Below are 144,179 nucleotides of genomic sequence, written 5' to 3' on the forward strand. Positions count from 1 at the left end.
TACGATCCAATGTTTACATTTATCGATATAAAGCATTTAATGAATAAGTTAAAAAATGCCAAAATCTGTGAAAAGGCCCCTTTAATCTCCAAATCTGTAGACATCCTGTCCTCCGAAGTAACCAGGATGCTTAATAACATGTTTGTAGATCAAATCGTTCTCTAGATAGGTTGCATAAATTCATATAGTGCAAAAAGCCGTATTGACCCACGCCGGGTATGCGAATACTTCGTTTACGGATGGCACTTCACTAACAGAAAACAACAAACGCCACGCGCTAGAGGTAAGTTCCTCTGTTTTATTTAAAGTTATATCCTAAAGATTAGTTTTTAAGACAAGACACATGGTCGAGTTGATAAATGGTGTATCCTTTTGTATTGGGAATACACAATTTCACGGAAGAATGGAACGGTTTTGCCCCAAAAATAGAAAATTTGATCGGAAAACAGCATAAACTGGATGAACAGTAAACATTTTAACAAAATAAAACTACTTTGAATTATTGCAAGAAATTTTTTGCTATTCCAGCATGTAGAGTAATCACTGTGCTTCAAATACTGAAATTTTGATAGCATTCAATGAAATATAAACAAAGATAGTACATTTTGTAATAGGTGGCATACATAAAGTTGCAGCCACTTTGTTTACCGATAAAGGGCACTTCAGATTACGGAGACTTTCAACAAAGCGGGCACTCTAATAACTGAGTTTTATCTTCTACCTCAAATGCATGTATTTATATTATGGCTATTCAAACGAAACATTTTTTAAATATATTTTTCAAAAATCACATGACTATTAATTTATACTATGTTTATTATAATTGCAATTTTCAAATAAGATAATATTTATTATTAAATAAATGTGTACGGATAATGCGAATCAACACAATCGTGTTTAATTTTACTTATAGCAGGGCTCTAGATAACGGTAGTGAAGGGGTCTTTATGACGCAAATACACATTTGTTCTTCATAAAATCCTATGTCGGTTGTGCTTATTTGAATCGCATCATCAAGACGATACTTACGCGTAGCAACAAAATTAAAAAGAGAATGGTAAAACTCCCTGTATATAAGCCCTGCTTATAGGGAGCACTTCCCTTTACGCAACGCTAACGTTTGCTCGAAGTGCGATTCACCTGACCCTAAATCACTGTATTGGTTGAGTTTGAAGAATCACGGTTAAAATTAAATCGTAAAATCAACTGATTCTGGAAAAAAAGGAATGCGTACATAAAATGTTTAAATGTCATATTATGGAGTCAGTACTTAGTATACCCACACAAACGAAGTTTAGGGTGCTATATTGGATAGAACTTCATATGCAGCATGTGTTGTGTTTATATTAAAAAAAAGACGAATATGCATAATTTTTACACCACTATCGTGTGATTAAATCAACCCCGCCCGTTCTTTTATTGCTATTTTCGTTTATTGGCATTGAGCCAAAAAGTTCCAATAGAATTTCGAACCTGCATCGCTGCTGATATTAATCTCTGAGAGGCAGTTTAAGCAGAGTGATTATTCATGACATGCTATCTAATATAAAAGAAAATAGCCTTAGTACCTTCATTTGGACATAAAGATAAATGCTTTAGATCAACCGCTTAGAACGTAATTTAAAATATATGGTCATATAGATTTTACTCATTAGACATATCCAATTTGTTTAACATTTATCTTTCACATTTATACCAAATCATAATCATATTTCAAAGGGATAAGAACATGCTTCGGTTATTCGTTTTTTATTTGCGTACTAAGTACATACATTTTTATTTATTGCCTGCTTACTTTAACAGTATTCCACAGCGAATTCTGCATTTTTGATTCAAAAAATACGAGTGTGTTATATCTGGAAAAAAGTGTCTAGATGTCAGGAAACGAAGTGCCATTGTTTTTTAGATGATCGGTAAACGAAGTGCAGATGAAAAATGTGCATGCGACTCTTAAAACATTTGAATTTTCTCAAATACATTAGTAAACTAAAATGTAACATGTTGAAACATTACTGGATATATTGATCTTTTATTTCGAATAGTAAGCACGTTCTTGATTTATTTCCAAGTATGTTTATTTTGTTTAAATATGTACTGATCATTCAATTCATGCTGATTATCGATGAAATTGTATCGTTTTTTTTAAATAATTCACCGTTTTTCCGCGAATTTCTTTCTTCGCAATACGAAGTGCTATACCATTAATCACCCAAACAATGTTCTGTGTCTAAAAACCAAATAAACAGAACATAAATACAAAAAAGCTGAAGAACTCACCTCTCGCGCGTGGCGTTTGTTGTTCTCTGTAAGTGAAGTGCCATCCGTAAACGAAGTATTCGCATACCCGGCGTGTTGACCATCATGTTGACATTGATACGCAGTTTGTTTCAGCCAAAGTAACTACATGTACTAGTATTTACTAGTAACCAAATTAGCACATTTACTTAAGGTCAAAGCTTGCCTCCATACGCTTTTATGGGTGCGTATACGGACCAGTTCAGCATTTCTGTGACCATTATACCTATCTTTCTTACATGATCGAGTTTTCTAAATATTACCAAGCCACATTGACCTTGAATTAAACTAGGTTCGATTCCGCCGAAGTAATCATTATACCAAGTTGGAGGAATTTATTTTGTAAAAGCTTTCTCTAGATACGTTACGTTACGGGAAACGAATCCAGCGAATTCGATTATGAAGTCCTTGGGGAGGAAAATTCTGTCAACCGATTTTGGACGCGAATTGCATTATGCAGTGATAGACCTCTTATCATCGTCGGATACCCACGACTAATTCATTCCGTTACTCTCCAGCATTAGCCGTGGGACCCGTTTTGACCTTAACTGTACCCTTCAGACCAACGAAATCGCAGTTTACAAAAAGAATTTCGCTTTGGAGGTGTCAATGCTTCGCCTGGATAATTGCGATTAGATACACCAAGCTTTTCCATCCATCTGTCCGAGTGCTTATAAAGACATCGCGCCCATGCAAGAGACTAGATATACTTTTACGCTGAAAGTCGTTTAAATTCTCCATTTTAAAGTATATGCATGCACGACGAAATTCCATTTCTACGGACGACGCAATTTTGACAACAAATCCGAAGTCTCTATAGTACGAGTTGTATCATTGGTCAAAAATATCCTCATGAAACAGTGAGGGATCCAATGAAATTACAAGAGATTTGACAAACCCTAAAACGGTGAAGAGTTCGTAATGTCAAACAGTCGATACATGGAAAGTAACGGGAGGAATGGGTCGAACGTGGGTATCCGACGATGAACTCTTACGTAATCCGACATACAACACCCTAAAAAATATCATTTACCGCACTCATAGTAGGATGCAAATGTGTACAGTATTCGTAGTTAAATTATGGAACGTTCGTAATCTAGTTTCGCGATGCATGTTTGCAATGGATTACTTTTATAATAAGAGTTGTGTTCCGAGAAAACTGGGCATGATGCATGTGCGTAAAGTGTCGTCCCATATAAGCCTGTGCTGCCGCACAGGCTGATCAGGGACGACACTTTCTGCTTTTACGACATTTTTCGTTTAAAGTTTCTTAGCAAAAATCCAATTTAAGCGGAAAGTGTCGTCACTGATTGGCCTGTGCGGACTGTACAAGCTAATCTGGGACACTATGCACATGCATTCAGCCCAGTTTTCTCAGAACGCGACTCGTATGGCCAGCACATGCAAGTTAAATTAACGACACATCACGGGATCATCAGGTCACCACTATTTCATAGACATTGGCTTTCAATACCCCTTCTGAAGAAACTGCTTTTTGATTTATGTTGTCCCGTTTCTTACAGTCGTTTCCATTTAAATTGGTTATTCACTCATTTGTCAGAGATTAGTCGTTAGTGCAATCCAATGACCAGTCATACAATACGACTTGCTGAATTTGCAGTCAAACGTGCACATTATAAAAGTGAAGTCCCATGACCCTTTACCTAACAAATCTTTGTAAACTCGGGAGTATCCATTTGCATGTGAAAGCGTTCTCTACTGTTGAAACAACTTAGATAAATCTAAGTTATCTTAAATCGAGGCCAGCATACAAAATTGCTAATTATACACTTTTCAAAATTTGCAAAGGATCACTTCATTTTCACTTCAAATTACACATACTATAACAAGTGATCCTTAGCAAATTTTGAGTTGTGTGGTTCAAAGCGTTCTCGAAGAGATTGTGCAGAAACTTAGTTTACTGACCGATCAAGCAATATATTCCACTTCTTTGAAGTGGGTCATAGTTCAAAAAAAAAAACTTTCAATGCCAAGACATCACATTTATTCCATTTAAAAACAGAACAATCAAAAGATACAATCAAGAATTAAATGATTCAATATCATTGTTCTTCAAGATGCAGTCCATATTTTTGAACCTCCCAACAACACAATGTTTTATGTAACGCAATAATGCCTGGTGGATGAAGATTTATAGTCAACTGCCAACCATTCAAAGGTGCTGCCTAGCAACCCGCTGCACAACAGTTGCTACGCACACACCCAATTGTCTTCCTCCTCTCATTTTCCCCCTCAGGCTGCTATTGCGATGGTTGCCAGGTAGACTAACTGTTGTTGCTGCTGCTACTGCTAAGCGGTTGCTGCTGTTGTGTTTCTGCTACTGCTGTTGATTATGATGTATATACTGCATTACTGCTATGGACACTTCCCCATTCAGACAGAGTTCGGTACAGCGCCTGTGCAATAGAACACTGCACACGCAGACTGCATTTGTCATCATCATCATCATCTTCTTCATCAATTCAATGCCTAAACACTGGCTGAACAGGGGATGTGTTGTTGGATGGAATGTGAAATCTTGGTTGTAAAGAGGGCTGGTTTACTTGGACCTGCAAACAAACATTTTTTTTACTAAAAAATAAATATAGGTTTGTTTATATTTAGTTGTAAATTCTTTTTCAGACATTTTTCAGATAAATGATTTTTGTGAAACACTATGACCCCATACATTTGACCTCACCTTGAAGGATGACCTTGACCTTTCACAACTCAAAATGTGTAGCTCCATGAGATACACATGCATGCTAAATATCAAGTTGTCATCTTCAATATTGCAAAAGTGTACATTAAATGAGTGATTCAGACTAGGACTGCAAGGATACATTCGAATATGGCTGTGGACGAATCGTATTTGTTATTCCCCACCTCCCGAACCAAATATTTGACGAATACAAACAACGTGGTTTCGAGTTTGAAAGTTTAATCATCTTCTCTTACCTTACAAATGAAGGTTCATTCAATAAACCCCTATATTTAAATGTTCTCCTTATTCCGGCGTTTTTCATCATGTTTACCCCACCCACTATGTTACACAGTGAGATTATCAACAAAAATGGTGGGCACCGGTTGAATATTTACGACATTGAATTGAACAAGATGTGTTTGTGAAACACAATGTCCCCCAATATGACGTTTGACCTTGTAGGCTGACCTTGACCTTGCACCACTCAAAATGTGCAGCTCCATGAGATACACATGCATTTCTAATATAAAATTGCTAGCTTCAATATTGCAGAAGTGACATTACATGAGCAATTTTGACCCATATATTTGACCTTGAAGGATGACCTTGACCTTTCTCCACTAAAAATGTGCAGCTCCATGAGATACACATGCATGCCAAGTATCAAGTTGCTATCTTCAATATTGCAAAAGTATTCATAAAATTAGCGATTTGGGCCACATATATTTGACCTCTGACCTTGACCTTTCACCACTCAAATTGTGCAGCTCCATGAGATACACATGCATGCCAAATATCAAGTTGCTCTCTTGAATATTGAAATACTTCAAAAGTGTACATTAAATGAGCGATTTTGACCCATATATTTGACCTTTGACCTTGAAGGATGACCTTAACCTTTCACCACTCAAAATGTGCAGCTCCATGAGATACATATGCATGCCAAATATCAAGTTCCTATCTTCAATATTGCAAATGTTAAAGTTGGCGCAAACCAACAGACCAACCAACAGGGCAAAAACAATATGTCCCCCACTACTATAGTGGGGGACATAAAAATCTTTCGATGGTTGTTTAATGTTTATTTAGGTAAATACGAGTGATTTGATGCTCAAACATACACACAAAGGATTAGCAGATGGAATTACGTTTTTGCTTATCTTTACGACAATTATTGTGCAACTTATCAACAAACATGGAGCCTAGCAAAGGGAATGCTATTGATATCGTTCTACTCAAGGATTTTATTGGTACTAGTCATGTTTTCTCAAAAGTTTCAAAACTGTGTTCTAAGTTTAAGCTGTTCTAGTTAGTGTTTTGTTATTTCAATGAGTTAAATTTCATATTTTCAGTATGCAATTATACTCAATTAATCAAATTGACAAATACTCATAGTTTCATACTACATGTATATAATGTCATGTCAAGTTGTCAGTATTACTTGTGTTCATTGACAATCATATTCGCGAATAAATATTCGTATTCACCACCCTGTATTCGCGATACGTATCATATTCGTCACCTAGTGTATTCGTTACAGCCCTAATTCAGACCCATATTTTTGACCTTGAAGGATGACCTTGACCTTTCACCACTCAAAATGTGCAGTTCCATGAGATACACATGCATGCGGCATATGTGCCAAATATCAAGTTGCTATCTTCAATATTGCAAAAGTTATGGCAAATGTTAAAGTTTGCACAAACAAACCAACCAACCAACAGAAAGGGAAAAAACAATATGTCCACCACTCTAGTTCTGACATGTATTTGCAGTGATTTTTTTTGCTAAAAATTACCACCGATTTTCAGCTGCTTCCCAATTGCAAAAAGCAACTTTTTTTCCGAAAAAGCTAACCAAAATTTTCCAAAGAAGGCCAATTTCCAACAAATAAAAATGTATTTATTTTATTTTTTTAAGAAAGAAGTCTCTTATGACTTTTGATTTTTTAACTCTAGATCTCAACTTTTTATTTAAACATCCTACAAAATATATAACTTTAATTAAGTCCTGTTTGTCGATAAATAATTCCCAAATTTGCCACTTTATCAATTAAAGCAATTCCAATTCGACCAGACTACTTTTCTCGAAATGGCTAGAAAAACCCTGAACATGCACATAAAAACAATTTTATTCTGTTACTTATAATCATTTATAATGCTTCATTTTTCCCAATTTCATGGTTTATCACACTATTTTTCCCAATATCATGGTTTATTGCGCTAATTTTCCCAATTCAAATGGCACAGACTGTAACAAATAAAAGCAAAACAAGGGCTGTTTGTAAAACATGCATGCCCCCCATATGGGCTGTCCGTTGTAGTGGCAGCCATTGTGTGAATACGTTTTTTGTCACTGTGACCTTGACCTTTGACCTAGTGACCTGAAAATCAATAGGGGTCATCTGCGTGTCACGACCAATGTACCTATGAAGTGTCATGATCCTAGGCAAAAGCGTTCTTGAGTTATCATCCGAAAATCATTTTACTATTTCGGGTCACCGTGACCTTGACCTTTGACCTAGTGACCTGAAAATCAATAGGGGTCATCTGCGAGTCATGATCAATCTACCTATGAAGTTTCATGATCCTAGGCATATTGGTTCTTGAGTTCTCATCCGAAAACAATTTTACTATTTCGGGTCACCGTGACCTTGACCTTTGACCTAGTGAACTCAAAATCAATAGGGGTCATCTGCGAGTCATGATCTATCTACCCATTAAGTTTAATGATCCTAGGTGTATGCATTCTTGAGTTATCATCCGGAAAACATTTTACTATTTCTGGTCACCGTGACCTTTGACATAGTGACCTCAAAATCAAAAGGGGTCATCTGCAAGTCATGATCAATCTACCCATGAAGTTTCATGATCCTAGGCGTATGCGTTCTTGAGTTACATGTACCATCCGGAAACCATTTTACTATTTCGGGTCACCGTGACCTTTGACCTAGTGACCTCAAAATCAATAGGGGTCATCTGCAAGTCACGATCAATGTACCTATGAAGTTTCATGATCCTAGGCCCAAGCGTTCTTGAGTTACCATCTGACAACCACCTGGTGGACGGACCGACAGACCGACCGACATGAGCAAAGCAATATACCCCCTCTTCTTCGAAAAGGGGGGCATAAAAAACAGTTAGTTTGGCTAGAATATATCACAATCTATTTCTTTAACATTTCATGTAGATCAAATGTGATAGGCAAAATCTTTAAGATAACACTAAACTTTCTGAACTATATACAAATATTTACAGTATAATATAGATCAATGAAGATGTTATAGCAATACATTTTCTGTCTTGTATTTTTAAGTAATTTGTTTTTATATCTTATCTAGTTATTTACTAATGATTTGATTTACACTTCCAGTAATTTTTCACATGCGTAACGTCCTCGGCCAGGTTTTTTTTTTACTAAGAAAGGGACGCAGATAGTCTGCGTCTTCCCCTACCAGAATTTTTCCCCCACAAAATACAATTTCCTCTCCAATAATATCATTGTCACCAAAACTTATCGTTCTTTAGCATTTATTTCAGTTTTAAACCGATTATTGATAGTTTTGATTGCTTAATTATCCATCGCAATACTAGCTCATTTGTTTGCGGTGGTCGCTAAAACACGTTAAAATAGAAAGAAGCGTCTACGGAGTTGGATTAGAATGTGTAGTTTGCAACTCCGGTTAATTTTTGCAAGGTCATCAGGAACATTTCACACTTTATCACTGTCAATGTTGGTAGAAGAATCCTCAAACTAAACGTTCTTACATCTGACTCGTTAAGGGTATGCTATATAACGTAATGGATAAAGGGAAGTCACTCTAAATGTCATTTGTGTTTGTTAACGTTTTTTTTAATGATTTTGACAGAAAACTTCTTTATTGTAATTTGGAAAAATTTCATCTAGATTTGATTGGGAATGGGGCAGTTGTTTTTTTTTGCTTTGGGAATGCCTCCATTTTCCGGAGACGCAGACAGTGGTGAAAAACCCCTGAAATCATAGTATATGAGTTACAGACATTGATTAATTTTTCCCCAAAATATGTCTCTTTCTCCCTCTATTTTCCCCTTTCACCCAGCTTCCAGCGTCTTCCCCTTTGTCTAAAAAAAACCCGTCGGCGTGAGACTTGAACGCCTTTTTCCCATTTGATTGGTACTTGATCTTTTTGAAACAGGTATCACAATATCATATGCGCTACCCGGAATGATTTTTTTGTTTGTTAAACCAATCTCCCCATTTCTCTCCACGAGTCTCTTTCATGGAGCCATTCCCATCGCCACTTGTTTTTCACATCACTTTCAAATTCTTTTGTGTCGAACCCCGGAGGCAAATACATGATTTGGTCGTGTTTTTTTGGTTTCGGAAGTTATTTTGACTTGTCCGCCATTCTTTTTTGAGAGATAAGACCGTTTCATAACGTTGATTTCCATTGGTTGACCGATTTACGTAAACCAATCAAAACGCTTTTTTGGAAACCAAGTCAGATTCCCAATTAACTTAAGTTATTCCGTGCGGTAAACCATTTCATAGACAAAGGAATCGTAAATTATCGGCAGATTTCGTCAGAATATTCTAATGAGGTGACGCCATGCTGCCTTCTGCATGCGCGGAGGGTCTTGCGGGAGACATGTTATTTCGGGCAAATAGTGCCCAGAGGGAGAACGATTCGCGAGGCTTTAGAAAATGAAAGAGCAATACGCCCATGGGGGATAGACTTACAGGCTTGGCGAAATTGCCGGTCCTGACCGGCAGATTTCCATTTGGTCCGGCAGGTTTAACAAGAATGTCGGTCCTGGTGACCGGCAAAATGTGAAATGATTGCAAACAAATCTTTTTTTTTCAAGTTGAAAATTTGAAGAGCAAATCGCTTACTACATCGTGAACATGAAATCGCTCGTTGTTTTGATGTTTGCTGTAGGTTTGTTACGTACAATTAGCAAATCCAACTTGTTACACAACACCTACTTTAAACTCGTTTGCAAAATCGCCAACTGCGTTCTAACAAAAAAGATCTTGATAGCTTTTACATATTTTTCGAGTAGGATAAGGACAATAAAATATGGTATCGTGATCAACACAACCATATGCATACGCCATTTTTCATAAGTGTAAAGAGTACAGTGCATTATGGGGCAGAGCTTTCATTGGACGAGCGAAATTAAATTTAGATTGAATGCAATACGATACATGTACAAAGAAATGTTTTTATTGCATCATATGCAGTGCCATGTAAAAAAACGTGCTTCCCGGGGACTTTCTGATACTGGTCAAAAATGAAAATGAATCTCTGTTAACAATTACACTGCGTTAGCATGTAAATAAATCGTCTTTTTTATTTAATTAATTACTAGTAAACGTTCTGAAAAATGAAATGCCTTAATCATTAAATGTCAGGTAACGTGTTTTGTACTGTGCGCAGTATATTTTAACAGCCGCTCCAAACTGCAATCATATTAAAGTAAGAATGTTTAAATCGTTTCGAATAACTTTAATTTGATAATTATTCGGCTTGCACATACGTTATTGAAATTATCGCACCGAACCGTTCTAATAGGGAATACATGTAATAAAAACTGACACGCGAATTTTTCACATGATTGACATTACACAACCGATTAACACCAATTAGCTGCGAGTGTAACCTCTAAGCGATTAAAATCAATTTAACGGCCGGTTGAATAAAGAGATCAAGATGTGATCGCTGCCATTTTTGAATTTTCTAGTTAAGTTGTTGTTGCTTAACGGTCCGGCTAAATTTTCTCCGGACCGGCACATTTTCTGAAATGCCTGTCCGGATGACCGGCAGATTTTTTCTAATTTCGCCATGCATGGACTTATAGAGAAGAAATGGCCGCGTCGAATCTATAATTAGATATGGGTTAACAGAACAGTGGGAAACCAATTTATCATTTATTATTTGTCTGGAATCGAGCGTATTTTGTTTATTTTGTTTTTCGGCATTGCTGGACACATGGCCTACCCCCCCCCCTCAACAAAATCTCATCGGATTTACATAATTTAAGAAAACTACCTCTGAGAAGCCAAAACATAGGGAATTCAGTAATAATACGGAACACTTTCACCCATGTTAATAAGGTTTGTCACACGGTCATTACCCCCTCTAGATCATAAGAACAAAATGTCATTACCAAGTTTCATCAAGATTAAACTCAAAATGTGACTTCTAGATTATTCAGGTTTCACAATAGCCGTACGATGAAAACTGACAGATTAATTTTGTCAAGAACAATTATCAAATTCACTAAAATGCAACTTATGTGTTCACAAGGCTGAAGCTTTTCTTAAATTCGACGAGGAATCCGGTTTCAAACTCTGAACAGTATGCAAACACCGCACATTGGCTTTCCCCCAGTACACACCAACATCATTAGTTTTGACCAGAAGGCTCATTTAAGACCAGATTAATCGAGATTGGCCAGTTAAAAGCCCCAAAACATGTAAATGAATTTCATAAAAGATTGCATGAAACCTGATGCGACTTCAATGGAGACAAGTTAAATGGTAATCTACAGACTAATCATATTGTCCATTTAAATTTAACATTAAAATGTTAATTCAGTGTTTATCAAATATCTCACCTTGCCCTCATCTTCCTTCGCTTGCGCTTCAACCGACGCATACGCTTCTTTCGCCACTGAAAATAAATGAACAAAAATGTATTTTTAACATCTAGATGAAGAAAAGCTGGTTCATTAAGTAAGAAACAATTTCAACAAACATTGAAATATTCCCATTTTAAAATTACCATTGCCTCTTGCTACTGATGTTGATAGTTATTTTGTAAGCCTTTTTTAAATTTTATTCTTGGTTTTTTACTGGAGCTTTTTGATCTAATGTAAACATTTATCAATATGAAGCATTTAATGACAACCTTAAATACATAACAAAATCTGTGAAAAGGCCCCTTAATTACAACAAGAAGCAAAGACTTAAATGCTAAATGGAGTTCCAGTACAGGGGAATGTGTAGTCACTGTCAACGATATTATTTAGCCTCATTTTTTTCCTATGTTTATCTCAAATGTATGCGTCCCGGTGACGCGTGTAATTAAAAACACTTTTTGACACAGAAATTTTAGTTGGAGAAATGCGAAAACACGTGCACAAATTATCAGGCTTATGCCCATTTAGCTAAAGAAACTTCAGCGTACAGTTTATATAGTATTGACAGACCTGTACGCTGAAGCTAACCCCGTATCGAAAGTCAACCAGAGTCGTAACATATTTATGTCACGCTATAAATCAAAGAAAGCTCATTTTCTTGGATACATTTCTACATATATTGGTGAATGAATATAAATTACTGCATCGAGGAATATTTTAAGGTTCAAATGTTTCAAATGCATCTTACAATAGATGAAATTAACTCTCATCAGTCTGAAATTCACAATTTTGACGCCATTGTCGCTTTGTCACGTGACGAGTTTTCATTTGGATACTTTCGGATAAACCTTGACATTTTATGCTGAAATTGTAAACATTACTTTCGTTTTTTGAAATCTATTATTTGTGATTAACAACTTACGTCTGGTGGATTATAAGACTGATTTCATTGTGAATCAGGTAGTTTTATATAATATTTACTTTGACTTTGTATTGACACTACAATTTGTTTACAAAATAAGCCAGAATAATTAAAATACCGGGAAATGTCATTCTGAATTTGAAAACACCTGAGCACATGGTTTGTTACTAAAAATAGAAATAACGTCATATGACCGTGAAATCTCGGGAGATTCGCATTTCAAGAAAGTCTGTCAGATCGCTGTTTTTCTCGATATGTAAGAGCAGAATAGATACATTTTAAATGTTTAAGATAATATTTTGTGAAAGAATATATCAGTTACATGTGAAAAATGTCAATCTTTCCAATTAAGTGGTTGATTTGGGCCAACAACTGCATTTAAAAGCTGTTTTGGACCGGTCTTTGTTAACAGTCAACTTTTCGGAAATTTCTGGTTGACTTTCCTAATGGGGTTGGTCCATAACTATAAAGTCGCGCTAGTAAAAAATCATAAAAAGCGACATTTAAAGTTATGGAAGCCAGAACTAATGCCCATTAAATGAATTGGACCCCACACACGACAGAATACTAAACAAGCACCAATTTTCTACAATATCTCATTAACCAAATTTTATTGGATGGCGACAGAAGTCAGTTTCGTCTATTATAATCGCTTATTGCAATTGCCACTCAAAATATTTCTACAAAAAAAGTGTGCATGTCACCTAAATGCAACCACATTTTCATAAGTACATTTAACGTAAAAATTAATGAAATTACATTTACCTTAGCTCTCATCTTGCTTCAAGTGGTCTGTAAGAGAAATTGAATCAATTAATTGCAGAAAAGAACTTCAGATGCAATCAAACGACAGAAGATTTAACACGATTTTTCACGAAATAAAAATTGCACACCTTACCAACAAGACGGAAGATGGATAAGAGAAAGTATCCCTGAACCGGAAATCAGATATCCCAAATTTAGTTTCAGAATAAAAACCCATAGTTCTTAGCTAAATATAAACCAAGTTATCAAAATTGTGTTCTTTAAAATTTATTATCGTTTAATTGATGAGTTTTGTATTGAAAAAAATCAGTTAAAATCAAACATATTATTTTGAGATTATTGGTGTACTTGGTTCCAGGCTGCACAATTCTGTGACGTTCGCCTTAAGCAGGGTTCAATACAATCAAAATGGCACTACCTCAAGTGTCGGAATTCATCGTAGTATCTGGGAACACGTTACCAAATGAAAGCAAAACAGATGTAACAGATAAACAGACACTATTGGCCGTACTTCAGTTTCTTAAGAAACATAATCTAAAGGTAATTGCGATCGTCGTTTACGTGTTTTATGTTTTTGCAACGTGTTTTCGCGTCAAAAAGTCAAATGTCTCTCCAATTACATCTAGTTGTAATTATTCAAATTACCCAAAGGGTTGCTGAGAGTTGCAATACGCCGTCTTTTGTCCAAAGGTGCAAAATGTGATCACCACTGAAAATGCTAAAGAACACTGATACTGCAAAAACTTATCAACGTTTCCCGGTGTGTATAAATACCGAAATCCCCGTAATTACCGAAATCCCCTGAAATCCCCAATAATATTCATTATTTATCAAAATACTGCGGATATCAATATAGAATATTGCAAAATACCATGAATTCACAGATGGAACATTGTTTTTATACCAGTTTGGTAGTGAAAAACTAAAATATATGCATAATTATTGGGATTCCGAGTATGAATCCATAGTGCATGTTTTCACAAGCACGATCAGGTACAGAAATCCGCGCTGTAAAGATCTTCAAGTGTCAAAAAATCATCTGGGTGGCTTTTTGATATTAGAAAGAAGAGGTACAGACAACAGTGCTCCAGCTAGGATTTGAAAAGGGCAGGGGGGCTTTTTTGTCAAAAGGGCACTTTCGACCTGCAGTATATTGTCAAAAGGGCACTTTCGACACGCAGTATTTTGTGAAAAGGGCACGTTCGAGCGCGCGGGTGTTTCTGGAATGCTTACTATTGCATGTTAATTTATATGTTATAAATAATTGTATTATTCCCATTATTATTAAACCATTCAAATATAATGTCTACAATGAGGATTAAAATAATTACAATGAAATAAGAGATTTATGAATTATCATATGTAAAAAAAAAAAAAATTATATATTTTTTTTTTGAGAGGGGGGGGGCAGGGCGGGGGTTCGGGGGGGCAGGGCGGAGGTTCGGGAGGGCAGGGCGCGGCGCCCTTCGATTTAGGCCTAGCTGGAGCACTGAGACAAAAACTTAACAACAATATCCCACTTCTTTTGAAAAATATTGACTTGTAGTGGGGATTTCGGTAATTCTACATTCGCCCACAGAGCCAACGTTTCCCTGTCCATGACTCTCAGAAACACTTAATCAAGCATTTTTGTACGCATAAATTTGACAAAAATTGGAAACCCATTGAGAGTCACCAGGACACACCTTTTTTTTACAAAAGCAGATCAGATTGCAGGGCCCTCAATCTATCAAATCTGCCGCCGAATTTAGGCGGCAGTCCCCCACCTGAAAAGTATATTTTTTCCCCCAAAAAATGATTTTTTCCCCTCAGAAAATGAAAAAAAACGTCAAAAATCACTGATTTATAGTTGAAAATTGACTACAATATATCACGGTCCGTTATATCGCGTTTTCCAATATATCATGAATTGGCTATGGCTCCCAAAAATCTGACAAGCACAATCCCCAAATAACATGTTTTAATCTGAGAATTCGCTGAGATAAAATCAGTTTCAAACTAGTATTTTACCCTATTTTTCACCCACTTTAATTTTCTGTTTAATCCGACATTCATCATCCAGTTTTGACCAGTTTGCTTTCATTGTACATCACTTTAACACCTGTGTGCTGCGATAAACAATAACCCCACTTGCCAAACATCACAGGTCATTTAGGGTGTTACCATTCTCCCTTGAATTTGCTTTGAACTGCCGAAACACACCACACATGAAGGTGTATACAATTATAACTGTAAATGTCAAGTCAATACTGACCTATCTCTACAATCTTTGCGCGTAAGATACAGTGTAAACAACTTGCTTTTAATTTAGAGGTAAAGATCCCTCAGTTTGTCCAGATGCACTACTATTAAAGCCCATGCTTTCCATGAGGAAAATGACGTCATTTTGTACATGGGTCTTATTTGTGCATGCTTTCTTGAACAATAAAACTGGGCAATTGTTTTTGGATTACAAATTTAATTAAAAACATTTGAAAATACTTACATGGAATAATGTTTTGTGTTAAAGCAATGAATAACATTATGAATGTCGGATTAAACAGTAATTAAGGTGGGTGAAAAAAAAAGGTAAAATACAACTTTGAAATGGATTTTATCTCAGCAAATTCTCAGATTTTAAAACATGTTATTGAGAGATTATGCTCGTCAGCTTTTTGGGAGCCATAGCCGATTCGCGATATATTGGACAACGCGATATAACGGACCGTGATATATTGTAGTTGCAGGGTAGCTTGTTTTAGGAACAAAAAGGACATAATGGTGGTCTTTTAAATAAGATTACTGTTATATAGATTGAGTAAAAGTCCACCTTTCTGTCCTATAGACAGTCACATGTACCGGTATAGAAATATATGTTTATAACAGTTAAACACAGTTGTTGTTTCTTGTTATGAATTTCCCCCATTCACAAAAATTTCCCCCTCCTAAGGGCTGTGGACCCCTTCCCCCAAAGTAGTGTGAGGGCGCTGGATTGATAGATTGTCTTTGGGGCTCAAGTGAGCGCACAAGAGCCCTTGACCTTCGTATTTTTCATTGTGGTTTCCTTGCAGGGCACAGAAGATTTTCTGAAGAAGGAGACCGGTCTACAGGACACAGATGTCTCCCAGGACACGTCGGCTCAGACAGCTTCAGAGGTGGCCCACGCGCTTGCTGCTTACAAAAGGTAACCTCTACAGTGATTTTTTTTGCTTTAATTTGTTACAGCCTGTGCCATTTGAATTGGGAAAATTAGCGCGATAAACCGTGAAATTGGGAAAAATAGCGCGATAAACCATGAAATTGGGAAAAATTAAGCATTATAAATAGGATTATAAGTAACAGAAGTGATATTGTTTTTAAGTGCATGTTCAGGGAGTTTTCTAGAAAAGGAGTCTGGTCAAATTGTTTTTTTTCTTTAATGAATAAAAGTGGCAAGTTTGGGAATGATATATGGATAAAAATGACTAAATAATTCAAGTTATATATTTTGTAAGATGTTTAAAAAATAAAGTTGAGACCTAGATTTAAGAAATCATAATTAAGTTATATGAGACTTGTTTCTAAAAAAAAAAAAAAAAAAAAAAATTTTTTTTTTTTTTTTTTTTTGGAAGTTGGGCTTTTTTTGGGAAATTTTGGTCAGAATTTTGGGAAAAAAACGTGTATTTTTGCGATTGGGAAGCAGCCGAAATTCGGCTGTATATTTGAGCAAAAAAAATCACTGCTCTATGCAATAATTAGGACTTAAAGTCAGGCGTATCTACAGGTCTGTTAAATCTTATAGCAATTTTTTTCCTTCTTAATGATGTACCCGTTAAAAGGTACCTTCTCAATTTAGGACAAACATTTGGTTTAAACATATTTATTTCTTATGGCAAGTGCAATGTATACATATCTTACATAATATTAGCAGAAAAGGATTGAAACGAAAGAAGCAAGTTCTTATATAGTTTCTCTCCTTAAACAATCATTTAAGTTCCCTATCTCTATCTTAAAAATTCCCCTATCCCTATCTTTAAAATATCCCAAAAGAAAATAAACTTTTGTCACTTTTGTTCCAAAAGTGCATAGTTTGCTAGTGAACAAAAAAAAATGAGCGCTGAAACTGAAAATGTGAAGCAAACAAATCATGTGTTTTTTTTTTAATGAATATTTAAATTTGTTTGTGCAATTTATACCAAGCAATTTAAAAGACCCATAATTCCCAATCTGAAGATTTCAGGATGAGAATTTTCCCAATTTCAGTTATTTTTTCGCACAGTTTTAGCTCGGCTGCTCTAAAATCAAAGTGCTTCCAACTACAACTTTGAAACTTCATATGTACTATAATGTAGCTGCACCTTGATGAGTTCTACAAGCCACACCCATTTTTGGGTCACTAGGTCAAAGGTCAAGGTCACTGTGACCTCTAATATAAAACTATAACATAGGCTCTAAAATCAAAGTGCTTCCACCAACAACTTTGAAACTTCATATGTAAATGCACCTTGATGAGTTCTACATGCCACACCCATTTTTGGGTAACTATGTCAAAGGTCAAGATCATATAAAACTCCCCCCCCCTCCCCCTGTCCCTGAACAAAAATGGATGGTATGATGGTATGTACATGTACATTTGTAAATATAGTAAGCACTTTTACGTACACTTTAATGCCTTAAGAGACTTGTTTATTTTGTTTTCTTTCTTTCTTTCTACTAGATTGTTTATAATGATACATCATTTATTCATTAACAATCAAGAGAATAGATTAGGGATTCCTAATGTACATTTATGCATTTTAAATATTTCCCTGGCTTATTATGTTGTATAGAAATTTATGTACTAGAAAAACGTATGTATCCGGTTATAAATACATTAGTGTTTATATGCAGATTTTTGCAAATGACACGATAACAACACATGGCAATAAGAGCATTGAACCTTCATAAACCATGGTTTGTTTATATCCAAAGGAAAAAACTGGTTATAATATTAGATTGGCGAATGTCGGCGGGCAGGCGGAACAAGCTTGTCCGGGTCATAACTATGTCGTTCATTGTGAGATTTTAAAATCATATGGCACATTTGTTCACTATCATTGGACGGTGTGTCGCGGGAAAGAATTACGTCGATTTTTTTCTGACTCTGTGAAGTTGCCCTGGCCCCTCACTTTGTGAAAAAATGAGTCGCGAACTTGTCAAAATTGTGAAAAATTGAGTCGCAAACTTTTCAAAATTATGAAAAATTGAGTCGCGAACTTCTTAAAATTGTGAAAAAACGAGTCGCAAACTTCTTAAAATTGTGAAATTTAAAGTTTAATGCATTAGTATAGTTAAAGCACTGTATTTGAAACAATAACAACACATATACATATATCTTATTTGCAAAACATTCATGTTCCAAATGCAACTAAAATACCTGGTCAAAACACTTCTTTTCCACAGGAATAACATTTATAAACATAGAACATTTCAAGAGCACATAACTCAGAAATGTTCTGGACTTTACAGCTCTAGAACTCTGTTCTTTTTACTCTTGAAAATTTCAATAATTCTCTCAATATATGAAAGGGAAAATTCCTTCTTCATGATAATTTTCATGTTCTGTGAGCCTGACCCTCGCAAGTGCATGATGATCTCCCGGTGAGGTTGTCATTTGATCTGAAACATTAGGTATACATTGAATAACAGTACTTTTGTAAGAAATGTAAACAAGTTATTTTATTTTTTACATTTTTTATCAAAGCATAAATAGACTACAATAGTAACATACAAAGTTTGAATCATGAATATGCGTCATGAATATGCATTTAAATAAAAAAAAATATTTATGAAGGGACCACATTATTACTTTAACCAAGATTTACAATCATAAACAGATACGAATTACAAGTCTCGGCCATCAATACTAGGGGACGTTTTGACTAGGGGCCGTTTTGACTAGCTTCCATCAATACATAAGCCGCGGCAGATGCTTTCACTTTTATCAAATGACTTTCCTTATAATGTTATCAATGTGCATGTTTCAAAACTTACCCTTCTGTAGATAGCTTTTGTTTCTTCACTGTTACCCCAAATTTCAATAAATCGGGATTATTTTGCGTTTTTTTAATTTTCTTCGTGTAGTAACGTTCCGCGCCGCCATTTTTTGATAGTGACTTTGCTAGACAGAGCTTTTACTATTTACGCCGGATTCACCGGTTACACAAAAGTTTAAAATCGATTAAAACAAGCAAACATCAGTTACACGAGTCGACAATTTTTCGCGAATTCAGAATTAAAAACGAGGTTATAAAACTGTTCCGAAATGGCCGTTTTTGACAGTTTTGAGCACGAAATGTCCGTTTTTCACAATTTAAGGCGGCCGTTTTCATAAATATTCACGGCCATGTCAGGTTTGTGAATTGGCCGTGTCAAAATTGTGAAATGTCCGTCCACGGCAAATCGCAAAGAAGGAAAAAAAGCCCTGCAAGGTCAAGGTCACACTTTGAGTTCAAAGGTAAAAAATGGCCATAAATGAGCTTGTCCAGACCATAATTATGTTTCATTGTGAGATTTTAAAATCATTTGGCACATTTGTTCACCATCATTGGACGGTGTGTCATGCGAAAGAATTATGTTGATATCTCCAAGGTCAAGGTCACACTTTGAGTTTAAAGCTAAAAAATGGCCATACATGTAAATGAACTTGTCTGGGCCATAACTATGTCGCTCATTGTGAGATTTTAAAATTTGTTCTTTATCATTGGACGGTGTGTCATGCGAAAAAATTACGTCGATATCTGCAATGTCAAGGTCACACTGTTAGTTCAAAGGTCAAAAATGGCCATAAATGATCTTGTCCAGGCCATAACTATGTCATTCATTGTGAGATTTTAAAATTACTCATTTCATTTGATCACAGTCATTTAGATTTTAAAATGACTCTGTACATTAATTTTGTTCACAGTAATTGGACGGCGTGTCATGCAAAAGAATTCAAGAGTTCAAAGGTCAAAATGGCCATAATTCTTAAAAATCGCCATAAATTAGCTTTTCTTGTTTTGTGAAGACAGCATGCAAAAAATGTCAATGCAGCATGTGGGGGTATACGTCACGTCTGTGACAAAGCTCTCTAGTTATTAATATCTTTTTTTGAAAACCTGGTTTTGTGACAATTTTGTCCCCTGTTTTTCCTTCTTTAACTAGTACCGGGGAACGGTACCTTTTGCAAAGCCTACCGGAGGCTTCCCAATTTTATCACCGGAACTTTCCCAATCTCCATATCTACCGTTCCCAACGATCCTAGGTGCCGTTCCCAATCGCCAGTGCCTTTTATTTTCACTGGAAATATCTTTTGAAATCGTTGAACCTTTCATTTTCGGTCCGTTATTTTCGCCGGAAATTGTTGCGTAGAAAGTAAACAAAACTTTTTTAAAGGGGCCCAACTCTAACCGTTGTTTAAAATGTTAATGGTTTACATAATTGAGATGAATTATTTGATTTTTCCTGTGAAAGAATTCCATCGTAAAGACCAGTCTTGCTTACATATTTGAACTTCCCCAACACTAATTTTTATCATCAACTTCATCAAAACAAATCTTTATTGGACATCATCATGAGTCATAATGCTGAATTCTACCGGAAACGATTTAAGAAAGAAGACAAATCGTTAATCGATATCACTGAAAATTTTCACACAAAAAATGACTGTCCAGGGCTTGTGAGACTTTTAAGGGCTTAAACAAATTTATTAATATTATTCAGCGATTTTTTTTGTCCAATAGGGAAAAGTACCCGTACTGGTCCAATTGGGAAAAATTGAGTCGTGAAAACCTGAAAATTGGGAAAAATCGAGTTGTGAAACCCTCAAATTGGGAAATTGGTGTATTTGATTTTATGCTCTCAAATACTTTAAAATTGATTCTTAGTGTTTTCAAGCTGTCAATATTATATTTACCTAGGTTCAAACAATAGAGCTGCACAGGGAAATTAACAAAATTTTGCATTTTCCAAAAAAAAAAAAACTTTTTTCTTTTTTTCTTTTTTTTACCTTAAATTGGGCATTTTGGCCAGCAATTGGGAAATTTGTAGTTTTTTTAAATTGGGAAAGTGCCGTTTACCGGTACTTTATATTAAATTCATCAATTTTGCGACTCCAATTTGTCCCAATTCATTGATTTCGCGACTCGTTTTTTTCCCAATTTGAAGATTTCACGATGCAAGAAATTCCCAATTGTAGGGGTACAGATACCTTTCCCAATTGGGGGAAAAAAACTCTGTCATGTCAAGCATTTTATTGGAGTTACAGTGTAAATTTATTCAATTGAATCATGACCACAGATTAAAACTTGACATTCTAGTACTTAATAATCTAATATGGGTTTTTAATAATGAAACCAACAATTAAATAAAGTTGTTTTTTTATATTATTTTTTACTAAAACCTATTTTTGCTGAAAATTTGAAGTCGTGTGCATTATTCAATGAGACTCCCTACTTTTCCCTTTTGCATTCCTACTTTTCCCTTTTGCATTTTTACTTTTCCCTTTTAGATTCCAACTTTTCCCTTTTGGATTCCTATTTTTCCCTTTTGGATTCCCTATTTTTCCTAGTAAGGTGTCTTAGGACTGCTGTTTTAAAATCCTAGTGAGACCCCTGATATAATGTGAATTATTATAAAGAGTTATATAAGTATTTCCTAAATCAGTGGACATTCCAATCCCAAAGTTACATTTTTTCCCCAAATGGCCAGGAAAAGGCCTGAGAGTTGGATTGCCCTTTAAACAGTATGGATGGGCATTGCATTTGTGCATGCACATTTCCTTCTGTACAGTCTAGCTAGCCTCAGATAACTTATATTTTAATATAAACATCTATACATTTTACTTTAATTGAGATTACAATTAGGCATGCTTAAAATCATGTTCCCAGACATCTTTGGCACACTTGGATACTAGTATATTGTAATATATACATTACTTGTTCTTGTTAAACAAACATTCCCAATTGAAGTTTTCCAAAATAAAGATCTCAACATTTAGTTCATTTCCAATCAAGATCAATAAGCTGGACCTTAGTAAATACAATATTGGAAACACTTTAATTCTTAAATTTGAAGCATTTATTAACAAAACAACAACAATAATTTCCCAATTTTAGACAAAACGTCGCGATTATTCCCAATCCGGCGGGAACTTACCTCATTCCCAAAATGGTGAAAAAAAGGCGAAAAACACTGGATAGTTCATGAACTTGGGGCTTTGCCTAGTATTTACAACTAATAAATGATGATTACAATGCTGATACTGACTGTTCATTTTACCTTCAGTGATGATGACCCCAGCATATACGGTGATCACTACAGGGACCTCAAGGCCTTCATTGAAACCTGCCTCGACGTTCACAAGGTACAACATCAACACTGGCTGAACAATACTCTTTACATGTAACAATTCTTGAGCGAAATATCAAGTTAAATAGAAGGATGCTGCCTCCCACACAAACTACTCTTTTTTATTCTCTCCTACTGCCCCTCTGTACTTCATTACTCCCTCCTGCTCATTTTGACTTAATTTTGCCCACCTTCCCCTGGTGGCTTTATTCCCCACTCTTGCCCCTTTAGACTTGAAACTTCACTCCTTCCCCATTAGACTAGATTCCCCCTCTTGCCCCTCTAGACTTGATTCCCCACCCCTACCCTTCTGGACTTGATTCCTCCACATATTCCTATGTTCTTGATTCACCCTTCCTGTCCTTCTTTCCCCACACCTGTCTCTCTTGACTTGATTCCCCTGTACTGCCCCTGTAGACTAGATTCCCCCTCCTGCCCCTGTCGCCTTGATTCCCCCACCTGCCGCTCTTGACTTGATTCTATCTCCTGTCCATCTAGACTTCATTCCCCCTCTTGCCCCTCTAGACTTGATTCCCCCTCCTTCCCCTCTGTACTTGATTCCTACTCCTGTCCATCTAGACTTGATACCTCTCCTGTTCCCATACACTTGATTTCCCACTCCTCCCCCTCTAGACTTGATTCCCTCTCCTCCCCTCTAGACTTGATTCCCCCATCCTGTTCCCATACACTTGATTACCCACTCCTCCCGCTCTAGACTTGATTCCCCCTCCTCCCCCTCTAGACTTGATTCCCCCTCCTTCCCCTCTGTACTTTATTCCTTCTCCTGTCCATCTAGACTTCATTCCCCCTCCTCCCCCTCTAGACTTGATTCCACCTCCTCCCCCTCTAGACTTGATTCCCCTCTCCTGCCCCTTTAAACTTGATTCCCCCCTCCTGTCCCTCTAGACTTCATTCCCCCCTCCTGTCCCTCTAGACTTGATAACCCACTCGTGTCCCTATAGACTTGATAACCCACTCCTGCCCCTCTAGACTTGATTCCCCCCTCCTGCCCATCTGGACTTTATTACCCTCTTGACTCCCCCCCCCCCCGCCCCTTCTCCACTGGACTTTATTCCTCCTTCCTGCCCCTTGACTTTTGTTCTTTCTGAAATTTTTCAAGTATTGAATGAAAAGACGACGCTTCAATTCATTCATGCAGCATCCTCTACCTTTGTGAAACAGATCTTATCCTAATTAGACCATAACACATATATTTTGTAAGAATGACAGTGAAAAGTAGTATTTCCCAAGTTAGTACAACAAGCAAATGCATAGAAGAAACGTTGCAGATATTCATATTAAATAGTATGAGACAATTTCCTGTTGGTTTGAAAAATTATGTGGTAGCATCTAGTGTGTTCACAAATTGCCATGTGGCCAGGAATTAATTGAAAAAGTTTCTTATGAACTAATCACCTTACTTCAAAATACAAACAGCACATTCATATAGGTCAAATATGAAATTAGAACAACTTAGTAAGTATCATCAATTAATCATTTGAAATATTGTGTAACTGATTCCTCAGAAGTAAATAAAGAAAAGAACCAAGTGAATAGTGATGTGTATAGAAAAACTACTACATGTATGTTAGTGTGATTGTGTACTTGAATTTAGCCGTTGAGTTGAAGTAAGATTTACATGGAAGAGACTTGCCAAGCTGTGTAAGCCTTTCTGAGACGAGTCGGATAAATTAAAGTTAACAATGACACTAACATAGTATTCTATTTATTCTGCAATATTTATGCCCTCGAAGGAGGGCATATAGTGATCAGACTGTCCGTCCGTCTGTCTGTCACACTTTGTGTTTAGGTTTCGAAAAATGCTCATAACTTCTATGTCGCTTCAGATAGCAATTTCATATTTGGCATGCATGTGTATATTAACAAGGCCTTTCCATACGCACACAAATTTCGACCCCTGTGACCTTGACCTTGAACTTAGGGTCCACGTTTAGGTTTCAAAATCTGTGTTTAGGTTCGAAAAATGCTCATAATTCTATGTCCCTTGAGATATAAGCTTCAGATTTGGTATGCATGTGTATATGGACAAGGCCTTCCCACACACACAAAAATGTTGACCCCTGTGACCTTGACCTTGAATTTAGGGTCCGCGTTAGGTTTCGAAATCTGCATTTAGGTTTCGAAAAAAGCTCATAACTTCTATCAAGCGTTTATAGGGGGCATAAGTCATCCTATGGTGACAGCTCTTGTTTTATATTTAATTTGTTCCTGATGCAATCAATATAATGTCTTTAATTGCTAAAAACAATAGCAAAAACAGATTGAATTAACTGAATCTTACCTTGGGTTGTAATATAAAAACTGTTATCTTTTCCGTTTACACCACTCCAAATAGTCCTTAGAAGCTCCAGCAAAAGCAGAGTAACAAGAAAAAATATCTCTATATGCCTTGATTAAAATGTAATCAGTATTCCAAATATAACACACTCAAGTAGAACACAGACAGTTTTGTTCAAACTAAATTCTTGTTTCACCACTGCAAAATACCAAAAACAAATATATTTATGATATTTTTAACTTTCAAAATGTGTACCCTACGTCAAGCATGATTCAGCATTTATCCCCGCCGATATTGTTAACTTAAGTCTAAAAGTAAAAACAACTCTTCTTTTTACACACTGTCCGTCAATCCATCTGACCGTCTTTCCGTCACACTTTGAGTTTAGGTTTCAAAAAAATACTCATTACTTCTATGTCGCTTCAGATAGCAACATGATATTTGGCAGGCATGTGTATCTCATGGAGCTGCACATTTTGAGTGGTGAAAGGTCAATGTCATCCTTCAAGGTCAAAGGTAAAAAAAACAAATCCAAGGGAAGAAATAAGCTAAAAAGGGAGATAATTATCTGAACCTGCCAAATGATAAAAAAAATAAATCAAAGTGGTGCAGTAGGGGGCATTGTGTTATTGACAAAACATATCTCTTGTTTACTTTTTAATAACTAGCATAAAAAAGTCAAACATCTACTGGTTCTTGTTCTACTCACAAAAGTTGTGTAATAACCATGTTTATTTTCGTCATCTTTTGTTTGCTTCCATGGCGAGTAAAAACTCTGTGCACAACATAAAATATGTTGAAATCACTTGGTGTAAGCAGGCAAATCTTTGTGGATAGACATTCTTAGATTGACTGACAAAGAAACAACTAATTTATCATTGAAATTACTGTTTTATTTAAAATTGATTTACTTTGAAAATTTAAATAACAATTCACTGACACTTTTCTTAATTTATCATTGTTCAACAAAACATCACATTATTCAGGTACATTGTACATGTACATTCGATATTTAAAACAAATCGAAAATGCAGTCTCACCAGTTTCATTCGAGTTATACATTCCGACACTGTTATTCACAATTTATTATAACAATCCATCGTAAACACACACAATCATTCCAAATGCAGACATTAGTGTTTTTGACATGAATTAGGCAATCAAGTGATTTCGTCAGCTGTGTAGTAAAATAATGTGTTTTCTAACAGTTTCACAATCGTGCAAGCTCTTAAGCATCATGGTAAGAGCGAGGGACCCTAACTCAATCCCCTGTTAGATCAGAATTATTTTTCCTTTTAGCTAAACAAATTTAAAGAAATGCTGCCTTGGATTTATAACAAACGGCTTTTATTTATAAACTGTATATTGCTTTGAAAAGTAAACATTCAATTCATGTATAAATCCAAATCTTAAAACAACTGAACGAGGAACGAAAGGCCAAAAAAGTAGTCCCTAGGAGGTGTTGAATAAAGACAACCTGTTGAATAAACCTTATCTTTATTAAATGGGTTGTTATTGGATATATAAAATCAATTAGCTGGAGGATAATTATGAAATTCACACTAGGCATATTTTCACACTTTTTATGACCCCACTGAAAGGGAGGCTTTATGGATTTTTAGCCGGATTTTTTTCGAAAAAATCTCGGCTTATAGATTGATGTTGTCGGGCGGGCGGGGGGGGCGGGCGGGCGGGCGGGCGGGCGGGGTGGCGGCGTGCTCGAAAATGTTAAAGTTCTTATTTCATGGTATAACTTTGGTATGCTTGGACCTAGAGTCTTCAAACTTGACATGAAGGTTGGCCAGGATTAACAGATGACCACTGGTCATTTCAAGGTCATTCATTTGAAGGTCAAGGTCACTGTGACCTTCAATATAAAAAATGTTAAAGTTCTTATAACTTTGGTATGCTTGGACCTAGAGTCTTGAAACTTGACATGAAGGTTGGCCATAACTAGTTAGTAACCACTGGTCATTTCAAGGTCATTCATTTGAAGGTCAAGGTCACTGTGACCTTGAATGTAAAAATGTTAAAGTTCTTATTTCATGGTATAACTTTGGTATGCTTGGACCTAGAGTCTTCAAACTTGACATGAAGGTTGGCCAGGATTAACAGATGACCACTGGTCATTTCAAGGTCATTCATTTGAAGGTGAAGGTCACTGTGACCTTCAATATAAAAATGTTAAAGTTGTTATAACTTTGGTATGCTTGGACCTAGAGTCTTGAAACTTGACATGAAGGTTGGCCAGAACTAGTAAGTAACCACTGGACATTTCAAGGTCATTCATTTGAAGGTCAAGGTCACTGTGACCTTGAATGTAAAAATGTTAAAGTTGTTATAACTTTGGTATGCTTGGACCTAGAGTCTTGAAACTTGACATGAAGGTTGGCCAGAACTAGTAAGTAACCACTGGACATTTCAAGGTCATTCATTTGAAGGTCAAGGTCACTGTGACCTTGAATGTAAAAATGTTAAAGTTCTTATTTCATGTTATAACTTTGGTATGCTTGTACCTAGAGTCTTCAAACTTGAAATAAAGATTGGCCAGTACTAGAAGATGACCACTGGTCATTTCAATGTCATTCATTTGAAGGTCAAGGTCACTGTGACCTTCAATGTTAAAATGTTAAAATTGTTATAACTTTGGTATGCTTGGACCTAGAATCTCAAACTTGACGTAAAGGTTTGCAAGCACACTTAGATGACCACTGGTCATTTCAAGGTCATTCATTTCAATGTCATTCATTTGAAGGTCAAGGTCACTGTGAACTTAAATGTTAAAATGTTAAAATTGTTGTAACTTTGGTATGCTTGGACCTAGAATCTCAAACTTTGCTCATGCCTTGAAAAGTACTTACATTTCATTTTGACCTTTGAACAATATTTCAGTAAGTTAAGTATTGCATTGACAAAAACACGAAAGGTACTTTCCTGTCATTTAAATCAAAAATCCGGCTTCAATGCGGTCATCTCCGACCGCGGAACTCTTGTACTTGTCTTTCTGTACATATTTCTGTATGTATGTATGTTTGAAATCAACACAATCAAATGACCTTTAATGTATAGATGGTTGTAAGGAATGAAATGTGGGCTGCAATGATTTTTTGCAGAAGTATGTCTCTTTGTGTGTTTTTCCACTTTATTATATGAAGTTGCCTCCACCTTGTGTATTAAATTCCTTTCTAACTAATATTTGAAACCCGCTCAAAACTTTTCTGTTGAAAAACGTTTATGTGAAGATTATTGTATACAAATGAATTTCTGTTGGACTATTTTTGGCAGAATTATAGCACTTATCTGTTTTTCCACTAAAGCATAAATAGTCCCCAAATCTTGTGTTTTCAACTTCTCTTAAATACTGTGTTGATATCCCTCAAACTTTTACAATTGAATGACCTAAATGTGCAGATGATCAATCTTAGCCACCATTATGTACCTGGTGTGTGTGCACATGTATATTTTGTTTATTACAGGTGGAGATAGCCACAATTTTGTACCCAGTGTTCGTGCACATGTATCTGGAACTTGTCTACAACAACCACGAACATCATGGTACGCAGTTTTTATAGATGACTATGAACTATTTTACTTCTTTCTTTACTTGAATCAATAAATGGAGGGCCAAAACAGGAAAACAGTTTTAAACATGTACAGTCCAACCTGTCCCAGCGACCACCTTTTAATAGAGACCACCTGTCCATAAAGACCACAACGATTTCCTCCCGAACGATTTCACTATATATTTTACCTGCTAATAAAGCCCACCTGCGAACAAAGACCAAGGACCGCCATTTTACATTCCCAAATGTCCATTTTGATACCTAACAAAGACCACTTCAGTCATAACAATCAACGATTTCGCAACTTTCAATAACAAAAATGGCCACCATGACGCTGTGATAGTCACGTGATAAACATCTAACCAGTAGACTCGTCGGTCGCTATGGAGATATTGGCAAGTGAAAGTACTTAATTTATAAGAATTATATGCTTGTTTAAGTCAGCAAAATAACATTCAAAATCTTCTCTTAAATGACAGAGACAATAAGTTTAATATTTGGTATGCAAGGTCGTGTATTAGTCTTCCTAATTTGTTCAGATCATGCCCCGGCTTCGAAATCGGCCATTTCCGTGGGCCAAATGTTTAATGTGGACTTAGAAAATATTTTTGGAAATCTGGTTTCAGCGAGGGAGTTCTACATGCGTTTCCATGGTGACCAGGAGTGGTACTACAGTGAGGACCTCAGCAAGCTGGCAACAGTAACCAAGCAGGAGCACATGGCTGGCAGCCAGATCATGGAGAACTTCAAGTATGGAAGCTCAGGAGGGACATCTCATAGCTCATACATTCTTAGCTTAACCCATTTATGCCTAGTGGACTCTCCCATCCCTCTAAATTGGATCAATTTATTTCCAAAATTAGGGATGTCCAGTATATTTATTGTTATATTTAGAATATTTCGTACAGAAATTTTTTAAGCAAACAGTGCAGACCCTGATGAGACGCCGCATTATGTGGCGTCTCATCTGGGTCTACGCTGTTTGCCAAGGCCTTTTTTCTAGACGCTAGGCGTAAATGGAATAACAACTGCATAACTAATGAGCCAAATAATATTATTGTATAGGGTTTATTGTATGAACACTTGTACAAACATTATTATCTATTTATTTTATTGATAATTATCAATCAACATAGGAAGATAAACAAGGAGTTTTTAAAGCTTGTCAATGTTAAATAAGCAAAAATGTGTATTATGGACGTAGCATTTAAACTAACGCTGAAATAGAAAAGCCTGCGTGGTTGAGTGATGTTTGTTAGTTTTTGCTTCTATAGGTCCCAGGTTTGAATACCAGGGCACGCACATTTCGATGTCCCAGCATTGACTGACAGGAAAGGCATATAGCCATTAGCGTGTCTGTTTGTTTATGAAGATTTCTATAGATAATTTAGTAACAATTTGAATTATCAACAAATCATTAATACTTTGAGTGAAATTCCAAAGCCTGCATAAATTCTAGCATGTTGGCTTTTGCTTGTAGAGGTTGTTTAGTGTTCATTGATGTGTTTAGTCTATCATCAATATAGTTTGCTACAAAGTTTTGATACTTGCATGGATGATGTTTTTAAAATCTATCAACACACTCACATCACCTGAGCTCATTTTGACCTTGCAATTTACCTACTTTTAGACTTTGACTTATTCAGACGGTCCTAATTCTTTGAAAATCTAATATGACTCGTTTCGTCTTATATTTATACCTCTTAGCTACAAAGCTTTGAAAACTTGCATAGATGTTATTTATGAAAAATGTCTGTAAATGATAATATCAGCTGACCTCATTTTGCCCTTTACATCGACGTACTTTTGGGCTTAGACAGTTCAGAAAGACCCAAACCGATGTATTTTGTCTAACATCAATATTTTTGTTTCAAAGCTTTGATACTTGACTGGATAGATGAATGATCAATGAACACTCTTTACACACCCATTTCAACTGCCCTCATTTAGCCTGTGACATTGACTTATCTTTGGACTAATTCAGAAGGTCAAAATTCTTGATTTACCCAAATTGACTGTTTGCATGACATCAATACTTCTTACGAAAAAGCACTTAGAATTCCATTCATAATTCGGCATATACTCATCACCTGACCACCTTGACATGGACCCACTTTTGGATTTATTCAAACAGGGGCTATTAATAAATACTTACAAGGGTTTTATATGGGACATATATACGTTTATTGAACTCAGAATCTTGTTTTGATTCTTTTTATGTCCCCCACCACTATAGTGTTTTTGCCCTGTCTGTTGGTCTGTTGGTTTGGTCAAACTTTAACATTTGCCATGTGTATCTCATGGAGCTGCACATTTTGAGTGATGGAAGGTCAAGGTCATCCTTCAAGGTCAAAGGTTAAAATAAAAAAAGTCATAGCGGCGCAGAAGGGGACATAGTGTTTCTGACAAACCACATTTCTTGTTTGTAATTATAATTATCTAAAGCTATTCCCAATATAACAGTTTTGTAAGTAAATTATTCAATGACATTGTTTAAAAAATACAAAAATCTGTTAAAGTCCGGTTAATATTATGCCCATTTCTATGTTCAGGTCCAGCAAGTTTGTGCTGAAGATGTCCCGTGACTCGTACACACATCTGAAGCGTTATCTGCAGGAGAAGCAGCTGAAAACCCTGCTCAACATCATACAGGAACACCTCTTTATAGACGGTAAGAAGGCCAGGCGCTGTAAACATGGGGTGTCCACCTTGGACAAGAGTCTTCTTGTACTCATTAAATTTAGCCGCGTTAATTGAGGTCCCAGATGAGCCTGGGCAGTCTGCACATTTCCATTTTCATTTAGAAGAGGCCTCCTTTAAATGAAAAACTCCATCAATGAAATTGTGTCATCCCTTATTAGACAACGCGGACTGCACAGGCTAATCTGGACTGCCACTTTTAGCACATGCATTAAGCCCAGTTTTCCCAGAACTAGGCTCAATTTATCTTGTTTAAACCTTGCATTCTGCCATACCAAGGACAATAGATGGGACCGAGTTCAACCACTGCTAGTGGGTGAAAATGCTGAATTAATTTTTTTGTAAAACTAATCTAAAATAAAGCTGTTTTAGAAGGAACTGTTTTATGTTGGCAGAATCTATTCTTCTTATTTAATTTGTTAAATTCATCAACAATTCAGGCCTCGACACTAACTTTTTTTTCAACTAGCCCATTTGGGCTAGTAAATGCAGAACCTACTAGCCCTGAAAACAAATGGTAAATGAATCTTAAATGTTGCAAAATAACGTGTTACAGTAGTTATATATATACATGTATATATAATTGTACAGGGTTAACTCCTTTTAAGTTTTATACTAAAAGCCGGGATCGATCTTTAATATTAGTTTTGTAAATAGAATTGCGTAAAAAAGATTGTAAAAACACTTCTAATCAAAAACAAATTAAAGTTATTTAAAATGGATAAATAACTAATAATTTTAATGTAACTTTGTGTAAATGTCAAGTTTGATACCTTCATCAATCCCTGACGATCCTAGGTGATCCCGACTTTTAGTTAAAAATGTATTTTTATTGAGAAAACACGTCACTTCGAGGAAACCAAAAAAAAACAAACGTATCTAGCGGAATTCCGTTTTAAAGTAGGTACTGACGTGTTTTCTCGATAAAAATACGTTTCGAGATATGATCACTTAAAAAGCGTTGGTTGTCTCCGACTTCACTCTGGGATTTAATTGTCATCTGATCGTAAGATTTTTTCATCTTTGAAAAGCTTATTGGGGTCCCCGACAGGTTTCACCGGAGGGGACTTATGGTTTGCGCTCTGTCTATCTGTCTGTCAGTCACACTTTTCTGGATCCTGCTATATCTTTTAAATTCTTAATATTTTTTCATGAAACTTAAAACATGGATAGATGACAATATGGACATTGTGCACGTCATTTCATTTTGTTCCTACGTCAAAAATTATGGTTGCTATGGAAACAAATAGACCAGAAATACTGCTGAAAATGGTTGTTTTCTGGATCCTGCGATAACTTTAAAAGTTCTTAATATTTTTTCATGAAACTTGAAACATGGATAGATGGCAATATGGACATTATGCACGTCATTTCATTTTGTTCCTATGTCAAAAATTATGGTTGCTATGGCAACAAATATTTTTTTTAATCTGACAATGGTGGATTTTCTGACAATGGTGGAGCCGGTAGGGGACAATATTGCTTGGCAATAGTCTTGTTTAAAATGCAATGTATTGATACAGAACACATAATCCCGCCCAGAATACACACGACAAGTCGGTCATGTTCCTGGGACATTGGCTAGCCCGGACCTAGGTACAGGCAGTGAATGTCATTCGGACATGCCTTAGTGTCAAGCCCTGCAATTATTTTCATTCATTATTTGCTGATATACTTTCAACTTGCAACAGAGATTTTAAATAAACTATAAACCATTTAAATGTTGATTACATCAATTATAAACAATCATATTTGTACCTTTTCTAATTGGTTCTGATAAAGTATGAGGATTGTCAGTATTGCCAAGATGTAATTGAATAAAACTTATTGGAAATTGGCTTTGCCGAACTCGGGTAAATGTCATTAAGTCCCACTAATCCATTTACTATCACTTCATAACATTGGACTTGTAACCGTAATTGGCATGCAATTAAAACGGCCAGTTAACATCACTTTACAACAATGGACTCCTTATTTGGCAAGGAATAAAAAGGCCCAACTCCTGCAAGTGACCTTATCTCCCCACCTCAATTTGTTGCAGACGTGTTTTACAAACAATACCTCGGGTTTTCTCTGAAAACAGCCGAGCTAATAAATCAGAAAATGATAGATTCAGTTTCATATGTTCCTATTTTTTTCACCCCAAAATCAGAACATCACATATGTATATATCAATGCAAATATCATTTGTTGAAAAAAGAACAAAATTTTATGCAGAGGAATACTTAAATTGTTATTAACCAGGTTTTTCGAAGGAAAAAACTGGTTATTAGATTGGCGAATGCTGGCTGGCTGGCGGGCGGGCGGAACAAGCTTGTCCGGGCCATAACTATGTTGTTCATTGTCAGATTTTAAAATCATTTGGCACATTTGTTCACCATCATTGGACGGTGTGTCGCGCGAAATAATTACGTCGATATCTCCAAGGTCAAGGTCACACGTTGAGTTCAAAGGTAAAAAATGGCCATAAATGAGCTTGTCCTGGCCATAACTATGTCATTCATTGTGAGATTTTAAAATCATTTGGCACATTTGTTCACCATCATGGGACGGTGTGTCGCACGAAAGAATCACGTCAATATCTCCAATATCAAGGTCGCCACGACTAAAAATAGATTTAAAAAAAAAAAAAAAACTTACAAAGGGGGTTAATTTTGTTTGTTCATTTCAAAAGTTCAGTTTGAGTTTTCTCCCTTTATCACATTTTTTTTCACAATGAAAACCTGGTTTTGTGACAATTTTGTCCCTTGTTTCATAATATTTTCCAATTGCTGAATAGTACCCTGTCTTTTTGCAAGTGGTTGATGTCTATTTGCACAATGTTTGACTGTCTTATTCACTCTATATCTCATGTCTGTTCCCAGTGTTTGATGGTGTCCCCCGCACCAAGCTGCAGATAGACCTGGCCAGTGGTGGAGTGCTGGGGGAGGCGGCCAGGGAGGCCAACAAGTCCAAGGTGCTGTACGGTCTGCTCAAGGAGCCAGATATCAACATACCCATGGAGGAGGAGGAGGAAGGCGGTGGAGAAGGAGAGGACAAACCTAAGGTCAGTGCTGCCTGCAGTGTGTTTTTTCCACCATTTCGGGAATGGGGTTGGGGCCGTTTGCTTTCATAAAATAAGGAAATTCATCTTGGTGTCTGATTTTTTACCAAAACTTAAAAATTGAGAGTTTTCCATTTTATATTTTCTTTGGTTCAATTCATAGAGCAAAGAAATGAACCAAAATGTATACATTTATGTATAAAAAACCTATATACCTTTTGAAATTAGGAATGGAACCAAATTTCAGCCCCAAATTTGACCCAAACAAACTCACGGGTCTGTATACAGACCAGGGAACATAAAGACAGGACATGTCCCTTTGGTTTCCTATTTATATAAACTTGGATGGCTATGACTAAACTATACTGACGGTTTACTTTAATATTTATGCCCCCCTTCGAAGAAGAGGGGGTATATTGCTTTGCTCATGTCGGTCGGTCCGTCCACCAGGTGGTTTCCGGATGATAACTCAAGAACGCTTGGGGCTAGGATCATGAAACTTCATAGGTACATTGATCATGACTCGCAGATGACCCCATTAATTTTGAGGTCACTAGGTCAAAGGTCACGGTCACGGTGACCCGAAATAGTAAAATGGTTTCCGGATGATAACTCAAGAACGCATACGCCTAGGATCATGAAACTTCATGGGTAGATTGATCATGACTCGCAGATGACCCCTATTGATTTTGAGGTCACTAGGTCAAAGGTCACGGTCACGGTGACCCGAAATAGTAAAATGGTTTCCGGATGATAACTCAAGAATGCATACGCCTAGGATCATGAAACTTCATGGGTAGATTGATCATTACTCGCAGATGACCCCTATTGATTTTGAGGTCACTAGGTCAAAGGTCACGGTCACGGTGACCCGAAATAGTAAAATGGTTTCCGGATGATAACTCAAGAATGCATACGCCTAGGATCATGAAACTTCATGGGTAGATTGATCAAGACTCGCAGATGACCCCTATTGATTTTGAGGTCACTAGGTCAAAGGTCAAGGTCACGGTGACCCAAAATAGTAAAATGGTTTTCGGATGATAACTCAAGAACGCATTTGCCTAGGATCATGAAACTTCATAGGTAGATTGATCATGACTCGCAGATGACCCCTATTGATTTTGAGGTCACAAGATCAAAGGTCAAGGTCACAGTGACCCGAAATAGTAAAATGATTTTTGGATGATAACTCAAGAACGCCTTTGCCTAGGATCATGACACTTCATAGGTACATTGATCGTGACTCGCAGATGACCCCTATTGATTTTCAGGTCACTAGGTCAAAGGTCAAGGTCACAGTGACAAAAAACGTATTCACACAATGGCTGCCACTACAACGGACAGCCCATATGGGGGGCATGCATGTTTTACAAACAGCCCTTGTTCAAGTGCTGAGTTTACACCAAATGTTTTTTTTAATGGGGACAGAGTCTTGTATGACAACGTGCACTTGCTGTAAGAAATTTACATTTACAACTTTCAGTTGATTTTAGTTCTAGTTTCAAAATAGATATTCTTTTAGAAAAGGTACTTAATTCAATGAAAAAGAGTCTAATTGGTCAGAAAATACATGTTTTAAGATCAGAGTTTATTGACTCATCCTTTTGGACGAGTGCAAGTGGGAAATTTACTTGTCCTTACAATATTACACTCATCAATGCGAGCTCAACAGTGGAGTTTATTTCGCCTGCAGAGGTATATTTTATACCTTTGTTAATTTTTAACCCTGTATATTTCATGTAACCCAGGTTAAGTTACCAACAAGGTTAATCGCTTGTGTAAAAATGCTTTACGGCAAAGTTACCAAACAAGACAAAGTGGAACTGAACCTCCGGTTAAAGTAATCTTAAACATGCCCGTAGTGCACTTTTAATTGAAGTACATTTGGTGCGTTATGTCAGACGATGCATTTGTAAACAAATATGGCCAACAGCGATTGTAGCGACAACCCTGTAAAAAAAAACAGAGTCAAAACAGTTTTCTTATTGGGAGTGTATGGCTATTCATTTCAAGTGGCTCATCACTAAACAGTTTTCTTATAGGGAGTGTATGGCTATTCATTTCAAGTGGCTCATTACTAAACAATTTTCTTATCGGGAGTGTATGGCTATTCATTTCAAGTGGCTCATCACTAAACAGTTTTCTTATAGGGAGTGTATGGCTATTCATTTCAAGTGGCTCATCACTAAACAGTTTTTTTATCGGGAGTGTATGGCTATTCATTCCAAGTGGTTCATCACTAAACAGTTTTCTTATCGGGAGTGTATGGCTATTCATTTCAAGTGGCTCATTACTAAACAGTTTTCTTATAGGGAGTGTATGGCTATTCATTTCAAGTGGCTCATCACTAAACAGTTTTCTTATAGGGAGTGTATGGCTATTCATTTCAAGTGGCTCATTACTAAACAGTTTTCTTATCGGGAGTGTATGGCTATTCATTTCAAGTGGCTCATCACTAAACAGTTTTCTTATCGGGAGTGTATGGCTATTCATTTCAAGTGGCTCATCACTTAACAGTTTTCTTATAGGGAGTGTATGGCTATTCATTTCAAGTGGCTCATCACTAAACAGTTTTCTTATAGGGAGTGTATGGCTATTCATTTCAAGTGGCTCATCACTAAACAGTTTTCTTATCGGGAGTGTATGGCTATTCATTTCAAGTGGCTCATCACTAAACAGTTTTCTTATAGGGAGTGTATGGCTATTCATTTCAAGTGGCTCATTACTAAACAGTTTTCTTATAGGGAGTGTATGGCTATTCATTTCAAGTGGCTCATCACTAAACAGTTTTCTTATCGGGAGTGTATGGCTATTCATTTCAAGTGGCTCATCACTAAACAGTTTTCTTTTAAACAAGCATGGTGTTATTATTTAATGAACTTGGCAGAGGTGTCAATTTTCAGGATTATTCCTGAATTCAGGATTTAAGCCCTCAAGGAAAACTTTTGATATTGATATAAATCAGAGTATTGTTTTTGTTATTTTAAGCATTCGTGTCACAAAATATCACTCTTTAACACAAATTATTGACCTTTGGCATATTGTTTACAAAGGAAACATAATTTAATGAATCATTTAAACTCTTTTGACTCTGGTCCCCAAATTCTAGGATGATTTTCAGGATTTTAGATTTCGGTAAATTGACACCCCTGCTTGGATAAAATCAAATTGAAACAAAACAACATATTAAAAGACACCTGATACATATGTATCTAACCCAATTCTTGATGTCAATAATTGACATCGCTTTAGTTGATAAAGTGAACTCATTTGTGCCCGGTATTTTCACGGGGCTGCTATTTCATAAAATATAAACATTAGACACTAATGATTCTTTTACCAATGTGTCGTATGTCTTAATAAAATAATTTATTGTTTTCCTTCTAAATTCCATGTTTTTTTTTAACCCACAAAACAGTATCTTTAAATGTACAGGTACCCGTATGTTATTAAATTTTATAAAATCAGATAATTTACTCAAATTTACCAGTTATGATAAATATGCCATATGTTTTCCAAAACATGGAACTGCTGAATCTATAGGAATGAATGACATTATAGGGAAGAAAAAAATCTGCTTTTTTTGCCTTTGTATTGATATGTTAGCTTACTACACATTGTCCTGGCTCGCTTATTCACTTTGATAGAATCAAGGGAGACCAATGCAACAGGAAGTGACATTAGAGTGATTTGCTCTTTGTTTACATTTTACAGGAAGTGCATGTTGTGTCAGATAAATGAGAACCAAAGTGTGTAAGATTTTGTCTTTTCATCAAAATGCATCATCAGTTGAAACAATGAAGTGTTGTTAAGTATTGTGAATGTTAACTGATGAAAAAAGCACATAAAAACTCATAACAAGATAAGTCTAAGAACTGGAGTGACAAATATACTTATATAATGATACTTATGTTATGAAGAGAATTTTTAACACAGTGTTAGGTGAATTGTTAGAAAGAAATGTTGTCAAGGAATATTTGTTTCCTGTCATTCCTGTATTTTCTGCAGGGTCTACCGTACGGACTTCAGTCCAGGTTCCTCCCACTTTACTTCAGAACTCATGGCATGTCATTGTCACATATTAGTTTCTTCAAATTGCTACTCATTCCTTGGATGTTGAAGGCGCTATGGGCTCCATTTGTGGACAGATACGGGACCAAAAAGCTCTGGCTTGCTTATAGCATGTTTGGATTGTTTCTAACATGCATTTTGGGGTCTTTTACGGATCCAAAGTACACGTTCCTACTTGGATTTGTTTTGTTTCTGTTTAACTTTCTTACAGCAACTCAGGATATTGCTGTTGATGGATTGGCAATTCAGGTTTTAGCTGCTTCAGAGCTAGCATCAGGAAATATTGCCCAAGTTGTTGGTTATAAATTTGGTGCTATTTTTAGTGGTGGTTTCATTACCTGGTTAGGAGAGTTGTATGGACTTCAATGGGGAACTATATTTGTTGGCTTGGCAATATTTTACTTAATGGCATACTTATTGGTTGTTAAAATTGTGCCCACTGAAAACCAAGATCACAAACCACCTAAGGAGGATTCCTACAAGAAATCAGACAATGAAAATGACTTGCCTCAAGAGAAGAGTGCTGGAAGTGTTAGTAAGGGTAGACATTGGATCATCAAGCATTTCCAGTTTGTTCTTCATACTCAAGAAACAAAATGGACTCTTCTTTATGTGCTTGTCTACAAGTTAGGTAAGTTTTTTACAATAAACTATTGCGGAATTCAGTTTCAACTAATTCATGTTAAACACAGAATCTTGGGACTTATGTTTTGGTTTTCCTTAAACAAGTTCTGTGTTCACTGGCAAAACATTTTATTCAATGTCCTTCCTTTATATGAAAAAGGAACATGAATGTACAGTTAAGGAAGATTTTTTTTTTAATCTATGGCATGGTAAACAAGCATTATTTCACGTTGTTTTTTTTTGTTAATAGTGCAGATGAAAGTCCAAATTGTCTGAAATACTGAAATTCTTATAAAACAATTAAGTGTAATAGTATGATGTCTTTTGGTACATTATGGTGAACAACCACAGGTGGTTAGCGTGTGGCTATGATATTAATTAGTGAAAACATCATTTTGAATGATAAATAATCATATTATAACGAAAAATTAACTTTTCTGAAAAACAATATTTCACTATCAAATATATATATAACAAGGTATGCAACTCAAAATCAGCCCAAAACGGGGTGCATCGCTTTGAACAGCCATATCTTCATCAATTCAGCAGCGATTTTCACGATCTCGGTCTTATTCAACGCAGAAATGAATTTCCTTTCTGGAAATGTATATGTCTTGCAATATTTTTACAAATGCTGGGTCAACTTTTAAGAAATAACACGATACACAACACGCATGACCCAGTTGACAGTGATCATGCTGTCTTTAAGACTGAAATCTTCACGGAGTAAAGGGCAACTTCCCTACAAAGTTCATGTAGTTCGATACCATAATTCAATAAAACGTATGAAAAAACATTATTACCGTTCTTGTCGTTACATTCTGCATCAAGACTAACTGTCCAGCGCCGTTTGAAACCTTTGTTTACATACATTTCAACTAACTGACATTTTAAACATACGAGTGATTTCATTGGTCCAATGCGGAGGTGTGTCTTTACAACTGGAGATTTCATTCATAAAGAATACATGATCACTGTCAACTGGGTCATGCGTGTTGTGTATCGTGTTATTTCTTAAAAGTTGACCCAGCATTTGTAAAAATATTGCAAGACATATACATTTCCAGAAAGGAAATTCATTTCTGCGTTGAATAAGACCGAGATCGTGAAAATCGCTGCACAATTGATGAAGATATGGCTGTTCAAAGCGATGCACCCCGTTTTGGGGTGATTTTGAGTTGCATACCTTGTTATATATATATTTGATAGTGAAATATTTTTTTTCAGAAAAGTTAATTTTTCGTTATAATATGATTATTTATCATTCAAAATGATGTTTTCACTAATTAATATCATAGCCACACGCTAACCACCTGTGGTGAACAACAGTTCAATAATTACTTTTGGGGGTATTTTTAATGTTGTATGCAACCTTAAAGATATAGATGAAATATAGTTGATAATGATAGAAAATTATATGATGGACCAAAAAAAGGGAGTGGAAGCAAGAGTATTCCTTGCACAAGGCCTGTAAATGTTGTGTTGTATTTCAGGTGAGCAGGGTGCCCTGACCCTGGTGCCCCTATTCCTGGTTGACCAGGCTGTGCCTGCGAGCTCTGTGGGGTTCTGGACAGGGCTCGTGGGTCAGACTGTCTCCATACTGGGCTCCCTTCTTGGGGGATGGCTTGTTGCTTGCTTCAGGTAATACATGGTGCAGTGCAGCCTATCACATGGTAACACATGATGTTTTGCAGCCTATCACATGGTAACACATGGTGTAGTGCAGCCTATCACATGGTAACACATATTTTAGTGCAGCCTTTTACTCGTGGAAATCAGGATGGCAATGGTACATGTACTATCTGTATGGTTGTAGAGAAATTTGTGTGGGGGTAAAATGAAGAAAATATTATTTTAAGTTAATTGGTTAAGTGGATATTGATTTTTTCATGGCACCAATATAAGCGTTCATTTTTTGTGCTTGCTTATACAGATTATCCAGTGCATTAGCATATTAATGGAAATGAAGAGAATAAAAGGTTACTGCCCTATTGTTTTGTACTCAGGTGAGTTTAAGCCTTATGTTGTTCTATTTCTTACAAAACAACAGGGTAGTAAGCTGGTTAGTTGATCATACCTCTACCCCCCCACCTGTTTTTAAAGTAATAATAAAATATAATTTCTTCTACTCTTGTGTGGCATTTGACCTGTTAATAATGCCATCATGATACTTGAACTTCATCTTTGTAACATACCTGTTCTTTTTGAGCATTTTTTTGTTTCTCTTTGGGTTTTAAATGTAGTACTCCTTGGTATCTTATTATTTGTTGTTTATCTGTAAAGGTACATTAAAGTGACACTTTTGTGTGTAAATGCACCTTTAAATTCCTTGCAGGAAAACGATTTGTTTTTAACACTTACAAGTCCCATTTTGAATGTTTAAGGTAACACAATGGATTCCCTTTGCCATGTTTTCAGGATCACACCATACATAGATATCCTGTTGTTCTCCCTGTTTCAGGATCACACCATACAGAGGTATCCTGTTGTTCTCCCTGTTCCGGATAGTGTTGCTTGCCATGGTCTTCATTAGTGTGCTCACATGGCCCTCAGTGGATGCAGCCAGCTACAGCTCTATCTCATATGGTAATACACATGAGCCTTTCTCTGTGACAAGGGAGTTTAATGCATGTGCGTAAAGTGTCATTCCATATTAGCCTGTGCAGTTGGCGCAGGCTTATCTGGGACGACACTTTTCAGCTGAAACTGGATTGTTTGGAAGAAAACAAAAAATATCATAAAAGCAGAAAGTGTTGTCCCTGATTAGCCTGTGAATACTGCGCATGCTCATCTGGGATGATACTTTACGCACCTACATTAAACTCACTTTTCATAGAGCAAGGCTCACATACATTATTGTATGGTTTTATTTAGCCACAGTTTGGATTTCTGTTAATGATAGTGTCAAAATTAGCTGATTGATGTTTGATAAGATACAAGCAAATAATGATTTTGAAAATTTTGACAATTAAATAAAATGTTTATGACAATTACTGTAAATTCAAAAGATATTTTGACATTCAACATATTTCTGTGTAAACTATCAAGTACTTTGTTTCCACAATCCTGCTTTTGTATGCAGGTGTCCTAGTTGGCCTGATGTGTACCATGTTGCTAGGCAGCGGGGTCATCACAACCACGACCTTCACCTTGATGATGTTCTGCTCCCAGAGGTCACCAAGTGCAATCCAGGCCAGCCATTACACAACCATGGCTACTGTGGAAGTCCTGGGCAAACTGACATTCTCTGTGCTGATTGGCTCATTGGCTGACATGTTTGGATACTCTTTGACATTTCTGTTATTTGTCATGTTAGCCATTGTTGTTCTACCTGTTATTTTGAAGTGTCCACAGTCTCTAATTGACATGTTTGAAAGATGATTTAGCATTATGCCTAGTAAAAAATTGAACACTATTAGTTGTCAGTTATTTTTTTGCTGTCTGTCTCATGATTTCTCAATATAATTTAAGAATTTAAAAGTATTTGTGTACATCTTATCCCTGCATGAATTGTCAGGACAAAGTATGCCTTATTTGCCCAATGTCTAACAGTGCAATAAATAAATGATGCATTATTCTTGTAAAATTAATATACCCATTAAATTATGAAAAATATGATTCAATTATTACAAATACAATCAGATTATGGATTTTATCAGTATTTGTTCAACTTTAAGTGTCACACATGATTTTTAGCTCCTGTCGTAAGAATCTTGTTTCATTTTCATTGAATGAATTCAATGAATTTCTCTACATCAAACCAAACACTTACGTCATTTTTCTAACCTCTATTAACAAATTAAGGGTCAATGTCGTGAAAACTTGCCCAAAACAATTACCTAATATTTCAACTTGTGAATGTAAAAATAGTAAGTTCATGTAGTCAGTGGGTAGATTATCTAATCAGCATTCAGCTTTGAAAATAAAAATGTTGTCAGTGTTCTGCCGTGGATGCGCCCTTGCGTTATTGGTGCAAAAAACTAAGATTTGTCCGCACCTGTTTTCTGTATATGGGACCGCGGGCGAACATGAATTAGGAATAAAAACTAATCGATTCAATTTGTAAGTCGGTAAAGTAATCAAGTGAATGTGTAACTAGAACAAACTATTTCATTGGACATGACGTCATTTCGCAGCCAATGGTTAATTTATTTAATATTAACACTCTATTTCATTGGTAAGTTAAGATTATAACAACCAATCAGATATCAAGGAAATTTCCGAACCTATCAAAATGGCGTAAAGTGACCGGCCGAAGAAAACAAAATCCAAAATATTTGTTTCCTCCGGCAAGTCAAATTAGAAAATATGACAATTAATATTAACAACCCAACAGAGTCTTCCCAACATCATTTAGCAATTACGAAAAAAAGTCTGCCCCTAAACGTACATTCCAAGAAAATTGGCTTCGAAAATGTCCTTGATCACTGTTTGACAACAACAAAATGACATGCAGATTGTGCATAAAGCAAAAAAAGAAAAGAAAACGCCTTTACTATCGGTAATTCTAATTATCGAACAAGTCCTTTGCCATGCTGAGTCCAATGACCATAACTCTGTTCAATGTTTTGTAAATATGTTGACAACTGTTTGACAGTGTTAAAAAGTTTTTTGAATGTTCCAGTTTTAATAACAATGTTACAACCTGTGGACTGGCTGTAAGAAGTTTAAGCAAGTTTAAGAGTTCAAGTTAAAGGTTATTAGTTTCCACAAATTTAATTCTGCTACAAATATATTTCTGTGCCCCCATATTTTTCCTTTTTGTCCCCACTTTTGTAATCCTAAAGGGTCCTTGTCCCCAACAGTAAAACTTCACGGCAGAACACTGGTTGTTATTTAAAGTACATGAAAGCCTTCACCTGCTAAAATCTCTTTAGTCTCAAATGAAATAATTACTTGTTACTATGAGGTGCTTTACTTGGGGTCTTGTTGTTTAACAAGAATAATGGTGTTCTTTCTATGTAAGGACAATGAGTTCTATGCTGCAGAAATACACAGGACAGGGAAACAGGGAAGTAACCAGCCAATATTGCATATCAATACTAGGAATAGTAACATGTTATGAGCAGGCAGTTATTGCTAGCAGACGGGCCAAATATGATCATATTGGCCCCGGGACAATTTTGCTTATCTGAAAAGGATCAGATTGCATGTCTTCCACTGAACAAAATGGCGTGTACATTTAGGCTTAGCCAAAGGTGATAGCAATTAAGCCAGAAATCATTGAAAATTATCAAAAACAATAAAACGTGAACCTACCAGCCAATAGGAATATTGTGAACATCCATAACAACTGAACATGTAGGTAAGAGTGATGACATTAACTGAGCCTTAGAATTTATAATGAAACTAAATTAAATAGAGAAATGCTTATCAAGAATCTAAATTCAATTCAAACCACTTTTTATTTTTAAATGTTTGTATCGAATGCTGACCATTCTGACCCAAAACATGATCAATAAAATTTGGAATGACTGGTTAGAGCGTTTAATTTCATTCTTATTGAAGTTTCCAAATATTCATGATACACTCACAAACTGAAATATGATTTGGATTCGTTTATACTTTTAAAAGAAACATTTTACTGTTAAAAACAACCACCATGTCCAAAGTACTTTCCAGAAAATCCAGATAGTCTTGCTTAAACTGATGTGTTTCGTCACAGAATTTACATCATACAAGATATGCCATATGCATAATCATTTGAATGAAAAAAGTACGAAAGCTGGTTCGGTAGTAAATTTTATAAAAGTAAACAAAATAGGATGATATGTAATATAAACAATAAAATACTGCAGAGCTGGGACGGACGTCTTTATTCAGCTATAGCCTAATAACAGCCCTTAGGCTATTTGTAAGAGTGCCGATTATAGATGTCCGACACAGCTCGTCTGTATGTTATTGTATAAGTGCTACAGAGAGCTCATTGTGATGTTGTTTCCTTCAGAAAAAGAAGCAGAAGAGGGACCCCCTTCTCTCCAAGAAGTCCAAGAATGACCCGAATGCACCGCCCACAACAAGGATACCTATGCCAGAGCTGTAAGAGTGATTGAGCGGCATTTGGGGACAAATGGGCTTAATGCATGTGCTTAAAGTGTCATCCCAGATTAGCCCGACAGTTCATCTTGGCTTATCAGGGACAACACTTTCTGCCTAGACTGGATTTTTATACCCCCATTACTGGTAATGGGGGCTATATAGAAGTCTGTCTGTCGGTCTGTCTGTCCCAAAAATTTTATCCGATCTTCACCAAACTTAGTCAGAAGTTGTATCTAGATGATGTCATGGTCAAGTTTAAATATGGGTCATGTCGGGTTAAAAACGAGGTCAGAGGGTCACTTAGTGCGTTTTAAACTGAAAGTTTGTCAGGACCATAACTATGTCATTTATCGTTAAATTTTAAAATCACTTGGTACATTTGTTCACCATCATGGGACGGTGTGTCGCGCAAAAGAAGTACGTCTATATCTCCAAGGTCAAGGTCACGCTGAAATTCAAAGGTCAAAATGCTTGTCTGGACCATAACTATGTCATTTATCGTTAAATTTTAAAATCATTGGCAAATTTGTTCACCATCATGGGACGGTGTGTCGCGCGAAACAATTACGTCAATATCTCGAAGGTCAAGCTCACACTTTGAGTTCAAAGATTAAAAATGGCCATAAATGAGCTTGTCTGGGCAATAACTATGTCGTTCATTGTGAGATTTTAAAATCATTTGGCACATTTGTTCACCATCATTGGACGGTGTGTCACGCGGAAAAATTACGTCGATATCTCCAAGATCAAGGTCACACTTTGAGTTCAAAGGTCAAAAATGGCCATAAATTAGCTTGTGTGGGCCATAACTATGTTGTTCATTATGAGATTTTAAAATCATTTAGCACATTTGTTCACCATTATTGGACAGTGTGTCGCGCGAAAGAATTACGTTTATATCTGCAACGTCAAGGTCACACTGTGAGTTCAAAGGTCAAAAATGGCCATAAATGATCTTGTCAGGGCCGAAACTATGTCATTTATTGTGAGATTTTAAAAATACCTGGTGCATTTGTTTACAATCATTGGACGATGTGTCATGCAAAATATTATGTCAATAACTCCAAGGTCTAGGTCACACTCGGAGTTCAAAAGTAAAAAAATGGCCATAAATTTGGACGGCATGTCATGTGAAAGAATTCAAGAGTTCAAAGGTCGAAATGGCCATAAATGATAATGGCATTATAATTCTTAAAAATCGCCATAAATTGAATTCTCTTGTTTTGTGAAAACAGCATGCAAAATAGTCTGTGTCAATGGGGCACGTGGGGGTATACATCACGTCTGTGACAAAGCTCTAGTCATTTAGGGATTTTTCTTTAGGACAGACTCCTTTTAAACCCAAAATTCCATAAAAGCGGAAAGTGTTGTCCTCGATCAGCTTGTGCGAAATGCACAGGCTAATCTGGGACAAAACTAAATGCACAAGCCTTGAGCTCAGTTATTAGCTCCACTGGCCAGAGGCCAGCGGGGCTTACGTCATGGTCCTGTGTCCGTCGTGCGTGGGTTAATTTTTTCTTTAAACATCTTCTTCTCCTAAAGTACTGGTCCAATTCTGATGAAATTTCTCAGGAATGTTCCTTGTGTGAACCTCTTTCAAATTTGTTCAAATTACGCCCCTGGGGTCAAATTTGACCCCGCCCCGGGGGTCACAAAATTAAAAATTTGCTGATATAAGGCCTATTTTGTGAAAACTTTCAAAATCTTCTCGTCCATAACCATTGGGCCTAGGGTTATCAAATTGGGTATGTAGAGACATCTAATAGTCCTGTACCAAATTTCTTAAAATTATGACCCTGGGGTCAAATTTGACCCTGCCCCGGGGGGCACAAAAATGAACAAATGCTTATATGGGCACATATTTTGAAGCTTCAATTTTAAGCTATTTATATTTTGCTGTTGGGGGTAATTGATAGTACATGGGAGAAACCCCACCTGTCTGGTATGGTGATCACAAACCAAACTCTCAGGCACTGGGATAGGATATTGAACCTGTGGTGCCGAGATTAACTTGGCTTAATGAATGTGGGTAAAGTGTCATCCAGGATTAGCCTGAGCAAACTGCACAGGCTTATGTGGGACGACACTTAAGGCACATGCATCAAGTTCAGTTTTTCTAGAACGAGGCTTGAATATGCCAGCAGTAACTCAATCAATACAACTAGAACGAGTCTCAAATAAGCCAGCAGTAACTCAATCAATACAACTAGAACGAGTCTCAAATAAGCCAGCAGTAACTATATTAATACAACTAGAATGAGTCTCAAATAAGCCAGCAGTAACTCAATCAATACAACTAGAACGAGTCTCAAATAAGCCAGCAGTAACTATATTAATACAACTAGAACGAGTCTCAAATAAGCCAGCAGTAACTATATTAATACAACTAGAACAAGTCTTAAATAAGCCAGCAGTAACTATATTAATACAACTAGAACGAGTCTCAAATAAGCCAGCAGTAACTATATTAATACAACTAGAACGAGTCTCAAATAAGCCAGCAGTAACTATATTAATATAACTAGAACGAGTCTCAAATAAGCCAGCAGTAACTATATTAATACAACTAGAACGAGTCTCAAATAAGCCCGCAGTAACTAAATTAATACAACTAGAACGAGTCTCAAATAAGCCAGTAGTAAATATAGAGAATACTAGGTCGGTGCCGAATTAAGCAAAGTTTCTTTTGGGAGGCTTAGAAAATCTGAACCACGAGCCTTGGCGTTCAGATTTTCGTGCCGAGCAAAATAAACTTTGCTTTATTCTGCACCGACCTAGTATTCGATTTATCCCATCTATTTTCTTAGTCGTAAATTATTTCTTTAAAAATAGAATAGGAAAATCGAACTACACGGAAAATCCCAAAGTTATTCTAAGCAAACATTGTTTAATTATTTTAATCGTGCAGACCCTAATACATTACAAAAAGATCAGTAACTAACCTGTTTTTCTGTTTATCATACCTCTACGTCCCCGATTTTTAAGAAATAATGAAAAAAACACACTAAACAACTGCAGCTTTAACGTGAAAGAACATGCATTGTGTCGTATGACGTGTTAATAATGACGTCACGAGTATGCGCACTTAATATTTGTAAATAATGTTTTTTTGCTTTTTGAGTTGCATTATGTGTTAAAAATATATTACATCTTGGTATCAAATTGTTTGTTTTGTTGAATCTGATTTGATTTTGCTGTAAATGATTACTTTATAGTTGATTCCGAGTAATATGACCATTCTCTGCCGCGCGTGACAGCTATATTTCAGCACTGCCGAAATAGAGGAAAATTTATTCCACAGTGGTTTATTTCGACAATGCATGTCTGATGATGGGATAAAATTAATTCAACTGTGTGTTTAGGAAGGACCATGACAAGCTGGAAAGGATCAATGCATACAGAGAGGCCCTGAAGAAGGTCAAAATGGGGCCCAACTCCCTGCCCTCGATCTGCTTCTACACATTCCACAATGCACTCCAGGGGTAAGACATGTAACAGTAACCACTTACTACTGAACAGGATTGTGGAATGAGCCTTCAACTCTCCCTTTTCTCAAATAAAATGAACCCCAATCTTAATGTACCATAATGACTACACATTCCACAATGCACTCCAGGGGTAAGACATATTTAACAGTAACCAATTACTACTGAACAGGATTGTGGAATGAGTCTTCAACTCTCCCTTTTCTCAAATTAAATGAACCCCAATCTTAATGTACCATAATTACTCTTATCTACTCTTCCATCTTGCTAATGGTCCTTCTAAGCTATTTGGTTTTGACCATGACATAATCTCGAAAACTACAAGAGATATCAAATTGAAACTTAAAAGGAAGAGAGATCTGCGTGGGGAAGTACAGTACAGGAGAGCCATAACTCTTTATCCCTTTTTTATAGTTACAGCCCTTATTGAATGGCCCTAGCCTAGCCTCCTGTATTGGTTGCAGTGTGACACCTATAGATGTATCACTCCTGTATTGGTTGCAGTGATACATCTATAGATGTATCACTCCTGTATTGGTTGCAGTGTGACATCTATAGATGTATCACTCCTGTATTGGTTGCAGTGTTACACCTATAGATGTAATACTCCTATATTGGTTGCAGTGTGACATCTATAGATGTATCACTCCTGTATTGGTTGCAGTGTGAAATCTATAGATGTATCACTCCTGTATTGGTTGCAGTGTGACACCTATAGATGTAATACTCCTGTATTGGTTGCAGTGTGACATCTATAGATGTATCACTCCTGTATTGGTTGCAGTGATACATCTATAGATGTATCATTCTTGTATTGGTTGCAGTGTGACATCTATAGATGTATCACTCCTGTATTGGTTGCAGTGTGACATCTATAGATGTATCACTCCTGTATTGGTTGCAGTGTGACATCTATAGATGTATCACTTCTGTATTGGTTGCAGTGTGACATCTTTATATGTATCACTCCTGTATTGATTGCAGTGTGACATCTATAGATGTATCAGAGGACTCCAGCCTGCTGTGTACCGGCCTGGGTGACTCCAACATACGGGTGTGGTCCCTGACACCTAACAAACTGAGAGCCATGAAGCCTGTAGACGAACTGGAGTTGATTGACAAGGAAGCAGGTAAAGAGGGGTTGAAGCTCATATATGGCAGGATATAGTACCATAGATGACATGCATATATCATATGTTACCCTCAAGTAAATTTATTTCAGAATCAATAGAATTAGTTAATCTGAAATTAAGCACATTTAATGATTGAAAGGATAGTTGTAAGCAAATGTAAAAGTAGTCCATACAAAAATGAGGTTATTAACATGTTGTGTGCCAAAAAGTGTTATTACAAGATTAAGTGTGAATTTGGACATTGTTAATTCATTGAAAGGATGTCAACTCTGAAAAACTCTTGCCTTTCCTTTACAGAAATGTGTAAATTAGTTAAAACAACATAAACTTAGCATTTGTATGTTCATATGCCTATATTCTGTATATACTGTGTATTTGGTATAATAAGGACGCAGAACATTTGGACAAATAATGTTATTAATACATGTGTATTTTTGGTCACATGAAGTAATTGCAGCTGCTGGGACAGGCTAATAAGAGACAACACTTTCCACTGTTAATGTATTGTTCGTTTAAAGGTAGTCTCCTCTAAGCAAAAATTCAGTAAAGGAAAAAACTGCACAGGCTAATCAGGGATTTCACTTAAAGAAACCCAATTATTTGGCTGTGTACATGTTTGCAGATGATGTGTTTGAGCGTATGATGGACGACACAACTGCAGAGGAGACTAAGTTGTTACTGTCCCACAGTGGTCCAATCTATGGCACGAGCTTTTCACCTGACAAGAGTTACCTCACCTCCAGCTCAGAGGATGGCACTGGTAGGTAACACACAGTGTTGTCATGGTTACATGTGGTTACTGTCCAATGGCGGTCCCATGTATGGCACGAGCTTCTCACCTGACAAGAGTTACCTAACCTCCAGCTCAGAGGATGGCACTGGTAGGTAACACACAGTGTTGTCATGGTTACATGTGGTACGTAGAGTAGTAGGTACCACACAGTGTTGTCGTGGTTCCATGTGGTACTTAGAGAAGTATATTTCACATGATGTTTGCAACAATGTTGTCATGGTTCCATGTGGTATTTAGAGTAGTATGTACCACAAGCGTTTGTCTGGGTCAACGTGGTACTTAAGAGTATAACATACCACATGATGTTGGACACAATGTTGTCATGGCTCCATGTGGTATTTAGAGAAGTATGTGCCACAAGCTGTTTTCTATGATCCGTATGGTACTTAGAGTAATATAATAATATTTATTTTAGCTTGATTGCATCAAAAGCTTTAGCCTTATAGAAACGCTCTCGAGTCCCTTTCCTGGGTCTATAACCAGTACTTGGTGTCTTTTGGGAAGATCTAGAGAACGCTCCCCGAGTGGGGATCGAACCCATGACCTCCTGATTGCTAGGCAGACACCTTATCCAATATGCCACTGCGACCTGAGTACTGTATACCACATGATGTTGGACACAATGTTGTTGTGGTTCCATGTGGTATTTAGAGTAGTATGTACCACAAGCTGTTGTCTGGGTTCCATATGGTACTTAGAGTATTACATACCACATGATGTTGGACACAATGTTGTTGTGGTTCCATGTGGTATTTAGAGTAGTATGTACCACAAGCTGTTGTCTGGGTTCCATATGGTACTTAGAGTATTGCATACCACATGATGTTGGACACAATGTTGTCGTGGTTCCATGTGGTATTTAGAGTAGTATGTACCACAAGCTGTTGTCTGGGTTCCATATGGTACTTAGAGTATTGCATACCACATGATGTTGGACACAATGTTGTTGTGGTTCCATGTGGTATTTAGAGTAGCATGTGCCACAAGCTGTTGTCTGGATTCCATGTGGTACTTAGAGTATTGCATACCACATGATGTTGGACACAATGTTGTTGTGGTTCCATGTGGTATTTAGAGTAGCATGTGCCACAAGCTGTTGTCTGGATTCCATATGGTACTTAGAGTATTGCATACCACATGATGTTGGACACTATTTTGTCATGGTTCCATGTGGTATTTAGAGTAGCATGTACCACAAGCTGTTGTCTGGATTCCATGTGGTACTTAGACTATTGCATACCACATGATGTTGGACACAATGTTGTCGTGGTTCCGTGTGGTATTTAGAGTAGTATGTACCACAAGCTGTTGTCTGTGTTCCATGTGGTACTTAGAGTATTACATACCACATGATGCTGGACACAATGTTGTCATGGCTCCATGTGGTATTTAGAGTATTATATACCACATGATGTTGGTCACAATGTTGTGGTTTCATGTAGTATTTAGAGTAGTTTGTGCCACAAGCTGTTGTCTGGATTCCATGTGGTACTTAGAGTTTTACATACGACATGATGTTGGACACAATGTTGTCGTGGTTCCGTGTGGTATTTAGAGTAGTATGTACCACAAGCTGTTGTCTGGGTCCATGTGGTACTTAGAGTATTACATACCACAAGATGTTGGACACAATGTTGTCGTGGTTCCATGTGGTATTTAGAGTATTACATACCACATGATGTTGGACACAATGTTGTGGTTTCATGTAGTATTTAGAGTAGTTTGTGCCACAAGCTGTTGTCTGGATTCCATGTGGTACTTAGAGTGTTACATAAAACATGATGTTGGACACAATGTTGTCGTGTTTCCATGTGGTATTTAGAGTAGTATGCACCACAAGCTGTTTTCGGTGTTCCATGTGGTACTTAGAATATTGGATACCACATGATGTTGGACACTATTTTGTTGTGGTTCCATGCGGTATTTAGAGTAGTATGTGCCACAAGCTGTTGTCTGGGTCCATGTGGTTCTTAGAGTATTGCATACCACATTATGTTGGACACAATGTTGTCGTGGTTCCATTTGGTATTTAGAGTAGCATGTGTCACAAGCTGTTGTCTGGGTTCCATGTGGTACTTAGAGTATTACATACCACATGATGTTGGATACTATTTCGTCATGGTTCCATGTGGTATTTAGAGTAGTATGCACCACAAGCTGATGTCAGGGTTCCATGTGGTACTTAGAGTATTGCATACCACATGATGTTGGACACAATTTTGTCGTGGTTCCATGTGGTATTTAGAGTAGTATGCACCACAAGCTGTTGTCTGGGTTCCATGTGGTACTTAGAATATTGGATACCACTTGATGTTGGACACTATTTTGTTGTGGTTCCATGCGGTATTTAGAGTAGTATGTGCCACAAGCTGTTGTCTGGGTCCATGTGGTTCTTAGAGTATTGCATACCACATGATGTTGGACACAATGTTGTCGTGGTTCCATGTGGTATTTAGAGTAGCATGTGTCACAAGCTGTTGTCTGGGTTCCATGTGGTACTTAGAGTATTACTTACCACATGATGTTGGACACAATGTTGTCATGGTTCCGTGTGGTATTTAGAGTAGTACATACCACATGATGTTGGACACAATGTTGTGGTTCCATGTGGTATTTAGAGTAGTATGCACCACAAGCTGATGTCTGGATTCCATGTGGTACTTAGAATATTGGATACCACATGATGTTGGACACAATGTTGTTGTGGTTCCATGTGGTATTTAGAGTAGTATGTACCACAAGCTGTTGTCTGGGTTCCATGTGGTACTTAGAGTATTGCATACCACGTGATGTTGGACACAATGTTGTCGTGGTTCCATGTGGTATTTAGAGTAGCATGTGTCACAAGCTGTTGTCTGGGTTCCATGTGGTACTTAGAGTATTACATACCACATGATGTTGGACACTATTTTGTCGTGGTTCCATGTGGTATTTAGAGTAGCATGTGCCACAAGCTGATGTCTGTGTTCCATGTGGTACTTAGAATATTGCATACCACATGATGTTGGACACAATGTTGTCGTGGTTCCATGTGGTATTTAGAGTAGTATGCACCACAAGCTGTTGTCTGGGTTCCATATGGTACTTAGAATATTGGATACCAAGTGATGTTGGACACAATGTTGTTGTGGTTCCATGTGGTATTTAGAGTAGCATGTGCCACAAGCTGTTGTCTGTGTTCCATGTGGTACTTAGAATATTGGATACCACATGATGTTGGACACAATGTTGTCGTGGTTCCATGTGGTATTTAGAGTAGCATGTGCCACAAGCTGTTGTCTGGGTTCCATGTGGTACTTAGAGTATTGCATACCACATGATGTTGGACACAATGTTGTTGTGGTTCCATGTGGTATTTAGAGTAGTGTGTGCCACAAGCTGTTTTCTGGATTCCACGTGGTACTTAGAGTATTGCATACCACATGATGTTGGACACAATGTTGTTGTGGTTCCATGTGGTATTTAGAGTAGTATGTACCACAAGCTGTTGTCTGGGTTCCATATGGTACTTAGAGTATTGCATACCACATGATGTTGGACACAATGTTGTTGTGGTTCCATGTGGTATTTAGAGTAGTATGTACCACAAGCTGTTGTCTGGATTGCATGTGGTACTTAGAGTATTGCATACCACATGATGTTGGACACAATGTTGTCGTGGTTCCGTGTGGTATTTAGAGTAGTATGTACCACAAGCTGTTTTCTGGATTCCATGTGGTACTTAGGGTATTGCATACCACATGATGTTGGACACAATGTTGTCATGGTTCCGTGTGGTATTTAGAGTATTATATACCACATGATGTTGGACACAATGTTGTGGTTTCATGTAGTATTTAGAGTAGTTTGTGCCACAAGCTGTTGTCTGGATTCCATGTGGTACTTAGAGTTTTACATACGACATGATGTTGGACACAATGTTGTCGTGGTTCTGTGTGGTATTTAGAGTAGTATGTACCACAAGCTGTTGTCTGTGTTCCATGTGGTACTTAGAGTATTACATACCACAAGATGTTGGACACAATGTTGTCGTGGTTCCATGTGGTATTTAGAGTATTACATACCACATGATTTTGGACACAATGTTGTGGTTTCATGTAGTATTTAGAGTAGTTTGTGCCACAAGCTGTTGTCTGGATTCCATGTGGTACTTAGAGTTTTACATACGACATGATGTTGGACACAATGTTTTGTGTTTCCATGTGGTATTTAGAGTATTATATACCACATGATGTTGGACACAATATTGTCGTGGTTCCATGTGGTATTTAGAGTAGCATGTGCCACAAGCTGTTCTCTGGGTTCCATATGGTACTTAGAGTATTGCATACCACATGATGTTGGACACAATGTTGTCGTGGTTCAATGTGGTATTTAGAGTAGTATGCACCACAAGCTGATGTCAGGGTTCCATGTGGTACTTAGAATATTGGATACCACATGATGTTGGACACTATTTTGTTGTGGTTCCATGTGGTATTTAGAGTAGTATGTGCCACAAGCTGTTGTCTGGATTCCATGTGGTACTTAGAGTATTGCATACCACATGATGTTGGACACAATGTTGTCGTGGTTCCATGTGGTATTTAGAGTAGCATGTACCACAAGCTGTTGTCTGGGTTCCATATGGTACTTAGAATATTGGATACCACGTGATGTTGGACACAATGTTGTTGTGGTTCCATGTGGTATTTAGAGTAGCATGTGCCACAAGCTGTTGTCTGTGTTCCATGTGGTACTTAGAATATTGGATACCACATGATGTTGGACACAATGTTGTCGTGGTTCCATGTGGTATTTAGAGTAGCATGTGCCACAAGCTGTTGTCTGGGTTCCTTGTGGTACTTAGAGTATTGCATACCACATGATGTTGGACACAATGTTGTTGTGGTTCCATGTGGTATTTAGAGTAGTGTGTGCCACAAGCTGTTGTCTGGATTCCATGTGGTACTTAGAGTATTACATACCACATGATGTTGGACACAATGTTGTCATGGTTCCATGTGGTATTTAGAGTAGCATGTGTCACAAGCTGTCGTCTGTGTTCCATATGGTACTTAGAGTATTAGTTTTGTTTAAACCTTTTTATTTTAGCTTGATTGCATCGAAAGCTTTAGCCTTATAGAAATGCTCTCGAGTCCCTTTCCTGTGCCTATAACCAGTACTTGGTGTCTTTTGGGAAGATCTAGAGAACGCTCTCCGAGTGGGGATCGAACCCATGACCTCCTGATTGCTAGGCCTGAGTACTGTTTACCACATGATGTTGGACACAATGTTGTCGTGGTTCCATGTGGTATTTAGAGTAGTATGCACCACAAGCTGATGTCTGGGTTCCATATGGTACTTAGAGTATTGCATACCACATGATGTTGGACACAATGTTGTTGTGGTTCCATGTGGAATTTAGAGTAGCATGTGCCACAAGCTGTTGTCTGGGTTTCATATGGTACTTAGAGTATTGCATGCCACATGATGTTGGACACAATGTTGTCGTGGGTCCATGTGGTATTTAGAGTAGTATGTACCACAAGCTGTTGTCTGGGTCCATGTGGTTCTTAGAGTATTGCATACCACATGATGTTGGACACAATGTTGTCATGGCTCCATGTGGTATTTAGAGTAGTATGTGCCACAAGCTGTTGTCTGCGTTCCATGTGGTACTTAGAGAATTACATACCACATGATGTTGGACACAATGTTGTCGTTGTTCCGTGTGGTATTTAGAGTAGCATGTGCCACAAGCTGTTGTCAGGGTTCCATGTGGTACTTAGAGTATTGCATACCACATGATGTTGGACACAATGTTGTTGTGGTTCCATGTGGTATTTAGAGTAGTGTGTGCCACAAGCTGTTTTCTGGATTCCACGTGGTTCTTAGAGTATTGCATACCACATGATGTTGGACACAATGTTGTCGTGGTTCCATGTGGTATTAAGAGTAGTATGTGCCACAAGCTGTTGTCTGGGTCCATGTGGCTCTTAGAGTATTGCATACCACATGATGTTGGACACAATGTTGTTGTGGTTCCATGTGGTATTGAAAATAGTATGTGCCACAAGCTGTTGTCTGGGTCCATGTGGTTCTTAGAGAATTGCATACCACATGATGTTGGACACAATGTTGTTGTGGTTCCATGTGGTATTTAGAGTAGTGTGTGCCACAAGCTGTTGTCTGGGTTCCATATGGTTCTTAGAGTATTGCATACCACATGATGTTGGACACAATGTTGTTGTGGTTCCATGTGGTATTTAGAGTAGTATGTGCCACAAGCTGTTGTCTGGGTTCCATGTGGTTCTTAGAGTATTGCATACCACATGATGTTGGACACAATGTTGTTGTGGTTCCATGTGGTATTTATAGTAGTGTGTGCCACAAGCTGTTGTCTGGGTTCCATGTGGTTCTTAGAGTATTGCATACCACATGATGTTGGACACAATGTTGTCGTGGTTCCATGTGGTATTTAGAGTAGTATGTGCCACAAGCTGTTGTCTGGGTTCCATGTGGTTCTTAGAGTATTGCATACCACATGATGTTGGACACAATGTTGTCGTGGTTCCATGTGGTATTTAGAGTAGCATGTGTCACAAGCTGTTGTCTGGGTTCCATGTGGTACTTAGAGTATTACTTACCACATGATGTTGGACACAATGTTGTGGTTCCATGTGGTATTTAGAGTAGTATGCACCACAAGCTGATGTCTGGATTCCATGTGGTACTTAGAATATTGGATACCACATGATGTTGGACACAATGTTGTTGTGGTTCCATGTGGTATTTAGAGTAGTATGTACCACAAGCTGTTGTCTGGGTTCCATGTGGTACTTAGAGTATTGCATACCACGTGATGTTGGACACAATGTTGTCGTGGTTCCATGTGGTATTTAGAGTAGCATGTGTCACAAGCTGTTGTCTGGGTTCCATGTGGTACTTAGAGTATTACATACCACATGATGTTGGACACTATTTTGTCGTGGTTCCATGTGGTATTTAGAGTAGCATGTGCCACAAGCTGATGTCTGTGTTCCATGTGGTACTTAGAATATTGCATACCACATGATGTTGGACACAATGTTGTCGTGGTTCCATGTGGTATTTAGAGTAGTATGCACCACAAGCTGTTGTCTGGGTTCCATATGGTACTTAGAATATTGGATACCAAGTGATGTTGGACACAATGTTGTTGTGGTTCCATGTGGTATTTAGAGTAGCATGTGCCACAAGCTGTTGTCTGTGTTCCATGTGGTACTTAGAATATTGGATACCACATGATGTTGGACACAATGTTGTCGTGGTTCCATGTGGTATTTAGAGTAGCATGTGCCACAAGCTGTTGTCTGGGTTCCATATGGTACTTAGAGTATTGCATACCACATGATGTTGGACACAATGTTGTTGTGGTTCCATGTGGTATTTAGAGTAGTGTGTGCCACAAGCTGTTTTCTGGATTCCACGTGGTACTTAGAGTATTGCATACCACATGATGTTGGACACAATGTTGTTGTGGTTCCATGTGGTATTTAGAGTAGTATGTACCACAAGCTGTTGTCTGGGTTCCATATGGTACTTAGAGTATTGCATACCACATGATGTTGGACACAATGTTGTTGTGGTTCCATGTGGTATTTAGAGTAGTATGTACCACAAGCTGTTGTCTGGATTGCATGTGGTACTTAGAGTATTGCATACCACATGATGTTGGACACAATGTTGTCGTGGTTCCGTGTGGTATTTAGAGTAGTATGTACCACAAGCTGTTTTCTGGATTCCATGTGGTACTTAGGGTATTGCATACCACATGATGTTGGACACAATGTTGTCATGGTTCCGTGTGGTATTTAGAGTATTATATACCACATGATGTTGGACACAATGTTGTGGTTTCATGTAGTATTTAGAGTAGTTTGTGCCACAAGCTGTTGTCTGGATTCCATGTGGTACTTAGAGTTTTACATACGACATGATGTTGGACACAATGTTGTCGTGGTTCTGTGTGGTATTTAGAGTAGTATGTACCACAAGCTGTTGTCTGTGTTCCATGTGGTACTTAGAGTATTACATACCACAAGATGTTGGACACAATGTTGTCGTGGTTCCATGTGGTATTTAGAGTATTACATACCACATGATTTTGGACACAATGTTGTGGTTTCATGTAGTATTTAGAGTAGTTTGTGCCACAAGCTGTTGTCTGGATTCCATGTGGTACTTAGAGTTTTACATACGACATGATGTTGGACACAATGTTTTGTGTTTCCATGTGGTATTTAGAGTATTATATACCACATGATGTTGGACACAATATTGTCGTGGTTCCATGTGGTATTTAGAGTAGCATGTGCCACAAGCTGTTCTCTGGGTTCCATATGGTACTTAGAGTATTGCATACCACATGATGTTGGACACAATGTTGTCGTGGTTCAATGTGGTATTTAGAGTAGTATGCACCACAAGCTGATGTCAGGGTTCCATGTGGTACTTAGAATATTGGATACCACATGATGTTGGACACTATTTTGTTGTGGTTCCATGTGGTATTTAGAGTAGTATGTGCCACAAGCTGTTGTCTGGATTCCATGTGGTACTTAGAGTATTGCATACCACATGATGTTGGACACAATGTTGTCGTGGTTCCATGTGGTATTTAGAGTAGCATGTACCACAAGCTGTTGTCTGGGTTCCATATGGTACTTAGAATATTGGATACCACGTGATGTTGGACACAATGTTGTTGTGGTTCCATGTGGTATTTAGAGTAGCATGTGCCACAAGCTGTTGTCTGTGTTCCATGTGGTACTTAGAATATTGGATACCACATGATGTTGGACACAATGTTGTCGTGGTTCCATGTGGTATTTAGAGTAGCATGTGCCACAAGCTGTTGTCTGGGTTCCTTGTGGTACTTAGAGTATTGCATACCACATGATGTTGGACACAATGTTGTTGTGGTTCCATGTGGTATTTAGAGTAGTGTGTGCCACAAGCTGTTGTCTGGATTCCATGTGGTACTTAGAGTATTACATACCACATGATGTTGGACACAATGTTGTCATGGTTCCATGTGGTATTTAGAGTAGCATGTGTCACAAGCTGTCGTCTGTGTTCCATATGGTACTTAGAGTATTAGTTTTGTTTAAACCTTTTTATTTTAGCTTGATTGCATCGAAAGCTTTAGCCTTATAGAAATGCTCTCGAGTCCCTTTCCTGTGCCTATAACCAGTACTTGGTGTCTTTTGGGAAGATCTAGAGAACGCTCTCCGAGTGGGGATCGAACCCATGACCTCCTGATTGCTAGGCCTGAGTACTGTTTACCACATGATGTTGGACACAATGTTGTCGTGGTTCCATGTGGTATTTAGAGTAGTATGTACCACAAGCTGTTGTCTGGGTTCCATATGGTACTTAGAGTATTGCATACCACATGATGTTGGACACAATGTTGTTGTGGTTCCATGTGGAATTTAGAGTAGCATGTGCCACAAGCTGTTGTCTGGGTTTCATATGGTACTTAGAGTATTGCATGCCACATGATGTTGGACACAATGTTGTCGTGGGTCCATGTGGTATTTAGAGTAGTATGTACCACAAGCTGTTGTCTGGGTCCATGTGGTTCTTAGAGTATTGCATACCACATGATGTTGGACACAATGTTGTCATGGCTCCATGTGGTATTTAGAGTAGTATGTGCCACAAGCTGTTGTCTGCGTTCCATGTGGTACTTAGAGAATTACATACCACATGATGTTGGACACAATGTTGTCGTTGTTCCGTGTGGTATTTAGAGTAGCATGTGCCACAAGCTGTTGTCAGGGTTCCATGTGGTACTTAGAGTATTGCATACCACATGATGTTGGACACAATGTTGTTGTGGTTCCATGTGGTATTTAGAGTAGTGTGTGCCACAAGCTGTTTTCTGGATTCCACGTGGTTCTTAGAGTATTGCATACCACATGATGTTGGACACAATGTTGTCGTGGTTCCATGTGGTATTAAGAGTAGTATGTGCCACAAGCTGTTGTCTGGGTCCATGTGGCTCTTAGAGTATTGCATACCACATGATGTTGGACACAATGTTGTTGTGGTTCCATGTGGTATTGAAAATAGTATGTGCCACAAGCTGTTGTCTGGGTCCATGTGGTTCTTAGAGAATTGCATACCACATGATGTTGGACACAATGTTGTTGTGGTTCCATGTGGTATTTAGAGTAGTGTGTGCCACAAGCTGTTGTCTGGGTTCCATATGGTTCTTAGAGTATTGCATACCACATGATGTTGGACACAATGTTGTTGTGGTTCCATGTGGTATTTAGAGTAGTATGTGCCACAAGCTGTTGTCTGGGTTCCATGTGGTTCTTAGAGTATTGCATACCACATGATGTTGGACACAATGTTGTTGTGGTTCCATGTGGTATTTATAGTAGTGTGTGCCACAAGCTGTTGTCTGGGTTCCATGTGGTTCTTAGAGTATTGCATACCACATGATGTTGGACACAATGTTGTCGTGGTTCCATGTGGTATTTAGAGTAGTATGTGCCACAAGCTGTTGTCTGGGTTCCATGTGGTTCTTAGAGTATTGCATACCACATGATGTTGGACACAATGTTGTCGTGGTTCCATGTGGTATTTAGAGTAGCATGTGCCACAAGCTGTTGTCTGCGTTCCATGTGGTACTTAGAGTATTACATACCACATGATGTTGGACACAATGTTGTCATGGTTCCGTGTGGTATTTAGAGTAGTATGTACCACAAGCTGTTGTCTGGGTTCCATGTGGTACTTAGAGTATTGCATACCACATGATGTTGGACACTATTTTGTTGTGGTTCCATGTGGTATTTAAAGTAGTTTGTGCCACAAGCTGTTGTCTGCGTTCCATGTGGTACTTAGAGTATTACATACCACATGATGTTGGACACAATGTTGTCATGGTTCCGTGTGGTATTTAGAGTATTATATACCACATGATGTTGGACATCATGTTATCATGGTTCCATGTGGTATTTAGAGTAGTATGTACCACATGCTGTTGTCTGTGTTCCATGTGGTACTTAATAAGGCACTTAGAACAGTACATACTACATAATGTTGTCATGGTTCTTGAATCACACCCTTGATTATGTTGGCGTACCACATGCTGATGGATACAATATGTTCATGGTTCCATGTGGTACAGTACTTAGAGTTATCTGGATTCCATGTGGTACTCAGAGTAGTACATACGAATTGATGTTGGACACAATGTTGTCATGGTTTCATGTGATACTTACAGTAGAATGTACCACTTGATGTTGTCTGGGTTCCATGTGGTACTTAGAGTAGTATATACCATATGATGTTGTTTGGGTTCCATGTTTTATGTACCTCACAATTTTCTCTAGGTTCTATTTGGTAAATCAAGTAGTTGGGTTTAATTGTCTCACTATTATCATTAACATATATAAACTTGTGAATTAAATTGTTAAGATAAGTTTCAAAAATATGTGCCATTGGTTCTTTTAAAAATTGAATGACCTTTTTTTATTATACAGATGAGAATTTTATTTTAAAAATTTAATACAATAATTTTTTTGCAAGTGGTTTCCTTATGTGCATTGACTGAACCTGTTATAAATCTAATGTGATGCAAGGCATTGTATGTTTGTATTGAAATATTACTATTTTTATTATTTAAGTGCGACTTTGGAGCCTCCACACTTGGACAAACCTTGTGTCCTACAAGGGCCATAACTCTCCAGTCTGGGATGTAAAGTACAGGTATGTATTGGTGTTTTACAAGGGCCATAACTCTCCAGTCTGGGATGTTAAGTACAGGTATGTATTGGTGTCCTACAAGGGCCATAACTCTCCAGTCTGGGATGTAAAGTACAGGTATGTATTGGTGTCCTACAAGGGCCATAACTCTCCAGTCTAGGATGTAAAGGACAGGTATGTATTGGTGTCCTACAAGGGACACAACTCCAGTCTGGGATGTAAAGTACAGGTATGTATTGGTGTCCTACAAGGGACACAACTCTCCAGTCTGGGATGTAAAGTACAGGTATGTATTGGTGTCCTACAAGGGCCATAACTCTCCAGTCTGGGATGCAAAGTACAGGTATGTATTGGTGTCCTACAAGGGACACAACTCTCCAGTCTGAGATGTAAAGTACAGGTATGTATTGGTGTCCTACAAGAGACATAACTCATCAGTCTGGGATGTAAAGTACAGGTATGTATTGGTGTCCTACAAGGGACACAACTCTCCAGTCTGGGATGTAAAGTACAGGTATGTATTGGTGTCTTACAAGGGCCATAACTCTCCAGTCTGGGATGTAAAGTACAGGTATGTATTGGGTGTCCCTTAAGGGACACAACTCTCCAGTCTGGGATGTAAAGTACAGGTATGTATTGGTGTCTTAAAAGGGCCATAACTCTCCAGTCTGGGATGTAAAGTACAGGTATGTATTGGAGTCTTTAAAGGGACACAACTCTCAAGTCTGGGATGTAAAGTACAGGTATGTATTGGTGTATTAAAAGGGACACAACTCTCTAGTCTGGGATTGTTATGTACAGTCATGTAAAAAGGGATGATTATTATGTCCATTTAGAATAATGTTGCCCTTCTATAGCCCAGTATATCCACTCTTTCTACTGGGAACCGATCATGCCAGTAGGTTAGCTCCTGTATTTTTACTGAATTGAAATTAAATGTCTCTACATAGATATAGTCTTTTCTTTGTATTGCCAAATAAGGCATTGTTGACAATGTGTTCACTTAATTAGCAAGTTAAACCCCAGATTGGTCTAATTGCTTGCAGTCCACATGGTCAGTACTTTGTGTCTGGAGGTCATGACAGAGTGGCGCGCCTGTGGACCACGGACCACTACCAGCCTGTGAGGATCTTCCCTGGCCACTTCTCAGACGTTGATGTAAGTACCTGTACCTTGTAGAAACTGGTCTTGGGCATCAGAGTGGAAACATTTAGTTATTATAGATGTCATAATCCCATTGTCTGTGATCAACCAAGTGTCAAAGTTGTGTTCACCTGAGCTTAAAATGTCAAGGTTGTATTTGTGCAGCCTACAGTTTATAGCTCACCTGAGCACAATGTGCTCATGGTGAGCTTTTGTGATCGCCTTTTGTCCGTCCTCCCTTGTGCAGCATCAACATATGCCTTGTTAACACTCTAGAGGACACATTTATTTTCCAATCTTCATGAAATTTGGTCAGAAAATTGGTCTCAATGATATCTTGATCAATTCAGAAGTGGTTACGTGTGCTTGAAAAACATAGCTGCCAAAGGGCGGGACTTTTTTCCTTATATGGCTATAGTAAAACCTTGTTAACACTCTAGAGGTCACATTTATTGTCCAATCTTCATGAAATATGGTCAGAAGATTGGTCTCAATGATATTTTTGATGAGTTCGAAAATGGTTACGTTTTCTTGAAAAACATTGCTACCAAGGGGCGGGGCATTTTTCCTTATATGGCTATAAATGGCTAAAGTAAAACCTTGTTAACACTCAAGAGGCCATATTTATTGTGTGATCTTCATGAAACTTGGTCAGAAGATTCATCCCAATAATATCCGGGATAAGTTTTAAAATGATGCCAGTTTGTTGAAAAACATGGCCGCCAGGGGGCGGGGCATTTTTCCTTATATGGCTATAGTAAAACCTTGTTAACACTCTAGATGCCACATTTATTGTCCGACCATCATGAAACTTGGTCAGAAGATTTGTCCCAATGATATCTTAGATGAGTTGGAAAATAGTTACCGTTGGTTGAAAAACAGATGAGCTGAAAAATAGTTACCGTTGGTTGAAAAACATAGTCACCAGTGGGCGGTGCATTTTTCCTTATATGGCTATATGGCTTTAGTTAAACCTTGTAAACACTCTAGAGGCCACATTTATTGTCTGATCTTCATGAAACGTGGTCACAAGAATCGTCCCAATGATATCTTGGACGAGTTTAAAAATTGTTTCAGTTGGTTAAAAAATCAGGGGGAGGGGCATTTTTTTCTTATATGGCTATTGTAAAAATTTGTTAACACTCTTTAAGTTACATTTTTTATCCAATCTTTATCAAACTTGGTCAGAATTTTTGTTTTAATGATATTTTGGATGTGTACAAAAATGTATCCAGTCTGTTGAAAAACATTGCCGCAAGGTTGTTCACTATTCATGAAAGTTAGTTGGAACATTTGTTCTACTGACATCTTGGGCTGCACAGAACAGGTCAGTTCCTTTGAATGTCAGGTGAGCGACTTTGGGCCTTGCAGGCCCTCTTGTTCAGCATTCAGCTTCATTAGGCATGAACTTATAAAACCTCTGACATTCATTTGCAACATGTTTTACCCGTATCAAAAATACTTTGAATTGTATTGAATTGTTAAAAGCATGGCTGCACAGGTTTGGGACGTTTTAAATTTGTATAAAAGCTTTTTTTAAATTTATTTAACTCTGGTAAGCAAACCATGCCCATTGAGGCCCTCTTGTGTATAAGGAAATTTCTAAGTCACAGCATGTAACCAGACTTATTGAATATTAACTTTGCAAAAGGTTTACAATAAAGATTAGTTTTAGGTCAGCTTTCTATTAAAATTAATCAATAGTTTAATAGACAGAGCAAAATATAATTAGTGCTAAATAAAAACACATTTATTAGGCCCATACCGGTGAAACTGGAGGGGACTTATGGTTTGCACTCTGTCTGTCATACTGTTCTGGATCCAGCGATAACTTTTAAAGTTCTTCATAATTTTTATGAAACTTGAAACATGGACAGATGGCTATATGGAGATTATGCACGCTATTTCATTTTGTTCCTACATCAAGAATTCTGCTTGCTACGGCAACAAATAGACTAGAAATATTGCTGAAAATGGTGGATACTGCGATAACTTAAAAAGTTCTTCATATTTTTTCATGAAACTTTAAACATGGACAGATGGCAATATGGAGATTATGCACGTAGGTAGGTAGCGGACTTTTATTGCTCAAGGCAATAGTCTTGTTATTTCATAGATTTAAAAGTCGTGTGATTGAGATTTTCACAAAAACCAACACATTTTAATGGTAAAAACACTCAATTTGCATAAAGCCTTCTCCTATACACATTCTATAGGTAAAAACACCCAATTTGCTTCAAGCCTTATCCTATACACATTCTTTAGGTAAAAACACCCAATTTGCTTCAAGCCTTCTCCTATACACATTCTATAGGTAAAAACACCCAATTTGCATAACACCTTCTTCTATATCTAGTCTATGTGTGTTGTATTTTCAGTGTGTTCAGTTTCACCCCAATGGGAACTATGTAGCCACAGGCTCAAGTGACCGCACCGTGCGCATGTTTGATGTCCTCAATGGCTCCTGTGTGCGCACATTTACTGGACACAAGGTAATGTTCACATAAGGGATGACCTATAATACAAGTAGCCTTGTAATACTTGTAGTAATGTTTAGTGTTTGCAGGCACACTGTACCTAACTGCCATTAAAACACTTTAAACACTCCCTTGTAAAAAATAGTTGTTAAAATATGTGCATAGTATGTATTACCTTGTGTAGAACATACATATTTATCAGAAGCAATATACTACTAATAAAAATGCAATGTCACAGTCTTTTAATAACATACCTTTTGTCATTTTTATTATTGACTGATTGTTAATAAAAAAGGCATAATTGTGGTAATGGACACAAGTTTGAATGTTCTCCAGTTTCTCTTTGTAAACCCATGTGTATCAGGTACATATCTTGTATAGGAGATATCAACCTAAAACTTCAAAGGTAGATATTGCTCAAATAGATAAATCAAAGATGTATCAACTTGAAGATATATAGGCAGATAGTTCTCAATGGGATATGGGAGGTATCAACTTGAAGTGTTATAGGTAGATAGTTCTCAATGGGATATGGGAGGTATCAACTTGAAGTGTTATAGGTAGATAGTTCTCAATGAGATATAGGATGTATTAACATGCAGTTTTATAGGTAGATAGTTCTCAATGAGATATAGGAGGTATCAACTTGAAGTGTTATAGGTAGATAGTTCTCAATGAGATATAGGATGTATTAACATGCAGTTTTATAGGTAGATAGTTCTCAATGAGATATAGGAGGTATCAACATGAAGTTTTATAGGTAGATAGTTCTCAATGAGATATAGGAGGTATCAACATGAAGTTTTATTGGTAGATAGTTCTCAATGAGATATAGGAGGTATCAAGGTGATGTTTTATAGGTAGATAGTTCTCAATGAAATATAGGAGGTACCAACATGAAGTTTTATAGGTAGATAGTTCTCAATGAAATATAGGAGGTACCAACATGAAGTGTTATAGGTAGATAGTTCTCCATGAGATATAGGAGGTATCAACATGAAGTTTTATAGGTAGATAGTTCTCAATGAGATATAGGAGATATCAACATGAAGTTTTATAGGTAGATAGTTCTCAATGAGATAAAGGAGATATCAACATGAAGTTTTATAGGTAGATAGTTCAAAATGAGAAGATAGTTCTAAATGAGATATATATACATACTTGATAAACTAAATCCTTCATTCCATATCTACTGGGCATTGTTATCATAATAAATGCACACACCGGATTACAAATTTATTAATTATAACTTGTTCCTTGGGAAACTGTTGTGCATGTCATAAGGTGGCCATTGGTTTTAAGTGAACAATGTGGTATGTACATCAGGTTGCCATTGGTTTTTACTGAACTTTGTGGTACATGTACATACGTCAGGTGGCCATTGGTTTCAGCTGAACAATGTGGTACATACATCAGGTTGACATTGGGTTCAGCTGAAAAATATGGTACATACATCAGGTGGTCATTGGTTTCAGCTGAACAATGTGGTACATACATCAGGTGGCCATTGGCTTCAGCTGAACCATGTGGTTCGCACATCAGGTTGACATTGGTTTCAGCTGAACCATGTGGTACATGTACATACATCAGGTGGCCATTGGTTTCAGCTGAACCATGTGGTACATACATCAGGTGGTCATTGGTTTCAGCTGAACAATGTGGTACATGTACATACATCAGGTGGCGATTGGTTTCAGCTGAACAATGTGGTACATGTTCATACATCAGGTTGACATTGGTTTCAGCTGAACCATGTGGTACATACATCAGGTGGCCATTGGTTTCAGCTGAACCATGTGGCACATACATCAGGTTGACATTGGTTTCAGCTGAACAATGTGGTACATGTACAAAGGTCAGGTGGCCATTGGTTTCAGCTGAACAATGTGGTACATACATCAGGTGGCCATTGGTTTCAGCTGAACAATGTGGTACATGAACAATGTGGTACATACATCAGGCGGTCATTGGTTTCAGCTGAACAATGTGGTACATACATAAGGTTGCCATTGGTTTCAGCTGAACAATGTGGAACATACATCAGGTGGCCATTGGTTTCAGCTGAACAATGTGGTACATACATCAGGTGGTCATTGGTTTCAGCTGAACCATGTGGTACATGTACATACATCAGGTGGCCATTGGTTTCAGCTGAACAATGTGGTACATGTACATAAGTCAGGTGGCCATTGGTTTCAGCTGAACAATGTGGTACATACATCAGGTGGTCATTGGTTTCAGCTGAACAATGTGGTACATGTACATACATCAGGTGTCCATTGGTTTCAGCTGAACAATGTGGTACATACATCAGGTGGTCATTGGTTTCAGCTGAACAATGTGGTACATGTACATACATCAGGTGGTCATTGGTTTCAGCTGAACAATGTGGTACATACATCAGGTTGACATTTGTTTCAACTGAACTATGTGGTACATGTACATACATCTGTTTGACATTGGTTTCAACTGAACAATGTGGTTGGCATATCAGGTTGCCTTTGGTTTCAAGTGAACAATGTGGTTTGCACATCAGGTTGACATTTGTTTCAACTGAACAATCTGGTACATACATCAGGTTGCCATTGGTTTTGACTGAACAATTTGGTACATACATCAGATGGTCATTGGTTTCACCTGAACAATATGGTACATTCATCAACTTTACATTGGTTTCAACTGAACAATGTGGTTCCTACATAAGTTGGCCATTGGTTTCAACTGAATCATGTACATACATTGTTTTCGCCTTAACCATGTTGTACATACAATGGTTTCAACCTACCATGTGGTACTTACATTATTTAACCTACAGGATTTACGGCAGGGTTTTTGTTCACCTCTTGAAGATCGGGCCCTGATATTAATGGATAAACAATAAACTGAAAGAATTTCTGAAGGGCATGACATTTAAATGGCCCCTACCTTTGCATGAAATACACACCCAGGAGGATGAAAGGCACACTACATCATGCCTGTACATTTGTTTGTTTCATAACAGGGAGCTGTACACAGTACCTGTTCATTTGGTTGTTTCATTACAGGGAGCCGTACACAGTACCTGTACATTTGTTTGTTTCATTACATGGAGCCGTACACAGTACCTGTACATTTGTTTGTTTCATTACAGGGAGCCGTACACACTACCTGTACACTTGTTTGTTTCATTGTAGGGAGCCGTACACAGTATAAGGCACACTACATCATACTTGTACATTTGTTTGTTTCATTGCAGGGAGCCGTACACAGTCTAAGCTTCTCACCAGATGGCAAATATCTTGCATCCTCAGGTTGACACTTAATGTGTATTCTTAACAACTTATAATATTTACCGATAATAAGTTTGATTTTCTTAAAGAGCTGAACTGGTTTTATCTCAAAACTCAATTTAAATATTAGCGGTTGGTGTCCTGTAGAGAGTTTGTGTATAATATCCTAATGTTATGTTGTAACTTATTTAGCAATAAGTCTAAGACCGCATAAAGTTATGTTTGCATTCATCAGAAATGGACATATCAAGTAATTTGTGAGCCCCATGTTATAGCAGACAAAAAAGTTCAGTTACAAGTCTAATTTTCATAAAACAAGACATAAAACATTGCATTTCAATGAATCTTTGTGAACATAATGCCATAAACCTGTACAAGCTTTTATATCTTTCATGAAGTTGTCATGCCTTTATCAAATTTACATTTTATGGTGGTTCTTTGCATTCGTAAAGAATGATCAATGATTCATTAATCATAAGATGTGTGATTTGTTTGTAAGACTTTCATCATGAGGTCCTGGTTGTTTTGCAGGTTTGGATGGCCACATCTGTTTATGGGACATATCCAATGGCAACATGCTAGCCCAGATGAAAGACCACACGGGTCCTGTGTACTCACTGTGTTACAGTAGATGTGGATCTGTCCTAGCATCAGGTAGGTCAAAATAACTCCATAGAAATTGATAACATTCAAATTATAACCTATAGTTAGTGTTTTTCCCAGGCCCTTTTTGCGTGGCGCTGCGCCATGCCGCCTTTCAAAAGCGCCATTCTGCCCTTTTCAAATTAAAAAGCTGCGATTGCGCACTTGTTGATAAAATCTTTATTGCCCATTGACAAAACTTCTAAGCCAACTAGTCTCAGAGTATGGCCCCAAGCAGCAAAGATTCACCTGGTTGTGTATTATTTTATGTTTTTTCCCACAACTGCCTCTGATGCGATTAAATGTTTCTCTCAAAACCAGGTATCCACGGAACGTTTTTGCCCCTGTTTTGCGTTAAATTTGTGTGTTAAAATGCCCTTTTTGAAAGTAATTCGCCCAGCCATTTGCCCTTCTGGGAAAAACACTAATAGTTATCACTATTACGCACATTTAAGCCCATAATAATTGATGAAACTCACATTATAGCCTATAGTTATAACTAGTATCAAATACATTTAGCCCATATGAATTGATGACACATTATAGCCTATAGTTATCACTATCACACTTATTTTAGCCCATATTAATTGATGACACTCACATTATAGCCTATAGTTATCACTATCACATACATTTAGCACATATGAATTGATGACACTCATAGAATAGCCTATAGTTATCACTATCACACTTATTTTAGCCCATATTAATTGATGACACTCACATTATATAGTTATCACCATCACATACATTTAGCCCATATGAATTGATGACACATTATAGCCAATATGCATTGACATCACTCACATTATAGCCCATACTATTGATGACACATTAAAGCCTAGTTATATTTAAAACACAGTAACATTATAACCCATCAGTATCATTCACATGATGGCTCATATGTCAGTAGCTATCTTATAATACAGTTATATTATATATTTAGTTCATATATATTAGTATCACTCATATTTAAATTTATAATAAAAGACAATTGTCACATTTAGCTGACATGATTAAAATTAAGTTTTCCATAGATCCAGTACATTTACTTTAACATCTTTTATGTGATCCAGAAGGTTGTTCAGATGCATGGATTGCATTATCTTTCGTTTGATCCGGTCAGCTTCTTGTGCAGAGTGTTTTGAACAGAGTGTTGAAGCTATATAAATGAAGCTTTATTATGACAAGGGTTTTTTGAAGAAGTTAAAAGTACAAATAGCATTACTATTTCTACAATATTTTGATAATATCCATTTGGGTAATTTCCTTATACAGACCATGTATACGCATTGTGCAGACCATAACCCCCTGAGTATTGATATTTCAAAGCATACCATAACCTCATACGTATTGATATTTCAAAGCATACCATAACCTCATAAGTATTGATATTTCAAAGCAGACCATAACCTCATAAGTATTGATATTTCAAAGCAGACCATAACCTCATACGTATTGATATTTCAAAGCAGACCATAACCTCATAAGTATTGATATTTCAAAGCATACCATAACCTCATACGTATTGATATTTCAAAGCAGACCATAACCTCATAAGTATTGATATTTCAAAGCAGACCATAACCTCATAAGTATTGATATTTCAAAGCAGACCATAACCTCATAAGTATTAGTATTTCATGCAGACCATAGCCCCATAAGTATTGATATTTATATCAATGCAGACCATAACCCCCTGAGTATTGATATTTCAAAGCATACCATAACCTCATAAGTATTGATATTTCAAAACAGACCATAACCCAATACCGTTAAGTATTGATTTTTCAAAGCAGACCATAAGCTCATAAGTATTGATATTTCAAAGCATACCATAAGCTCATAAGTATTGATATTTCAAAGCATACCATAACCTCATTAGTATTGATATTTCAAAGCATACCATAACCTCATAAGTATTGATATTTCAAAGCAGACCATAACCTCATAAGTATTGATATTTCAAAGCATACCATAACCTCATAAGTATTGATATTTCAAAGCAGACCATAACCTTATAAGTATTAGTATTTCATGCAGACCATAGCCCCATAAGTATTGATATTTATATCAATGCAGACCATAACCCCCTGAGTATTGATATTTCAAAGCATACCATAACCTCATAAGTATTGATATTTCATGCAGACCATAACCCCATAAGTATTGGTATTTCAAAGCAGACCATAACCCCATAAGTATTGGTATTTCAAAGCAGACCATAGACCATAATTATTGGTATTTCAAGGCAGATCATGCCCCCATAAATATTGGTATTTCAAAGCAGATCATGCCCCTTTAAGAATTGTATTTCAAAGCAGACTATGGCCCCATAAGAATTGATATTCAAAGCAGACTATAAGAACCCCACAAGTATTGGTATTTCATGAAGACTCATAACCCTATAAGTATTGGTATCTCAAAGCAGATCATAACTTCATAAGTATTGATTTTGCAAAGCAGACCATTATCCCTTAATTTTTAGCTCATCTATGTTTTGAAAAAAAATTATGAGCTATTGTCATCACCTTGGCGTTGGCGTCGGCGTCCGGTTAAGTTTTGCGTTTAGGTCCACTTTTCTCAGAAAGTATCAATGCTATTGCATTCAAACTTGGTACACTTACTAACTATCATGAGGGGACTGGGCAGGCAAAGTTAGATAACTCTGGCGTGCATTTTGACAGAAAAATGTGCCCTTTTTATACTTAGAAAATTGAAAATTTTGGTTAAGTTTTGTGTTTAGGTCCATTTTATTCCTTAAGTATCAAAGCTATTGCTTTCATACTTGCAACACTTATTAACTATCATAAGGGGACTGTGCAGGCAAAGTTATGTAACTCTGACTGGCATTTGGACGGAATTATGGGCCCTTTATACTTAGAAAATTTAAAATTTTGTTAAGTTATGTGTTTTGGTCCACTTTACCCCTAAACTATCATAGATATTGCTTTCATACTTGGAACACTCGCAAACTATCATAAGGGTACAGTAAAAGGACAAGTTGCATAACTCTGGTTGTCATTTTTATGGAATTATGGCCCTTTTTTGACTTAGTAACTTTGAATATATGGCTAAATTTTGTGTTTCGATCCACTTTACTTCTAAAGTATCAAGGCTATTGCTTTCAAACTTCAAATACTTTCATGCTATCATGAGGTTACTGTACCTGGCAAGTTGAATTTTACCTTGACCTTTGAATGACCCCCCCTCCCCCCGAATTCACCCCTATTTTTTTTTTTTGTTTTTTTGTTTTAAGATCATCTCACAAATGACCACCACACCCTCACACTATACCACTATACTATACCAACCCCAGACCCCCCGCGGAATCCTCCCCCCCCCCCTATTTTTTTTTTTTTTTTTTTAGATCATCTCACAAATGACCACCACACCCTCACACTATACTATACCCCCTACCCCACCCCCCCCCCTCCCAAATTTTTTTTCTGAAACGGTTAAAAAACACAAATATTTATTTTTATTATTATGTTTGAAATACCGTCCAACCATCGCACCCAAGAATACCCCCCCTGCCCCCACCCCCGAATTCCCCCCCCCCCCCCCCTAATTTTTTTTTTTTTTAAGATCATCTCACAAATGACCACCACACCCTCACACTATACCCCCACCCCACCCCCCACCCCCCAATTTTATTTTTTTTTGAAACGGTTAAAAAACACAAATATTTATTTTTATTATATTATGTTTTAAATACCGTCCAACCATCGCAACCAAGAATCCCCCCCCCTTTTTTTTTTTCGCATTTTTGGAAGATAATGTAATAAATGTCCACGCCCCCACACTATACACCCCTCTTCACTCCACCCCTCCCTCCTTTGTGATTGAAAATGAGAGTCCCTTTACCTTTTAAAAGAAAATAGATAAGCGGTCTGCACCCGCAAGGCGGTGCTCTTGTTTATATTTTAAAGCAGACCATAACCCCATAAGTATTTATATTTTAAAGCAGACCATAGCCCCATAAGTATTGATATTTCAAAGCAGACCATAACCTCATAAGTATTGATATTTCAAAGCAGACCATAGCCCCATAAGTATTGATATTTCAAAGCAGACCATAACCCCATAAGTATTGATATTTCATGCAGACCATAGCCCCATAAGTATTGATATTGCATGCAGACCATAGCCCCATAAGTATTGATATTTCAAAGCAGACCATAACCCCATAAGTATAGATATTTCAAAGCAGACCATAACCCCATAAGTATTGATATTTCAAAGCTGACCATAACCCCATAAGTATTGATATTTCATGCAGACCAAGCCCCATAAGTATTGATATTTCAAAGCAGACCATAACCCCATAAGTATTGATATTTCATGCAGACCATAGCCCCATAAGTATTGATATTTCAAAGCAGACCATAGCCCCATAAGTTTTGATATTTCATGCAGACCATAGCCCCATAAGTATTGATATTTCAAAGCAGACCATAACCCCATAAGTATAGATATTTCAAAGCAGACCATAACCCCATAAGTATTGATATTTCAAAGCTGACCATAACCCCATAAGTATTGATATTTCATGCAGACCAAGCCCCATAAGTATTGATATTTCATGCAGACCATAGCCCCATAAGTATAGATATTTCATGCAGACCATAGCCCCATAAGTATAGATATTTCATGCAGACCATAGCCCCATAAGTATTGATATTTCATGCAGACCATAACCTCATAAGTATTGATATTTCATGCAGACCATAGCCCTATAAGTATAGATATTTCAAGCAGACCATAGCCCCATAAGTATTGATATTTCATGCAGACCATCACCTTATAAGTATTGATATTTCATGCAGACCATCACCTTATAAGTATTGATATTTCATGCAGACCATCACCTTATAAGTATTGATATTTCCAGGCGGCATGGACAGCTGCGTGAAGCTGTGGGACGTTACCAAGGTGATCAGAGAGACAGACAAGGACATGGACGCCAGTATACCCAGCTCCCTGTCTGTGTAAGAATGATATCTCTGTACCAATTTAGGTGGTTTTCACATACACACTATTTATTATAGCACGGATTTGGTCTACAAAATGTGCAATAAGTTTAATGAATGCAAAAACATCGTCAGGAATACCTAAATAGTCTAAAGGTTTATATACATGCATGCATGAAGTTGATGTTTTATGTTTGCTAGCTCAGGTTGGTAGAGAGCTGGACCCCAAATGCAAAAATTTAAGGCCTTACCACATACTTCTGTGCTGGTTGGTCATTAATTGTGTTCTACGACCATTCTCACCCTTAGCTCTGAATCTATTAGGACAGTTGTCAGTTACTGGCAAAGTATGTGCACTTTGTTGTGGTCAACCAGCTTTCGAAATTACAAGTTGAACAGTTAAATTAAGAAGCACCATTATACAACCAAAATACCTTTAATCCAAAAAACAAACAGCTTAATAACTTAAAACTTTGTGCTTTCATACTAGATGTGTGGGATTGAGGTTAAGTTCAATGTAGAAAATCCATTCAAAATAGAAAAAGCTTGCCAGCACACTTGTTATCCGCTACTCAGATTTAAAAACTAATTCAAAGCATTTTCAGCAGTCAACAATGTCAATGCCTTTCCTTGTGTATTCAGCAGTCAACAATGTCAATGCCTCCCCTTGTTTATTCAGCGGTCAACAATGTCAATGCCTCTCCTTGTGTATTCAGCAGTCAACAATGTCAATGCCTCCCCTTGTGTATTCAGCGGTCAACAATGTCAATGCCTCCCCTTGTGTATTCAGCAGTCAACAATGTCAATGCCTCCCCTTGTGTATTTAGCAGTCAACAATGTCATTGCCTCCCCTTGTTATGTATTCCAGCAGTCCACAATATCATTGCCTCCCCCTTGTTGTGTATTCAGCAGTCAGCAATATTATTGCCTCTCCCTTGTTAGCTCACCTGTCACGAAGTGACATGGTTAGCTTATGTGACCGTGTGATGTCCGGCGTCCGTATGTGCATGCGTGTGTGCGTCCGTCCATCAACAATTTGTTTGTGTAGACAGTAGAGGTCACAGTTTTCATCCAATCTTTATGAAATTTGGTCAGAATGTTTATCTTGATGAAATCTGGGTTGGTATTGTATTTGGGTCATCTGGGGTCAAAAACTAGGTCACTATGTAAAAAACTAGGTCAAATAATTGAAAAACCTTGTGTAGACTATGGAGGTCGCAGTTTTCATCCAATCTTTATGAAATTTGGTCAGAATGTTTATCTTGATGAAATCTGGGTTGGGATTGTATTTGGGTCATCTGAGGTCAACAACTAGGTCACTAGGTCAAAAACTAGGTCAAATAATAGAAAAACCTTGTGTAGACAATAGAGGTCGCAGTTTTCATCCAATCTTTATGAAATTTAGTCAGAATGTTTATCTTGATGGAATCTGGGTTGGGAATGTATTTGGGTCATCTGGGGTCAAAAACTAGGTCACTAGGTCAAAAACTAGGTCAAATAATAGAGAAACCTTGTATAGACAATAGAGGTCGCAGTTTTCATCCAATCTTTATGAAATTTGGTCAGAATCTTTATCTTGATGAAATCTGGGTTGGGATTGTATTTGGGTCATCTGGGGTGAAAAACTCGGTCACTATGTCAAAAACTAGGTCAAATAATAGAAAAACCTTGTGTAGACAATATAGGTCGCAGTTCTCATCCAATCTTTATGAAATTTGGTGAGAATCTTTATCTTGATGAAATCTGGGTTGGGATTGTATTTGGGTCATCTGAGGTAAAAAACTAGGTCACTAGGTCAAATAATAGAAAGACCGTCAACAATTTGTTTGTGTAGACAGTAAAGGTCACAGTTTTCATCCAATCTTTATGAAATTTGGTCAGAATGTTTATCTTGATAAAAACTGGGTTGGGATTGTATTTGGGTCATCTGGGGTCAAAAACTAGGTCACTAGGTCAAAAAATAGGTCACTAGGTCAAATAAAAGAAAAAACTTGTATAGACAATAGAGGTCGCAGTTTTCATCCAATCTTTATGAAATTTGGTCAGAATGTTTATCTTGATGAAATCAATCTTCATGAAATTTCGTCAGAATGTTTGTCTGGAAAAAATCTGGGTTGGGATTGTAAGAAATCTGGGTTGGGATTGTATTTGGGTCACCTGGGATCAAAAAATAGGTCAATAGGTCAAATATTAGAAAAACCTTGTGTAGACAATAGAGGTCACAGTTTTCATCCAATATTTATGAAATTTAGTCAGAATGTTTATCTTGATGAAATCTGGGTTGGTATTGTATTTGGTAAGTCAGGTGAGCGATTCAGGGCCATCATGGCCCTCTTGTTGTTTATTCCAGCAGTCCACAATATCATTGCCTCCCCCTTGTTGTGTATTCCAGCAGTCCACAATATCATTACCTCCCCTTTGTTGTGTATTCCAGCAGTCAACAATATCATTGCTCCCCTTGTTGTGTATTCAGCAGTCAACAATGTCATTGCTCCCCTTTGTTGTGTATTCCAGCAGTCCACAATATCATTGCTCCCCTTGTTGTGTATTCAGCAGTCCACAATATCATTGCCTCCCCCTTGTTGTGTATTCAGCAGTCCACAATATCATTGCTCCCCTTGTTGTGTATTCAGCAGTCAACAATGTCATTGCTCCCCTTGTTGTGTATTCAGCAGTCATCAATGTCATTGCCTCCCCCTTGTTGTGTATTCCAGCAGTCAGCAATGTCATTGTCTCCCCTTGTTGTGTATTCCAGCAATGAGAGCCCCAGCCTGTTGATCTGCTCTGTGGCCACCAAGACCACCCCTGTGCTGGACATCCACTTCACACGCAAGAACCTCATGCTGGCTGCAGGACCCATGAAGACTTCCTGAGGGCAGTACCAGCATCAGACCAGCACCAGACCAGCACAGACCATGTGTTTGATGTCACTAGACCATGCGAGAGATGAAGGAAGTGTCCTTGCTCCACTGTTCTGTCTGCCAGACCTGTATATGTGTTAGAAGTATTGATTTTCACTTGGTACCCTTTGGTGTTTTAGGTAAACGAAAATTTCACTCGGGTCTTGCGTATGTGAGATGCATAAATTCATGCTGCAAGTGTTTAACAGCGTTCCTGTCAATAATTTTCATGATCTTAGAAAAGTCTGCGAAACGATTATTTTCTCTCCATGTATGATATTAAAGTGGTGATTACTTAGAGAGATGTATTATATTATTATGCTAAGAAAGATGTGAAATAAAGCTGTCATCAATGGGTGTGAGTTGCTGTTGCGAATCAGCCATACTTAAGGCAATGTCTTGATAGTTACAATGTTTCTAAAAATAAGATTTACATAGTTTTCAAAGCTGTTCTCATGTGCCTTATTTTAATTTCAATGTACAACATGTATATGTCACACAGTGTACAGTATTTTTATCCCTTCGAAGAAGAGGGGGTATATTGCTTTGCACATGTCGGCCGGTCGGTCGGTCCGTCCACCAGGTGGTTTCCGGATGATAACTCAAGAACGCTTGGGCCTAGGATCATGAAACTTCATAGGTACATTGATTATGACTCGCAGATGACCCCTATTGATTTTGAGGTCACTAGGTCAAAGGTCATGGTCACGGTGACCCGAAATAGTAAAATGGTTTTCGGATGATAACTCAAGAACGCATATGCCTAGGATCATGAAACTTCATGGGTGGATTGATCATGACTCGCAGATGACCCCTATTGATTTTGAGGTCACTAGGTCAAAGGTCAAGGTCACGGTGACCCGAAATAGTAAAATGGTTTCCGGATTATAACTCAAGAACGCTTACGCCTAGGATCATGAAATTTCATAGGTACATTGATCATGACTGGCAGATGACCCATATATATTTTCAGGTCACTAGGTCAAAGGTCAAGGTCACGGTGACCCGAAACAGTAAAATTGTTTCCGGATGATAACTCAAGAACGCTTTTGCCTAGGATCATGACACTTCATAGGTACACTGATCATGACTCGCAGATGACCCCTATTGATTTTGAGGTCACTAGGTCAAAGTACAAGGTCACAGTGACAAAAAACGTATTCACACAATGGCTGCCACTACAGCGGACAGCCCATATGGGGGGCATGCATGTTTTACAAACAGCCCTTGTTTTTATAGTTTTGGTAAAAGTTATTGTCTGAGTGTTTAACAAGATGTTTTAGAATACACTTATTTAAGTCTTTATTTGTTTTAATGTATGTTGATATTCATGTGCACTTGATATCAATGGTGTTTTGTAAAATCTGCTGTTTGTCTGTTGTTCTTATCAAAATGTTGTATAGCCTACACTTGGCATTAGCACAGGCAAGCAAATGATCTGCATTCATTCATGCATTCATTTTTTTTTTCTATTCTGAAATTAGTTAATGATGCTCTGCAGACTGACATGTTATACGTGCAGTATCGTCATGTAGTCACATATAGAGGACGGGCCACCTGTACCCTAGGTCCCCCCCTAGTGGGATTTTATGACACCTATATCATTGTAAAGCTTAATGTATCCCCCATTGAATGCCACTTGTTGGATGACAAACGGACGCTGGATAAGCCTACATCATGCGATTGATTATCTCCCCCCTGATGTGAAAATATCACGCTTTATTTTCATTTGTACACAAGAGATTATCGAGTCCAAATGAAAAATTTCTCAACATATATTGCTTAATCTAATTATATTGTGAGTTGATGTGTATATTTAAAAAGGAAAAAATAACTCTGAGCTAAACATTACAAGAATTAAGTCCCTTTAATTGTAGAAATACTTCAAAATTGGCCTTTAAAAATAAATAAAATTTTCACTGTTTTCATGCATTTGAATTTTGATTTTTTTTCACAGAAAGTACTGGAAATAACTATGTAGATAGTACCAGAATCCAAAAACACTTAAAGGTATCTTTCTTTGATTTCTAGTTACTTTCAATATGAGTGTTATATGTGACTGCTTTCATTCACTATTTGAATGTACTGCACTATTGCTGATGATTGGAGATGGCGATTGAAATAAACACAAATAATTGATTTATTTTGGGTAAACTTTCTGTCTTTGGAAAATGTTAGCAAATAGTTGTCGGTAATGGAACTCCATACCTCACATTTAGAGTGATTTTCACGACAGATATTTTTTGCAACCGTTCACAGTTTCCGTTTCCAGTGTCAACAACGTGTCGTCTGCTGGAGATAATCATGTTATTCTTAGAAATAAACATTACAGTCGATGTAAGTAGCTTTTATTCGTTTAGTAGTCTTTTTAGTTACATGGTCATCTAAATTCCGCTACTTCGAGCGGTCCAGATCGCTATATTTGATCTAAAATTGACAACAAACTTTCTTGACGGATAAAAAATATTGTTTTGCGTAGGAATGAGGATATTGTTGGATATAAATGTTAGAGTAGTTTGAATGACTCAGTTAAATTTACATAGGATATAATTCATGTAAGTGTATAAAAAATTATCACAATCTGTTAATATGAAGCTAAGTATTCATTATAAAAAAAACTATGGAAACACATTTGGGTCATATTTCAGAAGACATATTATGGTATACTGCCAAAACCCAACAAAATGTATATGATTTCAATTGTTGTAGATTATGTGATGTTAAAAGATTATAATTGATTAACCTGTGTTCTTTCTTTACCAGATTATGAGTGTACACGTTATTGTATGTTTTCAGGCTACAAGAACCAGATACCATGGGCAAGGAACGTCCAGTTAGAATTAAAAGATCAAGCAAGAGAAAATCAGGATCAGCTAAAAATGTTGGCGAAAAGATATGCATTATACACTTTAGACAAAACAAATCTGACACCACTATTAAACCTTTGACTGACAAAACATTTGAAAAGATTAAGAGTGTTGTGACTGAAAGACAGGCTTCAGATGATGAACTCATTCGCCTAGATGACATTTGTTCTTTAGTTCCTGAAAAGGTTAATCAAGATATTCATGGCGTACATAGATGGTGTTACCAAAGCTTTACAAATTCATCTAGCTATCTCAAGAGGAAATCCTGCGATGAATCCAAAATTCAGTATCCTAGTGCATCAAAACGGTCTAGAGTATCCGAAAAATCAACACTCTTTCCATACGAGTGTATATTTTGTGGAAAAGTACGCAAGTCGATCAAAGGAAAGGAAGAACAGCTTACTAAATGTCTCACTGCTACAGCTGAAAATAGTATAAAGGATGCTGCTGATCGAAAGCGTGATGAGAATTTATTATGTAAAATCAGAAATGTAGATCTCATCGCAAAAGAGGTATGCTACCATTCGACTTGCAGGAAAGCGTACACCAGAGCACGGGAAAGCTTAGAGGAAAGTGCTATTGACGACGGTCTCACCAAAGCTCATGCTAATGCTTTTACGTACATATGTGATTACGTAAAGCAATCTATTGTTAAAGGCGGAAATGTAATGCGTATGACGATGTTACGCGAAAAGTACTTGCAGTTCATGATGGATAACAGCCCGGAGTTCTATAACCCATCATACAAAACTGATAAACTAAAGAATAAACTGCTACGAGAATTTCAAGGTCAAATTCAGTTTTGGCAACCAAATTATAGGAGTGAGCTTGTCTACTCTAGCAACATCTTAAAAGGTCAGGCTGTAGAGACAGCATTCGAATTGGCAGCATCCGATGAACGTGTTGTTGAAGATTGCGCCATGATGCTTAGACGCAATATATTGGACTTTAAGGAGGGACAATCATTCAGTGAATGGCCACCAAGGGCATCAAACTTATTGTCAATGTCAAAAAACATGCCTTGTTTATTGGAACATTTTCTTACGGTGCTTTTGTGTGGTAAAAATGACTCGACTGTGTCGAATAAGACCCAGAGACTTGTTAATTCGTTTGGACAAGACCTTTGTCACGCAGTCACCAATGGAAGACTCAAATTGCCAAAACATCTTTTGCTTGGAATGACTTTGCGGCATATGACGGGTAGTGCTGAGATTCTAACTCTCATGAATCATTTTGGACATTGTCAATCCTACTCCCAAATACTAGAATTAGAAACGGCCATGTGCAACAGCACTGTTGGAAGGGAGAATAGTATCCCAGCACCGATATCACCAACTAACAATATTATTACCCATTTATGCTGGGATAACTTCGACCTGAATGAGGAGACTCCATCCGGATCTGGAACTACTCACACTGCACATGGGATTGTCATTCAAGAGAAAGCAGACGACGAAGTTGCAGATGATCCAAGTGAATCCTTGACGCAACCTGCCAAGATAACACGAACTAGATCAGTGGATTATCAACCAGAAAATATCCCAGAATGTTTTCTGTCCAACAAGGCTGAACCAGTTATCAACACATCAAGTATTGCAGTTGGTGAATGCGAGACAGTCGAACTAGCATCAGCGTCAGACTTTGCTTGGTTCATGTGTAGGAAAATTTTACTTCATGACAAACAGTTAGTGCCTAGCTGGTCTGGATGGGTGTCATTAACCACAGGAACGAAACATTTGAGACAGTCCGTTGTTGAATACCTGCCTCCCGTGAATGCTCCTATGACAGAAAATGCTACAGTGCAGAAAGTGCTCCAGGAATCACAAAAAGTATCCGAGTTCGTTGGTCAGAAGTATACATTTGTGACATTTGATTTAGCTGTGGCCAAGAAAGCATACTCTATCACATGGCAGAACCCTGCAATGTATAAAGAGACAATTATTCACCTGGGTGCTTTTCACACACTTGCTTCATATCTTGGGGCTCTTGGGAAACGTTTACGAGGCAGTGGATTCTCAGAAATAGTTATTGAATCGGGTATCTGTGCTAGTGGTTCTTTGGAACAAGTTTTGAATGGGAAACACTACAACAGAGCAATGAGAGTCCATAAGTTGACCTTAGAGGCTTTGGAAAGGCTCCTGTTTGTGGAATTTGTTGCACGTTCTTTCGTTGATGGTGATTATCAGCTTTACGAGACAGCGATAGCGAGTATGCAACAATTAGCCGAATGTCCAGATCATGACAAACTCGCTGAAATGCTCACATATGTCGATTTTGTACAATTCTACCAGAAATATCTGGAATTCAAAGATAATGTGAGACAAGGTCATCTAGGCAAAACAGCCCAGTTCTGGATCGACTACATTGACAAAGTATGGCTCATCCTCACCTTCCTGCGTGCAACAAAGGAGAATGATCTCGACCTTTACGTTACATGTATCCAAAAGATGTGCCCACTGTTCTTTGCGTATGATCACCAGAATTATGCGAAGTACCTGTCAGTGTACCATTTGACATTGATAAATTTAGAGTCAACGCATCCAGGGGCAAGAGACCTTCTCAAACAGAATGGATTCAGTGTCAGCAGGTCAGACATCCCGGGTACAAGGAACGCCGTGGACATCACAATCGAACAGACTATAAACCGACATGCCAAATCAAGAGGAGGAATCATAGGATTTAGCAGAAACTTTGCAGCATACCACAGATGGTGCATGACGAGACATCTTCGTGCTAGCTATGTAGAGGCGACATATGAACTTGCCGAGATGTCAACCACAGATGTCGACAGACACAAGGATAATAGGCAAGCAAACAAAACTGCATCTGAGAGAGACGTACAAAAGGTTTTGACATCGATTGAAAACTTTGTTAATCCCTTCTGTGTTGACAATAAAGATGCACTGTATTGTATATCATCAGGTTCACCGCTGGAAAAAAGAATCTGAACAGAATATACTGGAGGCTAACAAGATTGGTCAGCAAGCACATACGAAGTTTGTGAATGAGCGCTTGGTAGAAAAAACAATCAGTTTCTATACACCACTGCGTAAACAGAAATTGAAAACCTTTGATGACAAAAAGAAACGGAAGAAACTGACGACGTCTCAGAAGAAAGTAGTTGAGATCAAAGCAGAGCGGAATCTCTTCGGACAGCTAGTAATGCTCTCGGAACAACATGACATTAGCTTAGACAAAACCCTCACTTATCCCCTTGGACCGGTTCCCTGGGCACTAGCCACGGCAGATGGTTGTCCTGTGAAAACAGATAAAGCGAAATTGATGCATCGCTTAGAAGCTGGGGTTGACCATCCGGAACGACCAGCTTCCAATCAAGTGATCTACATCTTCGACGGGAATGCCATGCTTCAAGCAATGACAGGGTTGCCAGGAACATTTGAGGAATTAGCAAAGAAAGTCTTCGAGAGCCTTCCAAAATGTGAACGGGTTGATTTTGTAACTGACACATATAAAGAAGATTCAATCAAGTCAACAGAGAGAACACGAAGAGGGGCTTCAGACACATTCCTGATAAAAGGAAGTAAAACAAAATTACCCCGAGATTGGAAAGGATTCATGTGCAACAGTGAAAACAAAACTCAGTTGATTGAACTGCTCCTTACAGAAGGAAGTAAAGACAAGTACGCACCAACACTCCAAAGACGAAGAATTTTCTTTGTAAGTGGTGAAAAGTGTATATGCTTATCCAGTGAAGACGGTGTGAAGACAAATGCTGTCCAAGTCCATGAGCTGTACTCGTCACAGGAGGAGGCTGATACCAGGATTATGCTTCACCTGAAACATGCCGCTGAGGAATACAGTAATAAAACAATCATAGTGCGATCCCCAGACACAGATGTTTTAGTTCTGTTGCTCACATATGTCCAGCAATTAGATGCCATTCAAGTCATGTTTGATACTGGAGTAGGGAACAAAAGACGCCTAATTCGAGTCAATGACATCATACAAAACTGTGGGGCAGAACAGTCTAAGGCACTTCTAGGCCTGCATGCGTTTACAGGTTGCGACACAACCAGCGCTTTCGTTCGCCAAGGTAAGATTAAGCCCATGAAGCTCTTAGAACAGAGTGAAAACTTCCTACCAGTGTTTTGTAGAATGGGAGCTGAGGTAGACATGAAAGAGACTGATGTCAATCTTCTAGAACAATTTGTATGTAAATTGTACCATCCAAACAAACCTGATTATGACGACATCAACAAGCTTCGCGTTGATTGTTTTCGACAAAAGTTCCAGCCGAAGTCGTCAAATGTGTTGACCAACACAGATGGAATCGATCTAAGTCTTTTACCACCATGCCGCTCGTCATTGAAAATGCACATTGTTCGTGCCAATTATCAGTCGTTGATATGGAAAGCGGCCCTTGTACCATATGCTACTACACCAGGTCCCATCGGCAATGGCTGGACAAAAGACGAAAACGAAAACCTGACGTTTCATTGGACGGAGGGTAACATTCTGCCACCAGAATTGTTAGACATTCTGTCTGCGATCCCAGATGATGAAGACAGTCAGAATTCGGATGATGAAGACAAAGGCTCAGACATTGATGACGATGTTGAGTTTGACAACTACATAGATATGATCTTTGATGATGACAGTGATTGATAAACGTTCGATACACAACCCCTGCAATTTATGATTGAATACTGACCAATTCAATGCCATACCTACTATGCTTATGCTCTTATTTGCAAAACCAAGGATAACAAACATTAACATTTACTTAAAGTGTGTAGTTCGAGCTATTCATATTGAAACGTGTGTGTTATGTGCATGTATTGACAATTGTATGTCTGTCTTAGAGACCTTAATTGCAATGCAACGCCATATTACATGATATTAGATTATTGATAATTCATAACATATCGTTTTTATGTGTTGGGTTCAACCACACCCACATTTTTTGTTGTAGTTAAGCAATATTTTGCATCTTTTAAGTGGTATCTTGATAAATAAATAGTTTACAAACATCAAATTGTTAGTTCAACGATTTCAACATAAAAAAGGACAACAAAAAGGGTTTTTATATGCTATATAATGGCATATTTCTGCATTTTAACCCTATTTTTGTATAATCTAATTAATATTCATGAATATGCAAATGAGATAATCAAATTTATTTTTTACCTTATAAATAATAAATACATTGATAATATTTCAGACCTGTTTTTGAGGTGCTATAACCAAAATAATCAATGGTTTTGAATCTTAAACACAACTATGCTAAACATTAAAAATATCGGTGGTTACCATGGAAACACCCCCGCCATTTCCTTATCCAGCGCTACTTTATCATCCAACAACCGGAATGTGTTAACATATACCCTAAGCTTCAAGAAAATATAGGTGTGCCAAAATCCCGCTAGGGGGGGAGGGTTTCGATATTGGGCCCTTGGCCTAATACACATGTTATATGTGCAGTATCTTCATGTAGTCACATAAAACTAATGAATTCACGTAGAATCCTTATCCAAATGCACGGTTTTGTTTAATTTGATACATACAAACTGGTAATAAATAACTGTCATTAAAACAAGGACAGTTACAATACATTCAATATGTCACAAATGAAAGTTGCAACCTAACAACAAAGATAACTGAAGCTTCATGTATTGATACAATTATCGTAATACAATATGACACTAGTGCCTTAAAGGTTGTATCACATAGCTGTATCTGGGCTATAGTTTGTGCAGATACAACTTGAGCAGTTATGTTAATTCATTGTGAAACATGGAAGAAATGTAACTATTTCTAATGCAATTATTTTAATAATAAAGAACAAATAAATGCAGCAGCATTTGTAAGTAAGTAGCTACCCTAACATAAACAATAATTTTGCAATAATAAGAAACATCAGAGTATTTGGCATTCATTGTTAACATGTTGATCCAAACAAATGGAATGACAAGTAAATTATTAATCAAATTAAGGGCATATAAGTGTAATTGTATTGGCTTAAGAGAAGAATATAAAACATGTTAAATGCACGCATTCTTAAAGCTGCTTTGTAACAGATGAGAAAAATGAAAAAAAATATTGTTTTAAATCCATTTAATATTGTTGTCCTCTACAAAGTTTGTTCATATTATGCTCCTGAGGTCAAAATTAGCCCAGTCCTAGAGGTTACTTTTTTACATTTATGTGAAAACAGTACAAAACTAACCATGTTCCAGGGGTCACATAAGTTATATGGATTTATATGTTAATAACTTTAGCAATCTTATTCTCTAAAACCGTAAGGTCTATGGCTTTAGCAATTGGTGTGCGACATTGAATGTTTGTCCCTTACTAAGTTTGTTCAAATCATTACCTATGGTCAAAATTTGGGGTTACTTGCTTATAGTAAAAACTTGTAAATGTTCCAATACTGTCTCAGACATACTGTGTAAAAAAATATGTAAACCAGAGTTATAATACAAATACAATAACTTGACCATTATAGGCTAGTTTAAGTTGATCGATCGAGGCTGTAAGGCCCTCATGTCTGATTAGATATTATATGCGAAGTGTAGGACACACACACGAATGTCTGATAAGATATTATATGCGAAGTGTCGGACACGCACACGAATGTCTGATTAGATATTATATGCGAAGTGTCGGACACACATGAATGTCTGATTAGATATATGCGAAGTATCGGACACACACACGAATGTCTGATTAGATATTATATGCAAAATGTCGGACACACACACGAATGTCTGACTAGATATTATATGTGAAGTGTCGGACACACACGAATGTCTGATTAGATATTATATGCGAAGTGTCGGACACATACACAAATGTCTGATTAGATATTATATGTGAAGTGTCGGACACACACGAATGTCTGATTAGATATTATATGTGAAGTGTCGGACATACGGAAAACACGGCAGTAAGATTCGTACTGCCGTGTTTTCCGTATTTTGTGTGGATGTATGTCGTATTGTTGTACACTATTTTAGATAATTCGAATACTGTTCAAGTGGTTGAATGAATATATTTGTTATATGATTATTTTTTCTTCCTTCTTCGTGACACATTCCTTTATGGTTGTGTAACTATACAGGTATTGATTATTTAATTTAAAATTGAATTTCAAAAGCAAATGTCTGACGTTTCCATTTGCGATTCACGAAAATTGTTCCCGTAAAAAGATGTAATGACAGGGCGGATTTTTTTATGTCGGATATTAAATCTTATAAGGGACTTTTATTAATCACGTTAACTAAACTAAGATATGAACTCGTTCATACAACATATACTCAGAGCTCCAGATAAACCGGTAAGGCACTTAAATCTATTTTAAATACGTTCCATGATTTGTATTGCGTTTTGTTACGTACTGGGCCGATTTTGAATCAATGCGTAAATACGCAGATACGCCTCTTATCTGGAGCTCTGCGATATACTTCACTTGTTTTACAGTATATTCAACTGCATATATTTACGCGCGGTTTCATGGCATGCCGCACTGGAGAACGTTTGCAAGTAAAAATATTAATTATGTATTTATTTTTATAAATATTTCAGCAATAAACACTTTCTGAAATATACCGGTAAATGATAACTGTCACATCTGGGGATACTGTTATGACTTTCACTGAACATGCATATCATATAATGTAAAAAAAAAATGGGTTCTTTGAAGAAACAAATCATAATTAAAATAATGCATATAAGATCTGAGAAAACTACACAATTAGTTTGAACAAACTGCGTTTATTCTCGCACTGACGGGAGCGACTCTTAACCATACCGTTGTGGTTGACCCGGTCTAACTTTACGTGGACTTTGTAAAGGTGGGGCCGAAAACTTGCATATTGAACTTAAATCAACACTGACATCGATTTAGAAGGAGTGAGCTGTAAACTCATATCAAAGCCACACAACTTATTTGGCATAGTAAATTTAAGTATAAATAAGAAAATATCTATGACAATTAGAATATGTCTGGTGGTCACAAGGTAGAAATCTGTCTTTTTTGCGATTTAAAACGTTAAAAAAATTAATCGCGTTTGTCGAAATGGACGTATACGTCTGCAGATTCTTCTTTCGGTTTTAAAATCGGTACCGTTTGAAAAATAATAAATTACTTGCTAACTAGGCTATAGATTTAATTTTATCTGTGCCAATTAGAATATTTCTAGTGGTAACATGGTAGAAATCCGTCTTTTTTTCGCTTTAAAACCTAAAATCAATCGCGTTTGTCGAACTGGACGTATATACGTATAGAAATCCTACTTTCGGTTTTAAAAGCGGTACCGTTTGAAAAATAATAAATTACTTGATAACTAGGCTATATATTTAATGACAATTTTGCACACTTTATAATTGCATATATATGTATTGATTAATATCTATTTCATTTCAAGGTCAGATGCAAAGTTTGTGGCTTTAAACAGTAACGTAAATACATGTACACGTTTTCTGCTTGTGAACTGGTTGGCAATAACGAGAGCATTCTCGGCCCTACGTTTGATCTGTTCCAGCAACAAAACTTGATTAGACACCAAAGACATCGACATAGTGGTGTCAATAGGCTTGAGTTCTGTGAAGGTCTTTCTCCCTTCGCAACGCCCGCAATGCTAAATCGACTTTCAGATCGCTTTCCAGGCGTTGCCTGTGAAAATGTTGCTTGGCTAACACAATACATTTTTATGGAACAGATTTCCGGCCTTATTCTATACTCGCAACCATAAAATTCATAGTTACACGTTTGACAAATACCATGCAAGGAACAGTCATCACACCAAATTTAAGTTATCTTGCATCGTATAAGTTTGTATTGTACCTCGTGTTTCATTAAGTATTGCTTATATGAACATGTATAAATATTGTCAATAAATCGATTTTACTTGTTGATCAAAACAAATCGACCACCGCACATGCACAAACAAGTGTATTCATATTAAGAAACCAATGTAATGAGTTTAAAATACCAAATAAATAATGGTACTAGTCATATAATACATTCAGTAACGGTGTGTATTTGTTAATCACAAATACGCTTGAAGGTTTATCGATTGAAAGAAGCTAAATCAGGAAGTACGCACATGAAATATTTTAGACCGCTGTATTAATCTTTACGATCGAAGAATGAATATGGATTTATGGAAATCAATTTGGTATAGTTTGTAAGGAAACTATATGTGTATAAACACAACATATCAGTGACACAGGTTTAAATACTGAAATATTCAATGGTTACTTAAACACAACATTAAAACATGCATAACTAAAGTGAAAAAAGACATTAACATCTACACGGACATTTATGTAAAACACATGATAACGCGGAAGAGAGGATTTTTGTTGATAAACTTCTGATGTGATACACAGGGAGTATGACAGACATTTGTATTTGTTTACCCAGTGTGATTTACTTGAATGTAAGTGTATGTGTACTTGCTAAAACAAAGGACATAAATGGTGACCGAGAATAACGTAGCCTTAGATATATAGTATATAGTATATAATGGAAAATAACGATAGTATGTTGTTATCTGTTCTTACACGAGCTGGACGATGAAGTGTATAACATTCCAAATCGCAGTGTACACTGAAGATATAAGAGCAAAACATGATCATGATTCGAATTATTAAACACCTAATAATCGATTTCAGCAAACCTACCAGTCATCTGGTATACTAAAAGCTGTCTTAGAGATAAAAGGCGTGAACTTGAGATGTAACTTTTCCTGTACAAAAAGGGTACATAAAAGGCTATACGATACTTACAGAACCTGGATATAGAAGGACACAAGGGACTTACTACCGAATTCACTGCCAGTCTTATGACTTCTCTTGCAACAAACTTTGACACACGCAAGACGCGTAACAAACTAGGGTCTGATGTCATCCTCGAATATGAAACGCTGACGAAATCTTATTTGGAAGGCTCGTCATACTTTCACAATGTTCTTAAAAATGGAGATTTTAAAAATGACAAACACCACATTGGAAACTTTGTCCTCAACCTGATCCTGCCTCTTCCTGTTGTGGGATCTCTAACTGGGGCTAGCCGTAACCGGTTCAGTAAAAGAGTGTTTTTAAATTTGTTTGATGATTCCTTATTTAGGATAGAAGAAGTTACTGCTGGGAGTTTGAGTGAAGGGTTAGGTTTGCCAGAGATAGTTACTGTACACGGACAAAGCTTTCGCATTGAAACACCTGACGAAGATAAGAAATTTATTTTCCACGGTTTTCCAGTCTCAGAACGAGCTTCAACTGCTTTTGCGCATATGGAGCAATCACGTTTGAGTCCGCCATCGTTTGTGAAGCTTAAACTTAATAAAGATTTTAAGTGGCAGCGTCAACTATTTCAACATTGGAATACAAAAGAGTTCCTAACGCAGAATGGATTCATTGATAGAGCTAAGTTTACTGCACAGCTGAAATCACTGTTACAAGACCGTATTTTCGAACATTCTATTAAATGTAAAGACGGTATAGTTCCGGTCCTGCCTCAACCATCGACGTTGAAGACGACATCAATAATTTGTTTTCTACAGATTACGTTGTCTGTTTGCCGTGTCCAACATGGCCGCCACAAGCGAGGAGCTGGAAATATAGAACACGAGTTTGGCCAAGCAAGGGACTGGTGAAAAAGATTGTAAGGGGCGGTTGTCATCTTGTTTCAAAAGGTTATAAAGGAAGCCGAGAATCGAAAGAAGAGTTCATTTTTTCATTTTCTCTTTGCGATAAAATGCTGTCCAAATCTCTCAGTCTGAATCAGAAAAGATGTTATATGTTGTTCAAATATATTTTTAAATTCCATATCAACAAAGTGCCAAGAGGTCTTGCTAGTTTTTTTTGCAAAGTAACATTTCTCTGGCTCTGTGAAACGAAACCAGCAGAAGAATGGAAGGATGAAAGTCTTTTAGAATGTCTGATATTGTTGTTAGGTCAACTCAAACGATATCTTCAACACTATTATCTGCCACATTACTATATCCCAGACTACAACTTGGTGGCGGATATGAAAAAGTCAGATATAGATGTTTGTGTACGAGATTTGGAAAAAGCAATGGCAGAACCATGGCAGATCATTCTGAAATTAACAGAAAAGCATCGTTTTCGGTGGCTTTCAAGAGACGTTTCGCTCTCAGATATCTTAAAAAAAGTGAGTTCGGGTGTAGAAAACCCATTCTTTGAAATCAAGAATTATTTGTTATCATTTTTTAATGAGATGCTGGACAAAGGCGAAGGCTTGCTTGTTCTTTCTATAATTTCCAAACAATGGCACTGGGCCTCTTATATTCAAGTCGATACTGATATTTACATTCGTCATCTGGAAGAGATGATTGCCTACCTTGAAGGGAGTGGTGATCTTGTATGTCTTAAGGCTCTCTTAGCAAACTTATATCATCAACGTGAAGTGGAGAGGGGAGGCGGGAATGAAGGTATGAAGAGTTGTTTTATATACAAGGACACCCTTTATGCTGCCAGATCACACACTTGGATATACGCTTGTTTCTACGACCTATTATTCTATCTCCAAGAATATGATTTAATAATTAAGGACTTTATACAAAATATAAAAGAAGATATTTTGTATACGCCTGGAATGTATTCTTCAATAACGACTTATAACAGGTTTACGACCCAAGATTTTGCAGAAATGCTAGGGCATGTACTGTTTCCTACGACAGCATATATACTATATCAAGTTGTACGCGCGTACGAAGCCTTGTCTCAGACATCGAAAACCTTATATAAACAATGGCTGTACAACAATGAAGCAAGAAAAGCATTGAATCACCTCAAAAGATGGACAAAGAGAAAATGTCAAATGTATCCAGAACTGTTCGATGACCACCTTTATTTTCTCGTTGGAAAAGCGTCGGAAATGGTCGGGGATATGGAGACTGCGGAAGTATTCTTTAAAGAGACACTAAGCTACGGCATATCATTTGTTTGTATTGAGCCCGAGCGAGTTCCTGTTGTGCCCCCGTATCGGCTACAGATTCTCAAAGGACAATTTGATTGCAAGCTATTGCGGTTTCAGCCGTACAGAAAAGTGAAGAAACGGTCAAAGCAACATGATACATTTATATTTAAGGCTGGTATTGCAAGAGTTGGAGAATACGTACATTATTGAAAATATCAATCAGTTTAGTACATGTATTTAAAGCTTTATGCAGTAAAACGGTAAATGATGTAGACTAAAGACAAATCATAGTCCCATAACACATGTTCATCAGAAGTGACGCTCAGAACATGAAAAACGGACAAATACACGGGGAAAATGAAGTTCAAGGAATTCATAAAGGCGAAATGTTTACTTATATTTTATATGCAGCTGTCAGTTTTTGTGCAAAATAATTGAATAAGAAATTGTATTGCATATTTCTTGTTAATAGATCATGTCCTAAATATGGCAAAACACAATATAATATTGATGACAATATGTGGGAGATGTATCTTTTGGCAGTTTATCTGAGGTGAGGATTGTACACTTAGGCAAACACTAAAGATGTTTCACTGCAATCGATTTCTGATGTTGTATTCATATCATTTATCTCTGTTCAAATTTCTACTGCGAAATATTTTTCAGTGCGACTGGTCATAATTCAGTTAAACATGCACTACTCAAAGCTTTCTTTCTTAGAGGTGTGCTAGAAACCGTATTTTCTGTTTAAATGAATTTTCTCAAAGTTATAGATCTTTCGTGATTGTGTTAATTTTGTTCTTAAATGTCTACCATGTAGACAGTTTGGGTGGCATATAATTTGCCGGTAAAACTCTTTAACAAGTGCTTTCAACTAAAAGTTATAACAAATAATGGATTACATTTAGCAGTTTGACAATGTATTGGTACCTACTTATTGTTTTTGAATAGTTCTTGCTGTTTGAGTTGGTAAAATAATTTCATTTCTTAAAGTTAGTTAATATTTAAATAGAAACTACTCGCAAACATAATATGTTTTTAAGTTCCTGCTGCACACTTTTCAATAAACAAATTAATCAGTTATGGCATGTAACAACTCGTATTGTTGTATTTTATGAGTAAGACTTGGATTGACATAAATTTTGGATAATCCTTTTCAATTAATGAATGGCCTATGTCGATGGAACGATTGTTTATTATGACCGTGAATACATTTAACATTAAATTTACTTTGTGATTTCTGTTAAAATGTAAATACTAACTCAGTAAACTTTCCTCAATCTTAAAATAGCTAAAACCTTGCATATGAGTTAGCATTTAAAGAGTTTATGACGCATTAGGAAATTAGTTTAAACATATAGTACCTAACAAGGCGACTACACGTAAAACATACTTTTTGTGAAATACAATTAAAGAACATTATTATAACCAGACACTGCTTAATATATATATAATGTTGTGTCAAACCCCATCAAAACTGATTATCGTTATTGTTATAATTGCTGATAACCCTTACCCCGTGTGAACATATAACTTAAACATCATCAACACTGTGAGTTTACACTGTCAACGTCTTCCCACCAACGAACAGCGTCACGACCATCCTCCCGCGGCGGCATAATATTAGCCCTGAACATAATGTTCAAACACCTCACACAATATTATTATATTGGATACATATAAAGTGAAAACTACAAATAATATGATACATGCTTGTTTTGAAAGCATTGGTCTTAGATTAAATCATACCTTTTTCCCAGATCTTTTGAAATGAATCAAGTTTCGGAATTAAAGGTGTAACATATTCGCAAAATGTGTAGCTTGTTTTAATTTGCCATTTATGATTGTAAGTCTTAGCCGGAATATGGTTTATAACAGATGTTTCGACATCAATACTTAAGACAGACATTAATTAAATAACCAAAGCCATTGGCTATCAGCATTAAATTTGTTACATTTAACAACAGTACTGTTATTATTGATTATAAATGTTAAAAATAAACATTGGTAAGATCACGTCTCAAGAACGTCAGTGACTACTAAATGAAAGTGTTAAAGGTTTAAACTTGTATAACTGATCAATTTTAGATTAATTGTTCGCAGTTACCGCCTTCAAAAGGCACTTACGATCCACGGACTTGAATAGCATTAATATGAAATATAATAACGATGTAAATTAATGAGGCATGCAACTTGCCATATGTATATGTGTCTCTGAGAATTGTTATACAAGTGGTAATCAAGTTTTGCTCGACTGTTCAAAGAAATGCACAGTGTATTAAGCAACTGGATCTAATATCATAGATATCATCAAATCCTTATTGATGCTACACAAAACGTGTCATTCTGGGTTAACGTCGCACGGACGGAACACCGACCATACAAGCCAATCGCTTGGCATAAGTCGACACTAGCATTTTTGAGTAAAAATGTCTTTAATTATAATAATTTATAGATAACTTTGTATATTACATACATGACGTCATCTGCGTAATCCATGTAAAGTTGTGAGGAGACTTGACTGATTCGATTAATTTTTTATGCTGATACTATTGTCGCGATTTGTTATGTGTTTTACAGGAACGCAGGTCAGTCATCTAAAACAGTAATTCGATCTTTCTTTAATATTCTTGTAGCAGATGTATTGGTATCCGTGGTTGATTTTATTAAACAGTAATTGCATATTATAACACCTTAATGTTAATGCTTTTTTCGGGTAACATTAATTTATTAGTGTCGCATTCGAGTATGTTTCGATTGCCTAAAACACTGCAGTATTTTAAAAGATTTCGTTAACCTTGCATCATTAAACGCACGAAATTTAAAACAAAGCGATATTGATAGATCTGTTAAAACGGGCATATCGACGGTATTTTTCTCTAACAATATTACTTTTATTAAATAAGGTATAGTCCCTCTTTTCAAGCAGATGTTTATATAGCAACTATTTGATATTGATACAATTGCTTATCAAAATATGTTTAACGCAAACAAGTGTTATTACGCTTTATGCCTCCAGTGGAAACACGCGCCCTCAAAAAAGTCAATGCGCGTGCGTATTGCGATACTTCATATACATTCCGTATAAAACGATTGTATTACCTTTCCGCACAAAGTGTGAACGGAGAAACATTTTCTCAGTGTAATGAGTATAAGAATAATATTTGTAGAGCGTTGAAAAAACAAAAACGAGGCAAAGAACAACTTATTGAATTGCGTATTATAACACTTTTGCGGAGAAGGGATCCTTCTCTTTTGACGTATGTGGAAAAAAAGATGTGAAACAGCCATACAGTCCGCTTACAATCGTTTAGTGTACATCTAGCCACGTTACTAGACGTGTTAACTTGTAAGGCATCTATTATATTTTATTCTTTTGGGACATAACAGAGAAATCATGCACGTACTTTTATCCGGATTTTATTATACAAATACAGCACTATGAGCTAACAAACAGTAAGCATGACATTTACCTAATTAATCATAAAACGAAACTAGTCAAGTAAAGCTAACTGATAGAAATCATTATTATAAATAATCACAATCTCGCGTCATATCAGTTTCACATGTTTCACAATTTAAATATATAAGACAACAACCATACACAAATCTTTCTATTCTTTGCAAATCTTCCCCTCAAAAGATTTTATAAAAGGGTGCTCTGTTTCTCTTGGTCGAGTCATAGCATCTTTCCCGTTTTTTAGGCCTTAAACACGGCAACACACAATAATTGTGTCAGAAATGTATATGAATTAAATGTTATTTAATTATGACCTGTTCAATTGCATATTTCGAAGCTGCAGTCGGAGTTACTTCCGATATGCGATGCCTCCGACGACCCGTACATGTCGTCAGACGATAGCTCCGATTCGCCTTCCTCGAGTGTGACGTCACGCTGGCCGATTACGTCAAGAACGCGTTGCTGCAGCTCTACGATCTCGGTAGCCTTCTTGGCGGCGTATTCATAGTACATGTTCCGGACACCGTCAAGAATGGAAAGACGTAACCGGATGTGGTAACGGAAGTTCTTGTCGCCGGCTTTGTCGGCGGCGTGGAACCGAATGGTCGCCTCCTCCATATGACGACTAATAATCGTCACCTGCTGACAGGCGTGTCTGAAGTGACGTTCAGCGGCCGTCAGCTTTACACGAATGTGAACAGACATTCTCAAATAGTATCTGTAATTCTTGAATGTTAAACTCGAAAGTCATCATGACTACTTTCTAATTTATGTTTCCTTTATACACTTACGCACGAGTACAGTTTCATTTGATGAACATGTAATTAGCTATCACTACCAATTAGTAATACTTAAATATGTCAGTAAAAATAATTAAAAATCACCACTTTTAATACCGGAACATTGCAATAGGTAGGTTTGAAAACAGGCTTATTCACACTTGAATTTAATTAGCGAGTAATAGTTAATGAAAATTCGAATGACGTATCTTAGCTACAAGAATTTTTCATACACATAGATTTTCTCTTTTCATTTTCGTTGTTATGGACATGTGCTTTGCAAAATTTAAAACAGATATACGGTAAATCAGGGACCTATACAAACAAGCATCTGGCAGTCTGGTCAGGAGATATCTAGTGAGACCATGAAACATTGCGTGATTTATATCGGAAGCGCAGATCCTGTCCAGACTGCGCCATTGTGCAGACTTTGCTTGAGTTACGCGGGCCAAACACCATAAGTCTCATTTTCGCATGATGTGGCTCTGAAAGAGTGATTTGAATGTGTCGAAAGAAAACTGCGTGATACTCAATATTAAAATGCCATAATATTTCGATCGTCAAAAAATAAACTTATAATATGACATGTGAGGACACGTATGATGTGATCTCCCGTAGTTTAATTTTGATATACGAACATTCACGTGTGGGTTGAACATACGATTACTTAATTACACAAATATTTAAAGAGTTGAATATGCGACTATCAAGTGACAAAAACAACAACAATTTAAACCTTGGTTTTTATTTTAATTATTTAAAAACGTAATTTGTCGAACTTAATTTCAAAGTCAGGATATCCGTCGAATATCTTTGTTAAAGATATATCTTGTTGAAACTAACCTTCATATTTGAAATCATACGTGGAGTTTTGTGAATCCTGTATAAAAGGATGAGAGATTGCAAATCAATGACATTATCGTCCTTGTTGTTTTTGACAAATCTCATCAGACAATTAAAAGTAATTAATATTGGTGTTTGCATTGTTCGTGGCCGTTCGATTTGCCTAAGTTAAATAAATCGAGCTTTATTGTCCTGTGACTGTAAAATTTAATACATACAATCAAGTACAACTGATTTACGAGACCCCCTGTTCTACAGAGGCATTGCATTATCCTGTTCCATGTATAAATTATATAGCTCCATTCTAAATGACAGAATATCACAATGGTCTGAGGATAATGATGTCATTGTTGATGAGCAAAATGGCTTTCGGAAAAATAGAAATACAATTGATCATTTGTCATCGCTAACTAATATTATTGAAACAAGAAAGCGTTTAAGGCAGTCTACTTTCTGTGCCTTCATTGATTTTAAAAAGGCGTATGATTTCGTAGAAAGAGGCATTTTGTGGAATAAGTTGACTTCAGTGATAGGTGTTAATGGAAAAATTGTCATAGCTATCAAATCGTTATATAATAATGTAACATCATGTGTACGAATTAATGGCCTTTATACCGAAGAGTTTGAGGTTCAATGTGGCCTTCGACAAGGCTGTAGCCTGTCACCGCTTCTTTTTAATCTGTTTATTAACGATCTAGCTGTTGCAATTAAAGCCCTGGATAAAGGAATACCCATAAGTGATAATGAAAAACTATGTATATTACTTTATGCAGACGACATTGTTCTTATCTCTGATAATGAGCAGGATCTACAATCTATGTTAAATGTTTTAAATACATGGTGTTCTTTCAATTGTATGGTTGTGAATCATGATAAAAGTCACATAGTGCATTTTAGACCTAATTGTAGAAATAGAACAACAATCTCATTTACATGTGGTGACTACAATTTGCAAGTTGTGAACAAGTACATGTACCTTGGTATCCTATTAAATGAGCATCTAGATTTTGGTGCCACTGCTAAGTGTGTGGCACAAAGTGCTGGCAGAGAGTTTGGTCTTTTAATTGCTAAAAGTAAATCAGCAGGCGGTTTGCCATATAAAGTATTTACCAAATTATATGATACGACTGTCTGGCCTATAATTTCATATGGTGCGGCCATTTGGGGCACTAAATCATTTTCGTGTATTAATGCAGTAGAAAGTCGAGCTATTCGATTCTTCCTTGGTACAGGCCGATACACACCTATAAATGCTTTGTATGGCGACACTGCCTGGCAACCACCACATGTTAAACAGTGGAAATATATTGCACACCATTGGTATAGACTTGTTAATATGGACAGTGGTAGAATGAATCAAAAAGTATTTTTATTCTGTTCCGTTAAAAGTAGCAGAACTTGTAAGAATTGGCAGTTTGAATGTAAAACTCATATTAATGATATCTGTTTGTTAAATCCATTGAATGACTATAGAGACAGAAACCTGAGAGATTTCTGTGAACAAATGTTGTCCCACACCATGAATAAATATGTTAGCATATGGACAAATAAGGTTAATGCTGAAGTTGGGCCATCTGGTAGGGGGCGTAATAAACTTAGAACGTATAGACAGTTTAAAGAAACATTTGCTGTAGGAACGTATGTTACATCTACACTACCCTTAAGACATAGATCTGCTCTTGCTAAGTTTAGATGTGGAACTGCTCCACTTAGATTAGAGACTGGAAGGTATGAGAATATTCCCGAAAATCTGCGTATCTGTCCCTTATGTAAGCTAGATATTGAAAATGAATCTCATGTTTTGTTTCACTGTGATGCCTACAACTGTGTTAGGATTGACCTTATCTCTAAAGCTAATGAGATAAACAGATCTTTTAACTCGCTCTGTGATAATGATAAACTAGTGTTTGTACTTTCAAATGAAAACATGGTAAAAGTCAGTGCCAAGACCTGCCATATGATCTTAACTACACGAACACAACTCTTGTATAAATAGCATTTTAAGCCTTCTCCTAACTTTTAGCAAGACTTATGTTTTATCAGGTTTTAGTGATACTCACATATAAATTTGTAAATTATCTGTTGATGAGTTCAATTAAAAAAAAATCCTATATGTAATATGTGTGTATATATATATATATTTATTTATATATAATCTCTCATGCTGATTTAAATTTGTCAACTGGAGCTCATAACCTTAGTATCTGGGTGTCTAGTTGATTTTAGAGTGTATATATATATATATATATAAATGTTATCTCTCATGCTGTTTAGAAACTACATGTGTTTTAATTTGTCAACTGGAGCTCATAACCTATCTGGTTGTTAAGTTGATTTTATTTTATGCTATGCTTATGTTTTTTGTTTTTTTTTAGTTGTTTTTTATTATTTTTCTATTTCTGTATGTATAAAGTATTAAATACCTAGGTTTTAGATAGAGAGCTGTCTCTTATAACTCTGTACTGAGTGGCAATACACTTGTAATCTATGATTAACTTGTATGTGTATAAAGCTGTCAAATATGTGTATTGAAGAGACGATAATAAACTAATAAACTACAAAGATTATCAGATAGGATAATCACGTGACAAACAAGATGGCGACGTACATGCCAAGCAAGGTATTTTTCATTTTATTTGCATTTGCCCGGCGTCTAAGAACATTAGAAAAAAAATACATAAAAACATGTTATAACAAAATGTCATCTATGTATAAATATTTAAGTTTACTGCAATCGAATAATAAAATTGAACTTATAAAAGTATGTATTTTTGTAAAAGAATCACTTAAAGTTCGAACATCTATTATTTACGCAATAATGGTTTAAATGTTCATCCTCTTTTTATTTTTATTTTTTTCCCTTTTTTCTGTCTTTGTTGTTTTTATATTTAATTTACTATGTTAGCTAAGTAAATAATTTGTAAATACGTGTACAACTTTGTACCTATCACAATTGACATTGTACTGTTTTCATAATGTGTTGTTGACGATGTACATTGTACAAGTCAAAATAAACTGTCTGTCTGTCTGTCTGTCTGTCTGTCTAACCGTCCGTCCGTCCGCCCGTCCGCCCGCCCGTCCTTCCGTCCGTCCGTCCGTCCGTCCGTCCGTCCGTCCGTCCGTCCGCCCGTACTTTCAAGCCATATCAGCAATAAAGTCACTATGTTCGTTTTGTATTAATATTCGCGAAGTCTCTGTATCCTTTTCTTGGTAATTACAAATGTTGCAACCACATGTCAAACGTCACATGTTCCATTACCGTTATCATTTTTTAACTGTAATTAATGTGAAATATGTTAACAATATTTTTAGTATCTGCTTTTCTTTATTTGTTTATATTTATAACAACTTTGTTGACATTTTTTAAATTGCCTTAGTAAATGCAAAACGAATATATCACTAACTTTTTCGGCAATTATGTAAATAATGAGATTTTGAAAAGAATTTCTACGACACAAACTGAAAGTGTGGCCGGTGCGGATGCAGGGGAGGTAATAACTGCTGAACAATGTCTCTTGTGGCTACTCGTTCACTCCCTGGGATAGCAGCTAGAAAATGTTTCCCGGACTCCTTTTGCAACAATTGTACGCTGTATAGTTCAATAGCCCGGAATGGTACGATGTTTCATTGGGATCGGTACGATATTTCGGGATGATACGGTTTTACATTGGGATTGTACAATATCCGGGGTTGGTACGCAATTACATTGGGATGGTACAATACTCCGCGATATTAAGAGACGATCACGAGAGATGATACGGTATTACATGTACATGTATTGTAAAATATCCGGGGTTGGTACTCTATTACATTTGCACGGTACAATAACCCGCGATAGTAAGAGATAACATTGTGCTTGAACACTATTCCGTGATGGTGTTATATAGCGTTGAAATGGAATAATATGCAGGGATGGTAGGATATAACAGATGGATGGTACAATATCCCGATAGATGGTACAATATCCCGATACGATATAACGGGTCTGGTGTTTGGTAGACCGTCTCAAGAACACGTCATTGACTACTCAATGAATGTGTTAAAGGTTTAGTTTTTTTAGTTTTAAACCTATTTTGTTAAAGGTTTAAAATTGTATCACTGGTCAATTTTAGATTAAGCGTTCGCAATTACCACCTTCAAATGATGCTTATGGTCCACCGACTTAAATGTAACAATTATGAAATATAATACCACTGTAAATTAACGATATCGTGTCATCTGTATATGTGTTACTGATAATATTTGTAAGTAATAATTATTACGATTGGTATGTTTGAGTTATTGGGATTAATAACTATGAATTATTACGATTGATATGTATGAATTATTGCGATTTATATGTATGCATTATTACGATTGATATGTATGAACTATTACGATTGATATGTAGGGTTTATTACAATGGATATGTACGAATTATTGCGATTTATATGTATGAATTATTACGATTGATATGTATGAATTATTGCGATTGATATGTATGAATTATTACGATTGATGTGTATGAATTATTACAATTGATATGTATGAATTATTACGATTGATGTGTATGAATTATTACGATTGATGTGTATGAATTATTACGATTGATATGTATGAATTATTGCGATTGATATGTATGAATTATTGCGATTGATAAGTATGAATCATTACGATTGTTATGTATTATTTCATTTGATATGAACGATCTATTGCAAATGATATGTGTGACTTATCCGATTAATGTTTATGACGTTTTGCGATTTCAGCGCCAAGATTCATAATGTCCTTTTCTCTCTTTCTTGCATTTTAAAATAAATGTTTTAGTCAGTGTCTTTATTAAGTTGACTGTCAAAAAAATAGTTAATCTTATGGTACTCTGTATTTTCCGCAAAGTAAAATCCCCTTTGTAAGGTATAAGACACAAAGAGTGTTAGACACAAACGGTTTGTGATGATCGATAGATACAATTTGGTACATGATGCATTATCACTTATGCAACTTTAAGTATTGTTTGTAATTATGCTATATAGATCTCCCTTGTTTTTTGTGAGATGAAGTGTTCTTGTAAACGTTCCTGTAGCAACAAGTAACACGGTGTTACACGATGTTAAGCATGTATTACATGTGTATAGTTTTCCACTATTCACTTGACGCTGTCCATTATGAATGTATATGAAAATATCATTATGAAACAATATACTTTCGAGTTTTTATTTACCTAAGCTCTGTTTTCACATCGCATAAATATCCAAACAACATCATTGTGTTATGCATGAACAGTAACATTTGTTTTAAATAAGATAACAACAATATTACAAACTGTTGAATTGTTATCACAACAAAGATATAATTTTCTGATACCCCGTTTGAGGCTGGATTGTGCAGTTGTAAATCTTCAACTTATAATATTATTTCTTACATTTGCATCATGTCTAAAATAAAATAAATAACAAGTACAACCTCTAACGATTGTTTACATCTATAAACACAAGGCAACATGTTATAATCAATTTGTTATACACCTGTTTATTGGTAAGTTTCTAGCAAAATACAATGTTAACTGTCAAAGTTGCTGTATATTCGTAACTTATTGTATTAATCTATCTCTATGATTATATATTTTATTTTTACAACTTCTGAATTAATTTCAATTTATTTAAAATTATTATATTTAAAAAGGAATAACACCGTCAATAAATTACCCACGATGTTTCATTGAAAATATAATTGCATAACATTTTGCCAACTTTATTTGTAACTTAACAAAAATATTCGTATTCGTTCCGTTAGCCCAAAAACCTAGCAGCCCACGTCCGCTCAATAAAACATGCTGTGTATTGTCTATTGGCTAAATCATCAGTAATTATCCAGATTTACTATAAACGCAATACACATACATAATCCATGAAATAGGACATACAATATGGTATTGCTCAACCAAAGTACAATACTCAAAACCCAATTATACGATTTCAATATCGGAAATATAAATAAACATACACATTGGGGGCTGACGAGGTCAAAGCGTAGTCCGTTTCGCTACGAAGTCGGGTATATGTTTTACTACGAAAACATTTTGTACATACACTACTTAATCAGGCGAGTTTGATCTTTTCTGGTATCGAAATATTTTGATTAGAAGCAATGCATAAGGTGTTTATTATGTAAAAATAGCCAATTACGGTAACTTAAATTAAATAAAACTACACGTTACTTTGATTCATTGTACATTACACTTTTTAAAGTACAAAACAGGTTACGAACATGTACTTTAATTATTCAAATGCTTTGTTTCGAAGGAAATTACAAATCGCTTTATGTATAGGTTTCGCACAGAGTATGTATTGGTTGTGCTACGAAGTACAAATATAATGTGTAGGTTACTAAACGAAGTCTCTGTATCCTTTTCATGACATATCACATGCAGTTTGCAGTCACTGCAGACTGCCATTTCATCATACATATACCGTCACTACGCCGGCACTCAACGGGGCTATACCGGCATCAGACCCCGGCAGAGCAGCGGCAACGCCCCGGTTATACCGGGGACAACCTGGGATCCACCGGGAAAGTATTAAATTGTTTAATACCTCCGGGATCAACCGGGAGTCACAGGTACGGACCGGCAACGGCCGGCTTGGCACTGGGAACAACCGGGACTGCATCGGGAACAACCGGGACGGCACCGTCAGAGCGCCGGTTTACTTATGTAACGTAGCTATACCGGAACTCTGTCGGCATTCACCAGGCTCCCCGTAGCTCTGCCGGGGTCTGTCCCGGTTGTCCCCAGTGCAAACCCGGTTGTTCCCAGTGCCACGCCGATCGTTTCCGGTCCTTCCCGGAGACCACTGGTTCATCCCGGAGGTATTAAACATGTTAATATTTTCCCGGTGGAGCCCCGGTTGTCCATGGTCGTCCACTGTTCAACCCGGTGGAGCATCAGTTCATCCCGGTTGGGCCCCGGTTCATCCCGGTAGATGCCTGATCACGCACCGGGGCTCCGCCGGAATCATAGTGAGACTGGACCTTAACCGCATTGTAACACGAGGTAAATTAACCGGCCGTCATGTACGCCGTAAACAATAACATGTGACAGAAACCCACTGCCGCACCTTAACAGCAAAACATTGATTATGAAATTGCGGATTTGTGCAATTGGGATCCTACTTTCCATACCTTACGGCAGTTACAGGTGTTGATTTTACAGGTGAAATCATGTATACGAACATGAAATTCATTTCAAAATTAGTTGGCGATAACCGATTGTCAAGAAAATCGCTTTGATATATACAATGTAAAAATCAAAATCCTTATGAGGTAAAGAAGGATCGAAGTTGGGACATGGGATTTACTTTATCATAAGCAGAGTTTCGAGATAAGCGAGTTGGACATAACGAGCATCGAATGTTATTTGATAAAGCATACCGTATGCTAAAAACCTATCGCCGGTCTCAATCAAAAAGAACGTATAAGAGATTAACACAAGATGAAGATGCGTAATTTTTATTGAGACCGACGACATTATGTTCTCGACTCTCAACTGTCGTCTTATATATGGATTTTCGATTTTGATCGTTTCCTTTGGCCTAGTCGTGAATTTAATTATATCATAATAATGTGCATTACAATGTCGACTGTGCGCTTCGGATCATGTTGTGTCGTTTTACTACCTCTTCCTCAAAGGAAACATCCAGCCACTCCATGACTCTGCACAGGTGGAAGTAACGTACCCAGGATAGTATTTTTCATATATATATTTTTTAGGAGCCCAATATATTCAAATAAATATATAAAATCATGTTTAATGAGACAAAAATTGACAAAGAGCCATGAAAAAAATCCCCACCCTCTGATATTGGAATCATAACAAGGTCATTAACTAGACTTTATTATAGACCTGTTTTCGCGGGCCGCAAAAATGTCAAAAATAGCTTTAATCCAAAGCATCCCTTGATCCTCCTATGGGCCATTGGACAACCTTTCAAAAAAAGTTAACTTCAAAAATATCTGTCCAGCCGTTAACTCACAGTCGGTCGAAAACCGAGCAATATTTCGAGTCCGTTTGTCAACCCGAATAAATCTTCTACAGACTTTCAAACAATATTTTTGAGTGTTTGCCCCTTAATCGATAGCTCCCGTCCTATTCCTTTGAAACAACGAAGCGTGTCAAATAATGCATGCATATGCAACCACTTACCCCTAAAAACTGATTCCAAAATGTTATATTTTCTTTGCAACAACTGTTATAACTCTAAATTTGATTTACTTGAAAACGAAAGTAGCCATCGCTCTTGAACCCGGCTTTGCAGTGAATTACACTGACAGAGCCAGGCACATAAATATCCAATCAACAACAACAACGATGTTTTAATAAATGTAAATAAATGAAAAATACTTATCATTCTGATTGTATTGGAATAAGTTTTTAGGGGTAAGTGGTTGCATGTGCATGCATTATTTGACACGCCTCGTTGACAGACAGACAGACAGACAGACAGACAGACAGACAGACAGACAGACAGACAGACAGACAGACAGACAGACAGACAGACAGACAGACAGTTTATTTTGACTTGTACAATGTGCATCGTCAACAACACATTATGAAAACAATACATTGTCAATTGTGATAGGTACAAAGTTTTACACGTATTTACAAATTATTTATTTAGCTTACAAAGTAAATTAAAAATAAAAACAACAAAGACAGACAAAAAGGTAAAAAAATAAAATAAAAATGAAAAGAGGATGAACATTTAAACCATTATTGTGTTAATAAACTTCAACTAAAATCTAAGTACCACCATAACTTTTGACTTTATACAGACAGCAGAATCGAACACCGAAACAAAGGTATATATATTCAAAGTGAACAAAGCATCTGAGACTCGTTCTGGGAAAACGGGGCTTATTGCATGTGCGTTATGTGTCGCCCCAAATTAGCACGTGCAGTGCATACAGGCTAATCAGGGACGACGCTTTCCGCTTTAACTGAATTTAAGTGAATTAAAGACTTCATATGAACGAAAAATACCATAAAAGCGGAAATTGCTGTCCTTGATAAGCCTGGGTGGACTGCACTGGCTAATCAGGGACGACATTTTACGCAATGCATTAAGCCCCGTTTTCCCAGAGCGCAGCATATAAGCTGTAAAGTAGAATGTTGAAGTGTGATTTGAATGGCGGTTTGGAAACTAAACACAGACAATTGCTACCAAAATACAAAGCAGACATTCGAAAACGTTCGATAGCCTGTACATTTTTAATTATCGAAATATTTCCTTATATACCATATATGACGATATGGCTTGAAAACGTTTTAAATCGACTGAACTTTTCGACAAAAATTGTCTGTACGTTTAAATATCGTTTTTACAGGTCATTGCTCAAAATAAGCATACACGATCGATAACTGATTTTACATTGAAATACAGTATACATTGTTGTATTGAAATGGTTCATTTTTTGTGATTTGGTTTTAAAGTATACGAACATGTAGCGCCATTACTTTAAGGCGTAGTGTATCGAGTATGTATCACTGGTGGCTGACGAGGTCAAAGCACAGTCCGTTTCGCTACGAAGTCAGGTATATGTTTTACTACGAAAAAATTGTGTACATACATATGACATCGAAGAACGGATTAGTGGAAATTTGTGTTTAAAACAGGTAAGATTCTGCTTTTGTAATAACAAAACTCTGAATTTAAGCACAATGACATTTCATAGGTCTGTTACATCAAATTATGATTCAACATGTGCCTGGTTTATGCGTTAAACAGTTATATATTACGAAATATATTACGTAGGAGATCGTGTGACGTCATTTCTGTGACGAAAAACAATAGTTTTATCTAAACTCTCTGGAATTTAAGGACATTTCGAACGTGGTGTTTTTAACAGTAAACTATGTGTTATAAACGTATTTTGAAGTGTGTGTTTATCATGCATAAATGTATATTTCGATAGGAATACAATAAAATAGTGTGGTTTAAACAAAAATTCGATAAAGACATGGAGGATTGAAGTGGAAGTGCATATCGTTTAAACGTTTTTGTTATAAACATCGAATTAAAGTTGTCAACTTAGTTGTTATAAAAATTGGATTAACGATGGCATTAAGGTAAGCGTGTCGGAAACCTGTGTTTTCCCGGTTCGAATGTTTACACGTTAATTTACATAAACTGTATTCATACGCGTCTTAAATAAACTATGGCGTACCGTTTTAGTCATTCTTTTTTCAGTTTTGTTAAAGTAAAAAATACATTTGTTAACTGTTTTCGTTAGTTGTTGTATTTAATAAAAGGGATATTACGCTAGTCAATTGTTCCAAGAGTTTGTATCACTCTCGTGGCTTGTGCTATTTCACATAACACTCGAGGCTCCGCCTCTCGTGTGATACGTCATCACACAAGCCACTCGAGTGATACAAACTCTTGGGACAATTGACTAGCGTAATATTCCGTATTTACATTGAAATACATACATACATCGCATGTATTGAACTATATTATAATGGTTCATTTTTTTGTGATTTGGTTTTAAAGTATACAAACATGGAGCGCCATAACTGTATGGCGTAGTGTATCGAGTATGTATCACTGGGGGCTGACGAGGTCAAAGCGTTGTCCGTTTCGCTACGAAGTCGGGTATATGTTTTACTACGAAAACATTGTGTACATACATATGACATCGAAGAACGGATAAGTGGAAATTTGTGTTTAAAACAGGTAAGATTCTGCTTTTGTAATAACAAAACTCTGAATTTAAGCACAATGACATTTCATAGGTCTGTTACATCAAATTATGATTCAACATGTGCCTGGTTTATGCGTTAAACATTAAATACACCGCTGATTTATCAAACCGACGTCAAGTTTCAATTAAAAAAATGCAATTAAGGTTTACAACTATGTTTGATTGACACAATTTTACAATTTCCATATTGATGTATGTATCGTTAAGCCACTGGTGTGTTTAGAAAAGGCTGACCCAGTTATTAGAAATAAAGGCTAAATAGTATTATTATGTATGATCATGTCTCTGACAGTATACTTATATGCCTCGCTACGACAACGCTTTAGCGTGTATGCGTTTCGCATAGAGGACGTATTGGTAATCTCTCAAAGGCGAAATCAAGAAAATGTTTGTTTTTTTTAATACAGAGTCATGGAGTGGCTGGATGTTTCCTTTGAGGAAGAGGTAGTAAAACGACACAACATGATCCGAAGCGCACAGTCGACATTGTAATGCACATTATTATGATATAATTAAATTCACGACTAGGCCAAAGGAAACGATCAAAATCGAAAATCCATATGTAAGACAGTTGAGAGTCGAGAACATAATGTCGTCGGTCTCAATAAAAATTACCCATCTTCACCTTGTGTTAATCCCTTATACGTTCTTTTTGATTGAGACCGGCGATAGGTTTTTAGCATACGGTATGCTTTATCAAATAACATTCGATGCTCGTTATGTCCAACTCGCTTATCTCGAAACTCTGCTTATGTCAAAGTAAATCCCATGTCCCAACTTCGATCCTTCTTTATCTCATAAGGATTTTGATTTTTACATTGTATATATCAAAGCGATTTTCTTGACAATCGGTTATCGCCAACTAATTTTGAAATGAATTTCATGTTCGTATACATGATTTCACCTGTAAAATCAACACCTGTAACTGCCGTAAGGTATGGAAAGTAGGACCCCAATTGCACAAATCCGCAATTTCATAATCAATGTTTTGCTGTTAAGGTGTGGCAGTGGGTTTCTGTCACATGTTATTGTTTACGGCGTACATGACGGCCGGTTAATTTACCTCGTGTTACAATGCGGTTAAGGTCCAGTCTCACGATGATGCCGGCGGAGCCCCGGTGCGTGATCAGGCATCTACCGGGATGAACCGGGGCCCAACCGGGATGAACCGATGCTCCACCGGGTTGAACAGTGGACGACCAGGGACAACCGGGGCTCCACCGGGAAAATATTAACATGTTTAATACCTCCGGGATGAACCAGTGGTCTCCGGGAAGGACCGGAAACGACCGGCGTGGCACTGGGAACAACCGGGTTTGCACTGGGGACAACCGGGACAGACCCCGGCAGAACTACGGGGAGCCTGGTGAATGCCGACAGAGTTCCGGTATAGCTACGTTACATAAGTAAACCGGCGCTCTGACGGTGCCGTCCCGGTTGTTCCCGATGCAGTCCCGGTTGTTCCCAGTGCCAAGCCGGCCGTTGCCGGTCCGTACCTGTGACTCCCGGTTGATCCCGGAGGTATAAAACAATTTAATACTTTCCCGGTGGATCCCAGGTTGTCCCCGGTGTAACCGGGGCGTTGCCGCTGCTCTGCCGGGGTCTGATGCCGGTATAGCCCCGTTGAGTGCCGGCGTAGTGACGGTATAAGTATGATGAAATGGCAGTCTGCAGTAACTGCAAACTGCATGTGATATGTCATGAAAAGGATACAGAGACTTCGTTTAGTAACCTACACATTATATTTGTACTTCGTAGCACAACCAATACATACTCTGTGTGAAACCTATACATAAAGCGATTTGTAATTTCCTTCGAAACAAAGCATTTAAATAATTAAAATACATGTTCGTAACCTGTTTTGTACTTTAAAATGTGTAATGTAAAATGAATCAAAGTAACGTGTAGTTTTATTTAATTTAAGTCACCGTAATTGGCTATTTTTACATAATAAACACCTTATGCATTGCTTCAGATCAAAATATTTCGATACCAGAAAAGATCAAACTCGCCTGATTAAGTAGTAATTTCCACCACCGTTACCATTTTTTAACTGTAATTAATGTGAAATATGTTAACAATAGTTTTATTATCTGCTTTTCTTTAGTTGTTTATATTTATAACAACTTTGTTGACATTTTTGAAATTGCCTTAGTATATGCAAACCAATACATCATTGACTTTTTCGGCAATTATGTAAATCATGAGATTTTGACAAGAATTTCTACGACATAATAAATTAGTGTAAATAAATACAGATACGGACAATAAATATGTATGTTCCGGTTGTCTTAACTACCATAAATGCGTATCACCAGTGATTTCTAAATGAACATACACTGAAGTACTTCCCAGCACAAACTGAAAGTGTGGCCGGTGCGGATGCAGGGGAGGTAATAACTGCTGAACAATGTCTCTTGTGGCTGCTCGTTCACTCCCTGGGATAGCAGCTAGAAAATGTTTCCCGGACTCCTTTTGCAACAAGTGTACGCTGTATACTTCAATAGCCCGGGATGGTACGATGTTTCATTGGGATCGGTACGATATTTCGAGATGATACTGTATTACATTGGGATTGTACAATATCCGGGGTTGGTACGCAATTACATTGGGATGGTACAATACTCCGCGATAGTAAGAGACGATCACGAGAGATGATACGGTATTACATGTACATGTATTGTAAAATATCCGGGGTTGGTACTCTATAACATTGGGACGGTACAATAACCAGCGATAGTAAGAGATAACATTGTGCTTGAACACTATTCCGTGATGGTATTATATAGCGTTGAAATGGAATAATATCCAGGAATGGTAGGATATAACAGATGGATGGTACAATATCCCGATAGATGGTACAATATCCCGATACGATATAACGGGTCTGGTGTTTGGTAGACCGTCTCAAGAACACGTTATTGACTACTCAATGAATGTGTTAAAGGTTTAGTTTTTTTAGTTTTAAACCTATTTTGTTAAAGGTTTAAAATTGTATCACTGGTCAATTTTAGATTAAGCGTTCGCAATTACCACCTGCAAATGATGCTTATGATCCACCGACTTAAATGTAACAATTATGAAATATAATACCACTGTAAATTAACGATGTATTCATCGTGTCATCTGTATATGTGTTACTGATAATATTTGTAAGTAATAATTATTACGATTGGTATGTTTGAGTTATTGGGATTGATAACTATGAATTATTACGATTGATATGTATGAATTATTGCGATTTATATGTATGAACTATTACGATTGATATATAGGGTTTATTACAATGGATATGTACGAATTATTGCGATTTATATGTATGAATTATTACGATTGATATGTATGAATGATTACGATTGATATATATGAATTATTACAATTGATATGTATGAATTATTGCGATTGATATGTATGAATTATTACGATTGATGTGTATGAATTATTACGATTGATATGTATTGATACAATTGCTTATCAAAATATGTTTAACGCAAACAAGTGTTTTACGCTTTATGCCTCCAGTGGAAACACGCGCCCTCAAAAAAGTCAATGCGCGTGCGTATTGCGATACTTCATATACATTCCGTATAAAACGATTGTATTACCTTTCCGCACAAAGTGTGAACGGAGAAACATTTTCTCAGTGTAATGAGTATAAGAATAATATTTATAGAGCGTTGAAAAAACAAAAACGAGGCAAAGAACAACTTATTGAATTGCGTATTATAACACTTTTGCGGAGAAGGGATCCTTCTCTTTTGACGTATGTGGAAAAAAAGATGTGAAACAGTCATACAGTCCGCTTACAATCGTTTAGTGTACATCTAGCCACGTTACTAGACGTGTTAACTTGTAAGGCATCTATTATATTTTATTCTTTTGGGACATAACAGAGAAATCATGAACGTACTTTTATCCAGATTTTATTATACAAATACAGCACTATGAGCTAACAAACAGTAAGCATGACATTTACCTAATTAATCATAAAACGAACGAACTGATAGATAGTCATTATTATAAATAATCACATAATCTCGCGTCATATCACAATTTAAATATATAAGACAACAAGCATACACAAATCTTTCTATTCTTTGCAAATCTACCCCTCAAAAGTTTTTATAATAGGATGCTCTGTTTCTCTTGGTCGAGTCATAGCATCTTTCCCGTTTTTAGGCCTTAAACACGGCAACACACAATAATTGTGTCAGAAATGCATTTTTTGTGTGAAAATATTGAATTAAATATTATTTAATTATGACCCGTTCAATAGCATATTTCGAAGCTGCAGTCGGAGTCACTTCCGATATGCGATGCCTCCGACGACCCGTACATGTCGTCAGACGATAGCTCCGATTCGCCTTCCTCGAGTGTGACGTCACGCTGGCCGATTACGTCAAGAACGCGTTGCTGCAGCTCTACGATCTCGGTAGCCTTCTTGGCGGCGTATTCATAGTACATGTTCCGGACACCGTCAAGAATGGAAAGACGTAACCGGATGTGGTAACGGAAGTTCTTGTCGTCACCTGCTGACAGGCGTGTCTGAAGTGACGTTCAGCGGCCGTCAGCTTTACACGAATGTGAATAGACATTCTCAAATAGTATGTGTAATTCTTGAATGTTAAACTCGAAAGTCATCATGACTACTTTCTAATTTATGTTTCCTTTATACACTTACGCACGAGTACAGTTTCATTTGATGAACATGTAATTAGCTATCACTACCAATTAGTAATACTTAAATATGTCAGTAAAGATAATTAAAAATCACCACTTTTAATACCGGAACATTGCAATAGGTAGGTTTGAAAACAGGCTTATTCACACTTGAATTTAATTAGCGAGTAATAGTTAATGAAAATTCGAATGACGTATCTTAGCAACAAGAATTTTTCATACACATAGATTTTCTCTTTTCATTTTTGTTGTTATGGACATGTGCTTTGCAAAATTTAAACAGATATACGGTAAATCAGGGACCTATACAAACAAGCATCTGGCAGTCTGGTCAGGAGATATCTAGTGAGAACATGAAACATTGCGTGATTTATATCGGACAGCGCAGATCCTGTCCAGACTGCGCCATTGTGCAGACTTTGCTTGAGTTACGCGGGCCAAACACCATAAGTCTCATTTTCGCATGATGTGGCTCTGAAAGAGTGATTTGAATGTGTCGAAAAAAACTGCGTGATACTCAATATTAAAATGCCATAATATTTCGATCGTCAAAAAATAAACTTATAATATGACATGTGAGGACACGTATGATGTGATCTCCCGTAGTTTAATTTTGATATACGAACATTCACGTGTGGGTTGAATATACGATTACTTAATTACACACATATTTAAAGAGTTGAATATGCGACTATCAAGTGACAAAAACAACAACAATTTAAACCTTGGTTTTTGTTTTAATTATTTAAAAACGTAATTTGTCGAACTTAATTTCAAAGTCAGGATATCCGTCGAATATCTTTGTTAAAGATATATCTTGTTGAAACTAACCTTCATATTTGAAATCATACGTGGAGTTTTGTGAATCCTGTATAAAAGGATGAGAGATTGCAAATCAATGACATTATCGTCCTTGTTGTTTTTGACAAATCTCACCAGACAATTAAAAGTAGTTAATATTGGTGTTTGCAATTTTCGTGGCCGTTCGATTTGCCTAAGTTAAAAAATCGAGCTTATTTGTCCTGTGACTGTAAAAGTAAATACATACAAAGATTATCAGATAGGAAAATCACGTGACAAACAAGATGGCGACGTCCATGCCAAGCAAGGTATTTTTCATTTTATTTGCATTTGCCCGGCGTTTAGGAACATTAGAAAAAAAATACATAAAAACATGTTATTACAAAGGGCCATCTATGTATAAATATTTAAGTTTACTGCAATCGAATAATGAAATTGAACTTATAAAAGTACGTCTATTTGTAAAAGAATCACTTTAAGTTCGAACATCTATTATTAACGCAATAATGGTTTAAATGTTCATCCTCTTTTCATTTTTTTTTTCATTTTTTTTCTGTCTCTGTTGTTTTTATATTTAATTTACTTTGTTAGCTAAGTAAATAATTTGTAAATACGAAACGCATACACGCTAAAGCGTTGTCGTAGCGAGGCATATACGTATACTTTCAGAGACATGATCATACATAATAATACTATTTAGCCTTTATATTTGATAACTGGGTCAGCCTACACATTTCTAAACACACCAGTGGCTTAACGATACATACATCAATATGGAAATTGTAAAATTGTGTCAATTTAACATAGTTGTAAACCTTTTTTTTTTTAATTGAAACTTGACTTCGGTTTGATAAATCAGCGGTATATTTAATGTTTAACGCATAAACCAGACACATGTTGAATCATAATTTGATGTAACAGACCTATGAAATGTCATTGTGCTTAAATTCAGAGTTTTGTTATTACAAAAGCAGAATCTTACCTGTTTTAAACACAAATTTCCACTTATCCGTTCTTCGATGTCATATGTATGTACACAATGTTTTCGTAGTAAAACATATACCTGACTTCGTAGCGAAACGGACTGTGCTTTGACCTCGTCAGCCCCCAGTGATACATACTCGATACACTACGCCTTAAAGTAATGGCGCTGCATGTTCGTATACTTTAAAACCAAATCACAAAAAATGAACAATTTCAATATAGTTATATACTGTATTTCAATGTAAAATCAGTTATCGATCGTGTATGCTAATTTTGAGCAATAACCTGTAAAAACGATATTTAAACGTACAGACAATTTTTGTCGAAAAGTTCAGTCGATTTAAAACGATTTCAAGCCATATCGTCATATATGGTATATAAGGAAATATTTCGATAGTTAAAATGTACAGGCTATCGAACGTTTTCGAATGTCTGCTTTGTATTTTGGTAGCAATTGTATGTGTTTAGTTTTCAAAGTGCCATTCAAATCACACTTCAACATTCTACTTTACAGCTTATATGCTGCGCTCTGGGAAAACGGGGCTTAATGCATTGCGTTAAATGTCGTCCCCGATTAGCCAGTGCAGTCCATCCAGGCTTATCAAGGACAACAATTTCCGCTTTTATGGTATTTTTCGTTTATATGAAGTCTTTAATTCACTTAAATTCAGTTAAAGCGGAAAGCGTCGTCCCTGATTAGCCTGTATGCACTGCACGTGCTAATCTGGGGCGACACATAACGCACATGCAATAAGCCCCGTTTTCCCAGAACGAGGCTCAGATGCTTTGTTCATTTTGAATATATATACCTTTGTTTCGGTGTTCGATTCTGCTGTCCGTATTAAGTCAAAAGTTATGGTGGTACTTAGATTTCAGTTGAAGTTTTGAATACGCCTTGTCAACTCGAGAATCTGAGAAAACATTCCCCATAACGCTGCGTTGTATTTAGACAAAATTGTGTCCCTTCTTTATATGTATAATTCATGTTTAGGTTTATACATGCACGTGTATTCAACAGTTGTGTAACTTACATAAAACATGATTTCTATGATTCTTTCTGCTGCCAATTTTCCAAAGAATTGTTCGAACAATCCCTCTTACAGCTGTTTTGTTATGTTTTTTTTCTCGTTATTCTTAATGTCCTATTCTGCACGTACAGTTGTGTAAGTTCGTCTCTATCGTCAATGAAATCTGATTGTTAGGTAGGCATTTTTGTTTATAATGTTGTTGTATTCTTATAAACACATTTACATTTTACTACCAATGGTTATAGCCTTTACTTTAAAAGAACAATAATGCATGTAGAATGGGTAAAATCATTGGGTGACAATAACGTTAAAAGCGAACACAATCATCGTCAGTTGTGTTTGTATTTCGATGCAGGGAACATGCCGTCGTAAAACAAACTCGTAAAATGAAACAATGGTCACAATAGAGCGATCAACGCGGGCCGGTAGGGGCTGCAGAGGGATCAGGACCCTTCCCCAGTCGCCTATACAGCCCTTTATACCGGAAACCTCGCCTGGTTTGCAGACTTTATGACCGGGACCTTAAACGTGACACAGAAATTAGGGGGTTTGCGAGTTTGAATTATTGTTATTGGCGTAATCTAATACTGATAAACTACGGTGGGAGGGGTAAGAGGCAGGTGGGAGCTTCAAGTCGGTACAATTTAGCAACAAGATTGATTGGCGACGTAGTTTTCAGTTAATTTTGTTTGTTTAAGAACGTTCAAGCGATCGCCTTGTGGCGTCTTTAATGAACTGCCGCTAAAACCTGCCATGGCGAGAGAGGAAAACGACAGACAACTGGCAGATACAAACATGGCGGGCATTGAGAGGGTACGACTGGGCTGTAACACTCAACCGCCTTTCATATTTATTTATTTATTTATTAATTTATTCATTCATTCATTCATTCACACATTCATTCATTTATTTATTTATTTATTTATTTATTTTTTTTATTTATTTATTTGTTTACTGGTATTTATTTTACTGAATTTATTAAGTCTTTTTAAATATGGTTAATGTGAAGACGTACAACTTATAGATTAATGTGAAGTTAGACTACTTATAGCCTGATTTGATAATTATAGACGTATGTGATACTTATATACGTATGTGATACTTATAGACTGATGTGATACTTATAGACTGGTGTGATAATCATAGACTGATGTTATAATTATAGACTGATGTGATTCTAATTGACTGATTTTAAATAATAGACTGATGTTATACTTACAGATGGATGTTATAATTAAAGACTGATGTTATAATTATAGACTGGTGTGATACTTATAGACTGATTTTATAATAATAGACTGATGTTATAATAATAGACTGATGTTATAATTATTGACTGATGTGATAATTATAATCAATAATTTGAAATCCTATGGCTAATAGAGTAATATGAAGGCGTATCAAATATATTATAATGTAAAGTCTTACTACGTATTGTATTATGTAAAGTCGTACTTAATTTATTATAACGTTAAGGCTACCATAAAAGTATAAAATTTGTACAACACACCACCGAGCATTCGATGCAGAAGGCACTACTTTGCATTTCCTAAATTAGTCAATAATATTATAACTTTTGCGTAACTCTAAGTTGTTATTGTTCAGAACGGAAACATTTCTGGTGAAGATTAACATTCAATGATCAGTTTATGTTTTACACGTTTCAGTTAGAAATGTGCCAAGTATGTGTTTCTGATTTGCGGACAGCCCGCATTTTAAAATAGAGTCCTCCGACCTATGGGCGGCAATGGGTGCATGACCAGCTTTCCATCGAAACCGAGACGTCCATATGTCACGACAATCATTTCAAGCCGCTGAAGTAACTAATTAACCGGCTCAACCTTAATTGATAACAAAATCTCGACGTTCTTTATAATCAGAGGGGACGTGATTTACTCAGGAGGAGGCCAAATAATTACCCCACCCACCACAAATTACAGTGCCGTGACTGTGCGACGAACATTTCATTAAGAAAGCCGTATTTCACGTATAATTACGGGTTGCAAAGTCAAGCCACGTGGCACAGATTAATAATTAACTATATTTAGATGAACGCCATCATATCTTTGGGCAGCATTGTGACCTCTAGACACTCCTTTAGTTTTGTTCGTCTGCCCACCATATTGGCTCGTGATTCTGAAGTCAAAGGGGGCATATCGATGGTTAATATGGTATTTTTTTTTTTTCAAAAATATTATTATCTTTAAATAAGTACTAAAATGATGCTTGTCACAAATTTCTCTTTCCACAAACGCTCATAAAAGAATGTATTTTTATTATTATAAAAAAAATCTCCGGGGAGACTTTTAGCGGGTGCGAAAATCTGAAGTAGTTATGAAATTGTTATTGAGGATGCAATGTACGTGATTTCCGGCACTCTATACGCATGCGGACTATCGATATCGAGACTTTTTAAATAACGAGATATTCCTTTGCACAATTCGTATTTAGGTGCGTTATAAATTGTGACAAGAATTAGAGACCCACTGAAGGCGCGATTCGAAAAAATGCACTTTGTAGACAATGCTCTGCTTGACACTGCGGAGTATGCATTGATTTAGTTCACGTCTATGTTTAGAGGAAATACCGTCGATATGCCCTTTCAAATGTTCACGTGTGGCCTTATGCCATAGTTGAGATTTATGTCGCAGGGGACGTGTGGTCGAGCGGCAAAAGTGCAAACATGTCATTGGTCTGAGTAAGAAACACTTTATACGAGAAACGGTCTAAATGGTTTTGAAGTCATCAAACCGGTTGTATCATTTTAAAATCAATACTAGTATTTAGAATTGTGCGGATTAGCGTTTATGAACGCCGAGTCATTAAACAACATCAAGGCAAGGGTTGTGAACTTTAAACGTCTTCTTATTTCTTACGGCTTTAAACACGACCCAATTGGTGGTACTTGATTAGCTGATTGGACAGGACCAAACACCCTATACAGATTCGGAGCTGAGTGAACACGTTTCCACAAAACAGTTTTTAAAGATGACGATTTAAATTTGAAATAAAAGGAAACTGTGCATGTATGAGTTAATATGAAGAAATTATTTAACTATGTCTTATATGTATTTCTCGCGACAGTCTTAGTAATCATCGGCCTACGGCATCGAGTCAATACGACTTACTGAGTACAAATAGTAGGGTCTTTATCAAATCTATGTTTTAATACCATATATTAAAACCTGATGTCTACACTTTTGCCCATTCGTCGCTGATATAAATACCAGTAACAATATCTGTATACAAGTTTAATTGATGCACAACATTGGATTATACATGGTGTATAGCACGATGATTATAAATACGAACGAACGAAAATTGAACAAGCTATTGCAAATAAATAGGCTATGTAAATGATTTGCGTGTGATGAAAATCGAAATCATGTGACAGTTTAATGTCATGTGATTACTTACGAATAATATGTGCATGTTTGTGGGACAAAAACGACCGAAAAATTATTCGATTGTTCAACATATATTTTCATTATAGAATAAATAAGTGCTGGCACGCAATTCGTCATTCGCTCATATGTCCTGTACACTTGGAGACACTTATATCGCATCACTTAATCATATCAATATAGCTCCCTTATTTTTGATCGGATTGTGTTGAAATTTGGACCAAGAATAATTCAACACATATCTGATAACTCCTGAAAATTTAATTGAAATTGAAAAACTACAAAATGTAAAACTTAACAATTAAAAACGTCACTTCAAACGTCAAATTCGCAAACTCGTACAACGTTAAATACTGTAACAATGTGAAAATAAAACGCATAAACTTACACGTCTTAATAACTGACCGGCTTGCAACATGCCGATTGAGAAATTTCGCTCGTGAATATTCATACGAGCCATAATGTTTTTCTTAAATTAATGTTATGTTGTTCTTGTGTAAAAACTTACTTAGCATTATGAAATTGCAATTAAATTGGAATAAAATGTATATCGCCTACACTTGGTGATTTTTCTAACGCAACACTTTTAAAACTTACATATCTCAGTAATGAGTACATATTTTTATTTAAAATTGCACATGTGATCATTTGACTACAGTATGTGCAAGCTAACAATAAAATCATTCATCCGTGACGATCGAACGCTTTAGCAAGTGGGAAAGGTAGCCTGTAAATGTAAAGTGCGCGATTGCGCTCCTGAATATTCATACGAGCTATATTGTTTTGTAAATTAATTTTATGTTTTCCTTTTGTAAGAATCCACCTAAAATAATTTAATTTAAATAAAACTAGAATTAAATCGCGTTTCAACATTTTCACGTGCAAAAATATAGAACCACACCTGCCCCACGTGCTAAGGCGTCCAATCGTCACGGATGAATTATTTTATCGTGAGCTTGCATAGAACGTAGTCAAATGATCGTATGTAAAATTTTAAATCAATATCTTTACTCGTAACTGAGATATTCAAGATTAAAAAGTGATGCATTAGAAGTGTCTCCAAGTGTATGCCACTATATTTTTACGTATGACAAACTTTGCATGCAATAGTACTAGTAATAATATAAAACTAGCGTTGATCGTCGTTTCAAGGAGTGAACGTTTAAAACTTATAACTCGACATGAATATTATTGAACCCTTTGTTATGGATTAAGGGGTTGCAAATCTAATATGTTTCTGAACATAAAAATCAAAACATCAGCATATCCATGCATAACATTTTTACAATATCAAAATCAGTACTTCCAATAAACATTAACCAATAGATGTAATAAAATATCAAATAAATTTAGCAGAGGATTATGTGGTAATAAACAGTATGTGCAAGCTAACAATAAAATCATTCATCCGTGACGATCGAACGACAAATTCTTGATTATTAGATGCGCAATACAATATGAAAAAATGTTGTTTTATATATTAATTTAAATCATGCTATGCTACCTTATAAGAACATAGCCATTCACATTAAGAAACATTTGTATGCTGTCATTATTCCAAATTTATTTATGGTCGATTGAAAAACAAGTGCTTTAACAATAGTTTTTTTGATATCACGATACTCATGTTGGTCCGACTCCAAAGCTTGCATGTCACCTGATTGGCATAATATTTCATGTTGTGATGTACATCGATGTGTTGGTGTGTCTACCTGCGTCGACTGCAAGTTGGTGTAAAGAAGGTCCGACTGTATGCCTTTATACACATATCATTACCATGTGACGAGTCTTTATGTGGTGATTTAATATAGATAACAGATAGTTTATTTGTAAACGACATAAGCATGTACAGTTCATTGTCAAAGTACAATAAATAAAGCAATAATAAATACACATGCGTCAAAATGACAACAAATTTGTTTATGCATTCTACTAATATAGGGTTTTTGTGAGAAGGCTCTTTACTCTTTACTATTCTTTTAATTTTTAAATCAAGATACGTGAATGTTCAAAATCCGTAAATTGATTGAAAATAAGATATGCAGTTAGAGATCATATACAAACTTGCAATTCTGAGGAAAAAATATTCTCTATATATTTTCGGCTCTAAGTTTTAATGCTTTAATGCAGAAATTAGCAATAATGCATTGATATACTGACTTTATACATGTGGTAACTTTATATACTTGAATTCTTTATATACTTGATTTCGTTATATACTTGATTACTTTATATATGTGATGACTTTATATATGTGATGACTTTTATTTATATATATATATGTTGAATTGATATATGTGAAGACTATATAAATGTGATGATTTTATATATGTGATGCCTTTATCTTTGTGAGGACTTAATATATATGATGACTTCATATATGCGATTACTTTATATAATTTATAACTTTTATATGTGATGACTTTATATAAGCTATAATTTTATATATACGATGACGTTATATATGTGAAGACTTAAAATATGTGATGACTTTATATAATGTGATGCCTTAATCTATGTGATAACTTTATTTATGTTATGCCTTCCGGTGGTATATAGAGAAATATCATTTAATTAAAACTGATAATTCACTGTGTCAAACCGTAAACAATTACAGTAAAAATGATCATGAATTTCCACTGATTTACCGTGAGATGACGTCATTTTTACAAAATGACGTCATTATTCAAGCGAAATTCACCAAAATATTTTACTATGTAAATAAACAGTGAAAAAAAGCCTAAAATAAAAAGAAAACTTGTTGGATTCGATGGAATATCGATTTTAATTTACTCGTAATTATAGAAAAGATATATTTTCACTCGTGGCTGTGCCACGTGTGAAAATATTATTTTCTATGATCACTCGTGAATTAAAATTGATAGGGTCTAGATCTACTCCACCGGATCCAACAGATATCCTCTCTCTTTATATGTTGACTTTATGTGATGACTATATATAAGTTATAACTTTATATATGTGATGACTTTATATAGGATGACCAATCATAGTTTGACTTATTTATTAGGAATTTATATGGGGTGTTCATTTAGAAAAGCATGTGACCATCCATACTCGTATTCGTATATAAGACGCAATGTTTCAATATAGCTCTATTTTTGTTCTTGTTTGAATGTTTTCAATTAATCACATCTTCGAGTTTTCATAAATGTCCCTTGATGTTCCTTCAATGTGACGGTATCAAACGCTAGATCCAACGAGCATAATTTGGTAGAAAGCTATTAAAATGGTCGCTTTAACATCATGTAATCAGGCACGAAGATACAGGCGTGTGACGAGTGTGACGTGGTTGGAAGTAATCTGTTCTCTTCATTAGAATACATCTTGAATTATTCCATAGATGTTCGAATCTGTTTATATTGTTCAGATGTGTAGGTTAGTTTGAAAACTTTGCAGACTTTCAGTATATGCTAATACATATAATCGTTTAAATGATACCCAATATATTAAGAAATATCTCGGCAGGTTTCAATGGAACCGACGTCTATTCCGATATTTTACTGATCCGTTTGATCATAAAAGTTTATTAAATTGTTTGAAATGAAGATATTTTACGAACAACATCTTTGATTAATTTTCCTGTATATGTAATTTTTGAATTAACTTTAAATGCGTTTGATATGAAGCACATGTTACCATTAAATGCTACTTGGATTTTCATTTGGACCATTCTAATGGCATCCATCGTCAATGTGTGGACAATATCCCAATGTGGAATGCCTCATTAACCTAACGCAGGCTTTGTAGAATGGCCATAAACTCCGGTGTACTTGGTGTACAAAAAGGAACTATACTTCTGTGGCTGTCATATTTGTAAAAAATTAATGGCACATTAGGACTGAATATTACGGATTTAGAGGTAATAAACCGGTATATATTCACAATCACATCGCGGCAAATTAGCATAATAAAGAACTAGTGTCATGAAGATCAAACGGAAAGTTTTGTACCATATAAAACACGAACTTTGTTAAATGTTTTCATCAACAGAAAATTTAGTTTTTATATTTCTTGTAAACGCTATATTAAAGTGCATGAATACACTTGTATTTTACGTGTCTGTTCTGGTTATGTATACTAGAATTTGATTAAAATATCGTGAACATGCCCACATACAAATAAGACATGACTAGTGTTACCTTATTATATTATTCTTATGTTGTATCAAATGTGATTTTAAGAGATGGTTTTATAATATATTTTGATAATTAGCAAGTAAAAGGCAATACGAGTGACAATTTGTTTAATCTTTTAATTGTCTACCCTCGATTGTGATCCTTTAAAATTCAATATTACACATTTCTGTTAAACTAAGCTTCTTTCATAATTTAGTTTGGGCAATAGTGTTCAGGGTTTTAACCTATTGGTGCTTCATTCTGAGAATATTATGAGTGTGTATTTATAATATATCCAAAAAATAGTGTTCAATGTTACATGTTGTTGGTAATGATAACACTTCTTGGATTTTTCTTTGAACACTTAACAAAGCCACTTAAATAAAAACGCGTTCATGGTGTAACTATGAGCCAATAAACTGTCGAATAAGAAGAGATGAAACATGAAGCCTCAACATGAAATGTGTATACACAAGAGGTTCACATTTTGGATGAGTTACATATTTAATTAGTTGATATTAAAATAAACGAAATGCAATCCTTATTTACGAGATATTACGTCGACACCACGTGAACCTTGGAGCGCTTTTCTTCTTCATTGCACATAAAACTGGCAGAAGTCTGAAACTCAATCAGATCTGCCAATAGCCGCCATTGTATTCACGTTATTTACATTCGGTGGCATATAGGCTTCATCTTTGTTTGCTTTTAATTGGCGGATATTGGGAACGAAAGTGGGCGGATACGAATCGAAATGGTTCTATTCATTGAGACACCTGTAGCACTTGTATGTCCTTCTTAGCTGTTTTGAAAATCTAAGGAAATTGTTCCAGTTAAACCATGGCTGTCTTGAACAAATCAGCCCTCGAGCCAAGACCGGGTTACGTTTTTATACATAAAATGTTATTAATTTAACTACCTTTACACTTGAAGAAATAAACATATCCTGGTTAACTGCAAAGAAATTGTGTCCCACATAGGTTTGTAATCGAGGGCCTCTTGTCATTCATGACAGCTAGTTTTCATGGTTCTATGAGTGCTTTATCAAGTATAGTTGAACCATATAAATAAAGGTGTGATTTTGTTTGCAAACTTAAAGGCAAACTATGCTATAATTTTATTTTGCCCTATAAAGATATCACGTGTGTTCTGTCATCATCATCATCATCATCATAAGCAGCAGCATTTCATTGACCGGTCTGGTCGTTGGGAGAAAATTAGGGACGGCAACACAAGATCCGCCAGTCAGGTTTGTTGTTGGCTGCTGTGAGTAACTAATCCATGTCCACGTCTACTCTTTCACATTGCCCTATCCGCTTTTCTTCTTACGGTTTAGATGGCGACTTACCTCTAGCGTACCATGGAGCAAATTATTGGTAACGTGTAAAAAAATACAGCTTTCGTCGTTTTTGACGGTCGCTTTGAGGGGCTCTTGTTGGCCAACAGGTTTTGCTGCCATGATACATACTCATTGGTCTTGTGCTCTGTGTAAAAGATGCGGAGTAGCCATCGGAAACAGGTATTGCAGAGGTTTCTCAATGACGACTCTTCATTTGAAGATCTGTTCCACTGTGCTGCGCCCAGCTCTGAATTCAACCTGCTCTTCCATCAGCAGTTCCTCGGCCGTATTTTTCAATCGGTTGGGGATGATACATAGCACGACTTTTCTCAGATGGCTTATGCTGCTGATGGTGCCGTACTTCTCGTAGGTTGCTCTGTTTTGGTAGGGTTTGACAGGAGACTGGGTCCACTCATTGAGCCACTTTTTTTCATCCCAGATTTCTGGCATTTTATCGTTATTGCTGCAGTCGATGCATCTCCTCCGTGCTTAATCAGCTCAGAATTGACGTTGTTAACTCTTGAATCTTGCCCTACCTTCAGTCTGCAAACTGCCTCATTAACTGCCTTATGTATGGACGAACTTTCGTCGTCCGCTTCTGGTCTGGAATCGTTCTGAAGGAGACTGGAGTCTGATCGAAGTTGGTTGTTATAGAGGTCTCTGCAATATTGAGTTTAGCGTTTTAGAAATTAAAACCAATAAATCAATGCAAGAAAAGTGTAATAATGAATCAACGTGCAAACATATATCTGCTTGCAGTCAAGAAGTTAAGATCCAAAAACGGTTAAGGCTCTTTCCAATAATATAGTATAGTGTTGATTCTATAGATATTCTAGTTCTGGCTAACATAACTTTAAATGTCGCTTTTTATAATTTTTGACTGGCGCGACTTTATAGTTATGGACCAACCCCATTAGCAAAGTCAACCATAAATTCACGAAACGTTGACAGTTAACAAAGACCGGTCCAAAACAGCTTTTAAATGCAGTTATTGGCCCAAATCAACCACTTGATCGGAAAGATTGACATTTTTCACATTTAACTGATATATTCTTTCACAAAATACTATCTTAAACATTTAAAATATATCTATTCTGCTTTTACATATCGAGAAAAACAGCGATGTGACAGACTTACTTGAAATGCGAATCTCCCGAGACTTCATGGTCATATGACGTTATTTCTATTTTTAGAACATACCATGTGCTCAAGTGTTTTCAAATTCAAAATGACATTTCCCGGTATTTAAGATTATTCTGGCTTGTTTTGTAAACAAATTGTAGTGTAAATTCAAACTCAAAGTAAATATTATTTAAAACTACCTGATTCACACTGAAATCAGTCTTATAATCCACCAGACGTAAGTTGTTTTTCACAAATAATATATTTCAGAAAACGAAAGTAATGTTTACAATTTCAGCAAAATATGTCAAGGTCGATCCGAAAGTATCCAAATGAAAACTCGTCACGTGACAAAGCGACAATGGCGTCAAAATTGTGAATTTCAGACTGATGAGAGTTATTTTTTTATATATTGTAAGATGCATTTGAAACATTTTAACCTTAAAATAATCCCCGATGCAGTAATTTATATTCATTCACCAATATATGTAGAAATGTATCAAAGAAAATGAGCTTTCTTTGATTTATAGCGTGACATAAATATGTTATGACTCTGGTTGACTTTCGATACGGGGTTGGCTTCAGTGTACAGGTCTGTCAATACTATATAAACTGTACGCTGAAGTGTCTTTAGCTATAGATATTCCTGTCCATCATGTACAACAGACAGTCATGGCTATAGATATTCCTGTCCATCATGTACAACAGACAGTCATGCAGGTTATCCTGATTCAGCTGCTTAGGAATTTGAGAAAGCAATATTTTAAACTGCCGTGAAATGGGATAGCATTGTTTGAAGATAATCAACTATTTAGTCTCGACCACCTGCGGAATCGCTGAAATAACCGCCCGGGCGATCTGTAATGTTACAATTTATATATCTGTCAATCCGTTGAACAGAACGATTTAGTAACACATTCTATATTCTACGACGTTATCTTACACCTGTGGGATTGGCTGTCCCGTGAAAACATTGAAAAACACGTTGAAATTAATGTTAGCTGACACCCATCATTTCTCCAGGCATCTCTTATTCGGGGTAGATCACTGTGGAGCAATTACTGTTTCACACTATCAATTTAGAGGCGGTTCCTTTGATCTTCTTTTGAAGTGCCGACATTTGGGTGTATATTTCCTCCAAAAGACTTAGAGGTCGTGCAATATGAATACACTGTTAGATACAGTGATTAGCTCATTTGTTGAATCAATGGTTGTCTGTACCGTTGTATGACTGACTTCCTCAGTGCGACATATAGACATGGTGACTGTAGGCTCGAACAGTCACGACCACAGTTGTCTTTTAACGCAACAGTGTACACAACTGTATTATCTCACTGTTTGATTATGTGTCATGAATTGTATAAATAGTAAAATGCTTGGCATATATGTGTGTGTGTGCCCAGTAAAGTTCTACTGCATTGGCAAATTTATACTACTCAAGTTTTTTTGTAAAGTTTCATGTTATTTGTTAGGCTTAATAAGTGCTGTTTGTCGAAAATAGTGGATTAACCTTGTTTTACTGTGCTAAGACATTTTATACACATTCATTCGAACATGATGCGATACAATGATGTATGAATACAAAAACGCTTTCCAATACAAAAGTATATTTAATTGGACTAGAAAAGGTCTATTAATATATTATAGATAGATCTTTTGATTAAAACACATTAACATTAATTCACTCTGGTTACGGGAATGTCTCGTAGACGAAACAAAATGTGTCAATGCATTCAAAAGACATTTCCATAATTGTTAAAAACATTTTAACGAAATTACTTAACTAGCTGTTTTTGGATTTTAACAGTCACAGACTGCCAACAAAAACAGAACGTCAGACTTTGTGTATTCGTGTGTGGCGCTTTCTCTCGATGACAAAGCAGTAAGGTACCAATTACTGGGGGAATTTATGTCCATCATAAAATTAAGAATTAGTAAAATATTTATCGTGAAATACGAGATCTGCATCGTGCTGGTTTAATGTTTCAGAATCGAGTGCTCACATTTTATGAGTTCAATCATTTATTAAGATATCACCGGTTGAATAAAATGAAATCAGGACCAAGCATATTTAATGACTTGTACGTGCTTAACAACTATCTCGTGTCATTGCATTGTTAAACATTATCATTTGACATAACACTTGTGTCTTTCTTTAAAAATAAACCATATATTTTAAGATGTCACTTTTTAAGATGTCACTTTTAATTGTCAAATGTGGCGCCTCAAATAGTATTATTGTATCTATTTAAAGTCTTTATTCGTTTATTACAACTTAATGTATCATACAGATTCCATACTGATTCCGTGGCAGGTATTTTTTTCAAACGATCCTTTCATCTCGAAGGTTAAAAGCTGACGTTTTATGGAAGAATTCCTTTAAGAAAATTAAATTTCTTTTATCTAAATAACAGAATGCAATATATATGAATAAAGCTAATGTGGTGGTCACAAAAATGAAATTTTCAAATACAGTAAAGTGTTTTAGGAAAAGCTAAAAAATTAAACAGTATGTTTCGTGGCTATAAAAGTAAATAATTGCCGGTGCAACGTGATATGCTTGTAAACCTCAGACTGGAAACTTTATGAAATCGATTCCACCAAATGTTGCTAACGTAAAGACTAATTTCGTCTAATTTTCTCTTAAATATGACAGAATTTTATTTCATTCTCGTACTTTGAAGTCTTTTCAAAGTGTGCGAAGATGATATTGTGCAGTTTTGTCCGAAAGGAATACGGCAAGGTTGTGCAGTATACTCGTGGCGTTTATTACGTTTCAAATGAAAGCCATTATGTTTTTAATTGCACCAACAATGCAACAATCAATTATGTTCAAACGATCGCATGGCGGCAGCTATTGAGCTCTCTGTAGATTATGAGCATAATTGATGAATGAAATTCTCTAATGATTTATAATCGCGAAGATCCGCTGATTTATTGCTGAACTTGGGTACACGCGGCAAGTGATATGCAAAAATACTACGGATAGAAAAAAAGCAAAAAACAAGCGAAATTTGAACATTTGCTGTGGTACGTTAATTGAATACAATTGAAACCAAAATTCAATTAGAAAAGACACAATATCGTGTTTATAAATACTATATTATAACGTTACGGTAACATTAATGAATAGTATTATCATTGTGCATTAATGGCACCATTTAAGCACATATATTCAAGAGGGATTATGACGCTTCGCTACAATCTTCTTTTTTTTTTAAATATCGTCTACTTCACAAAATATCGTTATTTTTTTATAATACTCGTTTGCTTTACTACAATCTTCAATTTATCAATTTTTCTAAAATATTGTGTGAAACAGAGAAACGAAGGCACTCTTTTCGGCATCTTCATAGTGCCAAAATAGGGTTTCCGCGAGAACATCTAGATATTTCTACAACGAGTTTCGAGTATGCAAAATTAGAATGTCACCTCACATCTTTTGACGCTACAGATCGGTGATATTTAATTATTTCTGGTGTTTTGAACGATAACAATATAGTGTTTTTGTTTGTTTTTGTAAATTCGCACATTTACTTTGTCAGAACACATTTAAACTGATGAACAGAAGACGATGCGGGTAACCGCTTCATGGTCACATTTAGCAGTCCATCAAGGCGGCAATTTAAAACCCAATGTAACCAATGCCGATTTCTTCGTGTTGCGCAAATAATCGACATTTATAATTCCGTTTTTACGAGATTGCACTTCTTCGCATCACATATATCTGAAATGATTTGTTTTGTAAGAACGCATTAATCGAGTAAAATGCTATATTCTTCTCTGGGACCCAATGTGACCATTGTTTTGATAAAAGTGTGTCACTGGTAAAAATGCAAAGGAAAAACTTAGTAAAGACGTACAGGAAAAGGCTTATTTTTGGCTTTATTTAAGCATTATAAAAATCAACAACTTTGCAATTCATAAATAGCAACATCAGCAAAGGCACCAGTATGTCTTAGAACAACAGTGAAAATATATCTAGCGAAAATTGAACTACGCAGCATCATATCTCGACCACGATAGCGTCTGTAGCTGTACCCGAACACTCCTTGTATCCGTACAACACATCGATGAAAGCAGTGACATTAACCCATTTATGCCTAGTGGACTCTCCCATCCTTCTAAATTGGATCAATTTATTTCCAAAATTAGAGATGTCTAGTATATTTATTTATATATTTATAATATTTCTTACAGAAATTCCTTTGAGCAAACAGCGCAGACCCTGATGACACGCCGCATTATGCCAAGGCCTTTTTTCTAGAAGCTAGGCATAAATGGGTTAAAGTGTGTGTTTTCTGCTCAAATATTCGAATTCATTACAACATCTGTTAACTAGCAGTCTATAAAATAAACAGTTCTTGTAAGATCTTCAAACGTATTAAACAGAAAATGCATATCAAATATATATAAATGCATTAATAAAACATCTCCCTGCTTGTATATGCATAGGTGAGTATTATTTCAAATGAATAATAAAACAATTAAAAATATAATCCTGATTCTCAGGTTAATAAATTGCTTTGATTATATATCACTATTCCACCATTATTTACTTAATGGTGATTTGTTACCTCCCCTGACTGGAGAATTGCCGTTCACATCTTGACTATTTTCAGAGTCACTTCCACTGACCGATTTCTTGGTATCGTTGCTGTGTGTTTTGACGTGTTTACTGAGATGATCACTGCGCATAAAGCGCTTGCTGCACGTGGGGCACGCGAATCTCTTCTCTCCCGTGTGCGTCCGGAGGTGGCGCTGCAGCTCATCTGAGCGCGTGAACCGCTTCCCACAAAACAACCAGTTACAGACGAAAGGCCGCTCTCCTGAAAACATGCCAAAAACTATTAACGCGTGGTAAACGTTTATTTGAGTCTCGTTCTAGGAAAACCGGGCTTAATGCATGTGCGTAAAGTGTCGTCACGGATTAGACTGTGCAGTCCGCTTAAAGTGTATTTTTGTTGAAATGAGACTTTCTTTAAACAACAAGTTCCATAAAAGCCGAAAGTGTCGTCCCTGATTAACCTGTGCGGATTGTGATGACACTTTACAGACATGCATTAAAACCAGTATCTAGACCAAGGCTCATTTGATAAACATTTAAGGTATTGTTTCATAATTAAAGCAATTATGTCCCCAAAAATATGATTGACAAACATTTATTTTTAACAACAACACTATTGCAAGTCATACAAGAATCCGCTAGTATATATTGTATGGTTGATATTCAACTTAATGTCATTTTGGTAAAACATTCAAAAATAGTTTAATAGCTTTACGTTTGTTAATGCGTTATTCATCTAGTATGTTCTTATAGATCATGGATTACATTGTGTATTTATTAGGCATGCATGTAGGATGAGGGTGATGAATATGCAACGACATTTTAGATTAAGTAAATATTTTTTGCGTGTTTATCAAATATGTTTGAAACCTGTGTTGCTACGAAACCAGTACATATTTATATCTTATATATTGTTTACAAACTAACTGATTGCATATGTATCGAGATTATATAGTCATTCGTGCAATCGAGCGCTTACCGGTGTGCCATCTCAAATGCGCCTTTAAATGCGAGGTTTTCCCGTACACCTTCCCACATCCGGGTATGTGGCAGTTGTGCAGGTTCTTCTTCCTCAGTGAAGCGCCTGCTGGACCCAGACGTTCAGCCTCCTGGCAGTTCGGGCAGTCGCATGTGGCCCGTCCCGAATAGCGCCGCTGTGACCTGGACGAGGCGAGAGACGACATGGCAGCAGCCGAACGGGACATCGAGAACGGAATTCACTGACGAGGCGTTCAAATCACTGTTGGAAGGTAAGATAGACTTGAAGGTGTCTTGTAACAAATGGGGAAATGTTGACCCATTAGGAGTCAGCGAATGCCCAAACGCGTTAAGTGTATCCGAATTCGGATAATTCGAACCAGATAAATGAGAGTGAATACTGTTTGAGGACCCACTTATGTCCGATAACCAATTAGAAGGGTTTGAATGCATGTCCCACCACGACGCTGGTGACGTCATTGAACTAGATAAGTCTGACTTTATACTGTAGCTGTTGGCATTGGGTATGTAGGACGACCAGGAATCATAAAGAGAACCGTTAGGCACTCGCGAATACACGTTGCCAATGTTCGAACTCGACTCTCCGTACATTTTCTGAGACAGTGTTGCCTGACAGCTTTCTGACTGCGCATGCGTATAAGAGTTTGTGGAACTCTGGGGATAAAACAGTTCACTTCCGTAGGCACCGGCACAGCTTTGCAGTGAATTACTCCTCGCGTAATTAAAACCGGAACTAGACATCGCCATCGACGAGTTGAAGTTCGACATCCGCTGCGAGGTTAGTGCCAGGGAGCTGTGCGCGGCGTCCATGGCGCTGAGAGGTTTCTTCCATGGATGGAATCCCTTGTGGAGTTCGCTAGCCGCTAGAGGGCCCTGTGACTTGGCGGCGATCTTGTTGCACTGGGCGGCTAGCATGGCCAGCGGGGTCCCGCCGAATGGATTAGGCTCCTGTAGGGAGTTACACGAGTATAAGACAAAGCAACAACGATAAATATGATACGTCTTAGGATTTACTACAATCATTCTACGGTCTTCTATGTTTAAAACAGCACTGAATATTATTTAAAAACAACAAACATAGAGTATTTATTTATAATGGGGGGAATATTCTGCTGTTGATGCTGTTGTTGATGCTGTTGTTGTTGATGATGATGATGATGATGATGATGATGATGATGATGATGATGATGATGATGATGATGATGATGATGGTGATGATGATGATGACGATGACGGTGACGGTGACGGTGATGATGATGATGATGATGATGATGATGATGATGATGATGATGATGATGATGATGATGATTTGTTTTTATGTTCTTTAAGCTTAATAAGGTTGACTCTTCTAACTGGAAATACCACTTGAAACTTACAGTATTACGTGTATTCCAAGATAATTAATTAATAGCAACTAGAAATGCATTCATTTGGTTGTGTGGATAGCATTAATAAGAAGATGACCCACGATCTAAGGTCAAAACACAAGTTTAATAGATAAGCTGCGAATACGGTATATTTTGCACTTCTATTAAGACATAAATCTTGTAGATCGGTGGGTCTATATCGTGCAGTCACTCTGACGTGTGATGGAGGCCTGTCAGATTTAACATCGAATAGAGAGCTCAGCCTGATGATCAAAGTGACGGTTGTGGTAACATTTATCTTCAGAAATTATTCAAAAACTCATTCATATGGCATATTTAGAATCAATAATCTCGGGTTTACCGTAGAATTAAGGATGCGCAGGTCATGGACGCACAGTGCAAGCACGCGCTGGTTAATCTGATTAAGTTTTGTCACGCATTCTACCGGATAAAGTTTTCGTCAATACCCAGAGATCAAACGATGTTTTATCACAATCATCTCGGCTGTCATAAAGACAGAGAACTTGATAGGTCTGTTGTCGTGTTCACAGCTCGCGGATTAGTCGGTCCAACAAGATTTGGGAAGCCCGTAAAAGTGTTAAAAGTTATTTAATTTCAGGTCATAGCCCCTGAACCGTGTTAATGTAAGGCTAACAAACAGTTGATCAAGTCCTGTTGTCATTTCGACACCTCCACTATGTCAGACAATACGTGCGATTTGTAAAGTATTAAAACGGCTTCACATGTGAAAATATTGACAAACTCAAACTAGATTACCATATGACAAAATCGCACAAGGATACTATATGACAAACTCGTACTAGGCTACGTTATGACAAAATCGTACTAGGTTACTGTATGACAAACTCGAACTAAGTTACGATATGACAAACTCGTACTAGGTAACGATATGACAAACTCGTACTAGGTTACGATATGACAAACTCGTACTGGGTTACTATATGAATCGGAAACCGCTACAATACAGCAGCGACTAATATTGACTTCGGAATATTAAAAATTACCTTATTTCAAACTAGCTTACTGACATTTATTGAAAGCATGAGATTTTCGCTTGTACATACATCCGCAGCAGACTGATCGGACGTACTTAAAATTGCGTCTACATGTTCGTAACTTTCGACGTCTACATGCCCGCAACTCTCGACGTCTACATGCCGGCAACTCTCAACGTCTACATGCCCGTAACTCTCAACGTCTACATGCCCGTAACTCTCGACGTCTACATGCCCGGAACTCTCGACGTCTACATGCCCGTTACTCTCAACGTCTTAATGCCCGTTACTATCAACGTCTATATGCCCGAAACTCTCAACGTCTACATGCCCGTAACTCTCAACGTCTACATGCCCGTAACTCTCAACGTCTACACGCCCGTTACTCTCAACGTCTATATGCCCGTAACTCTCAACGTCTAAATGCCCGTTACTCTCAACGTCTACCCGCCCGTTACTCTCAACGTCTACATGCCCGTAACTCTCAACGTCTACATGCCCGTTACTCTCAACGTCTACATGCCCGTAACTCTCAACGTCTAAATGCGCGTTACTCTCAACGTCTACACGCCCGTTACTCTCAACGTCTATATGCCCATAACTCTCAACGTCTACATGCCCGTAACTCTCAACGTCTACATGCCCGTAACTCTCAACGTCTACATGCCCGGAACTCTCAACGTCTACATGCCCGTAACTCTCAACGTCTATATGCCCGTTACTCTCAACGTCTACATGCCCGGAACTCTCGACGTCTACATGCCCGTAACTCTCAACGTTTACATGCCCGTTACTCTCAACGTCAACATGCTCGTAACTCTCAACGTCTACATGCCCGTTACTCTCAACGTCTACATGCCCGTTACTCTTAACGTTTATATGCCCGTTACTCTCAACGTCTACATGCCCGGAACTCTCAACGTCTACATGCCCGTTACTCTCAACGTCTACGTGCCCGTTACTCTCGACGTCTACATGCCCGTTACTCTCAACGTCTACATGCCCGTATGTCCCAAGCATCATTTCAAATATTCGAATGGGAAACATACTTTATTGCTCAGGTAAAACTGTTTTTGTGAGTTTTTGACTTTAAGAATCACTGTTGTCTGTAGTTGGTTGCCACAGGTGTTTTTCTGTGGTCGTCAAATAAGCAATCGTATCATGTACACACCAATGGCCGATCAAGTGCGACATCAAAACACATCAAAATCATAAAATCAACTCACGTCAACCCACAAAGCTTCGCTATACAGGTCATGACAAATATCCCGAGGGGGACACGGCTTTCTGATATTAGAAACTTATCGAAGCAAATACCGTCAATCAAATATAATCCAATTAGACTCAGAGAAAAGTTGTTTAACAGAACTCTCGAGAGAAAAAACCCTTTGGGTCCTAATAGTGTGTCGATGGGTTAGCTCTGCACATAAGTGGGTAAAACAAAGTTGATCGTAAATCACATAAAATTGTGGAGGAATATACCTGAAAATTGTCCATTGTGGCCACGTCGAATTTCATTTCGAACAAGGTTTGATTGATGGTTTCAAACACAGTGAACTCGAAAATCTAGCCTGTTCAAGAACAAACATTTGCATACGAATTTCTACGACGGTTAATGGGAGTCTTTTTAAATTAAGATTTAATTGTTTGGCTTGTTTAATTAAAGAGATGAATGAATGTAACTCATCGAGCGCTGTTTTTTAAGACGGACGAAACACGAAGATTGCGTCTACAATACCAGTATATATATCTACATGTATATCGATACTAATTAATACATGTTATCCCTTCACCATACATACATTTACGAAGTAACAACCCATCTGAAATTGCGTTTATTTTCAATTTGTCTTTTGATTATTTTCAAAACGAAGACAGAATCAACATGAAAATGATGAGATAAAAAGAATACCCATGTTGGCAAGCCTTGCTAATAAACGTATCTGTATACAATATGGTATTCTCTATATCTGTATTCAACATGGTAGTCTCTATATCAACAGGCGAGACATCGAACTGATAAAATCTTACTTAATTGAAATCGTTTTTCTTTTCTAGTTCTTACGCGGAGGCAAATCATTAATGTACTATACATGGCAAATTTTCTGACTACAAATACCGTTTTTATTGTACAGCATAACAATTATTACAATCCTGTCCCTATCTCCGAAATGTATCGGCCACCCACCGAGCGTGAAGTTGTCGATGTAAAACACAATATTCAGTCAATATGCTGATGCAAATGCTTCAAGTAAAGTGTCAGAACAGCCGACATTGGACTACTGTTCCGTCTGCCTTTCAGTCATGTCACACCGTGCATGTGATCTCACATTTCTGTGCTGTCATACATATTCAATGCAACAAGAACAAGTATAATTGATTCTTGAGAATCGTTAAGTAATGTTTACATTTATTAATTATTTCCAATGCTTTTAAAGAACGCACTTATTTAACTTCCAATATAACAACTGAGCTTTTTACTCTTAAATATATTGTTCATGTGTCGTTTCATAAATATTAATACAATTTGGTGGGTCTGTATTTGGATGCTTTTAAGATATGTGTCTTGTTCTGTAAAAATTGGGGGATAATGCATGTGCGTAAAGTGTCGTCCCAGATTAGCCTGTGCAGTCCGCACAGGCTAATCGGGGACGACACTTTCCGCTTAAATGATATTTTTCGTTTAAAGTAAGTGCCTTTTTACCGAAATCTAGTTTAAGCGGAAAGTGTCGTCCCTGATTAGCCTGTGCGGACTGCACAGGCTAATCTGGGACGACACTTTACGCACATGCATTTTGCCCCGTTTTTTCAGAACAAGACACATATTATTATTCATGAAATATTAAAACGATGAGTGAACAGATTTTCCTATTTTTTTAACGTTAATATGTTTTGTGAACTTAAAACGCCATAACATTTGGAATAATCTTAAATAATTGCAATAACAACAAAATGTGTCACAATACACAATTTTCCTTCATCGGGTTTCCAGCCCTTGACCTTTGAAAGAAAAATATATCAAGCTTCCAATAAGTAATGCATTTCAACAAATAGTATTTAAAGCGGGACTGCACGATTTTGTCAAATATTTTTGTATTTATATCAAATGTGTAAAAAAAAAAGTATTATACATATATTTCAATATAAATTAATATAAAAGTTAAGAATAGCATGTGTCGAAAAATGCGAAATAAGCCAGATATTCAATTCTGAAATCGAAAATAATTGTTAAGTCGGATTCGCCAGCATGTATATCATGAATGTACGATGTGAATCTAAATTTAGTTGTACGGATCATTTTAAATTCCTGCAACGATATCTATTCGTAAGACACACGAACACTAACTCCGATCCTAAGAAAAAGACGAATGCTACGGTAATTGTAGAAAAATATGTACGAAACATCTTCGTCACAATCGACTCGGGGCGCTAATTTGTCTTTGCTGCATTTTATGAAATTCGTCTTCAATGTATAATCTTTCTTGCCTAATTTGTGTTATTGTAACATATTTTTATCAATATATTACAGTTTAACACATATACAAATCGTGCAGTCCCGCTTTAAAGCGCTATAATTGTGTTAGTAATACACGTATTTTCCTAATTATCGACGAAAAGCGTTACAACCGCTGTATGATTTTATGTATTTAATTAATATCTGTAAAGAAAAAAATATTTGTAATACTTTATTTCAAATACGTTTTTTCAGTTGCGAGTGTTGTGTTGCTTGCTTGAATGTACAGTTTACCGGTAGTTTCCTTTTTTGCATTTACGCACTTTTTCTTTAAATTTAAATTTTACCATTTTGTCTTTAAAGAAACATTTGCGCTAATAAAATCACGGCGCGATAATCAATTGGGATGCAATAACATGTTAATTGTTTCTTCATAGAAAATAAATCAAGTGAACCTTAGCGAATTCTTAATGTATTCCCCACCCCATTTGGTCTACACTGGTTTACCCCTAAAATAATTAAATTAGCTCTAACGAGCGATTCAATAAACTCTCATCATTTCTTTAATCTTCCTGTAAACCCGTAATTACAGTAATTATTACAATCTGATTTTCTTTAAGTTTTGGACTGAATTCTCTATTTTGCTCTCATCCATGACCCTTTGGTTTATCGATTATCATAATGAACTGACTGGTTTGTCTGTTAATTGTTAGTTATTGTCGTTTATGATTTTAATAGGATTCATTATAAGTGGAATGAAGCGATGCAATTTTCGCGCCCATTGAATCGAAAATAATGCTTATATATAAACATAAATGAAAATGATGATCTGCTATAAAAAGCTATATGCAATATGTGACTGAATCTTTTCAGTCATAAAATAACTGACAGACATCCCTCTCTAAACATGACATAGACGCTCGAGCCATACTTAACTATCATGAACAGCCGTAAAAACTATCGCAATTTAAAAGTCAAATTAAATTCATGCATTAAATGTATAATAAAATATGTATAGGTTCACAAAAAGGGTGGTAATATTAGGTTGCATATTTGATGCAACAGTTTTCACCCGGTATATTTTGAAGTATTTTTCATCAATCATAGTTCAACAAATTTCAGTAACTGTTAATATATTATACTTTTGATTATCTACTGATACAAACCGATATAAGGAAATGTTTATTAATCTTACTGTGTGCAGTAATTTATCATAGTGCCTTTTCAGCCGACATTTTTTGTGTTAAAATGGCCATATATGATATTGAAAGTCTCAAGGGGTCAAGTTAATTAGCCCTGACTGAGGACCGCTAATCACCCGTGTGAACATTGCTCACCGGACCGTGATCACGTGAAGGTAATGAGCCAATCAGTTCACAGCGTTCAGGTCAACCGGTGCGCAGATCAAACTACTGTTGTTTAAATTGTTTATTTCCTATTCTGGGTTGCAAGAATAGCAATGGTGAAGCTATTTCATTACAAGCAAGCTAACTAGTAAGTGAACAAATTCTTAAAAAATAATTCAAACAGATACAACGATTAATTTATTACCTATCTAATATTTCCAAAAAGTCCGTGTTACTTGTTCATGTGCATAATACAAATCATTTTTTTACTTTGAATTAGTTTGAGTAGAATATTAGGGAAGGGATTTCCGAAAAACGAGAGAAAAATTTAAGCCTATTGTCGCAATTGATCCCGCGCCAAATAGCAGTTGTATTTTGTGCTTGCTTGCCTGCTGGTAATATTTGCCCGTTGTCAACAGTATATAAGTCATTTAAAGGGACTCAATTGACCTGTTGTCACTCTCCCAAGTGAGCATCGCTGGACCTAATGGTTTACTAGAACCAAATACCAGTGCTGACATTTTCCCTATTGGAATCCAGTTTATAAGGGACTTGTTCACAGATTGGACAAATGACAATTTTCTCTTTTCCATTATATTCAAACAAGAAAAATTACCATCATGACTAAGAAACATTTTATAAAGATAAGCTCGTGAATAAATACTCATTAAACGGAATCGTAAACAAATAAGAAAGCGTTTGTAACGCTTTTCATCGATAATATAGATTGTGTATTAGCCATTTAGGGTTTTATCTGCCACACTCAAAAGCATGAGTGGTACATTGGTAGCAAGTCAACGTTTGTGTCTAGAGGCCCCTGATTTTATCCCCAAGTCAGGTACCTTTTCCAATTTGATTTTTCACTGTGTTGGCATAATTATTTAAAACTAGTTCAGATGTAAACAGTTTTGTTATTTAAATATTGTTAAAAAAACACACGAAAATCTGTGAACAAGACTAAAGAGTGTTGTTAAAGTTGTGAAACAGCTTAATGTCCTCCTTCATCGTACTTTTTTAAAACGTGAGTTTGTTTCTTTCAACTTGTACTCGGATTGCAATACTTTTTAATTATACCAATCTTAAATAAAATATGCTAATTTTGCAACTTATTAATGACATGAATACAAATAAATTAATTTGCAAAACTATAACAGTCCAGCGTTTTTAGAGAGCAACATATGTTATCTATAGTATTAAACAGTCGAGCATACTGAAAAGACCTTGGCAACGTCTATAAATGTACATACTTATAAGTGGAAAGTATACATAAAAGTAATACAAACTTTTTTTTCTTAAAATATTTTGCATTCAGGACAAATGTTAATAAACAATTCAATGGTTAAATATGATATAAAATATAGTAATTTTCATTTATTAATAAAAAGTATAATAATAATAATACAAATTAAATAATAATAATAATGATAATATTACTATTATTATTATTATTATCATCATCAGCAGCAGCGACAGCAGCAGCAGCATCATTTTTATTATTAGTAGTAGTAGTAGTATTATCATTATTAATAATAATATTATTATTATTAATATTTAAATGTTATTGCATATATTAATGATAACATTTTCGCAATATACTATGTTGTTGTTAACAAAATGCTTTCTCCTCGAATTTTGAAAATCGGAATAAAATTTCGGAATTTACGTATCAACTCTGTATCGCAATCATAGTTTGGAAACCAAAGGAATGAATTTTGAAACTATGTTTGCAAAATTGATGAAATATACCTCTATTTGATATGCTTAAGGCTTTAAATGCAATTAAGCTGTTTCCAAAGATGACGGCAAAAATTCAATCTACGGTATACGATCTTACATAGTGATTGTTTTTGATGTTTTGTCGATAGCTAGTAACGTCATGTTTAAAACTTTCTCTAAAACGCTCATAGTTTATCATGGCGCAATTGCATGTTGAATGAAAACAGTATTGATGTATTGATTCGTATAGAATAGTATTGAAAGAAACAAATTCGTTTTCCGTGCATTAGTGATAAGTTGTTGAAAATAAATGATTTACCGAAAACACATTATTTTGTATACAGAGTCATTTTTGGTGGATATTCATCATTCAATAATATATCTACAAAAATTAATTATATAGACAAATACTTAAATTTTGGCAGAATATGGTTTTAGCAGTACATGGTTTCCCTTCTTGACTTCATTAAGTCTCAATAGCGGAAATTTCTAGAACGATACATAGTGTTGCAAGTTTCAAATGTTCACATAGGTAGAAAATAAAATAAAACAAGATGCCTAGCATGGAATGATTTCAAGTACGCTGTAACACTAGGCTCGTAACTGCCTGCTGCCATGAACAAAAATCTCACCACATAAGCATACATTCAGATGATTTTTTAAATAGAATTTATGATTTTCTGAATGCTAAAATATACAAATGGTTAACTGAAATGCTCGAATACATGCAAGCATTGTTCAGAAGTATCATCTCATGGAAAAAATGCTTGTATACTTTAAATATGAAATCATAATTGAGTCGTGTTTTGGGAAAACTGGGTTTACTGCATGTGTGAAAAGTGTCGTCCCATATAAGCCTGTGTAGTCAACAGGCGAATCAGGGACGCCACTTTCCGCTTTAATATATTTTTTCGTTGGGATGATGTTTCTTCTTCACGAAATTCTAGTGCAATCGGAAAATGTCGCCCTTAATAAGCCTGGCGTCAAGGAAATAACCGTTTGACGTGCTCGAAACGTGTTCTCAAAAGTTATCCGTATATAGCCGCAATTTACTGGAAAATCAGATCGGCTGTACGTGAAATGTTTGCAGTTATCATTTTGTGTAGATCTATGAAAACATTTATATAATTCGACATTATATTGTGATTGTCTTCTTCCCATATCATACTCTTATCCTTCACGTGTTCATGTCTTGTCTGATTTATTGTTCGATGAGTTTTTAGAAATCCCAATATTATCATGTCATGCTCACATATCTGGGTCAATCACCTTGATTGATCGAACATTTAAAATGCGTTACATGAAACTTCATTCTGTACGGATATATGGTTAAATATGGTCTGTGAAAAATAAAACCCTGCATAGCTATAATCTACGCTTGTAATTAAACGCAGCCTCTGTATAATCAACCAGAACGTCTGTCGTTACACTACGAGCTTGAGGAAGCGTTCAACTTGAGCACGTGACGCGTTCAGGCGTTACGTCTGCAGTCTACTGAACGTGACCCTGTTCTACTCACCCCTAACATTGTCGCCATGCGTGCGTACGCCACCGGTCTCACCTGCTGGTATTCTTACACCTTTGACACATCAATATCTCAGTGCGGTTATCATTTATTTCTAAATCCTCACGTCAACAACCGTTTATGATAAGTGTATATCTATATCACAAATCTTTAGTATCTACATAATCCAACATAATCTGTATGAATCTGTAACAGTTTACCGGAAGGCGTGTATGGCTGTGCGTTTTACATGTTCGTGGATTATTTTTACACCAGCCGTCGTACCCGCCCACTTTTCAATCTCAGGCGAAATAAATAAACATTTAAACGTGTTCTTTCTGTGCGAGTTTAAATTGATTCGGAATTGAAAGGCGGAGGGACTACTTTTCTGCGCGTTGATTGATCGAGATAATTACTGGGTTGTACCAGCCTAGCTGTATAATTATCAGCCAATCGGAGGCGTTTTGGGGGCGTTCCAACATGCAGTCGGAAGCGAGAACTGGACTTATTCGTGACCCTGATATCCGTACTCGTCATGTTATCTTCACATCCGTGAGCTCTTGGCCTTATCTCGTGAATCACTCATCTTTTTATACGTAAACTATCGTTTCAATTAATTTGTTTGGTGTAAACGAATCAGGGTAAAGATTGTTTCAAACGGCGACATGTTTTAGTGGAGTTTATACTTTAAGATTGATATTTTTAAATTAGGATTTATCGCGATATTGTCTGATAAGTCAAATATGGGTGTTAAAATAAAATACGAAGCTCATTAAATCACGGAGTTGTCGGCCGCTTTCTGTCGTTCATGATTTGTCGGGACTTCAGTATACCATGAACTATCATCTGTACCACAATAAAGCACTGCATTAACAATATTATTTTCAAAATTCAACATTCAGTTCTTGAACATTCTCTGTATGTGCCACAATTGCTTATGCGAATCAACAATCTTCATCTACGAGCACATGCCATAATTCCCGCGGCATCAACTACATACCATCAACTACATTCCATCAACTACATTCCATCAACTGCATTCCATTAACTACATTTCATCAACTACATTCCATCAACTACATTCCATTAACTACGTTCCATCAACTACATTCCATTAACTACATTTCATTAACTACATTCCATTAACTACGTTCCATCAACTGCATTCCATTAACTACATTTCATCAACTACATTCCATTAACTACGTTCCATCAACTACATTCCATCAACTACATTCCAATAACTACGTTCCATCAACTACATTCCATTAACTACGTTACATCTACTACATTCCATTAACTACGTTCCATCAACTACATTCCATTAACTACGTTCCATCAACTAAATTTCATTAACTACATTTCATCAACTACGTTTTTTCAACTACATTTCGTCAACTACATTCCATTAACTACATTCCATCAACAAAATTCCATTAACTACATTTCATCAACTACGTTTTATCAACTACATTCCGTCAACTACATTCCATTAACTACGTTTCATCAACTACGTTTTATCAACTACATTCCGTAAACTACATTTCATTAACTACGTTCCATCAACTAAATTCCATTAACTACATTTCATCAACTACGTTCCATCAACTACATCCCATCAACTACATTCCATCAACCACATTCCATTAACTACGTTCCATCAACTACATTCCATTAACTACATTTCATCAACCACATTCCATTAACTACATTTAATCAACTACACTCCATCAACTAAATTCCATCAACTACGTTTCATCAACTACATTTCAAACAGCTGTGCCAGATTCATCACGCTCATGCACGTCGCTAACGAGATAAATTCCCAATCAAATCACTATTTAACATTATCTAACGTTATATATCACATGTAAGCATTAACGATCACATATCACAATTACATTTAGACAGTACTCAAATCACTAACAAAATTCGACATTTAAATCGCTACCGTAATTCCAAATTCAAATCACTACCGCCATTCCATGATCGAAACACTACCATCATTTCACTTTGAAATCGCTAACACCATTTCATTTTGAAATCCCTACCACCATTTCACGTTCAAATCAATACCTCAATTTCACATTGAAGTAATTATCGCCATTTAACATCGCCCTTTCATAACTAAATCACTACATCCATTCCACATTAAAGGGATCTTTTCACGCTTTGGTAAATTGACAAAATTGAAAAAAGTTGTTTCAGATTCGCAAATTTTCGTTTTAGTTATGATGTTTGTGAGGAAACAGTAATACTGAACATTTACCATGGTCTAATATAGCCATTATATGCATCTTTTGACGATTTTAAAACCTAAAAATTATAAAGCGTTGCAACGCGAAACGATTGAATAATTTGGAGAGTTCTGTTTTTGTCGTTAAATTTTGTGAAACTACGAAGATTGCTTATATAAGGTATAAAATACTTTATGTATATGTACTCGGCGGAATAGCTCAGTAGGCTAAAGCGTTTTTACTTCAGGACTCTGGCAGGACTCCAGGGGTCACTGGTTCGAAACCTGGTCCGGGCAATGTTCTTTTCCTTTTTTTAATTTTATTCTTGATTTTTTACTGGAGCTTTT

General features: G+C 36.6%; 4 protein-coding genes and 1 long non-coding RNA gene across 6 annotated transcripts; 3 read left to right on the forward strand and 2 right to left on the reverse strand.

Moving 5' to 3' along the window:
- Window positions 1–4,283: 4,283 nt before the first annotated feature.
- LOC127847158 (uncharacterized) lies at window positions 4,284–13,520 on the reverse strand. 2 transcript variants are annotated; one of them, XR_008033842.1, is made up of 4 exons: window positions 13,443–13,520; window positions 13,310–13,336; window positions 11,599–11,654; window positions 4,284–4,865 (listed from the first exon to the last, which is right to left on the reverse strand). It is a non-coding gene; the product is annotated as an uncharacterized LOC127847158 (long non-coding RNA). The 2 variants fall into 2 exon arrangements; XR_008033843.1 differs by having other exon boundaries at window positions 13,438–13,473.
- Window positions 13,521–13,676: 156 nt separating this feature from the next.
- On the forward strand, window positions 13,677–78,906 carry LOC127847149 (transcription initiation factor TFIID subunit 5-like). Its single transcript, XM_052378848.1, has 18 exons — window positions 13,677–13,849; window positions 16,360–16,472; window positions 22,574–22,652; window positions 28,412–28,490; window positions 29,125–29,248; window positions 31,051–31,169; window positions 34,063–34,244; window positions 44,887–44,978; window positions 48,341–48,460; window positions 49,448–49,593; window positions 50,219–50,356; window positions 62,059–62,140; window positions 63,184–63,295; window positions 65,659–65,772; window positions 68,993–69,047; window positions 69,558–69,680; window positions 74,563–74,659; window positions 77,397–78,906. Exons 1-18 carry the CDS (start codon window positions 13,718–13,720, stop codon window positions 77,512–77,514), a joined length of 2,025 nt encoding a protein of 674 aa, XP_052234808.1. The 5' UTR covers window positions 13,677–13,717; the 3' UTR covers window positions 77,515–78,906.
- Window positions 37,697–42,354, forward strand: LOC127847152 (major facilitator superfamily domain-containing protein 3-like). Its single transcript, XM_052378850.1, has 4 exons — window positions 37,697–38,946; window positions 40,433–40,580; window positions 41,401–41,525; window positions 42,022–42,354. Exons 1-4 carry the CDS (start codon window positions 38,205–38,207, stop codon window positions 42,318–42,320), a joined length of 1,314 nt encoding a protein of 437 aa, XP_052234810.1. The 5' UTR covers window positions 37,697–38,204; the 3' UTR covers window positions 42,321–42,354.
- A 9,463-nt stretch (window positions 78,907–88,369) lies between the features above and the next one.
- LOC127848026 (uncharacterized) lies at window positions 88,370–92,832 on the forward strand. Its single transcript, XM_052380311.1, has 3 exons — window positions 88,370–88,387; window positions 90,164–90,537; window positions 90,867–92,832. Exons 1-3 carry the CDS (start codon window positions 88,370–88,372, stop codon window positions 92,521–92,523), a joined length of 2,049 nt encoding a protein of 682 aa, XP_052236271.1. The 3' UTR covers window positions 92,524–92,832.
- A 36,662-nt stretch (window positions 92,833–129,494) lies between these two features.
- On the reverse strand, window positions 129,495–141,874 carry LOC127848678 (transcription factor Sp9-like). The gene is given in 4 exon segments (XM_052381267.1): window positions 129,495–130,455; window positions 131,173–131,383; window positions 131,385–132,140; window positions 141,611–141,874. Coding segments are annotated over 4 exon segments (1,263 nt in total). The 5' UTR covers window positions 141,629–141,874; the 3' UTR covers window positions 129,495–130,177.
- Window positions 141,875–144,179: the final 2,305 nt, after the last annotated feature.

This window comes from Dreissena polymorpha, chromosome 10 (genome assembly GCF_020536995.1).
Source record: "Dreissena polymorpha isolate Duluth1 chromosome 10, UMN_Dpol_1.0, whole genome shotgun sequence".
NCBI classification, from domain to species: Eukaryota; Metazoa; Mollusca; class Bivalvia; order Myida; family Dreissenidae; genus Dreissena; species Dreissena polymorpha.

What these genes read in the sequence shown, in the direction of transcription:
- LOC127847149 (XM_052378848.1), top strand. Translation starts at nt 13,718, where the DNA reads ATGGCACTACCTCAAGTGTCGGAATTCATCGTAGTATCTGGGAACACG. An exon ending in CAGCTCAGAGGATGGCACTG is followed by an intron (nt 50,357 to 62,058) that starts GTAGGTAACACA and finishes TTATTATTTAAG; the next exon opens with TGCGACTTTGGAGCCTCCAC. An exon ending in CAAATATCTTGCATCCTCAG is followed by an intron (nt 69,048 to 69,557) that starts GTTGACACTTAA and finishes GTTGTTTTGCAG; the next exon opens with GTTTGGATGGCCACATCTGT.
- LOC127847152 (XM_052378850.1), top strand. Translation starts at nt 38,205, where the DNA reads ATGTTGTCAAGGAATATTTGTTTCCTGTCATTCCTGTATTTTCTGCAG. An exon ending in TGTGCTTGTCTACAAGTTAG is followed by an intron (nt 38,947 to 40,432) that starts GTAAGTTTTTTA and finishes GTTGTATTTCAG; the next exon opens with GTGAGCAGGGTGCCCTGACC. An exon ending in CTACAGCTCTATCTCATATG is followed by an intron (nt 41,526 to 42,021) that starts GTAATACACATG and finishes TTTTGTATGCAG; the next exon opens with GTGTCCTAGTTGGCCTGATG.
- LOC127848026 (XM_052380311.1), top strand. An exon ending in GCTGGGAGTTTGAGTGAAGG is followed by an intron (nt 90,538 to 90,866) that starts GTTAGGTTTGCC and finishes TTAAATGTAAAG; the next exon opens with ACGGTATAGTTCCGGTCCTG.